The sequence below is a fragment of the Cololabis saira genome, chromosome 21 (genome assembly GCF_033807715.1).
Source record: "Cololabis saira isolate AMF1-May2022 chromosome 21, fColSai1.1, whole genome shotgun sequence".
Classification (NCBI taxonomy): domain Eukaryota; kingdom Metazoa; phylum Chordata; class Actinopteri; order Beloniformes; family Belonidae; genus Cololabis; species Cololabis saira.
Genome location: NC_084607.1, coordinates 30,800,587 through 30,918,440, shown reverse-complemented (window position 1 = coordinate 30,918,440; position 117,854 = coordinate 30,800,587). Strand labels below are relative to the sequence as shown.

Here is a 117,854-nt window from a genome sequence, read left to right as displayed (position 1 = left end):
AGGAGGTTATAAGAAAGGAAGAAATGTTTTGCATTTATTGGTTTCAGTTGCGTAACGACCACCTGGTAGGAGTCGCTTCAAAATGATCCGCACAAACAAATCACTTCTGAAGCGGTCAAAGGGAAATGCACTTTTGAAGAGCCACCGGGGCAGGATGCAGCTGCCGGGACGAGACTGCAGCACCGCGGTGCCTTCAAGCCACTGCACTCGACAGGAAACTGCCTGCAGAAGCTGCGCCGGCGGCTCTATGGCGCCTCCCGGTGGACGTAACGGGAACTACGGACACAGGCAGTAACTCGTCGGTCTGTACCTGGCTTTTGACTGAAGGTTAAAGCGCCTAGACCAGGGGTCGGCAACCTAAAATGTTGAAAGAGCCATATTGGACCAAAAATACAAAAAAACAAATTTGTACAAGACTTTTCTTTTTTTTTTGCTTATATGTCTGGAGCCGCAAAAAAAAAAAGAAAAGTCTTGTATCAGCCTTAGAATGAAGGCAACACATGCTGCATGTTTCTATATTAGTTATAACTGGGGGAAGATTTTTTTTTCATTATGCACTTCGAGAAAAAATTCGAAATGTCGAGAAAAAAGTCGAAATTTTGAGGAAAAAAAGTAGAAATGTCGAGATTAATGTTGAAGTACAATCTTGAGAAAAAAAGTTGAAATGTTGAGAAAAAAGTCGAAATGTCAAGGAAAACTCGAAATGTTGAGATAAAAGTCGGGATCTCGAGAAAAAAGTCGAAATGTAGAGATTAAAAAGAAAAAAAGGAAGAAAAAAAACAGGAAAAAAAGGGGAAAAAAAAGAAGAAAAAACTTTTTTTTTTGAAAAAGCTCCAAGCTCCTCTAGAGGATTGCCGACCCCTGGCCTAAACACTTGAGAATTTTACTAAAATAAAATATTCATTTCAATTCAATTTTATTTATATAGCATCTATTACAACACAAGTTGTCTCTAGGATCTTTCCAGAGACCCAGAACATGACCCCCGAGCAATTATTACATAAACATAACAAACAATGGCAGGTAGAAACTCCCCTAGTGGGAGAAAAACCTTAAGCCAAACAGTGGCAAGAAAAAAACTCCCCTTTAGGAGGGAAGACACCTGGACCAGGACCTGGATCATAAGGGGGGCCTTCCTGCCGGAGGCCAATTGGGCAGAGCAGGAAAAGAGAGAACAGACGGAGAAAATGAAAAGCAGAGAAAGCAGACACAGAAATGGCTAACTGGTGCACTACAGGGATGACTATATAAACAGATGTAGACAGCAGACACTGAGGTGGTCAGAGGGGGGGTAACTGCAGGTCTCCGCTGGGCCCCGCTCAGTGGATCATGTTGGTGTGTCTCCCTGCAGTGTAGCTCTAGAGCAACATATCTAGGATGAAGCTGTTTTACACCAGCTGCTCTAGTCTGGTCCTGCAGCTGCGACTGCTGGCCCTAAACCACTAGAGTTACACTAACTAGAGGTTTACTAACACCAACTAGAGGTTTACTAAACAGTAACTAGAGGTTTACTAAACAGTAACTAGAGGTTTACTAAACAGTAACTAGAGGTTTACTAATACTAACTAGAGGTTTACTAAACACCAACTAGAGGTTTACTAACACTAACTAGAGGTTTACTAACACTAACTAGAGCTTTACTAACACTAACTAGAGGTTTACTAACACCAACTAGAGGTTTACTAAACAGTAACTAGAGGTTTACTAAACAGTAACTAGAGGTTTACTAATACTAACTAGAGGTTTACTAACACCAACTAGAGGTTTACTAAACAGTAACTAGAGGTTTACTAAACAGTAACTAGAGGTTTACTAATACTAACTAGAGGTTTACTAAACACTAACTAGAGGTTTACTAAACACTAACTAGAGTTTTATTAACACTAACTAAAGGTTTACTAAACACTTACTAGAGGTTTACTAACACCAACTAGAGGTTTACTAAACAGAAAGGTTTTAAGTTTAGTTTTAAAGGTGGAGGTGGTGTCAGCCTCCTTAACCCAGATTGGAAGTTGGTTCCATAGTAACGGTTCCTGATAGCAGAAGACCGTCCTCCAAATCTACATTTGGATACTCTAGGAACTACGAGTAAACCTGCACTCTGAGAACGGAAAGCTCTGTTAGGAACATAAGGCACTATCAGGTCTTGGAAATGTCGCAGAGCTAGGCTGTTTTGGACTTTATATGCAGGTTTTACAGGGAGCAAATGGAGCGAAGCTAACACTGGAGAAACTTGGTCTCTCTTGCTGATTCCTGTCAGCACTCGTGCTGCTGCATTTTGGATCAGCTGGAGGATATTCAGAGAATTACTTGGACATCCTGCTAATAACACATTACACTAATCTAGCCTAGAAGATACAAACGTGTGGATTTGTTTTTCAGCATCACTCTTCGAGAGGATGTTCCTAATTTTTACAATATTACAGAGATGAAAAAATGCTATTTTGCAAAACTGATTATTATATAGTGAAAATAACGCCAAGGATTCTCACAGTTGCACTGGAAGCCATTGCAACACCATCTTATCCCTTCGTAAAATGTTTGGGACCAATAACAATAACCTGTTTTATCAGAATTTAGAAGTCAAACATTTCCGGACATCCAGTCCTTGATGTCCCTCAGACATGCATGCCTGAGGTTTAGCGAACGGTTCTGTTTCATCCGGCTTCATAGACAAATAGAGCTGCGTATTATCAGCATAACAATGAAAGTGTATGCTGTGATTCTGGATTATACTTCCCAACGGCTGCATGTATAAACTGAACAAGATTGGCCCTAGCACTGAACCCTGCGGAACACCAGAGCAGACCCTTGACTGTTCTGAAGAAACCTCATGAACATGAACAAACTGGAATCTGTCAGATAGATCTGATTTAAACCAATGTAGAGCTGTAAAATAGGTGTTGTATTTTCTTTCAAGCCTGTAAAAGAAAGAGTTTTGTTGTTGTGATGTGGATGCGACACGCTGCAGCGCCTGCAGGGGTCAGTGGCGTCATATTGCATGAGTTGGTACAGTAAGCGCCACTGCCCGGATAACAAAGTTTGGTCAAAATAAGTCTGTAAGGGGCACCAGTCATTGAAAATGACTACAAGTAGCCATAACCACTGCTCAATGAGCTATAACAGTACATTTTAAAACTTTCTACAAACTTTATTCAAACAGAAGAAAAATCTTGTGCTTTTAGCATCTGTTCAACACACTAAAGTAGACTCAATGAAACCTTGTTTTAACTAAAAAAAAGGGTGCACTTTTATGCAAACAAGGTCTTTTGGTCCGAAATGCCAAAAAAGGGACATCTTTTGGCTAATACATGTAGGTTGGACTAAAGACTAAATGTGTAACAAAGAACTGGCTGACAGTTTATGCTTCAGGTTTTGAATCTCAGTCTAACAGTGGGGTTATTTTTGATTTTCAGGGAACAAAAGGTGTACGACATCCGGAAGGACGTCACAAGGTTTTATGAACCAGAGGAATCATTTTGTTCTTGCGCCGTAGCTAATGTGTTTTAATTTCAGAATATTATTACCTTTTTATTGTAGTATGCTGTATCAACTCATAGCAAACATACACAAACCAGACATAAGCCTATGACGTATCTTTGTGCGCCTAGAATATGCACTGAGAGTCTGGACCAAGAACCTCCAAGGGTGTCTTGGACGTTAGTTATAGATCCTTCTGGCTCTGGGTTGTGGGTCAGAGTCTCTGTGATGCCATTACATCCTGTTACATTTATATCTCAGGGGTTTGGAGACATAGGGCCAATCCCAATACACCCCCTACTTTCTACCACTAGCCCTCACTCACTACCACTACCCCTAAAAATGAAGCCACACATTTTAGGGCCTTGTAATCTTCCCAGGGCGCAGTCCCAATACACCCACTACCCCTACTTTTCAGCACCACCCCTAAATTCTGCTTGCTACGTCACTGCGTGGTTTACGTTTGGGTACGTAAGCGACTGCGTAATTACGTTTGCACATACGTCACACCATATCAGGAAGCCGAGAGCTATTATTACTATAATTTATTAACATACAGTACAAACAGCGACAAGAGACGTATGTATCTAGGTGTGTGTGCGTGGGTGCGTGCACTGTAAATAATATGATGAAAGTAGATAAATAAAGAATATTAATTCAAGAATAAATAAGTAAACGAATAAATAATTATCATATAGAGTGGTGTAGCATGATATAATATAAATATAGCATAATAATATAGTAATATCTTAATATAACAATATTTTTTATAATATTATATTATTTATAATATTATAACATATAACAAAATGATATCACCATACTATAATATAGTAATAATAGCTCTCGGCTTCCTGATATGGTCTGACGTATGTGCAAACGTAACTATGCAGTCGCTTACGTACCTGAACGTAAACCACACAGTGATGTAGCAAGCAAAATTTAGGGGTAGTGCTGAAAAGTAAGGGTAGTGGGAGTATTGGGACAGGGCCCTGGGAAGATTACAAGGGCCCTAAAATTTGTGGCTAGGTAGTGGTAGTGAGTGAGGGCTAGTGGTAGAAAGTAAGGGGTTTATTGGGATTGGCCCTATATAAACACATTTTAAAGGAGCAGTCTGTAAGAAATGTCCAAAAGTGGTACTGCAGTCACTTTCAAAATATTGTTGAGCGGCGTGTACCCTCGCCCTCCTCCCCCCGACCAGAGGTTGCCAGGTAGGCTGCAGAATGCAGCAGGAACGTAGGCTGCCATGGCTGCGATAATTAGAGCCGAGCTGGCAACCCGGATGCCGAAACAATACTGACTTGGTGATTGGGAGATAGGTGGAGGGTGGAGCTTCAGAAACAATACTGACTTGGTGATTGGGAGATAGGTGGAGGGTGGAGCTTCAGAAACAATACTGACTTGGTGATTGGGAGATAGGTGGAGGGTGGAGCTTCAGAAACAATACTGACTTGGTGATTGGGAGATAGGTGGAGGGTGGAGCTTCAGAAACAATACTGACTTGGTGATTGGGAGATAGGTGGAGGGTGGAGCTTCAGGCCAAAACAAAAAATGACAACATAAACATCAGTTGAGGGCTGCAACTCCTCTTTTTAAACTGGAATATCCTGGCTTGAGTGCTGTTGTCAGTGACATAAGTATTTGAAATGAACATGATTTTTAAATGTCTGTTGACATATCAGGGTCATTTTATGATTCGTTTTATTATTGCTCTTACATACAGCTCCTTTAACTTTAAGCCCTTCCTTAAAAGAGTGAAAATAAATTATTTACTGCTAACCTGCTGGGGAATGAGGTTGTCAGGTTGGGGCGTGTGCAGCGCTGCAGGTAGGTGGCAGGTGCCAAAGCTAGGGGGCGGGTTTCCCCTCCAGAACATCACGCTGTCTTCATGTCAGCAGTTTCCTCACATGACCTGCCAGTGGTTTATGGCTGATCAGCGAACCTTAGAACACTTGAGGGGTATTTGCGTTCACACTAACAAGTAAAGCCCTCGTAGTGTGTAATCATTAATTCCCATAAAGCACGTAAAGTTTCCTACAGTAAAAACAACATTATCACTAAAATCATTATTTCCTGCCTATAATAAATATTAATGTGAAACAAAATATTTTTGAGTCTTCTGTTTGGTCACATTTTGACAAAAAGATTAGATTTATCAGCATTGCTGCTCGGCATTCTCTGTACCATTTTCTTACTCATTTCATTACGAGTCCTTGTGTCTTTAAGTCTGGCTTAAGTATAAATAGCCTGTTAAAGGAGTTGAACTGAGTCTAAATGTGAATAGTTTCCCCTCTCAGACATTTATTCTGCTCCGACGCTGCTCGTCAGTACCGAGAGGAGCCAGATGAGGCGGCTCGGCCTTCTGGTCCATGGGCCAGGCCAGATATCAGCACCACTCAAGGTGACCAAACTTGCTTATAATTTGTGAAAAGATCCATGTCTATAGATGATATTTTGGTATGATAACCCTTCCTGAGTGGTAGCTGGATCACAGTTATCAGCCCATGAATTTACCCACCCCCTTCAGAAAATTACATTTTAGATGCTTGTTTATAAAACTAAGCTGGTTCCTTATCTCATTGTGGTGTCCTTTATGTCCTGTATTTGCATAATAAAGACCAGTTTGTGGCTTTTATAGTTTCATAAGAGCCTAATGATGCTCTTCTAGTTTAAGGCTCACAATGACCTGTAACAATGATATGGGGTGTATTATACATTTCCTGAATCCTTAGGGTCCTGCGAGAATTCCAGTTTTTGTATTTGTGTCTCTGTTGTTCCTAGTTGACACAGGGATAAAAGATAGTATATCATTTAGGCGAAAATTGTGTAAAAATGTGTGTTGTTTATAGTTTAAAGAGCTGCAGTGACCTCAATGTTGGTCAGAGAGATTCACATCTTAGCTTGAATGAATGCTTAAAAGGTCCCCTTTAAAATGATACCAAAGACAATTACTACTTCATGAGCTGATAACTATGATACAGCTGCCACTCATACCAAAATATCATCTATAGACATGGATCTTTTCAAAAATCATAAGTAAGTTTGGTCACCTTGAGTGGTGCTGACCAGTGAAATGTTGGGCTCTGGCCCGTGGACTATTCTGGCCAGGACGCCTCCCGGGCGTGTCTGACTGGGAGGGGACGCCAGGGACGACCCAGGGCACGCCGGAGGGACGACATGTCTCCTTGCTGGCCTGGAAACACCTTGGGACACTTCCTGATGGAGACTTCCCTGGTTAGGTTACATCCGCCCGCGCCCCGGCTCAGATAAGTGGTAGAAGATGGATGGATGGAGCAGGGATGATTAGTTGTTTAGGAAATTCCATGTCTGTTTCAGTTCACACCTCTCATTTAAAAGACTAAATATCATGTAAAAACTGTAAACATTCAGAAAGGTGATGGAAAAACAAGTCTAATGCTTTCTTTACATTTAATTATCACAATAATCAGTACTCCAGTTGTAAAAATAAATCAGGGGGGATGGTGGATTTTATCATATGGGGACAGATAATTTGTGCTGATTACAAATAATATAATATATTACAAATAATAGCACTGACCAAAACACCTGCAGAAATACTGCAGGAATGACATAGCAGCAGTTAAATGCAGCCTTCTGTAAGCTTTAAATATCCACTGGGCTTACATCAAATACATCAAAACACAACAATAAAAAACAGTTTTCTGAACTTATCAATATGATTCTGTCCTTCACAGGATAAGTAAAATTGATCACTGCAAAAACTCAAAATCTTAACAAGAATATTTGTCTTATTTCTAGTTAAAATGTCTAATTTTTAGTAAAAAAAAATCTCATTACACTTAAAACAAGACTCATCACTGGAAAAAAACAACAATTTTAACCTGTTTCAAGTAGATTTTCACTTAAAATAAGTAGAAAAATCTGCCAGTGGAACAAGATTTTTTGCTTGTAATAAGAAGATAAATCTTGTCCCACTGGCAGATTTTCTTACTTATTTCAAGTGAAAATTTACTTGAAACAGGTGAAAATTGTCAAATAAGTTATTTTTCTGGTGATGACTCTAAATGTTGAAATAGCAGTAAAACCACATTCATTGATGAAATGACATAAGGGATGGAAAGGAGGGATGATTTTGACCGTTTTTATTTCAGGGGGGATGCCATCCTCCCTCATCCCCCCTCAACTCCAGTACTGGTAATAATCCTTGAAAAGTATAAAGAGAAAAAAAGTGGGTCAAAGAGGGCTAAAAAAGAGAATTTTTATTAGGGGTTAATACAGTGCGGTAACATGTTTAAAATGTGATATTACAGTTTGTTCCTTTTTCTTTACAACTGTGACAGTTTCAGTAATTAACAGAGAGAACAGATAGCAGCTTTTATGCAAAAAGAAAAACCCTTTGTTTTCAGACATCAACTGCAGGAGAAGGAGAGAGTCGTGGACAAGCCCGGCTTTGAGAAGCGTCTGAGGGAAGAGGAGGTCAGGGAAACTCAACAGCACTGCTGCCCTCCAGGAGAACATCGGCAGCAATAAAACCTGTGATTTACCAAAGTGTGCGCACACGAAACACTTCCCCTTCTCAGATCCTCCCCCCCCAGAGCTCTGAACTGTGAGAAAAACACGATCCTCATCTCCCGTTTCACCTGATTCTTGTCGTGGGCTGACGTCACTGAAATGATTTCACGTACGTGGATAACAAAGTGGTATTTCAATCACGCTGCTCCGGCTACATCCAGGCCTAAAGTGTTTAATGCGAATAAAGTAGACAAGCAACTATCACAGACACACATTTCAAACATACTCTTAGTATTCACGATAAATAATGAAATCTCTAAAACATTTAAAACAACATTGACGTTAGATGCTTCACAACACAGTGAGTGAGTTGATTTTTTTTTTGTGTTTAGTTGTTTTTTTTTAAGCGTTTTCCCTGCAGATAAGATAACTTTGAGTCATCAAGGTGTGTTCATTGAATTAAAAAATAAAGAAGGTGCATTTTCATACGAATCACAGTGGAGCAAAGTGAAATAAATACAAAACAATACAAAATCTGAGCTCTTTACAAAACAGGGGGTCTAACACTGAAACACAAACGTCCTTATTCGTGTTATTTACACGCCCCGCTGTTCCGACGGCGTCTCCGCCGCTGATGTCACGCGGCGGCATCAGGAATGCCGCCCTTCGAGTCAAGGCGACGTTCGGAGCTCCAGGCGACGTTTGGAGGCCGGAGCTGCGACGATCACGCGAGCTCGTCCCCGCCCATCCCTCACGCCCTCACGCAGCAACCAGCCCTTTTTAAAAACAGTCTTAGTCTTTTTTCCCTCCAAATGGCACCTGTCAGGAGAGGGAAGCTACGGGATACAGGGCGTGGCGGCAGGTTGCATTTCTCCATGTGCTTTTGTGACAACTAGCAGTCTCTACTGAATCAGTCACTAATACGGCGAGATTCAAACTCAGTTCATTCCATCAGGGAGTCCACCTGATCCGGGGTTTTGTTGAGCTCCATTTTCTGTCATAAAGTGCTTTTGTGTTACCTTGTTGTCTCCATAACAAGTCTGTTTGCATCCCTTTTGGTATTTAAAAACTAAAAGAAAAAGGATGAGTTTCTTTTCCCAGAAAGCAAAAGTCAAGAGACCAGTTTCGCCCCGGAGCCTCCCACGATGATACTGATGATCCGCCTGCAGAGCGTTGAGAGCTTACTTTGTAAACCGCCCGAGACTAGAAGTGGGTCTCAGGACTTTGCTCTGACCTTTGTGGTACTGACGCAGGACAAAATCAAAGTTTGCCGTGGTGCACATGGCGTAGAAGACGTTGGCCTTGTTGGGGATGAGCAACTCTGGAAACAGAAACCGCAGGACCAACCGTTAACAGGCGCCTCCCTTTTCTTTTCATTTATTTTCTGGCAGCGTTGAAGCAACCGTTTCCGTGTGTGTCTCCGGTCCTTACCTCTCTCCTGCGAGATGAGCTGCGTCAGGCTGAAGTCCTGCCAGCTCATGTGCTCCAGCTGATGCTTCTCCAGAGCTCTCTGGATCACCTGAGCTGTTTTGTCCTGGCTGGTCAACTACGAGACACATGAAACCCACATTTAGTTACACATCTATATCTATATTAATATATATATTGATTTATAGTTATATGTTGATATATAGATATTGTTATGTATATAACTGGGGGTAAATATACCAGTGTATATAGCATATCTACTCTTATATAGTTATAGGTATATTGTTATATCACTGCTGTCTATTGTTCTCTATTATATTGCAGTATTATTGTAAAGCAATGATAATGTAATACTATACATTATAATTAGGGCGCGAGCATTGACAGTGTGAAGGCCCTATTGTATCTGTAGGAATTTTTTCTCATTTTTATTTTTCCGAAGAAAGGATGGCCTCTTTGCCCCCCTAAAACTGCCCCAAAAGTCACCAAAGTTTGCAAGCCAGGCCTGGTGATAAATGTGATATTTAATGGTTTGCATTAATGGGCGTGGCAAAATGGCTCAACAGCGCCCCCTAGAAAACTTTGTGCCTCAAGCCCCACAATACGGTTTGACGTACATGAACGAAAATCGGTACACACCTGTATCATGGCACAACTTAAAGAAAAGTCTCTTGGCGCCATGGCCGAAACCGAACAGGAAGTCGGCCATTTTGAATTAATCGTGTAATTTTGACGCAATTTATGCAGTTAATACGGCCCGAACTGTAACGTGCACCCAGGTGTGTTATACGTCAGAATGTGCGTTTCGAACCTGCGACTATGGGCATTACTTTTCTCAGTCAAAAGCGTTACCGTGGCGACGATAAGACTTTTTTTACGTTACTTTTTTGTATTCTTTTTTTTTTAATGCATGTTCAAAATAAAATAATTTTAAAAAAAAACCTAAGCTCAGTTTATTGAAGAGTCTGTTACATGTGGAAAACAGCCGAGGACCTCCACAGGTGGCTGCGGGGCCTCCACTCACCAGGATGCTTTTGTACATGTTGCCGTTGCTCTGGCTGGACTCCACGCTGACCCGGACGATGCAGGAATCCGCCACCTGCCGGTTGTAGACGGGCAGGGAGGTCATGGACACGGAGCGCTTGTGCTGGGAGAGGTGAGGCGGCTTGGCCCGCGCGGCACCGGCGGAGGGGGGCGTGGTGCAGTCGTCTACCACGCCGGCGCCGGACGAAGGCGTGACGCAGTCGTCCGGGGCGCAGACGTCAGCGCCGCTGTCGCCGGACGAGTGGGAGGGAGTGGGAGAGTCCATGGAGGACAGTGCTGATGAGCAGGGGGAGGCTGAGGAGGACAGGGAGGAGGAGGAGGACGAGAAGGCCTCGGACACGTTGTTGCAGGAGCTGTGGAAGGACTGGGGAGAGAGAAACAGATACAAGAGCATCAATGAACAGTCCTAATAGTCATCACATGTTAATAGTATAATAGTTTGTCTGACAAAGAGTCTCATCCTAGATATGCTGCTATAAAGCTACGCTGCAGGGGGATCCAACATGATCCACTGAGTGGCGCCCATCACCCCTCCTTCTGTCCTCTTCTTTCGTTTCTTCAGATCAATCCAGTTAGTGATTAGAAGTATCACGTAACCATCACTGTTGTCCATTGTTCTTGTAGTTTGTTGTGCTGGTCTGCCCCCCCACCCCCATCCTCCTTTTCTCTTCTGTGTATGTTTGTAGGCCTGAGCTTCAGGAGCTGCATGCTGACCTGCAGACCCCCCCTCTGATCATCCCATTGCTGCTTCCATCAGTGCAAAAACTCAGTCTTACCAGGAATATTTGTCTTATTTCTAGTTAAAATGTCTAATTTTTAGTCCAAAAATCTAATTACACAAAACAAGAGTCATTACCAGAAAAATAACTTGTTATTTGACAATTTTCACCTGTTTCAAGTACAGTTTATTTCAGTTGAAATAAGTATAAAAATCTGCCAGTGGGTCAAGATTTATCTTCTCATTACAAGCAAAAAAATCTTGTTCCACTGGCAGATTTTTCTACTTATTTTAAGTAAAAATCTACTTGAAACAGGCGGTGAATCTTGTTTTAAATGTAATGAGATTTTTTGACTAAAAATGAGACATTTTAACTAGAAATAAGACAAATATTCCTGGTAAGACTTTGAGTTTTTGCAGTGTGGATTTTCACTTAAAATAAGTAGAAAAATCTGCCAGTGGAACAAGATTTTTTTTGCTTTTAATGAGAAGATAAATCTTGTCCCACTGGCAGATTTTTCTACTTATTTCAAGTGAAAATTTACTTGAAACAGGTGAAAATTGTCAAATAAGTTATTTTTCTGGTAATGACTCTTGTTTTAAGTGTAATGAGATTTTTTGACTAAAAATTAGACATTTTAACTAGAAATAAGACTAATATTCCTGGTAAGATTTTGAGTTTTTCCTGCAGGACGGTGGAGGGAGGTGGAGGCTGCAGGGTTCATTAACACGCCTCTCCCCCCCGGTAGACGTGCTGATGCCGTGGCCCGTCGGAGAGCAGCACTTCAGAAAAGATCCTTCTGCTCCATCCTGAACCTCAGCCGAGGACACGCTTGATCAAAGATCCACTCCAGAGGAACCCGCCGCGGTTTCGATGGGGCTCTCAAGAGGATCTTTTGTGAGGTGGCGTTACGCAAGTTTCCCAGTATTCAAAGCCCCATCAGTCCCCCCCCCGCCCCCCCCCCATTAGAAATGCTCCGATGGTCGGTTTGCTTAGAAAAGGGATTAGTGTTCGTGGAGTGTAAACAGTGAATGTCATTCTGAACACAAAGAGCATTATGGTGCTGGCCCGGCGTGACAGAGCTCCCACAAAGAGCTGCACTGTGAGCCGTGCCCACAACAAAGGGACAGTCAGAGAGCAGAGATCTGGGGTACTGGGGGTACTGGGGGTACTGGGGGTACTGGGGGTGAGCGCATACATGCCCACGCAGCCGCCTACCTGCAGTCTGATGGAGCAGGCCGAGCTCGGGGACGACAGGTCCTCCATCTCAGAACCACTGGACCCAGAGGAGGAAACGCTGATCTGGTCGGCGGGAACTTTCTTGGATCCGTCGCCGACAGCCAGGAGACTGGAGAGGACAGGGAGAGTTTATTTGTAGAGCACAATTCAACACAAGGTCATTCAAAGTGCTTTACATCAACATTAAAGGCGGCAAGACACAATTAAACAGTAAATAACAAATAAAATGAAATAAAATGATAAGAAAAGAGGTCAAATAATAAAAAGCACAAGCACAAAACAGCACTCATTCTTAAAATGGCAAGAATTAAGTTTCTATACGGTCAAAACGTACAAAGACCGGGTCAAATACAGTAAAACTAAAGTAATCTGTAACAATTCATACGGTGAATTAAACCAATTTGACAATTCTATGCCACAATCCGTGTTTCCAGGTCTTATTTCACACAACTGATGAGAATTACGTTTCTATACGGTCAAAACGCACAAAGAACAGGTCAAATACAGTATTACAAAGTAATCTGTGCTGATTCGTGCAGTGAATCAGAGCAATTTGACAATTTTACGTCACAATACCTGCATTCAGGCTTATCCATAATTTCGTGCCTTTTTCAAAAATGCTAAGTATTTAAGTTAAGAGTACGCTTAAATAACAAATAGGAATGAATGAATGAAAGCTTTATCCGAACATGGGAAAACATAAAAAGAACACACAGGTCAAAATAGTCAAAACAACAAAAAATAAATAAAATAAAACAATGTTACCATTAAAAAGGAGTAGAAAGTAGGAAAGTAGGATGAAATAAAATAAGAAAAGAGGTAAAATAATAAAAAGCAAAAGTTGTTGAAGAATAAGGGCAGTAGAGTACAGCAGGTAAGTATTTAATTTAAGAGTACGCTTCAGTAAATGGCAATGTTTTTAGGCCTGATTTAAAGGAGCTGACAGTTTGATGGGGGGGGATTACAAACTCATTCACCTCCTGGATCATGCAGTTTTATACATGATGTAACGTGCACTCTCTCAGCTGTTACTTGGGTTTTAAAAATGTTGTTTGCATAGTGAAATATGCATGCGCTGCTGTGTGTATTTGAATATGCAAACACTCACAAGGAGAGCTTCTTGCTGAGCGTGCGGTGGCTCCAGGACGGCGGCGAGCACAAGTCCACCGGAGGCTCCAGCTGTCTCGACAGGTCGTAGCTGCGGCAGAAAGCACGAGTTTAAGTTTGATTCATCACCATAAACATCTTCTCTTATCGCAGCAGCTTTAATTTCTTTCATGCAAATGAGAAGAATTGTTCCTTGGCTGGAAAATGATTTACCCCCCTCCCTCCCTCCCTCCCTCCCTCCCTCCCTCCCTCCTGTGATTATGTAACGACTGAACTTCAGCCATCCTTTCAGCCTTCAGTCTCCCTGTGATCCTGTCATGCGTGCAGGAACAAACCCGTCTCTCCTTGGCTCACCTCTCCTGATCAGTGAGCAGCTTGTGTCCGCGCAGCCAGGCAGCAACTCTGGGGTGCTCTGGGAGGGCGTACTGGGAACAGGACGCCTGCAGCAGGCGGATCTGGGACAGAACATCGAATTCCTGTACAGGAGGAGGGACAGACAGAGAGAGATGATGTTGATGGATCAACAGGAAAACCAGAGCACAACGCTCCGGAGGATTTCCCAACAGTCGTCCCCTCGTGGCTGCGTGACCTTCCCGGTGTCGGGAAGTCCATACAGAACAATCTGTCACTTTTAGAGGCGCAGTACTCTTCCTGTACGCAAGTATGTGGACGTAAAAGTACACCATTTATCACATTTGAAGGTTCACGTATCAGGAACAATAATCATTACACAGAACAGAACCAAGCCATAGTTCCATAGTGAACCAATGTTGAAACAATGTCGTACCATCTACTGATTCAAAAGCAAATACAAAGAAATGATTTTTGCCAAATACAGGGAAGAGGAGACATGAGGTAGTGATTGTGTGGGGATTCAGCAAAATGTATGTATATAAAATGGTATATAGAATAATTATTATATTGTTTATGTATGTTGTATAATTGCTCTGGTAATAACAGGTATACATTTTTTATTTTTTTTGATAAAGTAAAGCTTGCCGTTTTATTTCTTCCTATTTTTATTTTCAAGCAAGAATTGAAATAGACAAAAGTTTTTTACTTCTTCCTACTCCTTTTCGGGCATGAATGTCTATTTCCCTTTGATTTTGTTTAAGGACTGTTTATTTGTATTCTTTCTTGTTTTGGGAAATTGTTGTTTTGTTTTCTGTTTTGTATGCTCGAAATAAAGATTTCAATTCAATTCAATTAAAATTCAACCTCTTCTGGTTCCGACTGGTCGGAGAATCTAGCAAATCCCTAATCACGTCAACGCCACAGGGATAATTAGAGCATGATGTTCATTATTTAACAAAAACTGAGCTAAAATACAGAAGCGGACTGTGGAAACACGTCATGATCCGACGGCTCGTAGAACCCGTTTAGCAGCAATACCTCCAAGGAGTCATTTACGATGTTATCCATCTTTCACATAACCGCTGCATTTTCAGCATTGCTTAGGTTGTTCGAGGTCTGAAAGCATTTGTTTATGCCCTGCTCCCCTTTCCTTCTCTAGCCATGCTGTCGCACATTTCCTGGTTTGTTTGGGCTCAATCGGTCTGGATCAGTCTCGGGGTTTGATGCCCCTAACATGCACTTTCCTCTGAAATCTGCATGGATTTGCTCAGATGTCCAACCCCCGGGGGGTTACAGCACACGTCCTTATTGTAAGCAATGTTTTTCACTGCAGAATGATGGAATCCAATGGTTTTATAAACCCTTTATAAGGCCTTCCAGAGTGACGGGCAGCGTACTGCTTCTCTAAGAAAGTCGCTGATGTTTTCCCCACTTGGCATTCTGTTTACACACACATCTGAATGCTGCGGACCAGCAAACTGGTAAAACCTCTGCTTTTATCACACTTGCTGATGATCAGTTAGCTGATCGTTAGCTGATATTCAACAGAAACTGGCTCCTAAAGCATCTGCTCCACCTTTCATCCACTGCATCTCTGTTTTTGGTTTTGGCTGTTTTTGTTCTCCTGGGGTTGCAGTCACAAATATCTAGCTCTCTAATAATGTCCTTAAAACTTAGAAATTCTTCTACAAGTGCCCTGAGAGACCTCTGAATCTGAGGAATGTGCCCTGCCTTCGGTTTACTTTGACTAAACGCATCTACACCTCTGGACTTTGTCTCGGAGCGTTGTGGAATAAAAAAGGTCAGAGAGAGAAATGTGTACGAGACACTTACCCTTCGCCTCTTCTCAAAGTTTATGAGTCCACCCTGTGAAAACAGTGGAGCGTCAGAACTTTATTGCATACATCTATGATTCATTAGATAAAGAAATGCACTCTTAGCAGCTTATAAACACAGAAAGAGTTACAGCATTATAAAAATGTGTTTGCAAGCAGAGATAGTGTCAGCAGGATACCGAGAACAACCTTTGTACCATGATTAATGACTGTTGGAAGTGGCTTTAATCCTTTAAAATGTTCTTATAAACGCATTACATTTAATTAGATGCATAAATGCATGAAATCACATGGTCCATTAAATGAAGACAGTAACTTTGGACCCTGCTACTCTTGCAAAGCTGCTCACAGAGATTATAAACTAAGAAAATAAGCACTACTATTTCCTCATTATTATATTGTTCGTGAAATGAAACTTAAAATGTCTTCAATTTTTCCATAAAAGGAAAATAAGACCACAAGAACAAGAAAATGGAAGTGGAGTTTGTTTCATTTACTGTGGCGGCCTTGAAATTCATTTAAAAGTTATCAAGTGAAGAGAAAATCCGAAGTGCTCAGGGAATTGTTCAGAAAAAATCTTGAAGGTGCTTTTTGGTGTTGGGGAAAAAAACAATATCTAGTCAAAAAAGGGAGTCCAAGGCACTCTTCTTGTGGAAAAATATTAAAAAGCCTTTATTGAAACATGGCTAATACCGGTAAGTATAAAAACATGGGAGCAGAGACCCACGCGTTTCGGCGCAAGCCTTCTTCAGGGTCAATTTAAAAGTTGTTTGTTGTTGCCGTCTAGAAACCCTCAACACCAACTGATATTTTAATTCAACTATGTTAAAAAAAAAGGGAAATTCCATTAGTTATACCTTCTTTTTAATACCTTATATTGGACTCTCTGAGGTGATTAAGGCCCCGTTTACACGTAGCAAAAACTGTGGTGTTTTCATGCGTTTTGGCCGTTCATTTACACGAAAACGAAGCTCAAAGTCACTAAAAACGGTCATTTCTGAGAACTCTGGCCAAAGTGGAGATTTGCAATAACTCCTTTTTCACGTTTGCTTGTAAACAGAGGAAAACGGACATTTAGGCTTCAGAACGTCACATTATGCAACAGAAATGTCACCAGCGTCATGTGTGCGAACTGTGTTTACAATTTGTTTGGCCACCGTCAATATTTTACCTGTTTTATATTCTAAAGTCACACTTAAAAGTAACTCAACTTCTCTGTCACTCCAAACGAAAGACTCTCGTTCATCTTGGAAGTAACTGGAAGTTTTTTTCCAGGATTCTGATTGGCTAGCATGACTTTATGCTTCTCGTTACACTGCCCCCTGTAGGTTTGGCTGCTCATAGCACCTTAACAGGTATTTATGCGGGTTTGTGTAAATTAAGAGATTTTTCAAAACGTAGAGGGGGAAATATCTGTTTTTGTAAATACCCGGCTATGTGGAAACGTGGCCTAAAAAGGAGATGGTTTGCATGTGTGTGCGTGTTTCAGTCAGATGTGACTCCGTTACCTCCACGGTGTCGGGCAGGGCGGTGTCCAGCATGGTGAGCACGGTCAGGTAGGTGCCCAGGTAGGGCACGACTCCTCCGTTGGTGCTCTGCAGAGACACAGCCATTATCAGACCCCCTGAGGCCACAGCAGCTGCGTTTGCTATTGTATCAACTAAAACAGTGACTTCTGAGGGCGGCCCCCGCCCCCGCCCCCTCTCACCTCCCCCCTTTAAGCTGAAAGAGCAGATAAAGACCAAGTTCAAACAAGGCCGAGCCCACCGGGCCTCGGATTACAGCCCGGGAGAATGTGCTTGTGACTCATAAAAAGACCCTGGTGGAGTCTATTATTACTGTCCTATAATCCTGGTGACCTGGGGCCATTTGAAACCTGCCAAGCGCCGCGCTGAGCTAAAGATAGGCCCGGGCCTCCGCCGCGCCGGAGACACTCCACCCACACTCGGGGAATATCAGGTCCCCCGTGGCTTTTCAGAGGTGTCTGAGAATTACTCCAGGATAAAAGATCACATTCTGAAAAATTCCCCACCGCTCCCGGGCTGATATAAGCGCTCGATTTGATCAGAAGTGTCAAAAGTATTCACATTCATTACTCAGGTAGAAGTATAGATACTAGAGTTTAAAAATACTCCTGTAGAAGTTGAAGTATCAACTCAAGTTTTTTACTCAAGTAAAAGTATAAAAGTACTGGTTTCAAAACTACTTAAAGTAGAAAAGTAAAACTAATGTAAGGGGGAAAAAAGCCATTAAGGTCAAAAGCCATTGAAAATGAATGCATCTTAGTATAATGCAAATATATTAAAGAAGCATATATGTGTACTATTGAGCATTAACATGTGTTTCAGAGAGCAGGAGATATGATGACTAGTTGCCTATAAGTATTGTAATGGTGCAAAAAGTCAAACTTCAGAGGCATGTTATCATTTATCCTAACCTTTATTGGAATTTACATCCAAGTTTAGTTGCAGGAATCTGAGGGAACGGATGTAAGAACAAAACTGGACAAGAACATCTGAAACAACCACAACCAAATTCACTCTATCCGGATGGAGCAATTTAACTGGATAGTTTTTATTTAAAGGCCGAAATGAAATAGAGTAACGAGGCTGTTTTTAAAATGTAAGGAGTAAAAAGTACAGATAATTACGTGAAAATGTAAGGAGTAAAAGTAAAAAGTCGTCTGAAAAATAATTACTCCAGTGAAGTTTAGATAACCAAAATTTCTACTTAAGTAAGGTAACAAAGTATTTGTACTTTGTTACTTGACACCTCTGGATTTGATCATTGAACCTCAAAGCGTCTCCTCTACTCCCAGAGAAGCGTAACTTACCATCTGTCTGGGGAGCGGACACTTCTTGGACATCTTGGGAGAAACGTTATCCACAGTCGCCTGGCCTGCATCCTGTTGAAGAGAGGGATGTTTTCAGTTGAAAAAGGTTTTATTCTTTCTTCTGCAATTGTACCAAATGCATGATAAAAACATTTACATTCTGTAAACATGTGACCTCCTTCCACCCTTCAGCCCTTCATCACACATTAACTGGGACGTCCTGTTTAACGGTAATCTTTTCTTCTTGTTTTTTGGATATTTACAAAGATAAAAGGCCTCTTTCATTAAAAAAAAGGGGGGAATAATTTCCCAGTGAAGGGCGTTATTGTGGAGCTGTAAGTAAATAGTGCTGTTGTCGCGTGCTGAGTGTTTTCAGATTCACCAGAACTGGACACACTAAACAGTTCCGTCTCAGTGGACCGAAGGAGCCGCGAGGAACAGACGAGGGGACACGATGTACTCCAGCCTTTTCTCTGCCATTAACTAAGCTAAGCATTTCTGTAAATATTAACTCAGGGAGGATTCTTATTAATTATTAAAAGAAAAATCCACATTTAAGAGGACGGTATGTGAAACAATCCCTCAGCCAGTGTTCTTGGGCTGAACTTATGATGTAACCTGGTCCCCAAGTTAATGTAATCTGTACTAAATAAGCCTTGGCTTGATGATATGAACCTACAGTTGCACATTTGAATCAAAATGTTGCCTCTCGAGAAGAATTTTAAGGAATATTTCAGTTTCTTACTTCCGGTTTGTCAAATCTGAGCAGAACTTACAATCTGACGTCCTACCAGTCATTACACATGCAGCTCTTTCTGGGCCAGAACCCACTTTTCTGTCATTATTTAATGATGAAATGCACCAGGAATCCGCTCCGCTTTTGGGAGTTTGCCAACGGGAAGCGCTGCCAGAAAGGGCAAGCGCAGACTAGTTTAGGTAACCGAACCAATGAAGCAGAAGAACTCAAAACCTGCTCTGCAGAGGATCGTGAGAAGGAAGAGAAAGACATTTTCCCAACAAGAAAGGCCTCCAGTGATTTGTTCTTCTTTGTTGCGACAACTGATTTTCTCTGCAAGCTCTTTAGGAACCGCCGTTACACAGTTAAACATTTAAACATTGGAAACGCCCCCATGAAATTTTTATGAAGACGTCTCCACTTGTCATTTATAAGCCATTCCACATTTTCTGCCCTCAAGCATTCTCTCATTTAAAAATGTATTCAACAAATGGGTCGGTGCAGCCCGGGGGGAGTAACTGCTGCCAACGCTGGGGGAAAACAGCTGGTCTGGTCGGTCTCACCTCTGCCAGGAGCTCCCGGACGGTCAGGACACAGTTCTCGTCGGGGAAGGTCTCCCAGAGGTTATCAAATGCCACCATGCTGTCCCTATGGAGACAAAACAAAGTATTAAAACAGCTACTTCAACCAGAAAACTGTCATAAACAGCCAGTTGAAGGGTTGTGCATGCTTGCACGTCAGTCACATCATAAAGATAACAAGATAAGGTTCTGCCACACCTACTCCTAAACTTGCACCTCACACTAGTGCACCTGACCTGACCTACATCACGCAGGAGCAAGACATCTGCTGACTTCGCTCCTGCAGTGCCACTGAATTGCACCTGATGATGGTTTAACGTCCTCGTTAAAATACGATTACATAAAAGAAATGACCTATAAACGCGAGCGAGACAGAAGGCAGGAGAGCGGGGCCTTTGACCCGACGAGGATCTGACCTGCTGACGGCGGCCCAGGTCTTCCTCAGCCGGTACACGGCGTTGGACTGCAGGCCCGACAGGATGGCCTTGACGGAGGAGAAGTTCTTCAGCCGACGGCATTCCTGCAAAAAAGGAGCAGCTCGGATTTAGTCGTTTGGAAACTCTGCATGGGTTATCCTTTAACAATATTCATCTTCAATAAAGATGAGTTTCTACCCTGTAAATTCCTCAGATCAATAGATTACTTCTAGAGTCCTGCAGACGACTGAAGCCACAACACGGGTTCAAGGACGTCAACCGGTTAAGTTTTTAGGCAAGTTTATTTGTATAGCTCAGGAGTCGGCAATCCAAAATGTTCAAAGAGCCATATTGGACCAAAAACACAAAAAACAAATATGTCTGGGGCTGCAAAAAATGAAAAGTCTTGTATCAGCCTTAGAATGAAGGCAACACATGCTGCATGTAGCTATATTAGTTATAACTGGGGGAAGATTTTTTTTCATTATGCAGAAAAAAGTCGAAATGTCAAGATTAATGTTGAAGTACAATCTTGAGACAAAAGTCGAAATGTCAAAATGTTGAGAAAAAAGTCGAAAGGTCGAGAAAAAAGTTGAAATATCAAGAAAAAAGTCAAACTCTCGAGAAAAAAAAAGTCAAAATTTCGAGATTAAAAAAGGAAAAAAGAAAAAGAGAAAAAAAAGGAAAAAGAAAAAGGAAAAAAAAAGGTCAAACATTATTAAAAAAGCTTCAGGGAGCCACTAGGGCGGCGCTAAAGAGGGTTGCCAACCCGTGGTATAGCCCAATTCAACACAAGGTAATTCAAAGTGCTTTACATCAGCATTAAAAGCAGCAAGACACAATTAAACAATAAACAACAAATAAAATGTAATAAAAATGATAAGAAAAGAGGTCAAATAATAAAAAGCACAAGTTGTTAAAAAGTAAGGGCAGTAGAGTTACTTTAGTAGAACAGTAGTAGAACTTTACAGCAGTAAAGTATTTAATTTAAGAGTACTCTTCAGTAAACAGTAATGTTTTTAGGCCTGATTTAAAGGAGCTGACAGTTTGCTTGGTTCTGGTTCTGGAACCACAACAAACCAGATCCAGATGAACCTCAGGGGTCTGGGAGCTTCATAGGGAACTAACAGATCCAGCATGGATTTTGGTCCAAGACCATTCAGGTCTTTGTAGACCAGCAGTAAGATTTTAAACTCTGTACTTTGACTCACTGGAAGCCAGTGTAGTGATTTCATGACCGGTGTAATGTGGTCCAGTTTTACGACATTATGCAACGATACAGTTGAGACATGGAATCAAAGTTTAACTAAGAAAGGCAAAACATCAACACAGCAGCCTGTTATGCCACTTCTCCGTGTTCCATAACCAACCTGCGCGACCTTGATCCACTTCTCGATGATGCGTGCCCTCTGCGGTGGCGAGGAGGCGGACAGGCGGGGGGAGGAGCGGCTGGAGTCTCCCGGCCGGCAGAGCAGCGACGTGATCACCTGGTTGGTGACGGCGTTGAACTGAGCGATGGTGGCCCGGATGGTGGGGGACATGTTCTCCTTCTTGTCCCTCTGAGACCAGACGCAGCCCAGACACTGGTAGAGCACCACTCCTACGAACAGAGCCTGAAACACCAGGAGAGCCAGCCGTCAGTCGGCAGTCCAAAACGTTGAAAGCGGAAACGTGACATAAAAAGGTCCTGGGACTTACGGAGTCGGACTGAGTGAGCTGCTCGGCGATGGCTCCCACAGAGAAGTCCATGATGCCGGCTGGATCCGGGGAGCTTTCACACCCCGAGTCTTCGTCCACCTCGTCGTCTTGATCGGCCGTGGCAGAGCCCACGTGTGATGTCACTTCTGTATAGAAACATAGCAGGAAGAGAGAGACTGTGAGAGCAGCTTTGTTTTCCACCCACGTTGCCAACGAGCCTAATAGGGCTGGGCAAGAATATCGATACGGCAATATATCGCGATACTTTGCCAGCCAATTCGATAAATATTCAAAATTTGAATATCAATTTTATTAATATATAATTTTTTTTATAATAAATCATGTTTCAGAGAGGTTGTAAATCCAGTACGACTTTATTGCATTGCAATTTGCAAAGATAGAAAAATACTTTTGTGAAGTGGATTCAGTGCAGTAAATAAATTCAGCATTTCTTCAGGGACAGATATTGTAATGTATCGTGGATGAAACGTCTTGCAATATATCGATTATCGCAGAATCGCTGTATCGTGATATTTTCATTATCGTTATATCGTGATATCCAGCCCTCGTCCAGATATGATGCATTTGGCTGCAGGTCTTATTATTTTGAGAGCATCACCTTGTTGCTCAAAGCTCCTGAGCAGCTGCTCGGCCTGGCCGGCCAGCGAGCAGAAGTTGGGCTGAGTGCGCATGCCGCCGTGCACGGCGGAGCTGATGGTCAGGTGGTCCAGCAGCAGCCGGAGCGCTGGATGCAGCGGCGCGTCCCTGAAGTCCTCGCTGTAGTCGTCCAACCATGCCTGGATGAAGGCCAGCAGAGGGCTGGGGAGAGGGGGGATGTTAGGTTTTAACCCGTTCAGCCAAGCCGGAGTGACACATTAGACATTAAAGGGACATCCTTTGCGTAATGTAAAGGTTACACATTTACCTGCCGTGGTAATCAGTGTTGTCCAGATCTGAAGAAGCACAGTCTCTGTAAGAGAACCATTCAAAAATACAGCGTTAAAAAGTCAAAGTGCAAACAGCACGTCAGCTTGAATGCAAGTGGTGTAATTAGGGCCCGAGCACTTACAGTGCGAAGGCCCTATTGTATCTGTAGGAATCTTTTTCCTCATTTTTATTTTTCTCGTTTTTATTTTTCCGACGAAATGAGGGTCTTTTTGCCCCTAAACGTGCCCCAAAAGTCACCAAATTTTGCACGCAAGCCAGGCGAAAAATTAGATATTTAATGGTTTGCATTAATGGGCGTGGCCTAATGGCTCAACAGCGCCCCCTAGAAAACTTTGTCTTTGCCTCAAGCTCCACAATACGGTTTGACGTACATGCACGAAAATCGGTACACACCTGTATCATGTCGCAACTTAAAGAAAAGTCTCTTGGTGCCATGGCCGAAACCCAACAGGAAGTCGGCCATTTTGAATTAATCGTGTAATTTTGGCGCAATTTATGCCATTTCTTCGGCCGTTAATGCGGCCCGAACCGTAACGTGCACCCAGGTGTGTTATACATCAAAATGTGCGTCTCGATCCTGCGACAATGCGCATTTCTCAGTCAAAAGCGTTACCGTAGCGACGATAGTCGCCAAAAAGCGCGCCCCCTCTTCATCCGATTGGTCCATACAGATAAAACTTTGTGCCTCAAGCCCCACAATACGGTTTGAGGTACATGCACGAAAATCGGTACACACCTGTATCATGTCGCAACTTAAAGAAAAGTCTCTTGGCGCCATGGCCGAAACCGAACAGGAAGTCGGCCTGAACCGTAACGTGCACCCAGGTGTATTATACATCAAAACGTGCGTCTCGCGTGGCCGTGAGTGCGAGGGCCCGTTCATCGCTGCTTGCAGCTTTAATTATTGTTTGTGCCAGTCCAGTTGCAACGCTGACTCTGCACTCTCATCCTGCAAACCGAAGCCTAAAGCCTCTCTGCATGTGATTATTGTTGTGGAGGGCCTGCAGATAATAAGCACCTGCGAGCCACGTATTACATCAAAGCCAGCATGAGACGCTCGCTTTATCGGTGGAAACATCAAATGGTGAGATACTGACAGAACACATTGACTCAGCACGAACCGCAAAACAATGTTGTTTTTCCAAGAATCGAGCCAGTGGGGGATGAATCATACTGGGGCCCTTCAACTAAAGCATTCTGGGAAAAGAAAATAGGCCAAACTACTGCAGAGAGAAAGGAAACAATCGTGAGCGCACCTCTGGAAGAGCAGCTCTATGAGCGTGGTGGTGCTGGTGAAGGTTCTGTAGGTGGAGAGGAGGATCCTGCCGTAGTCTGGGTCCTGGCTGCCTCCGTCCAGGAGATGGTTCACCAGCAGCTCCAGCGGGGCGGCCTTGAGCCGCCGCACCTTACAGGTCCGGTACTGCACGAAGGCCGAGCACGGGCTGGTCTCGCCGGCGCCGGGCGAGGAGGGGACGGGCTCCCTGCGCAGCGTGACTCCATACACCACGCCGTTCTCCGTCTCCTCGCCCCACTCCTGCACCGGGTTCTGGGGACGGCAGAGATGGGAAGGTGAAGCCTTTAGCCTTGACTTTACCATACAGACACTAGGGATGGGCGGTATGGACTAAAAAATGTATCACGATCATTTCTGGTATTTATCCCGATAACGATAAAAATGACGATAGAAAAAATGCCAATTCAACTCCACCTTTGTAACTATAAATCTATCACCACATTCAGTCTTTGGAGTCCCCAAAACACTGCTCTAAAAGAATAATGAATACTACTAAACTACACCAATTAAATTGAATTACCGGTAATAAAAACCAATTAAATGAGTTACACCTGTACTGCAAAACTGGAATGACTTCGATCCGCCATGTTTGTTACACAAACACGTCGTCAACGGGAATTTATCCTTCCTATCTTTCTTTCTTTCAGGCTCATTTCTTTCTTTCTTTCTTTCTTTCAGGCTCATTTCTTTCTTTCTTTCTTTCTTTCTGGCTCATTTCTTTCTTTCAGGCTAATTTCTTTCTTTCTGGCTTTCTTTCTTTCTTTCAGGCTAATTTCTTTCTTTCAGGCTCATTTCCTTCCTTCCTGGCTCATTTCTCTCTCTCTTTCTTTCTTTCTTTCTGGCTCATTTCTCTCTTTCTTTCTTTCTTTCTTTCTGGCTCCCTTCCTTCCTTCCTTCCTTCCTTCCTTCCTTCCTTCCTTCCTTCCTTCCTTCCTTCCTTCCTTCCTTCCTTCCTTCCTTCCTTCCTTCCTTCCTTCCTTCCTTCCTTCCTTCCTTCCTTCCTTCCTTCCTTCCTTCCTTCCTTCCTTCCTTCCTTCCTTCCTTCCTTCCTTCCTTCCTTCCTTCCTTCCTTCCTTCCTTCCTTCCTTCCTTCCTTCCTTCCTTCCTTCCTTCCTTCCTTCCTTCCTTCCTTCCTTCCTTCCTTCCTTCCTTCCCATACGTTGTGCGTAGATTTAACGCAGAACCATAGATCAGCTTTACACAAAAACAACTTCAACAGAAATGTATCGTTTTTACCGTGGGGAATTTCTTTGACGGTATATCGTGAACGCTAAAATATCACCCATTCCTAACAGACATGGGTCAATACATTTGGATCAAGTGGTGTTAGTGGTTACAACAGTACAGCTTGAGCCGTGAAGGGAGGAAAACAGGAGCGGGCCACCATGGACACACACACCGGGTGAAGACGCACACAAACAAGTGACATAACGTCCCGCTGGACCTCACGCTGATCCCTCACCGACCACATCAACTATTACTCTCTGACGTCAGCGGCAAACCTCCATCATTCCAGCCCTGCACAGATCCTGATTGCAGCGCCAGGATGTGTGTGATGATAATAGCGTCAGGTGTCAGGTGTCCTACCACCCGACATGCAGGCAGCACAACAACCAGGGAACAGATTTATGTGCTGGTTGCTTGATTGGGAGGGTTTGTCTGCAAAAGGTCACCTGAGTTTTCCCAGAATCCTGCAGGTTCAAGTGAATGTTTGTGGACAAATGAGGGCCGATCAAAAGGTTAATTCATCACGTCAAAGAGCTCATCACTAATCCTCCGTGGAGCAGAAAAAAATTAAAAGAGAACAAGAGGTCGGGACGCGTTTGATCTTAACCCTTGTGCTGTCTTTGGGTCAAAATGACCTAATTCTCCCATCCTTCTTTCCTCCTGCTCTCTCCTTCCTTCTTCCTTTCCTCATTTCTTCCTTCCTTCCTTCTTTTCTCCCTTCCTTCCTTCTTTCCTCCTGCTCTCTCCTTCCTTCTCCCTTCCTTCCTTCTTTTCTCCCCTTGTTTTCTCCTTTCCTTCCTTCCTCCCTACCTTCCTTCTTTTCTCCCTTCCTTTCTCCCTTCCTTCCTTCCTTCCTTCTTTCGTTTCCTTCCTTCCTTCCTTCTTTTCTCCCTTCCTTCCTTCCTTCTTCGTTTCCTTCCTTCTTTTCTCCATTGCTTCCTTCCTTCCTCTCTCCCTTCCTTCTTCTCTCCCTTCTTTCCTCCCTCCCTTCCTTCCTTCTTCCCTTCCTCCTTCCTTGACCCAAAGACAGCACAAGGGTTAAGCTGCAGCTTTCAAACCCATGTTATTGCTCTGACGCAGAAATCCAGCATTTATTTTCCTGTGCAAGGTTAAAACTAAACACGACATGAGCCTTTCTTTTCCCCGTTTACCTTTATATCATAACAACATAAATCAAAATGGGCCCAGCCTGTGCAGGGCAGGTAATGTAACGTGGACACCTCGTATCCTCGTATCCCGAGCCTGAAGACGCCCACCAACAACACTTCTGCAAGAGCCCTAAAAATAAAAATCATTGGATCTCTCCCATGCAACTTGATGACAGCCTGCTGGCTGGCAGGTGACCATGGCATCAGTGACCTATTTCCCAACACAGACCCCCACTTCAGATCCCAGCACATAACAACCCCCCAGGCATCAATAACGGCTTTATTGCTGTCCGGGTTATCTGGGTTATGTGCAAGTAGCTCGCAAATCTGTATCAGCGCGTTCCACTGACAAGCAAGTGCATCCAATATATCTATTCTAAGCTGCACCAAGGGTACAAATTGATAACTGGATTGTGTTTCTAACAACTTTTGTGGACATACAGTTATGTATCAAAGTCATACTTGGCCTGTTTGACACAGTTAAGAGTCAGTCTGACAGAAATCATTTAAAGTCAAGTAACCATAAAGGGAAGATTCACACACACTCTTACTGTAAAGGATTAGGCAAATGTCATGACATGAGGAGGTTTAAACATGTATCACACAAACCCCTGGGGCAGGGGCAGATTAAGATCATCTACTGAAAGAGGGGTTATGATTTGATCATAATCATCATAAATGTAACATGCAAGGTTCAGTACTAAAATCCTAAAAATGTAAGGATTGCAAGCAATCTGTGTTTACTAAATCAGAACAGCAAACATGGCAGCAGAAACACTATATTCTCAGTTTATCTAAGCATAAAACAGTTTATTTGGGTATTTTTGCAGTACTATATATCATATTACAAATTGAGACCAGAATTGAGACATGTTAAAGTCTTGTTTTGTCCTGTGTGGGTGTTACAGACGAGACAGATCTGTAACTGGAATGATCACAATAACTCACCATGGTCAGCTCCCATTTCCCCATCTCGTCCTGCTGCTTAAAGATTCCACTTCTCCATGTCTGAGGCGGACTGAAGCTGGACTGAATTAATTTCCACCTTGTAGATGAGTGCCGTCTGTTTAAGGCTGCATCTTGATATAATTAAGAAAGTAATATAAATCTTTTAACTGCCTGACTCTGAGTTACATTCAAGCGCCTGTTGACGGTTTCTGAAGTGACTTTCCCAGCTCACAGTATCTTTACTACATGTTCTTCCTGCTCTTAAACGTGTCGACTGGTTTCCACTGGTAGGTTTGTGTGGGAGAGGAGAGGAGGGTTATTCCGGGTTGTTGCAGGTGAGGAGCCGTCGAAAGCCGTCTGGAGGCGTCGATACTCGCCGGGAGCTGCGGGAGCTGCGGGACTGCCAACTGCGGGACCGGCCCGCTTTTATACTGGGAGGAGTGGCGGGGGGCGTGGTCATGGGTGGGCGTGGTCAGGGGGCGTGGTCTGTGGGAGCGTCAACATGCCCTTCATCGCCATAAAGCAGATATTAAAGTATAGTTTAAGTTCATTACTTACCTTAAGTCTTACTAATTCAAGGGTTACCCACAATTCTTGTTGCAAATCTGTCTTTTTTTACGGAAATTACTTTACTGTAAAACCAATACACGTTATACTTTAGTCTTTGTGTCGTTTAATCAGAATCAGAAGAATCATGTTTATTTGGCAAAGTCAGGTCAAACAAGACAGGGAATTTTTCTTGGTTATTTTTGCTCACTGTACAGTAAAAAGGCAAATGACAACTCTGTAAAACTGTGGAACAGCCTGCCGGAGGATCTGAGAGGAGCTGGAAATGTGGACATTTTTAAACATGGACTAAAAACTGATCTCTTTGGTCTGGCTTTTATGTAGCATCAAATTTTATAGTTTTATTCTGTTTAAAATTTTTTTAGAGGTATTTGTTTTATTTATTTATCTATTTCTTGTTATGTTTTTATTATTATTATATTTTATTGTTGTGGATTGATTATTTTTTAGCCTTAATTCTTGAACTTTTATCATTATTTCATTTTAATTAATTATATTGTATGTCAGTGTGCATTGGTCTCCCAGTTTTTATTTTTGTTTTTATTATGCTTATTCTTTAGTCAAAATGTTAAGCACTTTGTATTTCATGTACCTGGATGAAAGGTGCTATACAAATAAAATTTGATTGATTGATTGAACTCTTATTAACATATATACAATTAAAAAAAGTGAAAGGTGCAGCAGTATGAGGTAGACAAGGTTATTGAAAGGTGCATTGTTACAGCATATGATTGTGGTTATTATTATTATTATTACTATTATTATTATTATTATTATTATTATTATTATTATTATTATTATTATTATTATTATTATTATTATTATTATTATTATTATTTATGTTACCTGCCTGTTTCCTGGTCCTGGACCGGTACAGGTCCTGGATAGATGGGAGGTTAGTCCTAATTATCCTCTCTGCAGACCTAATTGTCCGTTGCAGTCTGTGTCTGTCTAGTTTGGTGGCCGATCCAAACCAGACCGAGATGGACGTGCAGAGAACAGACTGCCATGCATCAGTGGTACTGACCCAGTTCAGTTCAGACCTTTACTGTCCCAGATGGGAAATGCACTTCACGGTGCTGGTAAAGGCTGGTAAAAAGTACATTAAATAATTCAAATGTTAGTAGTTAAAACAACAATAATCAAACAGGCAGCCAATAAAGTGCTGCTAAAAGTGCTGTCAAGACTTAACTTTACGTACATGGTTTTTTTATTATTATTGGAACAACTAAAACTCTTTAACTATCGTACTTTGCCCTTCCTGCAGTAGAAGTTGGTCACTGCTGGCTAAAACTGACCTTGTCCTCCACAATATTTGATCCAATAAAAGGTTTTCATACCAAGAGATGAGCCAAAAGGTTAAAGTACACTCAGTAAAAGATATTATTATTGTAGTTATTGTCACACCACTCATCACAATGGTCCTCTGTGCTGTGATGAGCTTCTCCATTGATGCCTGGGGTCTCTTTGAAAATAAATAGATAAATAGTTCTGCCATCCATTTCACCAACTCCGTGTTAAGATTAAGAGTGGAGGACGTTTGTTTGCTAAAATGTGCTGGAAGGGCTGGATTGTGTTAAAAGGTGAGGTGTACTGCAGAAAAGAAACTCCAGTGTGCCCTGGAGGCCACTCTCCTCCATAACACCCCAGAACAATCCCGTTGCAACAGTTCAAGTGTCCATGTCTGGATTCCGAGGCCTGGGAGGTGATTCATCAGTGTGTCAGGAAGTGGAAACACCTCACTCAACTCCAGCTTGTCCGGCGTGGCTGCAAAGTTCCCTGTCCATTCATGTCCTGACCTTAACCTCACAATGACCGTGTCAAACTTTATGTCAATGTCCAAATATTTCAACCAAACTTTAAACCAGGATGTGCAGGACACAGTGACTGTAGTTTTGAGCTGAACTTCATCAGTGGTCTTGTTCTGTCGTCTCGTCAGTGATCGGTGGTCCTTTCTTTTACAACAATGTTTCTAGCTGTAACTTTTAGAGAAGGTAGACATAGATGGCAAAGGAAGACGTCAGGGATGCTCAGTCAGTACTCAGCACGCTCTTCACTGATTTATTTTTTTTTATTTTGTTTCACACAAATACAAGGATGAAGAAAAAAAAAAGAAAGAAAAAATTCACATAAGGAAAATATTTTACAAAAAAAACGAAACAACAAGAAGAAGAAATATGTGTTAGAAGCCTATACAGGCTTATATGAAAACTACACCCAAACAATGTACTAAAGTTAAAATATTAACAAATATAAAAATTAATTAAATGCAAAAACTGAACATTTCCTGTAAAGGAAAAAGTGAAAAAAAAATAGGGGGTCCTATTATTCTAAATCAAATGATTTAGAGAACAGAGCATTCTTCTTTTTGTACATGGACAGTGACAAAGATAAATCAATTAAATGTACATAATTGTTCCACATGATAACTGCACGGTATTTAATGACCACGAGATGTTTTTTACAATGGAAGATGAAGTTTCTTCACACTCTGTACTGATGAACATCCATCCGTACGTCCGTCCATACGCTGCATCATCCACTCATGGCATCATGGGCTGGAAATCAACAGGGATTTTGCCCCTGATTTCTATTCAAGCAGAAAAAAACCACACAATTTGTCCCTCAAGCACCCAGCTATTCATGTTGGGGTTTCTGGAGTGATTTCCAACTCAAAAACTTTGAGATAGCAGCACCCGTTCCATTTTGTTTGTGGTCAGTGAGTCGGTTGTTCCAGTTCAGAGAAATCTGGGTGATGTCACAGACCCGGATCGGGGTTAGGGTTAGACATCCTCCTGGCTGTTATCTGCAGCCATCAGTACAACTTCTGACGTCCCTCTGAAGCAGGTATGTAAGCTTGAACACCAGTTAATTCATAATAATAATAATAACAAATAAAGGCTCATACCCTGGAAGATGGGGTTGGAGTGACTCCACCTCTACAACAGACTATTGTCAAAATACCTCTGAATACATTGTTACAAAAAGAGTTTTCATAACACATCCTCGTAGTATTTGAACAAACAACAGCGTTTACATTGCACTGGTATGAGTGTTGCCTGCAGGGCTTCAGATCTGGAACAAACTAAATTTACTGTCTACCTATTTATAAAATACCCTTGCTACATGATGGAGATATTGGGATGACTGTATGAATGATTGTATGCATTTGTGATTGTCTGTATTGTAATGTCTACTGTTCCCATATTCCCAACAGTACCACATTGCATTGTAAATTTCATTTTTCTTTTATGAACTTTAGGCCCCCTCCCAAAAGCTTTCAATAGCTTACTTTGGGGGGGCCCATTCATATATGCCAAAGGACCATTATAGATGTCTAAATGGTCTCAATTTTATACGTTTATTTTAATGGCTATATATGAATAAACTTGAAACTTGAACAAAACCTTTAATTAATTCCCCAGAAAAGTGTGTAAAGTTTTGAAAAGAACATATTCATATGTTTCCTTTATTTACTTTTTTACTAATACCTCTGTAGTTTTCATCTTTTTACACAGAATAAGGTCAGTATGGCCCTGAAAACTCGTGCTGAGCTGTCCGAAGCACAGATGTGTGGAGTCAGCGTTGGCCATGACTGGAACTCCGAGCCACTGATACCAGAGAACTGGTCCTACCGGCTCCTGCACGTCACACGCAGATCCAGACCAGAGCTGTCCTCAAGGCTCAGCTGGGGAATCACAGTGAAACTCTAGCTCCAAGTGTGCAGTGACTGTCATCCTGCACGGGATCCCCCCCCAGAGCCTTCTAGCATCACACAATGCCAGTAAAGAGACATTTATAAAAAGTACAAAGATGGAAAAGCACATGACTGTGTTGTAGGGTGATGGGTAACACTGATAATGGGACGCAAGCTCATAAGAGAGATCATGAGAGCAGCAGATATTTATCTCCTGTTCGTAAATTCCACAGAAATGGAAAAATAGAAATGGAAATGGAAAATAGAGGGAACGTTTTACGCATTTCTAGAGTGGATTTTAATGGTGTTAAATAAAGAGGAACAGCAGTCTTTCACTTCATTTATGTATGTATATATATATATATATATATATATATATATATACATATATATATATATATATGTGTGTAAGTCATATCCAAAAAGTGCATGTGTATGTGTCTATATATATATATATATATATATATATATATATATATATATATATATATATATATATATATGTGTGTGTGTGTATGTGTTATATATGTATATATATGTGTATGTGTTATATATGTATATATATGTGTATGTGTTATATATGTATATATATATATATACATATATAACACATACACACACACATATATATATATATATATATATATATATATATATAGACACATACACATGCACTTTTTGGATATGACTTACACACATATATATATATATATATATATATGTATATATATATATATATATATATATACATACATACATAAATGAAGTGAAAGACTGCTGTTCCTCTTTATTTAACACCATTAAAATCCACTCTAGAAATGCGTAAAACGTTCCCTCCATATCTTGTTTTTTGTATAGAAATTAAATTAATTTTGATAATGAAATAGAGTTTAGGGGGTAGGATTTTATAAGTTTTTACTTCTTCCTACTCCTTTTCAAGCATGTTAATTATGATGGATGCATGTTTTTATTTATATTTTTGTCTTTTTGTTTTCTTATTTACATTTATTTATTACTGATTAGTATTGTTTTGTTTTGTTCTCACTACTGTTTCATGTTCAAAATAAAATTTAAATTCAATTCAATTCTCAAGATCAGATTTTACAAGGCTCTGGTACAGTTCTCCCGCAGCCTGAGTGAATAAACTGGTGTTTATGTTCCGGGAAACTTCCACCAGGCCAGCTTTTCCAAGAAAATTAAAACATGGTTCTGTCCTTTTCCCCGTCAGCCAGTGTTTGTTTCTCCCCTCTCGTCCAGATGAAGCGGGCAGCTCTCCTTAGTGCCACGGGTAACACCGAATGGATGAATAGAAGCTGCTGTTTGACCTTTGGACTAACTTCTGGGTTACTCTTTTGTGGCAGCAAGTATACAGAAATATCTGACGCAAGTGATGTTCAAGTACACTCTTTGTCCAAGTTTTTGTTCAGATCAGGTTTCTGTTTTCCATCCAGGACAATAATATCACAGCTATGGGTGCTTTGATGCCCTTGGGTGTGGCAGGTTGTCAGGCCGAGCTCCGCGCACAAGCCATTCACACGTCACCTCTTTTGTTCTGTAACTTCGTTTAAAGGGGATGTATTGTGGAAAAAAGACGTTTCTGTGGATGGAAGCATACTGTACGTCTGGGTGTCTGAAATGACCACCACACTGCAAAAACTCAAAATCTTAACAAGAATATTTGTCTTATTTCTAGTTAAAATGTCTCATTTTTAGTCAAAAATTCTCATTACACATTAATTTTCACCTGTTTCAAGTAGATTTTCACTTAAAATAAGTAGAAAAATCTGCCAGTGGAACAAGCTTAAGATATGAGAAGATAAATCTTGTCCCACTGGCAGATTTTTCTACTTATTTCAAGTGAAAATTTACTTGAAACAGGAGAAAATTGTCAAATAAGTTATTTTTCTGGTAATGACTCTTGTTTTAAGTGTAATGAGATTTTCTTGACTAAAAATGAGATATTTTAACTAGAAATAAAACAAATATTCCTGGTAAGAGTTTGAGTTTTTGCAGTGCAACTCCAAAGTCCTCACATAAGGCAATCGAATCAATTCATCCGGGACCGACTAAGTATTAAAATATGTCCTAGAGTGAGTGATTCAGATCTGGAGGGGACTGTGACATCACAGAGCTAGAACACAGTGAAATGATCTCCGCCCAACTTTACATCAGGCTCTGTTCCTCAGACGTAGGTAACACGAAGGTGTAACACGAAGCTGTAACAGGAGTTATGGAGCAGCCACACCTTCTGGAGGACGGCGGTTATGAGACTCCTCCCCCTGGAAGCCGCTGCTGTGAACAAACCTGTACAGACATGGCTGAACAAGATGCAGTTGTACTTTAAGGTGCACAATGTCCCTGTGGCAGGGCGAGTGCCACGGGGGCCCGACCGAAGGACGGAGAGACACAGAGTTTCGTGCAGACCCTTTATTTGTCACAAAACCAACATGTGCACAAGCATCACAGCATGACAGCAGCTCCTCCGACCCCTTCGCTGCTGTCCGGCTCCACCTTATAAGGCAGGCAGGGTGGAGAGAACCAGCCACTCAGGCGGATGGGACACAGGTGCGTGTCCCATCAACTTCTCCACCCTGCCACAGTCCCATTTCCATGGGTGTTATAAGGTTTGAGCAGACACTGTCATCTGGTAGCAACTCTGATTCTAAATCGATTCTCATATTAATTTCTAAAAATTGATATGTGTAAAGATCAATGTTTTTTTTTCTTTTTTTCCCCCATCATTACATTACAACTTTTGGTATTTTTTTGTTTATGCCCAAAAAAGGATGTTTTGTTGGACACGAGAATAACTGGTGCCATGTTTTTACTTTTAAATATGTTTAAAAAGGTATGAAAACATTCAACTTTTCAGTTATAATTGCATAAATTGTCTATATTTCATTGATTTATATACTATCTTGGGGTTACATTTGCATAAAATGCTAAAAACCAAATTCTCAAAAATTAAAAACCGAAAAAAAGGCAGAAAATCGAAAAATAAAAAAACGGAATGTGGGAAAAAATAAAACTACACAGTCATATAATTCATGCAACAGCTCAAAAAACATTTTTAATAACACTAACCCAAATCGATATTGGATCGAATCAAATCGTGATAATCGATTCTGACTCTTAAGAATCGATTTTGACATTTGAATCGATCCCCAGCCCTGTTTGTGTCGACCCAGACACGCCGGTGTGATCGTTGTGTGGTTGAATGTACAAACAGCTGTGAAGGGGACGCCACTGACGGCAGAGACAACAGCAATGCAGACGGAGCTAAACCACAGCACACCTTCACTCAGAAGTCTGATTCAGGTGAACTGTTTGAAGTTGTTGACTTTTGGGTCAACATGAAACTTAAAAAAAAACGCTTGCAGGGTGGAATCGTCTTTTACTAACTTGGTGTCGGGAGCTTGAGTTGAAACTACGTCTTTTTTTGTCTGCATATATATTAATGGTTAATACCATATTGGTAAAAACCTAAGGCATATATATATATATATATATATATATATATATATATATATATATGCATTTTTAATATATATATAATTTTTTCATTATGCACTTCGAGAAAAAAGTCGAAATGTCGAGAATAATGTTGAAATACAATTTCAAGAATATAGTCAAAATTTCGTGAATAAAGTCGAAATTTCGAGAAAGAAGTTCAAATACATTTCGACTTTTTCTCGAAATTGTATTTCAACATTAATCTCGACATTTCGACTTTTTTCTCGAAGTGCATAATGAAAAAAAAATCTTCCTCCTTTAAAATATTATTTTTATTTTTCTCCTGCCTGACCCTAACACTCTTCCGTATCGGGGTGACATCCGCTGCTAGTCTAAAATGCGAAAAACACAGTCAAAGGCACAACGACCTCACAGGCCTTGGAGATATGCGAGAGAAAAAACAAACAGACAGGAGAACAAGCAGAGACACAACCAGCAACCATTCCAGGTCCCTGAGACTGAATCAAAGCTGGACTACTACGGCTTCCTGACTGATGGCTGTTTCTTGTGCTTGAAGTACCTTGTACTTTGTGACTTTGACTACTTTTACTTTGTATCCTTCAACATGCCCTTGTACTTTTGCAACGCTGACATTCCCTGAAAGCTGAGTCTCTCTAGGTGTAGGAATGCAAGGACTGCGAGGTCGGGCTGACGTACGGCAGGTCACGGCAGTCAGGGAATGCAGTCAGACGTCTTCACGGGCACGAGTGACTAACCTCTAATCCTCAACGTTTGTAAGCCACGTGACGGGAACCTGGAGGAGGAATCAGCACGTGTCGGGGTCATTCTGGAGACCCGACCGAACCAATCGACCAGAGAGGAGAGCACTGCTTGCTGTGATGAAGTCGGGGAACGGCCGACTCTGCTTCAACTCTGCGGTGCGTTTCAGTGCGTTTCAGCTCATTGTTTTGCTTTTGGAGGCTCCACGTTTTTCCTTTCCTGTTTTCAAAGCACAACGGTAAACTACACACCCAGAATCCATGAGGTGATGCTACTGTAGCTTTTAACTTATAAACACAAGGAGCCCAGCAGCGGATTAACCTGATCTTTCAGTGGTTAAATCATACACTGCAAAAACTCAAAATCTTACCAGGAATATTTGTCTCATTTTTAGTCAAAAAAAATCTCATTACACTTAAAACAAGAGTCATTACCAGAAAAATTACCTATTTGACCATTTTTACCTGTTTCAAGTAGATTTTCACTTGAAATAAGCAGAAAAATCTGCCAGTGGGACAAGATTTATCTTCTAATTAAAAGAAAAAAAATCTGGCAGATTTTTCTACTTATTTTAAGTGAAAATCTACTTGAAACAGGTGAAAATTGTTTTTTTCCAGTGATGAGTCTTGTTTTAAGTGTAATGAGATTTTATTTTGACTAAAAATGAGACATTTTAACTAGATATAAGACAAATATTCTTGTTAAGATTTTGAGTTTTTGCCTTGTACGAGGAGACTGAATGTTGAAATGATTTTCACAAGGCAGCAAAAAAAAAAAAAAAAACTAATCTCACAGCTCATCAGGTTGACAATTGGAGTGAAGTGTAAAACGTGTTCTTTCTACCTGAACAGAACCAGATTCATGAAAACACTTTCGGATGAACGTCAGTGTCACATAATTGTGCCTCCCAATTGTCAAACTGCTCTGCTTACACAAGGAAGAGGATTATATGAGAGACGGGCCGTGTTTAACCCTTCACAGCCAACAGTCGGGAGCTCGCTTACAGAACTCATCAGGTGGGGAGTTTTTTTTTCTCCACCTTTTGCGATGGCTGGGCTAAATTGAAAATGGAGACCAAAATTCTTGAAAAATTCTATGACCACAGTTGTATTTTTCCCCAAAGTTAAAAAAAACTGACATTTGATCCAAAAAAACTTGAAGCTCATCTTTCCAAAAGTATACATTTCTTAGCGAAGTATGTGATCATAATTAATATCCTGCTTTTTTCCGGTCTAACTGAAGATCCAGTGTATCATTTAATAAATGCAAACTGGAGCTTAACTCAAAATTCATTTCTAAAACTGATTGTGTGAAGGAATGAATTGATTTCCAGAAACTTAAAGATCACATTCCCAAAACATAGGCACAAATGTTCCATTGGTTCTTTTACATCTTGGACATTTTGAAGAGATATCCTTTAAAATTTTGTGCATTTTAATTGGAGTTAAATACAGTTTGTGACTATATTTAAAATTAGCTTCTTTAATTTTTGGAAAATGTATTTTTTTTTCCCCCACACTGTTGATGCTTGAACCTTGCGTTCACATCGGTCTCTGGAGTTCTCAGCAGCAACAAACATTTAGGTCGATCTCAGGAGATCTCAATTTGGCTTCGGTGAAATAAGTATTTTGAGGCTTTACTCATTAAAAAACACAAAAACTCTTGTACAAGTCCTGCAGTGAAAGTGTAACTTAAATAACAGTTAGCCTTTTGTAAGTCTGATTAGTAGACAGGACTGGAGTTTCTTTGTTTAAGTAGTTATAATCCATATGACTTCATTTGATTACATCTGACTTCAGTACTGTCGCACTTTTTAATGCCGTGCTGGAAAACAGAATAGCGAGCTTCAGTTAAATTTGTCTCATTATTTTCTCAGTTAATTAAACAAGTGCTTTGTATCGATGATTAAAGTGAGCTCAAACACGTTTTTTTTCCCCTAAAAATAAACGTAAATCTTAAGGAATCAAATTCTTCAGGCCTTCTTGTCATGGTTTCACATTTGTGTCGTACAGAGATAACACTGACAACATCTAGACTGGAGGAAATTGATGGTTATCCTGTTCCCTCTTGGAACATTTCATGCAATGACATCACAAAGAACTTTGTAGTCGAGGCTCAAATCTTCCTCAGGTACGACCGATCGGTGGAGGTGACAAACACACGAGAGAGCTGGAGGAACACAGACGAACTGGTGCAGAGAAAACACACTTTAAACCGATGACGGGGATGGATGGAGGGTTGAGAAAATCGGGAGGTACAACTGGAAACGGTCGTCATGAGGCAAAAATAAAAGTTAAAAACAACTTAATTAGTCCTGGAAATAAAACTGCTGACAAGGCAGATCTGAGAAAGGTTGGAGTTTTATATTTTCAAGTTATATTTATATTTAAAGTCAAGTATAAAGCAGCCAGGTAAGAACTTGCTGTTCAGGAAGTGAATGAATCCAAATTAGAAGAATCTACAGAACTTCCTTATTGATATATTTAGCACAACACTAAACAGGGTCATTATTAGGTAAAAGGAGAAAAGGTTATCCCACAATTCCTTGCAGCTGCAAATTCAAATCAACACTAAGCCGATTCATGGAGTCACTATGTGACAGTTGCGTTAAATGAAGAGAGAGAATGAACACCGGGGTCTTTAACATAAGCCTCGGTGCCGACGGCAGAACAACCCAAAGAATCCAGCTTTTTTGTATAAAAAACTATGTTTTATTTGAAAACATCGCCAGAAACACAGCCCTGTGTACAATCCTGAACATCAAATATAAATAGTTGTATCTGTCTCCATTTATGCGTCTCCCCGTAACATTGCTGATAAAACAGTCTATTAATGCAGAAAAGGCCTCAGCTGTGACTGACTGGCAGTAAGATGGCTTTGGTAACAACGTCATTAACTCAAAATTATAAGATTACATATAGTATGACACACAAAAAGGATAAAAGCAAGATATATTATACAACTTTGAAAGATTACTTGTACATGTACCTTCATGAAACCTTCAAATATATCTAAAAAAACATGCTCAAAACAAACTGCTTGCTTGATTTAAAACAATAAAAACATTTGTATATTTAACAGCTTCAAAAGGAAGACTCTAAAAACCTTTAAAATCCACTAAAGTGAAAACCTGGAGTCTCCAGGAGTGTGAGGATCGTTCAGGTCCTTGTTCAACTAAAGTTCAGAGTTGATTGTCACCTGCAGTCCCGGGTCGGTGATGTCACGTGCTTCCTGTCCGGGTCCATTTCTCACTCCAACCGGGTCAGTTTCAGCCCCCACGCCCCCTCTGGTCTCGTCTCAGTGAGACATTTGCAGGAGAGTCCTCTACTCAGTGGGGTCGGGCTTGTTCTTCTTGTTGAGGATTTTGCGGAGGTTCTCGGGCATCAGGAACGGCCGCTCGGGACTCCCGTCGTTCCTCTCAAGATCCTCCACTGGAGAGAGATCAGAAAACACATTAAAACAATGTCTTTAAAGTTGGCGTTTAACACAGGAGTCTAAACAGAAACCTAGAACTGGGGTATACTGTACATACATGGAACACAAAACCCCACAACTCAACTTCCAAAACAAAAATGAAGTCAGTCAAAGTCCATACACACCAAGATATATTTCATAGTGCTATAATCATGCCAAATATTTAACCAAAAATTCTACTCATTGCACTAATTGAAAATACCAGATAGTACTACCATATCAATGACTCTGAAATAATAATTAAATAGTATTCCTACCATACTTCATGATGAAGGGGACTTATCAAAAAAAGTAGGAAACACTTATGTCATTATTTTCCTATCCTAAGTTGGTTCTGGTTCGTTAAAGAACCAAAATCATGTCCAAACATACAGGACTGTCTCAGAAAATTAAAATATTGTGATAAAGTTCTTTATTTTCTGTAATGCAATTAAAAAAACTAAAATGTCATACATTCTGGATTCATTACAAATCAACTGAAATGTTGCAAGCCTTTTATTATTTTAATATTGCCGAGTATGGCTTACAGTTTAAGATTAAGATTCCCAGAATATTCAAATTTTTTGAGATAGGATATTTGAGTTTTCTTAAGCTGTAAGCCATGATTAGCAATATTAAAATAATAAAAGGCTTGCAATATTTCAGTTGATTTGTAATGAATCCAGAATGGATGACATTTTTGTAATTACATTACAGAAAATCACAATATTCTAATTTTCTGAGACAGTCCTGTATATCCTCAAAAAAAAAAAAAAACACGGTGGGAAAACTCCACTTAAAACAAACAAGACAACAAAACAACACATTGCACTCAGATATTATCAGTCACTATGCCTTACATTGACCTACGAGATTCTTAAAGTCAAAGTCTATATGAGATTGCCATATTTTTAAAAAGTCTGAGGATCTGCCTTTACTCTTGTAATAAATATCGTCAAGTGTAAGGTAGCTTACAATTTTGTGATTGAAATATAAAAATACAATAAAAGAAAAACCTAGAACGAGCACAAAACTTCAATTTGTAGCCACGAGAAGTAAATCTAAAAAAAACTTTAATGCAACTGAATAAAAATCATACAACTTTTAAATCAATAGTTCATTTATGAACAAAAAGACAAATTCAAGTTTCAGATCCACGTGTCAGTGAAACACTGTTTAAGTCAACAGAAAAGCTCATTTCTGTAAAAGAACTAAATCCACGCAGGAAAAAAAAATATACACCTGAAAATCCACCAATATTCACATATACAGACAGAATCTATTATGGCTGAACATTAAAGTGCGTCACTGAGTATAAGACTGTAGAGTAATGTGGTTCTGGAATCAACTGTAAACAAGTAGGTACCTTTAAAACTGTGAGCTACAAAAAAAGAGACAAAAAAAAAAGAGAACTATGTAAATGAGGCACCGGATGGACTCAAGTGTCTTTTGGATGCTGGCAGAGGGAGAACTACTCAAAAAGGCAACAAGTGAGGTGAGAAATGTCCGTTCTCCTCAGGAGCGAGCAATCCACGGTCAAGACATTTACCTGAGTGACTATTCCATCACTTGGAACTAAGAAAAAAAAAAGAAAGAGCTACAATAAAAAGAGAAACTTAAGTAAATCCTGTCAACTTCAAAAAGCAACTACATTTCACCAAACTAAAGTCATGCAACAGCTCATACCAAAACACCAACATGGTGATCCCTGAAGACACTGAAGAACCAGCGATGAGGCGTTTTGATCAGATGATTCTAATTAACCACACTCCCCTTATTTGTTAGGATTTGACAAGTTAAGTGTCAGGCAAAGAAACAAAAGGCTTCACATTTGTGTCTAGAAGACGTGGAAATCTCTCCGTGGTGGATCAGCAACCCGTCAAGGGTCCACTTCACCTTTAACACCCACAGCTAAGAGACTCCAGCCACTCATGATAAATCACATTCAAAAAAGAAACATCATCAAGAAATCAGGAAAAAAATAAAATAAAAAAAAAAGACACTACGAGCTACTAGAGGACTTCATCTGTCACGTTAAGGCAAGGTGTTTTTGCTGCGCCTCTAATTGAGTGATAAAAGTCCTCCAGTCTAAGCCACGTCCTCTTTAGTCGGCTCCCGTCTCAGCTGAATGTCTTCGTCGTGCCGGTGCCGAGCCGGCGACACGGAGGCGTCTCCGGCCTTGTCCTCCCACAGAACCTCGTGAAGAGTTGACGACATGTAATAAGGCCTCGCGGTTGAACCGTCATTGCGTTCCAGGTCTTCGCCTTATCGTCCACGTGCAAGTGTGTTAGTGGGTAGAACGGAAAGTTAGCGTATTTCAAAAACCAAAGCAAGGATGGTACAGGGCCATTAGGAATGGAAGTTGTTGGTAGTGAGTTTTGGGAAGTGAGAAAAGGGAAAGAAGAGACAAAAAGAGAAAGAAAGTCAGACAGCAAGCAAGCAAAAGCACCCACAGGCAATGCAGATTTTTAAAAGCTAAAGTTCATCACCAAGCAGGCACAAATTCCAGTTACGTTGCAAAGGTAGGAGAATTTAAGTGTTGAACACTCGTAAGCAATTATTGAAAGCTCAAAACCAGAATGAAGTCAGAAAAGGTTTGAGTAGACGGCTGATGATTAGCTTCTCTCCACATGGCACGCCTCAAGCAAAACACACATGTGCATAACTTCTAGCAACAATACAGCATCGCGTGAGCGAGTGATGAGCACCAAAGGGAACACTTACAGAAACAGAGGAACAGCGTGTCCACACACATGGCGTACACACTGAAGAATCCATGGGCGATCAGGTACGAGCCGACCACCAGCGTCTGGTGAAGGAAATCAGGAAAGTTCACTCACAACTACATAAATCACAGTAAAAAACGGAATTAAACCGGAGTTCTTGGCCACTTTGGTCCGGGTGACTGAAGAGGGAAAAACTAAAGCTTGAGACTCACTATGATGGGAACCCAGTAATAGTTGAGGGTGGGAGCCGTGTCCTCAAAGGCCTTCACTCGTCCAGAGAAGAAGAAGAAGGCGAAGACGCCTGCAGATGAAAACACTTGTCAGTGAGTTTAAAGGCAGGTCCGTCCCACCGCAATTACGGGGCATTAGCTGTAAAAATACAACTCTGGCTAAATGCCAGAATAATCAATCTGCACAGTTATGATTCAGCATAAAGTTGTTTTTCCAACCACCACAAGAGCTCAGCAAGTATCTATTCTATACTTATTCTACTTTTTGCACTTAAAATTTTGAAGGAAAACACCACTGTGCTGCTTTAGTTTCGTTGTATGCCTCGTACAATGACAATAAAAGTCTGAAGTCTGATTATAAAACTGTCTCTTTGAGAACATTTAAACAGGTATGTACAGAGATGTGAACAAGACCAAGTTAAATATGATTGTCCCATTTCATCCATGTTTCTGATGACTGACTCACCAACAAGCCCAACAATGAGCAGTTTGCCCAAGAATAGAAGGAAATCGGTCACTTTATCCAAGACGGCAACCCTGAAAGATTGAAAACGCTTATTAGATTTAAGAAATAAAAAAAACACAACAACACTGGAAAAATAGCAACAAACTAAATATCTAGAATCACCTGATCATGTTCCTCATGAGGAGAAAGAAGGCATCTCTGGCAGATGTGCAGAAGCTTTTGCCATAAATCGCCACCTAGCGGCCAAAGGCACACATGACATTCAGTAGGGAAAAAAAAAACTAAAACTAAAACAGTTTTGCTTTTATAATAATTAATAGCAGAGATATTGGTTTAAATTTTAACGTAATTTCCCCTGGCCAGTCCCACTGCTACAACGGTGGCTGGTCACTCACAATTACATGCATCAAGCTGACATTACATGCCATGTCAAGTTTACAAAACTGCATTTAAAAAGACGGGATAGAGGACTGAACTATATGCACTTTGATTTCCACAGGTTCAGCACAAACAATAGAGGGTAAAGGAACTAGGTCAAAATAAACTGCTTTTACAGTGTCTGACAAGACTCAATAAGGGACAGAGTGGACAAAATGAAGTCATTTTATCTTTGCATGTATACAAAGACCAGCTGTCGCCTGCTCACGATAAGTTGTACAAGTCGAGTACCAAAGTCGCACCGTAAACGGAGGCAAGAGTTCATGTCCTCATTGGTAGTCCATTTGTTTAGACTTATGACAAGATAGTGGCGTCTGGATAGAGACGTCTACACAAGTATATATATATATATATATATATATATATATATATATACACACACGTAAACTAGCGACAGGTCGTCTGTAGGGGCCCCACCCACCATCATCTCAGTTGAACATTGACTTTGGTCAGAGGCTTAAAATAGCTTAGATGAACTTCCTGTATCTGTTATGTAACTGCTGCAAACATAATATAACATACAAATTCAAATCCTTTTCACCCTCTATGAAAGTTTACATTCCTTACCATCCAGTAACATTTTTTTAAGCCATAAAGCACCATTTTCTATTCTTTCCATACATGCTGATAATTATTTTGATGGCAGCAAGAGTTTCAGCAACAAAAGTGCAACTTTAACTCGTTTTATATTACACCTCTTAGTCTAAATAACTTCAAAACAAATAAAATTAAAAATATATATATATATATATATAATAATTAATTCATAATTCACACACCATAATGTACGCATTTCTGTTGAGGAACTTGATGAATTTTTCCAGACACCAGAAGCAGCATTTCAGACAACACAACAGGAACTTTGCAAACTTGTTTTGGGCTCCTGGGAAAAAAAAAAAAAAAGAAATAAGCAAAAGCAGGCTTGATTGTTGAAAAGGTATCAGACATGTGTAAACTTATTGCAAGGAGGTACAACAATGCGTTACATTTAATAACGGCGTTTACCAGAAAAAAGAGGCCCAAACCTTTCAGCTTGTGGTCCAAATATTCCAGCAAAACCCTGATGACCTGAATGATTGAGAGGATCAGGGAGCCAAAAGCCAGAGTTCCTGTATGATACCTAACAAAACAAAAAATAGTAACAATAAATGTACCAGTGAGCGGCACGTGCATGTGTCAGATAAAATAAAGACAGAGAACATCACAATTGCAACAAAGAGGTAGAGCAAGACTGATAGATCTGAGGAGAGAAATGAAACCAGTCTAGGGCTGCAGCTATCCAATGTTTTGGTGATCGATTATTCTATGAAATATCCCATCGATTAATCAGAATCATCTTTATTGGCCAAGTTTGAACATTGTCCAACAAGGAATTTTACTCCGGTTATTTCGCTCGCTGTACCTAGCAAACAGTAAATAAACAAATGTGGCACTTATTGACATATATACAATTAAGGAACTGGAAGGTGCAGCAGTATGAGGTAGAAAATGACGGCTCTAAATAAAATAACAAATATACAACTTTTTAAAAAGTGAAAGGTGCAGCAGAATGAGGCAGACATGATTACTGCCGGAAGGTGCATTGTTACAGCATGTGATAGTTATTATAATTACTGCTATTATTGTTATTGCACGGTGATTGGTTTCTCTAATCGGATAAAGCTTACTTTTGCTTTATTAAAGCCCAATTATAAATATACAATAGAAAACAAGACAGATTACTTGATTAAAAACAAATTGGTTTCTTTTATGAAAATAATTGAGATTTATATATTGCAAACTAGTAAACTGTTAAATTTTCCAATAAAAATACAATTATTTTAAACTTAACATTTTCTGAAACATTAAAAAAAAAAGAACTGACTTTTTTCAAACATGTCAAAAATAAAAAAATATTGTTAAACACTGCTTTTAAATTGTGCAACTTTTAAAAGCAGTGTTTGGCCATGCTTGGCTGTGGACCGGGACTCAGAACAAGAGTCTTACACCAGGTGCACCGGGACCTCTATTTTTAATTTGAAATAACCCCACACCTTCAACATCTTCTGTCTCTTCCTCTTATTACTTTCGCTTTGCTGCGTTTTCTCATCGTCACTGTTTAAGTCCCGGGCCGCGTCTGTGCAGCTTAACTGTTCACACACGTTACGAAAAGCGCAACGCCGTCTTCTTCCGCTTTATAAGGAAGACGCGCGTGTTAGAACGTTGTATCACCTGTGCGAAATGTGAAGTTTAAATGCATCTTTTATTTAAACGAGGCTTCGAGGCCGAGGAACTTCCTCGATCATTTGTTTGTAATGGAGGTACTCGAGGAATCACTGCAGCCCTAAACCAGTCCTTAGACGAGCGTACGCACCTGAGCGACCTCCCCAGGGAGGAGAACACGGGGAAGGCCGGGATGTCGTCCGGCTTGACAAACGCCCAGTAGTAGGAGGCAAAAGCCCCGGCTAGGGTCATCTGCCCCAGAGCTGTGACGAAGTTGGCGCACCAGAAGAAGAGGAACACGTTGTAGAACTGCAGGGCAATCAGGTACTTGTGGTAAACCGTCTCTCCACCGTAGAAAGCAAACAGGCACTCCGACTCGGGGCAGTCTTTCTTCATGACACTCGTCGAGTAGTTCTGGAAGCAGGTAATGTGGCGATAGATTCAAAAAAAATGTTGACCAAGGGAATCGTAGTGTTGCTGAGTAGGAATAAATAAATAAAACTTACAGCTGGTTCACAAGTTGCTCTGGAGTGATCGCATACCGTGTCATTAAACACCTTGTAGATGGGTTCATTGGAGGTAGACAAGAAACTGGTCCGTACCGTCAAGGGATATAATCATGGGACTTTAATTCCAACAAACCCACCACAACACCGTTCCTGACATCAAGTTCATTTTTGTAGAAGCATTTCAACAGCTCATATCCACCAGACCGATGACTCCTCTACAGCCCGAAGGCTTGTGGCACTTCTCCACTAGCACCTACTCATCTCAACTCGACTCCACTCGGCCTGGTTACTTTTCCATAACAATTCAACACCTGGAGCAGAAGTAGGAGGTTGGAGTGAAGCTGCTGTGACGCATTTGATTGTGTATCTAAAGGAAGAAGACAACAACACTAAAGATGTAGAACCTGGAGGAGATGATAGATGTGCTGCTGGGTCTGTGGCTTGTGTTCCATATCAAGTTAAATGAGAGTGAGAGAAGCTTCGAGCAACAATGCTTTTTTTTTTTTAGTTTGTCTCAGTGCTGCTGAAAAGTCAGCTGGAGCCGTGAGCAGCTATGAAGAGACAGAGCTCCTGGTGGATCTGGTCGTTCCTCATCGCCCGTCTAGATCCCTTTTTAATTCTCTCCTCAGCACCAGGTTTATGAACATCTGTACCTCAGAGTTGGATCACCAAACAGACTTGTGCTGGTCGAATAAAATGAACAAGAAGCCGTCAGAGTTGCTCTTTCACTGATTTCCTCCTCCTGACTCAGACGTCTGACTCCAACCCCCCGACCAATCGGTGACCTGTAGTGTGATGATGTCAGATGTAGCCGACTCAGCCGCTTAGAACCTCTGCAGAATAGTTACAGAAAAGTATCTACTCGGCACGTTAGACCCCTAGTGGGAAAGCTCCAAACCGAGTGGATAAGAGTCGAGCCGAGTAGGTACTATAGAAAAGCACCATTGGAGAGCTCATATCTAGTGTTACCGCAACTTATAACATTAAAAGAGAACAAAAAACCCTGAAGGATACACAGCAGTGACTCCCCAGTAGGCGATGACCAAGGCTAAGAGGAGGAAGGTGAACAGTGGGTAGAGAAGGGAACACATCACATGTCCAACGGCTCTGCAAAACAAAAATAAAGCCAACAATTAAAGACACATTCTCAATAATAGTTATGTTTCGGTGTGTAATAACAATAACCTGACATTTTAATCTACTATTAAAAAAAAGATTGATCCCTCTTATCTATTCATCCCTGCACTTATTCCATTGTTCTGCGGGTCTAAAGCTCTGACCTGCTGGCCTCTTTGATGAGAGCGATGGCGATGAGGAGTCTCTTCCTCAGGAAGATGAGCAGGAGGATGATGACAACCTCCACGATGGCCAGAATAATCACTGGAAGAGAAGGCGTAACGAGTGAAGACTCCCCTTTTAAAAAGGAATCACTGACGTATGTGTAGATGTTGGGTCTGTACTAACTGAAGGCCAGCCAGGTCTGCCTGATCTGCAGGTAGATGGTGAAGTCTGTCTGGAAACCCAGTTCCTTCAGAGTTACGTTGGAGCCCGCCTCCCCCTTCAGGTCAGCGTACTCCATGTAGCAATGGAAGATGCCTAAGGGGGAAAAGCAAAACTAGAGATTTCTGAACGTTGAAGGAAAAAGAAACCACACACATTTATCAACTTCCTTGTGGATATGTACCTTAACAAACTGCATCTTATACCTGCTAACTAGTGTTGTCCTGATCGATTGGGCCCGATCACGGCATTTTCAAAACATCGGTATCGGCCAAAAAAAGTATCGGGACATACCTAGTTATTTATGTTTTTAATATATATTAATTCATTTTATATATCGTTGCATTAACGTCACTTCCGGCCGGCGTCACTTCCGGCAAAACTAACATGGTTTACATGTTTGAATTGTGAAATGTTCCATCTGTTCATGTTGCATTAAGCTGCTGCTCTTCATTTCATGCCATTCAGAATGTTGCACTAAGGTTAAGCCAAAAAGTATTTTAATTTTTTTGTGTTTGTGAGTTTGACTGGATGTCATTCAACTACCTCTTTTGAAGTTAAATGTATTTATTTTTGTTATTGCACTATTCTGCACTTTTTGTTTTAGTTTACAATTTCATGTTTTTACATTTTGTGGCACCAGAGCTGAAAAGCTTTGTTGAAATATATGTCCATGTTGTTCTCCAATGGACAATAAAATAAACTTGGGATAATTTAGTTTTAGTCCTCTTTTTTTTTTTATTTATTATTATATCATTGCCAAAATGTATCTGATCAGGAAAAAGTATCGGAAATGTATCAAAAGCCAAAAAAAGTGATCTGAGAAAATCGGGATCGGCAGATACTCAAACTCAAGTGATCGGGATCGGATCGGGAGCTAAAAAATCCCGATCGGGACAACCCTACTGCTAACAACATATAGTACTTGGGCCCAGGTTAAAATCAGTGTCTGACTCTGAAGCAAAAACTATGTTTCATGAAAAATAGCTTCACTCTCCTGGTTGTGCAACACTCGTTCTGTATGATGCTATTTAACTTTACATTTAATAGCCACCAAATTCAGTACTAGTAATCCAGGGCGGAGCCAAACAGATGACCATAACCTTACCATATCCTATCACAAGGATCACCATAGCTATCATGACCCAGACCATGATGCCTGCCAGGAAGCGCAGGAGGACGATGAAGAGGAGACTGGTTACCATGGCAATGACCAACCCTCTACAGAGTGAAGAGAGGAGGGACACGGAGTGAGTGAACAGGGACTTCAGCGGATGTTTAACCAACAAGTGGAAAGAGACGGCAGCACTTACATGAGGATCCAGTACCAGGACTGTGTGTAATCCTCAAATATTTTCATGGCCACCTGCCGCGCCTCGATCACCATGGTGGCATTCCTGTGGGGACACACCTGTGCTTTTAGTTTCACACTGGGGAATTTCTCCGGAACTACTTTGTATTGACTGGAGCAGCTGAGAAATGCAGGCACCACAAAATAACTCACTTCACTCCATCTATAAGATCCTTGGCGTCTCGGATATTTCCGGTTCCGTCGTCAAACGTAGAGCTGTTTCCAACAGTTATCTTGCCTCCTTTCTGGAACAACGCTGGAAAGCACCTACGGGTGACTGAAGCACAGCAGAGATAAGCAACTATATACAACCCAAATTTAATAATTCAGCAGTTTAGAAAAGTCCTTTTACAGGACTGTCTCAGAAAATTAGAATATTGTGATTTTCTGTAATGAAATTACAAAAAAAAAATATCATACATTCTGTATTCATTACAAATCGACTGAAATATTGCAAGCCTTTTATTATTTTAATATTACTGATCATGGCTTACAGCTTAAGAAAACTCAAATATCCCATCTCAAAAAATTTGAATATTCTGGGAATCTTAATCTTAAACTGTAAGCCATAATCAGCAATATTAAAATAATAAAAGGGTTGAAATATTTCAGTTGATTTGTAATGAATCCAGAATGTATGGCTTTTTTTTTTTTTTTTTTTTCTTTTTTAAATTGCATTACAGAAAATAAAGAACTTTATCACAATATTCTAATTTTCTGAGACAGTCCTGTATATGCCATGCCAGCTCACTGGAAGTACACACAGTTTATGATAAATATAATTCATGTTATTTAACAGATTCAGCTCACAGGGCTTGCTGGGCGTCAGCATGGCAGGGCAGAGACCCGATCTCAGGATTTCCGGTACACTCTGAAACAAAGGAGATCCAAAACAGATGAAAACATCTGAATGTGTAAAAATCAACACCAGCACCAAACGAGCAACTCACCATTGAATTGGTCACACCGTCCTTGCAGAAGTTTTTGTAGTAGTCAAAGTCATTTCGGTTGCTGTGGGCTTTGAGTAATGTCATGAACTTTTCAGGGCACTTCTCCACACACATCTGAGGACAAACAGATGCAACAGTGGGAGACGGTGTCACACAAGAACAGCAGTAAGGTTACTGACTGACAAAAAACTTGAAGACAGAAGGAGGAAAGGGAAGGGGGGCTGCATGGTCTATGTCCTTTGACACGCCACATATTGGTACTTAGACACCAAGAAAGAGATGATAAAAGTCAATGAGGCGGGTGGAGCTCACACCTGTGTGGTTGGACACTGGAACTCCAGCAGCACCATGGGACTGGCACACTTCATGATGTTGAAGTAAAACAACAGTCGCTTGTTCCTGTTGATGACAAGATTAATACATTTAAAAAAAGGGCAGGAAATGGTAAATAGATCACCTAATTTTTTAGTCAAACCTAAACTTCACAGCACAAAACCTCATGATCATGCTTGCCTAGCGTTTGCTTGCTTCACGTACCGATTGTGATGAAACTGTTTAAAATGAACTGCAGACAGACTGTACAAAAAAGTCTAAGCACACACCAACCTCACTCTGTTATTTTATCAAAGATGAAACCATCCAAAACCATTTCAGACTTTTCTTTTGGAAAAAAAAAATAAATAAAATAAATAAAAAATATGAGTGATTGATAGATAGGTTTATTTATTGTACCCTTGGGTAAATTAGATTTACAGTGAGTGCTTCCTCATACAATCTAAAACCATACACTCAACAACACAGGATAAGATAAAGTGACGACAGTGCTTTGGCTAAAAGAACAAAGAACAAGAAGGACGGCCCCAAGATAAGAATCAAGATAAGTTAAAACATCAGTAGATAAAAACACTAAAATATTAAAACCAAGCCAAAGGATAAAAAATGTGCCTTTTCATAAAAACAAGATAAAGGAAACAATACAAAACAAGGTTATGTTGCAGTTCCCGGTTCCCTCACTTGTTAATAGCACTGATGGCTGCTGGTACAAAGCTGTTTTTGTAGCGTTTGGTTTTACAAGCAGGTACCCTGAACCTCCGACCTGATGGAGCAGCTGAAACTCACCTTTAAGAGGGTGGGAGTGCAGGATTAATTGATGGGTCAGAAAATATTTGGTCATTTTTTTTAAATTGGCAGCGCCCCTATAAAAACCTGGATCATTTAACCACAATATATTTTTAAAATTACATCACATTAGCTACCCAAGGGAACACAGGGAGAACATGCAAACTCCACACTGAAAGGCCCTTTCACCAACCCCACCCTGGGTGTGGGTGCTGAGCGTCCGGGCGAGAATTGAACCTTCTAGCTGTAAAGCGCCAGCATTACCAGCTGCTCTGCTCCGCTCCACCCCCCCCCCAATATGAACATTTTTGAGGAGACTGTCTTATGCACTCGTTTGCAAAGAAAAAAAATTAAGACTTAATTCCACTAAGGTTTAAGGAAGCCAGTTACCAGAATTTTCCATTTACATCTTTAATGAGGGGAAGCTGCATCTACATTGTATTAGAAACTTTGACAGAACCAGACTAGGGGTGCCTAAGACACAGTGAAGATGCTGTACAGTAATGGAAGTACTACTCAGACCATTGGATAATTTGGAAACATGTCTTCATGATCACCTGATAATGAAATTATTTAATATTAGTGATGTAGGGAGAAGTATTTGGGATAAATGCTCTCAGTCATAGCTGCGGATGTAGGGCTACTTGGAGATGACCAGAAATTTAGCGATACATTCAGCATCTCCACCAAACCGATAAGCTTTACCAATAAAATACTGACAAAATTAGTAACTTCATTTACAAAAGGTCAGCCAAAGTTTTGACTGAAGCAACTAACCTTCTCTTATTAACATTTCCAAACACCTTCTGTTGCAATGGTTCAATGAGTCAGAGATACTTCAGAGCCATTTCATCAACTGTCATCATAACATGATGTGCACACTAATCCACCCACACAAGTCGCATAACTCCTACTTCCTCCTGCGACATCATGAAGGTACTCCTAACTGATTGAAGTACAGGTACACACTTTCCTGTCATACCGACCATCGTCAGTTCTCAGCTGCACTTCACCAGGTAAATGCCACATTTCCAAGTCACAGCTGATACCACGAGTGCTTTATCACACCACAAGTGAAACATCCTGAGACCAGCTATGTCTGGGATTAGTTCTCTTCTGAGCAAATTTGTTAACATACAGGTTTACTCATAGACAATGCAAAGATTAAAAAAAAACAAAGCGTATCAAAATAACTTCCAACAAATCAGAAGTTATTTAGTAATGATCGCGCTTCAAGGGGTTCAGAGATCGTGACATTTCGGATCTGTGGCCTGGAAATTCCCTGGACTTAAATCCTATTTAGGATTTGGGGTTAATCCTCAAAAAGCTGATGAACAAGCAGAAAAATAATGCAAACTGACCGACTCAGAAGACCAATGGCATGTCAAATAAAGTGCAGAAGTGAAATTATAAATTCTGTAAATAATACTCCTTGAATAAATCTGACACATTTGCCAATAAAAGCCTTTGTAAAAATATGAAAAAGGAAGACAGATGCTCCCCTGTATATATCAGGAGAAAACATGAATACCAAAGCAGCAAACTATGCCAAAAAAATATGTATTCCTGACAAAACCTTTGGCCATGACCGCAAAGCAGCTGGAAACTGCACCAGTCAGCACCCCGATCGACAAATGCAAACATTTGGTACATTAAACATGGTGTACTGAAGCTCTGTTGTAAAGTCTTAATGTCAAGATCAAAGCTCAAATCAGTCTATAACTTGTAATTAAAGTGAGAGAAGATATCCGAGGTGGCACAGTTGCATACATTTTGACAGCAACTTACTCAAGAGGAGTGCCAGCCTGCCCACAGAACTGGCCCCGACTGTCTGTGGGGTAGATCACCTTCCTGGGGTCACCTTGGGACCAGGCTGGAAGCACAAAAGGTTTCAACATTTCAGCTTTCACGGATAGATAGTGCTTTTTTTAAAAAGCAGAGTGCAAATCCTTACCGAGAATTCCCACTGCGATATAACCCAGGATGGCAATAATGAAGAGAATGCAGCAGACGACATCTGTGCAACCCCTAGGATGGAAAACAGCAAAAATAAATCAAACTTAAAAGCCATTTTGATATCACTTATGAAGCTTGGAAGACTGATAACATTCTCAGACTCACCTTTTGTGGATTGGACCCTTGAAGGTGGGATCATATTTCCTTGGCTCACCTACATGAAACAGAAAAGTATTTATCACTCAGTGAACACAGAAATGTTGGTTTGGTGAGAAGCGAAAAAATTATTTCGTGTAGAAGCTCAGCAGTTCATGCTTAAAGAAAAAAAAGGATATATATATATATATATGTATAAATAAAATATGCAAAAATGTATTTATTTATTATGCATGAAGGCTGTTTTATATGAAGGAGGAGCAGTGTGCCCCTCAGCTTCCTCCCATTCATTTGTCAGATGACTTTTCCCTTCAGACCCGACACGCCTGGCAACAACAAAATTCCTCCCTGGTGACTAAGCAGAAAGCAACAGTCAGGACACTAGGAGTGAGGGGCCTTATTATTGGACTAATGTCACTTAGACAGAAAAATATCACATGCATGCTGATTCACAGCAAAGCTGATTTTAAACTCAATAATCAGTGAAAAGCAGAACTTGAGTTTCCGTTTATATGATTAAATGTGATAAAACATCTTCCAAATAAATGCAGCCTATTGTTATTTTCAAGAAAGGATTTGTGTACATCTTCCTTTAAAAATAGAAGAAAAAAAAAAACAAACAACATCATAAGATAAAATCTTATTTGTAGTAGATTGAAACTTTGCTACAAGAGGTCTTCATGTGAGGGGAGTCCTGAATAAGGACCACGTTTTCTGCATGATAGTGCAGACTCAGCACAGGGAAGTTAAACGAGTCTGAGGTCTAAATTAAGCCAATTAATTTTGCACCTTTATGGACTGAAATAAGAAAGCAATAAGAATAGATTACAGAAAATCTGATCCAAAGACCCACATGATAAATCACACACACACACACACACACACACACACACACAAAATCATCACTGCATGTGAGCATGCATAGCTGGATCCAGACACCTTAGAGTTAAGACAGAAGTACATTATCTCCAGCATTGCTGCATATTAATTATGCATGCGTGCAGTGGCATAAGCTGCATTTACCACTCAGGCTGTTTGGGAAAGTTCTGCTTCCTGTCAGAAAGGCCATGGGTGTCGTGTTTCATGTGTGCCATGTGGTTCAACATTGCAAATGCCTGACTGATCTTTAAGTTAAAAGATTAATCTAACCGTCACTTCATATAAATAGGAATTGTACATTTCCTTGCAGCTGCACATGTCACAGAAGAAAAAAAAAGGGAATCCTGCAGAATCAGTATCGCTGAAGCATGACAAACTATTGAGCTTAAATCTGCTCCTCAATCATCCAGACTTGGGTCAAAAGAAAACACACACACACATGCACTTGTATAAAGCTGCCAACAGTAGCAGGTTCAACAAAGACACACCTATTTTCCACCACGCAAAACCATCGCTTTAGTTTCAGGCGTATCTCCAATTTCACTGAAGGGATTCATCTTTTTTTTTCCAGAAGTTAGAAAAGCATATCATAAGAGAAAATAACTCTGGGGTCATATATTGTAACTTAAAATGCAGAGCTCCAAGAAGGAAAAAAACCCCAGTCAATGTAAAACAAAAGCTTAAAAGAGCCATTACCGTGCTTTCCAAAATATTCCTCATCCTCAGACATCTCGAGGCTCCTTTCTGTGTCAAATGCTGAAATGTCCTGATATCGTTTGTATCCGTTTGACGACTTCCTCCCTCTTTGTTGGTAAAAGTGAAAAAGCGCGAGGCGAAAGAAGTCCTGCGAAGGGAGAAACCCGTCCGACCTGTTCCTGAATAGCCCGTGCAGCCAGGGAAGCTCCACCTAACCTCACACTTCCCCCCTTCTCGCGCCTGGCTTTCTCCTGAAGCAACTGCTCATCTCCAATCTGCGCTCCACCTGTGCAGCAAGCCCCACTCCCACAAAGATCCCTTTCTGCTGAAGAATAAGTCAGCCCAGACAGGAATGTAAACTGCTCTACAAGAAGACAACAAGTGAATGGGAAAGACGGGGTGGAGCTTGTTGTCTGAGGGCAGCAAGCTTTAACTTTAAAGGCTTGTGTGCAGAGACCATGAATGAACTCTGACTCAGTCAATGTTTGTGGGCGTGTGTGTAGGGGGACTGATTAGTTTCAGGTGTGTGTTGATATCTAAGGCAAACGCCGTCAGCTGTTGTTGTGCAACTCACAACATTGAGTTGAAAAGTGATGATAATGAGCTGGATCAGTGTCTGCTAAAACTCCTTCCACTCTGCAGGGACATTGAAGTTTTACACTGGAACAGAATGAGAGAAAAAGCTCATTTGAGCTACATGCAGCCACCTCCCTCTTCCTGGCAACCGGATGTTTTGAACTTCAATCCTCACTGCATTTACGAGCCAAAAGCAATCAGAGCATGTTAAATGAATTCATCACTTGAACAAAAACCCATCAGATAAACCGAATGCTTAAAAAGCTCACGCAGACCGTTCGCTCTGCTCGAGTTTCACGATCATTGTCACTGTTAGTAACATATCGGGCGTAGTTTGCTTTGCTTTAACTTCCCAAAACAATAAAAAGATAAAGAAGCCAACAGGACAAAGTTCAGCAGTTTCCAAAGCATCTCTCACAAAGTCGCAATTCAAACCAGATATTTAAAAGAGAAAAGGTAAAAAAAAGTAATCTCAGCGCATTGTGGAGAAATTCCCACCCAGTCAGACATGTGGGTTGAGGAAAGACGTGGGAGGCTGTCGAGGGCACAGAGTAAACAAACAGGCACCTTTTATTTTAGCCCTTAACCAGTGCCAGTGTGCTACAGTTTTAAACACGGATTTAAGATCATTCCCACGAGCAAAAGCTGTCCAAGAAGACAGCTCTTGACATGTAAGTGGTCAGAAATACAAAAAGAAATAGCTAAATGTGTCAAAGTGCTGATTTACAGACAGGTGTGTTCCACCTCTGACCCAGTTTCAGCAGGGACAGACTCAACACCCCCCCGACTCCCCCGACTCCCCCCACTTCCCTGCAAACGGATATGGTTCAAAATTCTGCCATAACATGCATTGTGTTTTTGATGTTTACTATAATGTGCACGTATATAATCTATGATTTACAGTACAGTATTTCCTTAAGACATTGCTTAACGTTTCCTGTTATTCTTGGTTTTTATTGGAGCCTCCCTTGGCATCCTGTAGGGAAAAATCTGATGATCCTCTTTCCAACTATCTGTGTGATCTGGCAGGAATGCAGGCTGTTGACTCAGGACATTCACAAAAACGAGGTTTTATTTACAGCACATCAGGTAAACGCTAGCGAATGCAGTTTCCCCCATCACTTTGGCCTCCCATGTCTTTTATCTTTATTTTTATCTTTATATGGGTGTTTAATTTGTAAATGACAGTGTTGTGTGTGAGATGGAGATGCCAATTTCTCTGAGGGAACCTCCCAAAGGGATGAATAAAGTCCTATCTGAATCTGAATCTTTCTTATCAGGATCTCAACATTTGAAGATGGGAAGATGGCGCTGGTAGGAACAGCAGCTGCCGTGCCCGCTCCAACCCTTTTCTTGTATTATATTTCTGTAGTTGTCATTTTTTTTAAGACTTTAACCACGGCTGCACTAAGCACAGTCAATTATGACAGAAGTGTGCTTTTAAAAACCGGCAGAGAGTACTTAGAAACTCAGATTTCAGACTCTACCTGGCCCAGCAGAATCCTGCGGAGCTCCAGCAACAACAACGGAGAACGCAGCACCTCTGAGAAACAGAGGAGACCGAGAGGATGCCGAGCTGGCGTCAGAAATCCCCTGAGTAAAAGACCACAGGACCCCCCCACTTATTCTGGAGAATAAGCTGGACGACGTGAGGGAGAGGATAAAGTTCCAGAGAAACACACAGGACTGCGATATCATCTGTCTCACGAGACGAGGCTGATCCCGACAACCCCGGACCACGCCATTCATCTCACCAGTAGAATTGGTTTACTTGGAACTTGTCCACAGAACAAGAATCCGGAAAATCAAGGGGAGGTGGCACGTGCCTCATGGTGAACTGGTGAGATAGCAGGAACGTTGTCTCCCCAGTCTAACTCTGCAGTGTGACCGACTATGCACCACCTACATCCAAGGTCGGCATTGACTCCTATCTGGGACTAGAAGTTTCCAACTCGACATACGACCTGCAGAGAGGAAGCGTTGCTCACTCAGCCTTAATCCGACCGATATCACATTTTTAAAAGCCATGTATACACCTTAGCCGGGCTGTGGTCGAACCGAACTGAAGCTCTCGAGCTTTTAGTGCCAGATAATGCGTCCTAAGTTATTCTGGCATGTATATGCAACCCACACTGAACCAAGCTAGTGACCTCCCTGGGACCCACGACAACGTAAAAGCCAGAATATCAACACATTAGGAGAAGAGAAGATCAACAATAAAAAAGGAACCGGAAGAACGCCAACACAAAAGTGCGTGTGGCGCCGCCTAGCCTCACTCAGTAACGGATTGTTTTTGTTGCGCATGTTTACTTGGATTTCTCTGAACCTCCAGTTTAATCCTTAGCTAGATTGTTGCCAATAGCTTGATGTAGATGTGCATGGAACTGCACCCAGGAAGGCTGCAGGACCAGATGAGACTAGCAGACGTGTCCTGAGAGCCTGTGCTGACCAGTTAGCATCCGTGTTTACTACCATCTTTAACCTCTCCCTCTCAGTGTATTGTCCCCTGGTGCTACAAGCAGTCCGTAATTGTCCCAGTCCCCAAGAAAGCCCAGCCCACCACCCTGAATCCATCTTCTCAGGTCAAGAAAAGAAAGATTTGTAGGTCAACTTTATTCTGTGGTATGCATGTGGAAAAAAATGTCAGCTGTTGTAGGACAAAGTAGCAAAACACAGCACGGTTCCTGCTGGCTGTGCATCTTTTGCTAACTAGATAAATTCCCTCCCTGTCTTCCTGATTGGCCTCCTCTTCCTCAGAGGTAAGAGAGACTCTCTGGTTGTGTACTCACTGAGAGGGACTAGTGTCCTAGTAAAGGGCCAGGCTGCACAACTCAGACTGTACATTTTCAACTGTTGCATCTTCATCAAACGGAATGATGCATCCCACAGGGCTCATCGCTGGGCACTGGCTTTTTAGAGAATATCTGCACAATATTTGCCATTTTCCCACTTTCACCCAATAAGCCCTACACTTCTTCTCACTCTTTTTTCTGCTCCACCCTTTTCTACTCGCCGTTTTCTCACTCCTCAACCCATTTTCTTTCATTCCGTGTTGTTGACATGCTCTCACTACCCAACATTCACTTGTGATTACTTATCATCTCATGAGGTCAACGATCGCAGGAAATTCCACCGACGGCCAAAAAATATCCAAAATACGTTTATAAATAGAGATTACATACATTTAGGCTATTTGTCCTTTACAGAAAGTTTTCTTTTTAAAAGTCATTATTATTAATTAGTTGATAGGCCTATTATTTTTCAGAGTGAGGCCATTGTGTCACAGTTTTGGTAGTTAGTTCCTGTTTTATTTTGAAACCCGTGCCTTTGTGTTTCAGTTACACCTTGACTTCCCTTGTGCCATCTGCCCTGATCTTCTGCACCTGTGTCTCGTCCAGCGTTCTGTGTATATCTTGTCTTGTATTTCCCTTGCTCCCTTCTGATCAGTACGGTTTCTTCCCTCCATGTTTCAGGTCGGATTTTTAGATTTTGTCATGTTCTGGTTTCTTTGCAATCCTGCTAAGCAGCTCTTTTCTTTGTTTGACTGAAAATAAATCACTTTTTTTGGAACTCCTTGTCTCCTGCATCTGGGTCCTATCCTCCACATCCTTGACACGTTGTTTCTTTGCGTTTATTCCCTTCTTAATTGTCACCTGCAGCTGTGCTTCATTTATTATTTGTATTCATTTATTATTTTTGAGTCGACCACAGGTGGTGATGAGCGGCGAGCGAGCCGCTGGTGGTGTGGCCGCAGTGGCATTTGCCCACATCCGTCCCTGATCAGAGTACAATATTAAGTTTGCTGACATCACTACTGTACACGGGAGAGATTTGCCACTTTAAGAAATGGTGCCAGTTCAACAACCTCCAGCTGATTGTGGATTTCAGTCAGAAGCAGCAGAGGAGCTACACACCTCACCATCAACGGGACATAGGTGGCGAGTGTAGACAGTATCAGATACCTCGGGGTCAACATCTCAGAGAATCTGACATGGACTACTCGCATCAACGCAAAGAAAGCCTGTCAGTGTCTCTAGCACCTGAGACCACGCTCCAAAACCAACACCCAATGGCAGGTACCAACTTGGTGTGGTGAGTAAATCAGTCTATCCGCAACAGTGGTGGGTAAATGTTTCTACCATTCGGTGTTCTTAGATCATAGCCCGTTATAATCCCTGGATGAACGCAAGATGGAGCGGGTGGTGGGTATAACAATGGGATTTGCGTGGTGACTTAGCCCAAATCATGTTGCATTAATATGACCGGCAGTCTCCTTCTGCCATTCCTGCTGTTGTGTTCGCTGAACGCAGATAAATTCCATAAATAAATTCTATGAGGCTCTTCAGTTTGTTAATGATGCGAGTTTTGTGTCTTGTAAACTCTATTTATATTTAGGTTATTTTTCTCAATTTTTTCTACTGCATGTGTTATATCTTGCTTTGTGGTGAGATGTTGTTGTTACTGTGTGTAAAGCGTCCAGTGCAGGTACACAAAGCATTTCACTCCACATTGTACCATGTATGTGACAAATGTCCCTGTGGTTTTACAAAGGAAAGACCACAAAAGAAAGGGATTCATTCTTTAAAGAAACTTAAATACCATATTTCACAATGAACTACCAATGAACTTTTCATAAAATATATATATGCGTGTAAGGTTTCCACTAGCGGGAGTTCTGGGTAGCTTTTTTAGGGCTGGGCCGGTTGTACGTGTCTGCATTACCAGGAGCAGCCCAGCCCTGAAAAAAGTGGCCTTCAGGAACCTTTTATGGGGCGGAAAACTGCCCTATAGCACGAAAGGTACTCAGGTTGGCCAACAGGAGCCTCCTCGCGGGGGTCTCTGCTAATCGGGATTTCTAAATTACGTTCAGCACTCATGTGAACATAAATCATGTGATACAAATGATATAAGCATTTGGAACAGAGATATTTTGCTACAAGAACATTTGATGAAATTGGAGATTACATGAAAAAACTATGGATGGATCAAGTCTAGTTGCCAATATTACACCTATATAGATTTTAATATCAATCCTTACGGCCGGAGTATATGTTAAAAAAAAAAAAAACAAACAAGTAGCATCCGTTGTTGCTGAAAATTAGCAATTAGCAAAAAATTAGCATTACACAGGCACGGTGGCGCAGCTGGTAGTGCAGCCGCCTCACAGCTAGAAGGTCCTGGGTTCAATTGTTGTGGCTCAGGGCGTGTTTACTCCAGCGCCCACACCCTGGGTGGGGTTGGTGAAAGTTTGCATGTTCTCCCCTTTTTTCTCTCACAAAAACATGCAGCAGTCCTGCGCTATAGACTGCCTGATGGGAGATCCTCCCACACTACATCCGGCCGGAGAAACCCTACCCTGTCGGGTGAAAAGAAGCGGCCTCCTCACTCGAGTAAAAAGTCTGTCACTTCTCTCCATCTATAGCTATTGTTTGGGGTGAGCAATATAGTCACACAAGACTTGATCTCTGAACATCTGAATATTCATGTAAACATATCACCTCCAGATCAATAATCTCCTGAGGACCTCTATTGTTACATACAGCTATGTTTGTTTTGTGACAAAAACTGAAACCAACCAACTCTGACATGTTACACAAATGAGGCAGAGCAGAATGAGAACCAGAAGTTCCAAACAGGAAGCAACAAAAAAGAAAATGTCTAGACTAGATTTTCTGTTTGTGTAACCTCACAGTTCTGCATCAAATCTACAGTTACAATATCATATACAGTTTTAAAAAAAAAATGACAAAGAATGAATAAAAAGATTCAGAAGGATACATGTGTATGCAGAACTTCTTTTTTAAACTCTTTTCCTCTCTAAACTACTCATTTTGCAGAACTGTAATAAACAGCTGCAGCACTGCACAGAAAAAAACCCATCTGTGTTTCAGGGTAAGTTGGCAGAAACCACAAGACGGTTAACAGAGTCACATGTTCCACGTTGGAAGGCTATTATCGTGCAAATCTATGTAGAAATGGATGACCACAAACATAGTTTGTAGGCTTTTTTTTTTTGTTGGAAACACGAAACTACAGTCCAGGAAATGAGATGGAAACAAAACAGAGTAGACAATGAGAAAATCTGCAAACATTAAAACCAGCTTTCACAGAGTCAGAAACGAGGCCAAGGGCATCTAGGGATCAAATTTCAAATGGCAAATCCTACATATGGCCTTTAATTACACCTAATCTGTAGCAGGGCATGGCTGCATCGCTGCTTCAGATCTACTCATTGAGGTTTCTGCATACATCTCACCCTGAAATTACTACGTAAAACACGGGTGGATCCTGCAGTTTGTTCCAAAATACTCTTCCTGTGGTATATTAAAGTTTTTGTGCTTCTTTCCTGTTGTATAAACGTGGGCCTTAAGTTTCAACATGAACCAAAAATATCACCCTGGGAATTTCACTCAATATTTCTCAAAGCTATTTCCTCAAGTGAAAATGATTTCAACATGTAAAAACTTTGTTTTCCCTTACAAACCCTCGACAAAGTAGCACTACTTCTACCGAAAAGCAGACTCTGAAATGCGCAGCATGTATTCCCTTCCTCGGAAAGTGAACCAAACTGCCAACATGTGGCAGGGAGAGTGGAAAAGGGTGGGTGCACACAAAAGAAAAAATAGCAGAAGTGCTTCTGTTTCATTCAGACTTGTCACCATCCTATAGAAACTATGTTAGCGGGAACTGTTTGAACTACAAAGGATTTTAAAAAACTATTCCAAGCCACAACACAAATAAAACACATGTTGACGACATAATTACAACAATGTTACATCAATAGTTATAACTCATTCAGTAACTAAAGATAAGCTCCATGTTCAGACATGCCAACATTACTACTAAAAGTGCAGAAAATGAAACTTCTCCCAGCACCACAAGAGACTGAAGCATCTACTTGACTTCACTTGTTTCAGATATTTCGTTTGCTCTATGCGCAGCTAACCACTTAACCATTAGTGTTGCCAGAGTAGGCTGATTCAAGCCCAAATGTGTGAAATTTTATTCAGTGGATACAAACAATAATATATCTATATTCTTGAAGTATTAATAACATATTAATATGAATAATATACTTTAAAACAAAAAAGAACTACATTTAGGTCATCTAAAACAATAAAATGTGCTTGCATTATTTGAAATTGGTCTACCAGTTTGTATAAGCTATTTAAAAACATGTAAAAAAGCATTTCAGAGCTACTTTAAGCCACGGTACCCTACCCATGAGTCCTGGAGCTGTCAGCCTGTCATCCTTCAGCAGTAGTCTATGGTTTGGTACAATTGTTGATGTTGTAAAGGTTATGAGCATGTATGGCGTCATCATATTGCTTCACACAGCAAAGGGAGGATATGGCGGCTGGCTGTTGTGGTTTGTTGCGTAGGGTTTCCTATACATGCTTTAAAAATGTTTGTCTCATCATTTGTGCAGTTGTGTGTTTTAGGCAGTTTTTGGTTGGAAATCATCAGCTTGATCTGAGTATAACCTGACTAGAAGATATACACTCATACAGACACACACATAGACATTGTAGGCTTCTCATTTTTAAAACTTATTATTATATCAAATGTGTGAATAACCTTGCCCCAGAAATACTCTGCCAATTGGTAAACCAACAAAACAGTGGAATTAGAACTAGGGGTGCAACAAGCAGTAATTGTAGGATAGCAAAACGCAGAACAACTTTTGGACAGTCATCATACTTAAGTTGGGCACACTTTTGAGTAAATATCAGTAGTGTGCATTAATTAGGACGTACTATTAAGAGTGCACACATGACTTCCTGCCATAGGGAGGGGGGAGTTGTTACCATGGTAACCTGTCACAGCAGCGGTAGCAGCTCTGCTCCGCTATTTCCCGTTTATCCTGGCCGAAACAAGATTACATTAGATAATATTATTATATACGAATATTATAATATTAATATCATATAATAATATTATTATATGTAATATTATACTTATGACATATACGTATCACTTAGCAACCAAACACCGCTGCATTGCATTGTGGGAAGTTTCTGCTCGGCTAGTGTCCATCAATCCACACTAATAAATTTCTCCAGAATGAGTATGGATAGAGCTACTATTGAGTACGTTCTAATGTTTTGGATGCACTAAAAAATCTCGCATACTCATTTTGCATACTCATTAGGGTGGAAGTATGCAATTTCGGACGCAGCCATCCTTTTCGGTAATAGGTACTAAATTATGGAATACACTGCCACCTGAATTCAAAATATTGACAGAGCTCAAGGTTTTTAGCACACAAGTAAAACAATAGCTGAAACTGAAACAAGCTTGTGAACATTGACTTTAACATACTGTACCACTGTATTATTTTAGTTTTTCTGTCCTTATCTGGTTTGTTTTTACTTCTTGTCTTTGTATTGTCTTTATTCTATGGTAGTCTATGGATGGGTGCATCTATATGGATGTATGTATATGAATGCTTATGTATGCATGTATGTGTAGATGAGTGTATATGTGTGTACATGTATGTATGTGTATACAGGTATAAATAAGTGCATATGCACAGCAATGTATAGGTGGGTTTGGTGTATGTGGAAATTTTTTTTTTTTTTTTTTTTTTTTTTTTTTTTTTTTTTTTCATGTAGTTATTTTGTTTTGTTTTCTCAAATCGTGCACTATAGTGGGACGTTGACATTGTGTTAAAAGGGTAGACAAAATAAGCTTTGGCTTCAGTCTACACTTTTGGTCCTTGCTTGATCTACATGCAAAAAACTTTGACTACTGACTTCTACAACGTGACCAAATAAACATATCAAATCCAAACAAATCAAAAATTCTGTTTTGCATGTTTTTGTATTTTAATGGTTTTGTACTGTTTTAACTCTGCTTTCGAATTTTAAGTAAAGGCCTAACCAGGGACAGCGGTTGCAAATTAGCCCTGGCTAGAAACCTGTATGTATGACATTTGTTTTGTATTTTTTATGAAATAATGTTTGATACATTTGTCCCTGTTCAATAAACGTAATAATAATAATAATAATAATAAAAAAAACATGCATTTGCTTTGGTAGCCTAGTTGGGTTATACATGACTGTCTCAGAAAATTAGAATAGTGTGATAAAGTCCTTTATTTTCTGTAATGCAATTAAAAAAAAAATAAAAAATGTCATACATTCTGGATTCATTACAAATCAACAGAAATATTGCAAGCCTTTTATTATTTTAATATTGCTGATTATGGTTTACAGTTTAAGATAAAAATTCTCAGAATATTCAAATTTTTTGAGATAGGATATTTGAGTTTTCTTAAGCTGTAAACCATGATCAGCAATATTAAAATAATAAAAGGCTTGCAATATTTCAGTTGATTTGTAATGAATCCAGAATGTATGACATTTTTGCATTACAGAAAATAAAGGACTTTATCACAATATTCTAATTTTCTGAGACAGTCCTGTAATAGATCAGGACTAATAAAGTCTTTGTGAATAAGCAACATTGTTGCTGAAAGACATGAAGCAGCACATGACAGCACAGCAGACTGATGGCGCCTCCTTGTTAATTAAAGTTTCCTTACTAGATGGAGGTCTAGTTTTAATCATCCATCTCTATATTTATCCAGCTCCTGTTGCCTTTCAGATCAGTTTGAGGAATGTGGCAGCAACTGGACCAGTAACTGGGACACTGGCGGCCACACAATACACGAGGTGCCCCACCACCAGCTCCCTGGATCCCCGATAATATGGAGAGATTAGCAGAAATTTAGAGGGAAATATAGAAAATTAAATCCCAACCACCGTAACTGTGTCCCGGGGCGAAAGTTTAAGTTGATAGACTTGAGTAACTTTAGATAAACGAGGTTAAAGGGAAAGTGGTCTTCATACAGGCTCATTAGCACGATACAATAATCAGAAGGGTGGAGTCTCGGGAACAGTTTGAGGGACTAGTTAGTTTCCAACATGAGACATTATATTACACATTTCTCCGAAATGAAACTAGCTAACGTTTCAGTGAAGTGCTCCCCGGCACAAGCCTGATTTATGGTTCCGCGTTACATCGACGCAAAGCCTACGCCGTAGGCTCTGCGTCGGTGTAACGCAGAACCATAAATCAGCCCTTAAAGACAAGCGTTTAACAATTACCATATTTCGATTTCTCTTCCAGTTCCATGGCTGCGGAGTGTTTCCCCTGGACCTCGGATCTTTCGTGAGACACGACTACAGCATATTTCCACTCGTAGCTGGGGTTATTTCGTGACGCTTCTGTCAGTTTTCCGTTACTTCGTTGAAGTCCAAAATCTTCACCGTGCTGTAAACATTTAAAACGGATTCCTGAGGGGAGCGAACCGGCCAATGGGAACGCGAGGAGCTGTGATTGACGGGACTCTAAGCCAATCAGGGCGCACGTAGCGTGTTTTATTACTGGACTGTGTTAATATTTAGCACCGTTAAACGAAACAGGCGTGGCCATCTACATTTTTTTGCTAAAAATAAAAAAAAAGATGAACTATATTCAAATTTCTTTTTATAACTAGGTGTTTGGATTTGTTTGTTCACCAGCAATAATTCATATGGAGAAAATGTTCATCAGACAGGAATGCAAGCTACTGACATAACCTTATTATTATCATTTTGTTATTATGAAATTTAACAAACATTATTTTTAACTAACTAAAGCAGGAGCTGGTGTTGAGCTGGCTTTAGAACCAAAGCTGGTTCAACTTTTGAACATTTTAAGTGTCAGTTTTCGTACATGCAGAGCCACATCGCTGCATCATTACATGTCTTGTGGTTTGAACTCCACTTTAGTGCACACTATAATTTCTTTAGAAAGACACAGATCGCAGTGTTTAACTTGTTTTCCAAATCCCTTAGTATTTCCTGTCTGCTTTTATGAACATTGTCACGCACAGAGGTTGCATTTGAATAATAATCATGTTATGTCAACTTGTAAAAACTGTCCAATGTTTATTAATGCTGCCACAAAAGAATTTGCATAATTTAAAATTGAAGCAAAAATAAATAAAGAAAAAAGAACAATAGAGTACAAGTAGAGACCAGACAGACCAACTCTGATGATTTCTCAGGTTTATTTCTTTATTTTCCATTTTCAATTACACCATCTTCTCTCCCCCTAAATCCAAACCCTCCCACTTATATACACAGAAGTCACCCAGCAATTAAATTCAGACTAAACCAGTCCCTACAAATGGGTCACATTCAAGGGCGTAGGTTTGCATAGGGACGGTAGGGACATAACACTACCAACTTTTCAGGAGGCTCAAATTGTCCCCACCAACTTTTAAGCAACCTTATTTGCATTATATAATGAGTTCAGATATATAGGTAATTTAGATTGTCTTCCCAAATGTTGTAAGGATAGAATTGACCCTATTAAGTGAATTATTTTCATTATGTTAACCCCTTTTCACTTGCTGAATGTTCATTTTTTGTTGAGTTTGGCTGTGCGTGTGGACCAAAGCAGGAGTGTTTAACCTGAAGGAAGGTTCCATTTTTTTTTTCAGTTATATTTAATTTATTTATTTAGACAGACAGACAATGTTGAGTGGTCTTAAGACAAATGTTTAGTTTTTGCATTCTGGATAGTTAAGAGATTATTAATAAGTACACTTAATACATTTATTGTGTATGTTAATATAATTTAAGTTATGTTCAAATATTGCAATTTAAATAGCTAATAAAATCCTTGAATATTCTGGAAGTTTTCAAAATGTTTCTTTAGTAGTTTTTGAAAACAAAAGTTTGAATGGAACCGTGTATCAGGTGAACCAATACACATGAAAGTTAGTATAAGTCAATATAGATTTATTTTGCATTGATCATTTAGCTTATCAATTAATTAGGTTCATATTTGTGACAAATGTAGCCCTGACCCCCGTTCACCCAATCTGTTTGGTCTTATTAATGTCCGGTCCCCAGCAAAAAGTGTACATGCAGGTTATGCTGTTATATCGTCCCTACCAATGTTGAGACCAAACCTACGCCCTTGGTCACATTACACAAAAACTCTAACCAAACTAATTAAATATATGTGCTACAATTAATTTACAACAACATATGAATTTTAACAACATAAAGAGTAGAAAGTTCTCTTAGAATGTCTCGAAAGAAAAATCAAACAGACAAACACAAATAACTACTGAAAACCTGAAAATACCCCTGTTTGGTATCACCCAATAATTTCAAACATTGACATCACCAATGTTAAAAAAGACAGGAAATGCTGGGCCGGCCCTTCTCAAACACTATATCTGAATGGTGAGTCCGAGAAAGGAAATGTACAAATGTTAAGTATAATCAACCCAATATGAAACCTGTAACTAAATAAACCTATTAAACTTACCGTGCATTTGCTTTCATTTCCTAATGTTTTGGATATAACCCGGGATAGTAAGTGAAGCATTCCAAACAATAACAAATTAAACAATACGGCTAAAAGTTTAATGTGAGGGATGAAGTGACAAGTGGTGAGAAAAGTACATCACCCACTTTGTCCCAATCACAGCAGTTGTTTTGTGTTTCAAATGTATTAAGCTGTTTAAAAACCTCTTTTGCAATGATCTTGCTTAAAAATGGGAGATTTGAGATGGGCCTGTATGTCTTGTCAAGATTGTCCGTTTTCAGCAGAGGTTTAATTACAGTTGGTTTCTGGAAACACGGCTGACATTAAGGACAAATTCACGATCTGTAACAGGTCTAACTCCAAAATCTTTGAAACCTTTCCAGAAAAAACCTGTTGGCAGGACGTCTAAACACCAAGAGGAAGAGTTCAGCTGACGTAAGAAGTCGTCCAGGTCTTTTTCTGTTAATGAGATGAAAGTGTGTCATGGGGTTTGAACCAGACGTGGTACACATGCTGAACCTGCTGCTGATGCACCAACCGCTGGCCTGATATTTTGGATTTTGTCTGTGCAGAATTTGGCAAAGTCATTTAGGGGAGTGGTAGCCTAGTGCTCACAGAGGTTCAAGTCCCCGGATACCAACAGAGGTGAACCCCTTTGGGCCCTGAGCGAGGCCTATAGTCGCCACCCGTCCCTTGAAATACGGAATTGTTCCGTAATTGGGAATTAAAAGTTGTGTTCCGTATTGAACCAATACAGACACATATTATGCTCTTATTTAGAGAAGGTCGGAAAATTTGAATATGCAAAACTTAATTCGTAGTAAATTCAACTTAAGGTGAAACAAATATATTATTTCCCACTACATGCAAAGTGAGATTTTTCAAGCCTTTATTTGTTATAATTTTGGTGACTATGGCTCACAGTTTATAAAACCCCAAATAAAAAATCTAAAAAAAATTGAATATTTTATGAAATCAATAAACAATTCAATCATCAAATTTATAACAAATAAAGGCTTAATATATCTTGCTTTGCCTATAATGAGACTATGTAATATACATGTATTAGCTATATTCTTCATCTGGGCTGATGTGGACATACAGGAGGCTATTTCAGTTGCCAGTATGGTTGGCTGTCTGTACAGTCATGCAAGTTCAATGCTATTAAAGCACTTTAAACTTTAATTCAAAGCGTTTTGTTTTTTCATATAAAATAAATACATTTCTATGCATTTTAGAAGTTTTGGGGATGTCCCTTTTTTTGGCGCGTGCGCTGCTGAAATCGGGGTGTCCCTTATTTCTATTTTTGAAAGGTGGCAACCCTAGCAAGGCCCTTAACCCTAACTGATCTCCGGGTGCCGGGTGACACTGATGGGTTAAAAAAGCAGATGACTCATTTTTCCTTGTGGAATGAATAAAAGATTTAAAAAATAAAAAAAACTTCAGGCCACGGTGGAATGGAAGTTCAGCTACAGGAGGGTTCATCAACCAGTCCACTGTTAACTGAAGCAATATGATTGTTTTTGGGGATGATGTCAGAGAAGTATGACTTCACTGACTGACTGAACCCCCAGACAGAGCAGGTGTTGGAGAGAAGACCTAGTAAAAGATTAAAACCACTGTTTTTAGCTATACACCATTTTGAGGTCACTGCTGTTGAAACATTTGTGTGCACTGAAATCGTACTCTCAAAGGCGTGATCAGACACATCACACACAGTAGCCTTTGAAATGCTCAGACCCTTAGATATCAGTAAGTCGATCGTGTGGCTCCTATTGTGTCTGTTACATGCTGAGTCAGCCCAAAGTTGTCCAGAGTGATACTCTGGTCTTTAGTCCTTTTGTCCTGAGGGTTGTCCACATGGATGTTAAAATCACCAACAACAATCACACGGTCAAAATCAACACAGATCATAGACGGAAGTTCACTGAGGTCACCCAAAAAAGTCTCCACAGTGTTTGAAACACTCAGAAACAGGACTGTGGGTGAGGCCTTCAGCTGTACAGACACGTATTCAAAAGTCTGAAATCTTCAAGGATATAACTGCTCACACTAAAAGGATTCAGTAGATAAGACTCTCCGCCTCTCCTGCTCACTCTGGCCACACTGATAAAACTGAAGTTTGGGGGGTTTTACTCGAAAGCTGCACTTTAAAAAAAAATATTTTATATTAAAATGTTTCAATAATTAAAAATGTTTTCCCAGCTAAAGACCTGACATTAAATAAAGCCAACCTAAGTGTTTTAGAGGTAATATTTGCCCCCTTGTGTTTGGGAACAGTCTGTGGGTTTACTTCATTTAAAGATCTTCTAGGATCTAACTGTCTGTGTTCTGACTGGGCCACATTTCTTCTTCTGTCACTTAAAAGTGCAGAAAACCTTCTAATAACAAGGTCCCAGCTTGTCCTGGGAAGAGTTATGATTGCTGTGATCAGTACTCGAGTTGTAAAAAAAAAATCAGGGGGGTGGTGGATTTTATCATATGGAGACAGATAATTTGTGCTGATTACAAATAATATAATATATTACAAATAATAGCAGTGACCAAAACACCTGCAGAAATACTGCAGGAATGACATAGCAGCAGTTAAATGCAGCCTTCTGTAAGCTTTAAATATCCACTGGGCTTACATCAAATACATCAAAACACAACAATAAAAAACACTTTTCTGAACTTATCAATATGACACTGTTATGGCTCGGCCTGCTGGGGTTTCCCCTCAGCCCGATTGCGCTGCAGAAGCAGAGTAGACTGGGCTGTAACTTCAGAATCATGTAACCCTGTAGGCATTTTTGAGGAAAAGATGGCATACAGCATTTTTTTAAAGATCAATGTGTCCCAAACCAGAATCCACCGTATGCCAAAAAAATTAGCCCCCTGGTTTTCTATATTCCCAGATTCAAGATGGCCACCCCTTATGGTAAATTGGACTGTAAACGCTGTTGCCTATCCTGGTTTAGGCTCATAGATCAAGCAATTCCTAAGTTCCAATAATACTGTGTTTGGTATCATTTTAAAGGAGACATTTTTAGCTGTCTTTCAAACCTAAAGTTGAACTTTTCTGACATACTTGGAGGTCAATAGAGCTCCAGAAACCCCAGAGAATGTTAATTTTTCACCATTTTCGCCTATGTTATTTTTATTTGTATTAAGTCTGTGACACCTAGGAATACCAGAGAAATAAAAAACAAGTACAGCAATACTCACTTTCATATACAGTTTCAGAAAATGTATAATATCACCATATTATTTCTATCTTGTGGGTGATTGTGTGCTGGAATTCGTGGGCAGTTAGAATGCTGAAATACCGCAGTCAAGCAGCAGGTGGCGAGTTGCCACAACAACGAGTTAGCGAGAGAACTAGCGAGAGAACCAGCTCTTCCGGGGGGGGTCCGAGGCGTTCCCAGGCCAGCCGAGAGACATAGTCTCTCCAGCGTGTCCTGGGTCTTCCCCGGGGTCTCCTCCCGGAGGGACATGCCTGGAACACCTCCCTAGGGAGGTGTTCCAGGCATGTCCCGCCTCCCTAGGGAGGTGTTCCAGGGTCATGCCTGGAACACCTCCCTAGGGAGGAGGGACATGCCTGGAACACCTCTCTAGGGAGGAGGGACATGCCTGGAACACCTCCCTAGGGAGGCGTCCAGGAGGCATCCAGTACAGATGCCCAAGCCACCTCAGCTGACTCCTCTCAATGTGAAAGAGCAGCGGCTCGACTCCGAGCTCCTCCCGGGTGACCAAACTCCTCACCCTATCTCTAAGGGAGGAAACTCATCTCTAAGGGAGCGTCCAGCCACCCTGCGGAGGAAACTCATCTCAGCCGCTTGTATCCCCGATCTTGTCCTTTTGGTCACTACCCAAAGTTCATGACCATAGGTGAGGGTAGGTGCGTAGATTGACCGGTAAATCGAGAGTTTGCCTTTCGACTCATTTCCTTCTTCGGTACATCGACCGCATAACTGCGGACGCTGCACCGATCCGTCTGTCAATCTCCCACTCCATCGTTCCCTCACTCGTGAACAAGACCCAAACATACTTGAACTCCTCCACCTGAGGCAGGACTTCTCCACCCACCCGGAGAAGGCACGCCACCCTTTCCCGATGAAGAACCATGGCTTCGGTTTTGGAGGTGCTGATTCCCATCCCTGCCGCGTCACACCCGGCCTCAAACCGCCCCAGCACATGCTGAAGGTCCCGGTCCGATGAAGCCAACAGGACAACATCATCTGCAAAAAGCAGAGATGAAATCCTGAGGTTCCCAAACTGGATCCCCTCAGGTCCCTGGCTGCGCCTAGAAATCCTGTCCATAAAAATTATGAACAGGACCGGTGACAAAAGGCAGCCCTGCCGGAGTCCAACATGCACCGGGAACAAGTCTGATCTACTGCCGGCAATGTGAACCAGACTCCTGCTCCGATAATATAGAGACCGGACAGCCCTTAATAGAGGGCCCCGGACTCCATACTCACTGAGCACCCCCCACAGAATGGCACGAGGGACACGGTAGACACATGTAGACTGGTTGGGCAAATTCCCATGAACCCTCGAGCATCCTGCGGAGGGTATAGAGCTGGTCCAGTGTTCCACGACCGGGACGAAAACCGCATTGTTCCTCCTGAATCCGAGGTTCAACTATCGGTCGTATTCTCCTCTCCAGTACCCTGGCGTAGACTTTCCCAGGGAGGCTGAGAAGTGTGATCCCCCTATAGTTGGAACACACTCTCCGGTCCCCCTTTTTAAACAGAGGGACCACCACCCCGGTTTGCCACTCCAACAGCACTGTCCCCTTCCTCCATGCAATGTCGCAGAGGCGTGTCAACAAAGACAGCCCTACGACATACAGAGACTTGAGGTACTCAGGGCGAATCTCATCCACCCCCGGTGCCCTGCCACTGAGGAGCTTATGAACCACCTCAGTGACCTCGGCTTGGGTGATGGATGAGCACGCCCCAGAGTCCCCACTCTCTGCTTCCTCAGTGGAAGGCATGTCAGTCGGGTTGAGGAGATCCTCGAAGTATTCCTTCCACCGTCCGACGATGTCCCCAGTTGAGGTCAACAGCTCCCCACCCACACGGTAAAAGGTGCCGGCACTGCTTCCCCCTTCTGAGGCGCCGAACGGTCCTCCAAAATTTCCTCGAGGCCGACCGAAAGTCTTCCTCCATGGCCTCCCCGAACTCCTCCCTGACCGGAGTTTTTGCCTCCCGGACCGCCCGAGCCACGGCTCGCTTGGCCTGCCGGTATCTATCTACTGCGTCAGGAGTCCCACAGGCCAACATAGCCTACATACAACATAGCCAACATAGAGTCTGCGCAGCGCACAGCCAGAGATCTGCGCGCCCAGCAACGAGCCCGGTGGCGCAGCTGAGCCAACAGAGGAGCGCACCTGGACGCAGCTGTAGCGCATCAGGTCAATTACAGGAAGCACTTATAAGGATCAGAACTGCTGGCAGACCCTTGTGAGTTCGTGTTGTCACTCCTGTGTCTGGTCGTGGGTTCCTGGAAAGATTGGATTACTTTTTGGGTTTTTGTTGAGGACTTTTTCCCTTGGATTACTTTGTGGAGTTTTTTGCTTTGTTCCTGTATTCTTACAGTGAGTTTCTTCCCCTGCCATTTAAGGAGGCAGCGCTTTTTGTTTTTGAAAATAAACTACGCCTTTTTTGGGCTAACCTTGAACCTGTCTGGTGTCGTGCGCTTGGGTCCAAGGACGGCAAGCAGCAGCAGACGGCAATACTACAACAGCTGCAGGCGTTAACAGCGACCCTCACCACCCGGACACCAAACTAACCTGCACCTGCGAGAGCCGTCAACCCACCTCCAGAGGTTCCGCGCCCTGCTCTGCCCGGTCTGCTACCCCAGGAACCCTGCATTGCCAGCCCACAACCTTTTGGGGGCAACTTCGAGACCTGCTCCACGTTCGTCATGCAGTGTGAGTTGGTGTTCACTCACCAACCCAGCCGGTTCACCTCGGACGCTGCTCGAGTGGCTTACATTACTAACCTGCTCACTGGGCGGGCAGCCCAGTGGGCCGCCGCTTCCTGGTCCATGGGGGCCAGTTTCCGTCACTCGTACCGCGAGTTCGTGGCTGAGCTCCGGAAAGTCTTCCACCACCCGTCCAGTGGTCAGGGCCCCGGCGACCGGTTGGTTCGTGTTCGACAAGGTACTGGCACGGTGGCGGACTATTCGGTAGAGTTCCGGTTGGCCGCAGCAGAAAGCGGGTGGAACGATCCTGCACTTCGGGCTACCTTCCGAAGGGGACTTACGACGCGGTGAGAGAGCAGCTGGCTACACGGGAGGAGCCCAGCTGCCTCGACGACCTCGTCAGCCTGGCCATCCGTGTTGACGGAGGTCTCAGGGAGCGAAGGCGAGAGCGAGTTCGGGGGTTCCTTCGTGAGACCCAGGCCCCTGGCACACGGGAGGGGGATTCCGTTGTCCCTTACAATGCGCCATCGGGCTCCTTCCGGTCCTCCACGCCGCAGATTGCGAATGAAGAGGAGCCCATGCAGTTAGGGCGCACACGCGTTAGTCCAGCCGAACGAGAGGCCCGATTTAGGGCCGGGCTCTGCCTCTATTGCGGCCAGAAGGGATATCGCATTAGCAACTGCCCCGTGCGGCCAAAAGATTAGGCTCACCAGGACCCCGGGAGATCCTAGTGAGCCAGCTTTCATGTTCCCGCAATCCGTTACCACCCAACCGACGGGTTAACGTCACCCTGGCCTGGGGGGGTCAGAGAATTACGGTGGGGGCTCTCCTCGATTCTGGGGCCGACGACTGTTTTTTAGATGTGGAGTTCGCCGCCCAGGCTAAGGTTCCTCTGGAGGCTCTGGGGGAACCCGTGGAGGCCTTTGCTCTGGACGACCGTCGTCTGGCCCGGATCACCCAGTGCACCCGTCCCATTTCCCTCACGGTGGTGGGTAACCACGTCGAGACCCGTCAGTTTTTTCTTATTCCGTCCCCGTCGGCTCCGGTGATTCTCGGGTACCCATGGCTCATGCAGCATGAGCCGCACGTGGCCTGGTCCTCGGGGACCATCCTGGAGTGGGGTGCTTCTTGCCACGCCCATTGCCTCCAGGCGGCTCATGGCTCGTTACCCCGGTCGACCCCCAGCGTCACCTACCCGGATCTTGCCTCTGTCCCCCGAGAGTACTGGGATCTGGGGGAGGTATTTAGTAAGTCCCGAGCCCAAAGTCTCCCCCCACATAGGCCTTACGATTGCGCGATCGACCTCCGGCCTGGGGCCCCCCTTCCCAGTAGTCGTCTATACAGTTTGTCCGTTCCGGAGAAGGCCGCCATGGAGGAGTATATCTCGGAGTCACTGGCAGCAGGGCTTATTCGGCCTTCATCCTCCCCGGTGGCAGCGGGTTTTTTCTTTGTTAAGAAGAAGGATGGGGGCCTCCGTCCCTGCATCGACTACCGTCAGCTCAACGACATCACGGTCAAGAATAAATTCCCCCTCATGAGTTCCACCCTTGAGCCCCTGACCCAGGCTACTATCTTTTCTAAGCTGGATCTAGGGAGCGCCTACCACCTGGTGCGGATCAGGGAGGGGGACGAGTGGAAGACCGCGTTCAAGACACCCCGGGGTCACTACGAGTACCGTGTAATGCCGTTCGGTCTTACCAATGCCCCAGGGGTGTTTCAGGCGCTTATTAACGACGTGCTCCACGACATGCTGGATGAATTCGGGGTGGTGTACCTTGATGACATCTTGGTCTTCTCTAAGACCCTCGGGGAGCATGTCCAGCACGTCCGCCGGGTGCTCAAGCGTCTCCTCTTGAACCGACTCTATGTTAAGGCGGAGAAGTGCCAGAGTTTCCTTGGGTTTGCGAACTTTTACCGGAGGTTCATAAGGAACTACAGTGCTGTGGCGGAACCCCTCACCAGGTTGACCTCCCCCTCCCAACCTTTCATCTGGTCTTCGGCTGCTGACGCCGCTTTCCAGTCCCTCAAGGAGAGGTTCACCAGCGCCCCGGTTCTGCTCCATCCAGACCCCGGGAGGCAGTTCATCGTGGAGGTGGACGCCTCGGACACTGGGCTGGGGGCGGTCCTCTCCCAACGATCGGAGAGGGATCTGAAAGTACACCCATGTGCGTTCTTCTCTCGGCGTTTTCTTCCCGCGGAGGAGAACTATGATATCGTGAGCTGCTGGCTGTGGTGGCTGCTCTGGAGGAGTGGCGCCATTGGCTTGAGGGGGCGGAGCAGCCGTTTATCGTTTGGACTGACCATAGGAACCTCACGTTTATTCGGGCAGCCAAGCGCCTTAATGGTCGACAGGCTCGTTGGGCCAGCTTCCTCAGTCGGTTCGACTTCAGTCTCACCTATTGTCCCGGCTCCCGTAATTGCAAGGCGGATGCCCTGTCCCGGCTGCATCAAGGGGGGAGGCCGGCCACCGAGGAATCGGTACCCATCCTTCCCGGGGCCCGAGTGGTGGGCAGGGTGGCCTGGGGCATCGAGACTTTGGTCAGGAGGGCGCTGCGCTCCAACCCGGCCCCTAGTGGTGTGCCACCACAGAGGTTGTTCGTTCCTGAATCAGTTAGGTCCTGGAGTACTGGATTGGGGTCACTCTAGTCAGTTTGCCTGTCACCCTGGGGTCCACCGCACATTCGCCTTTCTGGCTCGACGGTTCTGGTGGCCTGGGATGAGGAGGGAAGTGAGGGACTTTGTTTTGGCCTGTCCTGTTTGTGCCCGCAGCAAGGCTTCTCACCAGGCACCGGCCAGCCTACTTCAGCCCCTTCCTGTTCCGAGCCGTCCCTGGTCCCACATTGCCTTGGACTTCGTGTCTGGACTACCGGTCTCCCAGGGGATGACAGTGATACTAACAGTCGTTGATCGTTTCAGTAAGGGGGTGCATCTGGTGGCCCTCCCCAAACTCCCCTCGGCTGCAGAGACGGCGGATCTCCTCACGAGCCAGGTGTTCCGGCTCCATGGTCTTCACCAGGATGTGGTTTCGGACCGAGGACCCCAGTTCATGTCCCAGGTATGGCGGGCTTTTCTCAAGGGGTTGGGTGCCTCGATCAGTCTCTCTTCTGGCTATCACCCTCAGACTAATGGACAGACGGAGAGGATGAACCAGAGTGTGGAGACGGCACTCCGGTGTGTGGCTGCAAAGAACCCTGCTTCCTGGAGTCGATTTCTCCCGTGGGTCGAGTACTCCCTCAACTCCCTGGTCAGCTCAGCGACGGGTCTTTCTCCCTTCGAGGCATCGCTGGGGTACCAGCCGCCGTTGTTTCCGGCACAACTGACGGAGGTGGCAGTCCCATCGGTGCAGGCGCATCTGGAGAGGTGTCGTCGTGTCTGGGGGTCCACCAGGACTGCCTTGCTCCAAGCAGCGGAGAGCGGCAGGCGGGGGGCCAACCGTCGCCGGAACCCTGCACCGACGTACCGTCCGGGGCAGAAAGTGTGGCTTTCTGCCAAAGACCTTCCCCTACAGTCGGCTGGCAAGAAGCTGGGGCCACGGTTCGTGGGACCCTACGAGGTCATGAAGGTGCTCAGTCCTGCAGCCGTGAGGCTGAGACTCCCGGCTTCCCTAAACATCCACCCTGTGTTTCATGTGTCGAAGGTCAAACCTGTCTCACGGAGTCCCCTGATGCCCCCTGCCCCGGATCCGCCTCCACCCACGATCGTGGATGGACACCCGGAATGGAGGGTCCACCGAGTGATGGACGTTCGACGGCGGGGGCGGGGGTACCAGTTTCTGGTGGACTGGGTGGGTTATGGTCCGGAGGAACGGTGCTGGGTGTCCCGCCATCTCATCAGGGACCCGGGTCTTCTGACTGACTTTTATCGGACCCATCCCGAGAAGCCTGGCAAGTCGCCAGGTGGCTCCCTTGGAGGGAGGGGTACTGTTATGGCTCGGCCTGCTGGGGTTTCCCCTCAGCCCGATCGCGCTGCAGAAGCAGAGTCTGCGCAGCGCACAGCCAGAGATCTGCGCACTTCACAGGATAAGTAAAATGGATCACTGCAAAAACTCAAAATCTTAACAAGAATATTTGTCTTATTTCTAGTTAAAATGCCTCATTTTAGTAAACAAATCTCATTACACTTAAAACAAGACTCATCACTGGAAAAAACAACAATTTTCACCTGTTTTAAGTAGATTTTCACTTGAAATAAGTGGAAAAATCTGCCAGTGGAACAAGATTTATTTGCGAGTAATGAGAAGATAAATCTTGTCCCACTGGCAGATTTTTCTACTTATTTCAAGTGAAAATTTACTTGAAACAGGTGAAAATTGTCAAATAAGTTATTTTTCTGTTATTTTTCTGGTGATGAAAATGTTGAAATAGCAGTAAAACCACATTCATTGATTAAATAAGGGATCGAAAGGGGGGATGGCAGTTTTACAGGGGGGATGATTTGGACCCTTTTTATTTCAGTGGGGATGCCATCCCCCCTCATCCCCCCTCATCCCCCCTCAACTCCAGTACTGGCTGTGATCCTCCACACATCAGACATCAGGCTGCGGACACAGAGCATGATGATGGAGGGACTAAAGGGGGCGGGTCTGGGGGTTTATAAGGGGCAAAAAGGGCTTGGGCCGGGTGTAGATCTGAGGTTAGCGTTGACACGCTCCATCATCTGCTCAGTGGATTTCAGGTGATGGGAGGATAAAGAAAGGGAAGGGGAGGAAGGCGATGACCTGTCAGGGGACTCGGGAAGGTCCTGGTCCATGGTCCTGGTCATTGGTGCTGTTACGAGGGCTGGAGGTAAATAAAGAGCACTCCTCTTGCCTCTGATGACTCTCTTTTCCAAAGCTCCACCCAGGTGGGGGCAGATGGAGCTCCTCTTCAAGGTTTCTGCTGGGATCTGTTTGTTCCCCTCTCTGAGATAAGTCCTCGTTTATCTCAGCCTTGGTACCGAGCATATGGATGACGCAGGAAGTAAAATATGTTGGTGGTGAACAGGTTCACCTCAGACTTTTTTAAATTAAATCTGTTTCCCCTAAAAAGATGCCTGCGTTCCCAAAAAATATTAAAATTGTTATCAAAATGCACTGAGCGGTCAGCAGATGCTGATAAAAGCCATTTATCCAGTGCCAACAACCTGCTGACTCTTTCCTCTCCCCCTCTGACGGGTGGTACCGGTCCACTGATGAATACATTTGCATTCAGAGAGATCACTGTGTAATAATCCAGTGAAGTCCCGTTTCAGAAATGTCAGATTGTTCCTTGGACACATAGTTTGACCCTGTATGCAGAAGACGTTTTTCACAGTTGGATATTCAGCTGCAATTTCAAGAACTCTCTCCTTCAGATCGTTGACCTCATCCTTAGAAAGCAGAAGACTTTATTGTTCTTACTGCACATCCGTCGCACATCATTTACAGCAGAGTTTCAGGCCCAGCCTTGAGCTTTCCTTGTGACCTTTTACTTTTTAACAGCTTTTTAGTTCTCGCCTTGCTGCTTTGGCCTGGATGGTCATCATGTGAATAATGCTGCAGGGCATCATAAACCTTTTTTAAATACTAACTGTGATTTCAGTTGCTGATCAATATTTATTAAAACACTGACAGTTTTGTTAAAGAACAACAGCCATTGTAAATGTGCTTAATTGTAGTGCATCAAACAACATTCACCAACTGTGACGGATAGTATAAAAAAATCTGAGCTGTACTTCCATGTTGAAACGCAGTTTCTGATTCTACTCTTCAGTCAAGCAGATTAGAGATTATATTGGCTGTAATTTTTAAAGTATAGCAGTCATAAAGTGTCAGTCTAGCTGATGCATTTTCAAATTTGTTTCACCTGAAAACCAATGTGCAAGGAGACTGCAACAATCCTCCATGGACCTCTGTTGTCATTGGTGTCCATTCCTCATTCATTTGTTCTCTAGTTGCCTGACACAGTCATGACTTAAAGACGTGGTCACAAGCAGTTCGGCCGTGATAATCCAGCCTTTACCTCCTGGTATGATAAGTTTTCTCATCTAGTTGAGAAGAATGGGATTTGGGATTGTGTTTTGATGACTGTCCCTCAATCAGGACTGGGAATATTTTTATGGGAAAGCCTGTCATGGAAAAATTCAAACATTATATACTTTCTAACAAAAGATCAACAGCTGTTTAAATGCAAAATACTAACGGGGACCAGCTGTGAGAAAGGAACTGATAGTGGGGGTGTAGAGGATGTAGATGCAGAAAGGACTACGGCTCTGCTGTAATGTATGCATAGATGCAGAAAGGACTACGCCTTTATAAAAGAAGTCAAACACATTGACTCTCCTCATTGCGCATCAGTTAAAATAAACTTTGGTAATCTTGAGCTCACCGGTGTTGTAATTTGTTATGGATCTGTACTTTACTTTGTGCAGTTTATAAAATTTCCACAACAAGCCATAAGTGACACCTTGTGTTACAGTGTAATTTAAGTGGGGACACGTTATACTCTAAACTCACTTTACTGAATCCTCCGTCCGTAAAAACAAATGCATGATGCCTTCTGCTGAACATAAAAGCATTTTCCATTGGACGTGTTTATGGTCCTTCTTTAGGAGAGTCAGCAACATTCATCACTGAACATGGGATCAACGTGGACTCTAACAGCTGAAGCTGATTTGAGAATATAAACAAACAATTTAACCTTTAATAAAATGTTCATGTTCATGAGTCATGTACCACTAACTCTGGTGAAATGTTATTTCATTATTTATCATGTCATTATTTATCATGTAACGATAACTCTGAAACCATGCTTGTGTAATCATTTTTCAACTGCTAACCACAGACCGTGTCTCTGTCACAGATTGTGGCTCTTTTGAGATCAGCCTTACACAACTGTGTTATCCACTTCCAAATTAGAGCACATATAGCATGATTTAACCTGTATCTGTGATGTCACTGCACTGTGAAAACCTAAACGATTCAATTGAATTAGACATATTTAGACCTAAATGGCTTATTAGACATATATTAGACCTAAATGGCTTCAGACAAAGTCACGGGGATGTGTTTTGTCAGTGTTTTGGAATTGATAGTGATTTTAAACTCTTTAACCTTTACTTTGAACATGTCAAACACTGTAATTGTAGCTAATGTGTCAGATAAACAATGTACATTGTGGTAAAATGTACACTTTTCCCCTTTGAACAGTGGTGTTGTTGTTGTTAATCATTATATTATACTGAAATAAATTGATTAAATAAAAAGGGAACATAATAAACTCTTAGACATGTGTACCTGGGTAAAGTCTCATCATCTGAGACAGGATATAATATATCAAAATTTAAAATACATATTGTGTCCGCTGTCCAGAATAAAGGTGGCAACATACCAGGAGTTACTAACTCCTTTTTGGATCTGGTACAGGTTTATTCTGGGACATGAAACATGAGTCAAGCCCCTTCGACGCCCCCAATAATAAGCCAATCAGAGTCGTCTAAAGTGGCTGAACGTTATTTAACGTCCCTCATCTTCAGTTATGACAGAGGAACAATAATAAATAAATCATTTGTAACTTCATTAAACTCAAATTCTTTTTTCATTCACTCCAATTAGTCAGATTACGGGGTTTGTATAGGAATAGTTTGTTACTTTTTAGTCAAAAAACAAGGCCGTTTCGGTTACGCAATCTGTACGTGATGACGTAGTGTGTGTTTACGTAAAGCGTACAGGGGACAAATAAGAGCAGCTACGAAGAGGGTTATTGTTACACTTTACCCAGGTAAAACGCCTTCCTGTCGCTATGAGCATGGTTTTATACATTTTTAATAACATAAAGCGCGCAAATAGAACATTTTCTCTTAAAGTAAGTGTCGTAATTCCTCGATATCGCTGATATCAGCCAGCTCTGGTGAACAGATGCTATTAGCTTTAGCCTCGTAAAGTTACCTAAGTTAGAGCAGACTCGGGTCTAACATCAGTGTCGAGGTCGTCGGGAGGTGACTGCTAATGCTGCTTTCGTTTCAATACAATGTGACATGGTTTAGAAAGAAGAAGACAGCCATAGCGATTAATAACATTTGAACTTTCCTGGACAAATTAAGCCTTTTTTCACCTGCTTAACATGCGTCATTACTTCTGCTGCATGGCTGTTATGAACATGTGTCGTAAAAGTGTTTGTCTTTCACAGACGAATGTCCAGCATGGCTTTGAGAAGCGCCGTGTCCCGTTTCCTGGTCCGACCCAGATGTGCCTTCAGCCCAGAGTCCAGATCCCAGGGAACCGCAGCGGCGCTGAGATACGGTCAGTCCTCCGGTACACCTGGATACACACCTGGATACACACCTGGATACACACCTGGATACACACCTGGATACACACCTGGATACACACCTGGATACACACCTGGATACACACCTGGATACACACCTGTTTACATCTGGTTACTAGTGGTGGGGGGAAAACTCGATATTGCAATATATTGTTGCGCTCTCTGTCGCAATAGATAATCGATAAACTGACGCCAAATATCGATATTTTATTACAACACACATAATGGATTTACGCAGTTGTCACCGCACTATTGTTCATACACTTCAATTTGTCCAGCTGTACAGTGTTTACATTTACAAGACTAGGAGGCAGTGAGGTACTATGCAAAATTAAGTTGCTTGCTGACTGTTCAGTATCAGAAACAAAGCAGTGCACTGTCCTGGTAAAACATGTCATTAATGTTCAAGCACTTTAATTTGTCCAGCTGTTCAGTGTTTACATTTACAAGCCTAGGAGGCAGTGAGGTACTACCGTATACAAATGCACTTTCTTTGTACATTGTATGAAGTTTTGGCATTGAATAAATACATAACTACAAACTTTTTCCTTTTTATGGGTATATTTTCTTTTTCAGTCACATATATCGTTGATAAAATTTCTTACAATATATCGAATATCGTGATATTATCGATATCGTGGGCCACATATCGCGACAGTATTGAATCGCTAATTACCTGTATCGTCCCACCCCTACTGGTTACATACCTATTTACATCTGTTTAGATCTGGTTACACACCTGTTTACATCTGGTTACACACCTATTTACATCTGGGTACACCTGATACACCTGCATTGTTCACAGAAAAAGGATTACTCAGCACACACCGTGGTATCTTGTCATCCAGATGCTTTCAGTTGCAGCTGTTAAGTAAATATCAGTCTGCAAGTACATTTGGACAGAAATTCCTCGTTTGTATTTGCAGACATTTTACAATTCTGACTGCACACTTGATGACTTTAGTACAACTTCAGTATAACTACAGTAACATTTTTGAAAGACCAACTTAAAATCCTATCTCTCTTCTTAAGATTATAAATCAGGGTTTACAGACTAGAGATCTGGAGACTTGCAGCACTTCTATTAGATTCCTTCACAAATCAACTATTGGCTAACGATACTCGTAATAGTCGCTGATACTAATTACATCATGGAAGGACACAGTTTGGATGAATACATTCTGAAGGCTTGTAGTGATATTGAAACATGTTTGATTTTGCCACAGAAAACAGTGCCTTTTAAAAACCACTTTACACCTAACAACTGAAATGACAGGATTACACCCCCACTCAATCAAGACTATTAATCATTTACTTCTTACTGGAGAAATTTGTCTGTGACCTCAAAATTGTTAGGGAGAAATATGACCTGCTATCAAAAGTGATACCTTTTTGCTGCTTTGGTGATCTTTAAGTCTTAATGTTGGTGTTCTTGAACCACCAGTTGGTCCGAAAATTTCCAATTGAGTTTTCTAGTGCTGAAACTTGTTGACGGAAACAAAAAAGAAACATCACAACAGAGTTAAGAAGTGTAGCTAGACATACCTTAACTATCTAAGACAGGTAGAAAGAGTGTTTTGTCTTCTTCATTTTATCATATATTGAATGAATATGATTTTAAACCTTTGCTCTTGTGAATAATATTGATACATTTTCTGTTTTTTTTTCGTAGATGCCGAGAAACCTCAACAGAAGCCTAAAGCACGTAGGTGTTGATTCACAATAAAAATCCGAAATATTGCAGCATTATGCAAATATGCAGCATTGTTAAATACAACCCTTTTACTGAAAATTGTGTTTTTATCATCTTCTATTCTATTCTAACATTTTGCAGCTAAGGTCCAGTTCGACTGGCGTGATGCTCTGCAACTGGAGGGCCAGCTGACAGAGGACGAGATCATGATCAGGGACTCCTTTAGGACTTACTGCCAAGAGAAGCTCATGCCTCGCATTGTGATGGCAAACCGAAATGAAGGTGAGAGAGCAGTATTCACTTTAATTCTGCTCTAGTACTAATTTAATAACTTACATTTTGTTTTAAAGATGGAGAATTGGCATGTTTGGTTCATGCTAGGTCCCATCTCATAAAATCCATGTCATTATAAGAGGGCAATATTGTTGCGAAGTACAATCCCATTGTGTTACAACAATGTATTATTATTAGTATTATTGTTAGTACCATGAAATGGAATGAAAAGTAACATGACAGCTCATTGTGTCATTTTTATTTTCAGTGTTTCACAGAGAAATTGTGTCGGAAATGGGAGAGATGGGGGTCCTGGGCCCAACTATAAAGGGTGAGTCTGGATACATTTGGCTGTTAATGAATGTTTGTCTTGCTTTTTAATCTAGACCTTTTATTATCAAACCTCCATGTTTGTTTCATAAAAATGACACAAGAGGAACTTTGGACCTGTGTCCACTGGGCCTGTGGGTGGTTTTGTTTTCTGTGTGGTAATGAAACAATGATAAACCTCTGAGTCTAATTAAATTATCAGTTTTTAACGTGACTCCTTTTCCTGCGTGTGATCAGGTTACGGCTGTGCTGGGACGAGCTACGTGGCCTACGGGTTGATTGCCAGAGAAGTAGAGCGAGTGGACAGCGGCTACCGCTCAGTTATGAGTGTGCAGTCGTCGCTGGTCATGCACCCCATTAACGCGTACGGCACAGAGGAGCAGAGGCAGAAATACCTCCCCAGGCTGGGTAAGACAGACGGCTGTTTTCACATGTTTAGATGTTAATGCCTCGACTGGAAACAAGTGCTGAGCTTTGAGCAGCGGTGGGTCATGTATTTAAACAGAAGAGAGAGAGTGTGTGTCAATAATGCAGGTGGATTCAAACTTTGTTTTTGTTGCTGCACACTACGGCTGCAACTAAAGACTTATTTTCATTGTCTATAAATTCTATCAGTTATTGAAATCATTAATCAACAAATTGGATTATCAACTACGCAGTACCATAAACCATTTTATTTTGTTCATAGATTTTAAAATTAGTCGTAAGATTGTTTTAAGGCATGTGCCAACTTACAAAACCTTTGAAAATGATTTCTTCATTCACAAATATATGTGATTGATTTCACTCGTGTGATGAACAAACTTTGCCGCTAATAAGACTGTAAAAATAAATAAGGTTAGGTCAAGTTAAAACCCCTTTATACCATCCTGTCATCGCCATCAAACCCGTTTATCAGAGTACTTCTCAAAACCACAACTCCCAGACTATTTTAAGATATCTGGAAAATTAAAAAAAAAAATACCAGAAGTGAAAGAGGACATGAAGTTAGTTGGTGTGAAAGAAGAGGATGCAGAGGATGGGTCTGATGGAGGTGGCTGATTCGCTGTGGCGGCCGCTAAAGGCAAAAGAGAAAAGACCGGAAAGAAAATGCGCTTTTCCACTAGAACCTGCTCACCTCCAACTCTGAGGTGCAGATGTTCATAAACCTGGTGCTGAGGAGAGAATTAAAAAGGGATCTAGACGGCGATAAGGAACGACCAGATCTACCAGGAGCTCTGTCACTTCATAGCTGCTCGTGGCTCCAGCTGACTTTTCAGGAGCTAAAAAACCACCTAAAAACAAGCTAAAAGAAAAAAGTGTTGCCGCTTGAAGCTTCTCTCACTCCCATTTTTAACTTGATATTGAACACAAGCCACAGATTAAGCAGCTCATCTATCATCCCCTCCGGGTTCTACATCTGTGGTGTTGTTTTCTTCTTCTTCTTCATTTGTTTCACACAATCAAGTACGTCACAGCAGCTTTGCTCCGGGTGCTGGATTGTAGTGGAAAAGAAACCAGGCCAAGTTGAGTCGAGTTGAGATGAGTAGAGCCGAGTGGAAAAGCGCCAAAATAGAGCTTTGTGCGCTTATACAAGTCCTACGGTGCCCCAGGACTTCTGAGGTACAACAGACAAGATTGTTAAAGGTGTCACACTGGATTTACAGTCCGGTCACAGCAGTAACGTTAGCCTCCCACGTTACTCCTAAATGGTTGGTGGAAATCAAAAATGATGTGACACAAATATTAAATTATTAACTTCATTGGCAACTAGTTTTTTTTATTGCATTTATTATATTCTACACTGAGTTGTACAAACAGCATATGACAGACATTGCTATCTTTCATAAAGAGTATATTATTTTAAATTGTAAGTTCATGTTGTGCTGCTTTTCCTCAAAACTGCCCTCAAACTTAACAAATACGCTCGTATGCAATGCGTGTTCTTCATTTCAAAATGCGTTTCCCTTTTCTTTGCACTTCTTCTTTTAGCTCATCAAACTTCTGTTCTTGCATTTTTGCTTCATGTCATCAGATTATTTAAAAACAATACTGAAAGATAACGTGCTCAGCTGCACGCTGATGCTGCTGATCTCTTTCTGGGTGTGACGCTTCAGTTTCCTCCAGCCTGCTGCTGGTTAACAGGTTTCAGCAGCTGCTGTTTTCAGTCAGTTCATTTCTCAGAAATACAGAAGAACTCACAGCTTCAGTGCTTACATTTGACAGGGGTTTAGATTCTCAGGGTTCCCAGTTCACACTACCCACCTTTGACCTTTTGAGTTGTCCTGTGTGTTTGAGTTGTCCTGTGTGTTTTGAGAAGTTTCCTGCTGTCTTCTGCAGCTCGTGGAGAGATCCTGGGCTGCTTCGGCCTGACGGAGCCCAACCACGGCAGTGACCCCGGCGGTATGGAAACCCGGGCCAAATATAATCCCTCCAGTCGCACCTACTCCCTCACCGGCTCCAAGACCTGGTGCGTAGCCTCTGCTGGAACATCTGGAGTGTCATGTCGTGTTAACATGAAGCATTTCATCTGTTTTTTGATTTATTTCACCTGAGTGATGATACTGGGACAGCATTTTTGTTGCTTTTGATACTTGGATCAACTATTTGGATGTATTTGGATCTAAATATGTTGCGTCCAAACAGTGGTTTTGTGATCCCACAGCTGCCTCGTCCTCATTCCTAACACAACTGTACACGACGGAGCTGCTTTCTTAGAAGAAGAGACACTAGCCAGGCAGCACTCTCAAGCATTTTCAGTCGTGCAGCTGCGTTTCCCACGCACTGTCTCTTTCTGTGCCGTGCACATGTGAACAGGAAACTCAGATGACACAGTTTGATCCTCTTATCATTTCCATGGTCGTCCACATGGTGGAGCTCCTCGCAGCTCAAGTTCAGAACCAACTCACAAACACAGCCTCATATTTCATGTGTTGAGTGTCGCGCTTGTCCTATTTTTTTTATTTAAACCATTTTATTAAAGTATTTAAATAAATCATAGACATCACAAAACATGTTAATGCAGAACAGAGAGCATTTTCTGTAGTTTTACCAGTCATGGTACCTTTTTTTTTTTTTTTTTTTTTTTTTTTTTCCCCCATTGTTAAAAGATTAATAATAGTGGAGGGAGATAAAGCCATTTACAGCACATCGTACATACCAATCTACATGTAAATATTTAGGATTTACTTTTGATGAATTTATGACGATGGAAGCTGGAATTAAGTTGTTGGCAGTTTCAGCTGGGAGGGCGTTAGGGTCTGTGGTCAGCAAGATTAAGATATGTAAAACTCTTGGATACTCTACCTACTCACAACTGTATGATGCCTGTGTCTCCCCCATATTAAATGATGCTTCGGGGGTCTGGGGATATAAGGAGTCTAAGATTGTAGATTCTATAGAGAACAGAGCTGCTCGCTGTTTCTTGGGGGTTCATACATTTTCTCCGATTCTGGCCGTTCATGGCGACATGGGTTCCATAAGACGTAAATGTGAGATGATTAGATTATGGAATCGTTTACTTAATATGCCAGAAGACAGGGTCAATAAGAAAGTTTTTATTTGGAGTAAATTAAATGGCTCGCCATGGGCTAAAGAAATATTTGCATTATTTGAAGTGGTTGGATTACAGTATATGTATAGTAATAACTTAACCTGTTCAATAACTTCAATTAGTTATAAGTTTTTGCTTTATTTGAGACAAAATGGTTAAATGATATTTTGTTCAAGCCCATATTACGAACATACATCCAAATCAAGCACAATTATGGCCCTGAACCTTATGTTAAAGCAAACCTAACACGAAATCAAAGGTCTTTAATGGCTCAGCTGAGAACAGGAATCCTTCCCTGGAATCTTGAAGTTGGCAGATTTAAAAACATTCCCGAAGATGAAAGGTTGTGTGAATTATCTGAACTTAATGAAGTGGAAAGTGAATCACATTTTCTGTTATATTGCCCTCTGTATGATGAACTGAGAACTCCATTATTTACTGAAATGTCTGTTTAAAAACCCAGAAATGTTCTGGTGCTCTGATGATGATAGAATGGACGGGTTGTTTAACTTCAATGTTTTTAGTTTGGCTTATTTTGTTTCTGAAGCCTGGATAAAGCGTCAGGATTGTTTTATATGTTTAATTGGTACAGGGTCTGTTGTCTGGCTTTCATTTGCTTTATGTTCCTTTTTCTTTTTTTGGTGTCTTGTAAGCCCACTCGGGCTGGGCACTTCATGTGCATGACACGTAAATAAAAACTTCAATCAAATATAGCAGGCCGTCCTAACGTTTACCCTGGCTTCCCTCAGGATCACCAACTCTCCCGTGGCCGACATCGCTGTGGTCTGGGCCAAATGTGATGATGGAAAGGTTCGCGGCTTCATCCTGGAGCGCGGCATGAAGGGCTTCTCCACACCCAAGATCGAAGGGAAGTTCTCTCTGAGAGCCTCGGCCACCGGGATGATCGTCATGGACGAGGTGGAGGTTCCCGAGGAGAACCTGCTGCCCAACGTGTCCGGCCTGGGGGTGAGTGGAGTTAGAGGGTTAGGGGATTCCTCATCATTGGGTATTTGTTCAGTTGGAGTATCTTAAAGAACTGCACGTTCAGTGACCTGGTTTAGTTATTTATAGGTAAAGTGATTTGTTCTCTTTCAGGGTCCGTTCGGCTGCCTGAACAACGCCCGTTATGGGATTGCGTGGGGATCCCTGGGCGCCGCAGAGTTCTGTTTCCACGCGGCTCGTCAGTACACACTCGACAGGTCAGAAAGCACAGAAGAGCTTCGTCTCTGCACGGCACAAAATGTATTTTTGTCCAATAAAAATACATTTTAATTTCACTTTTGTTTGTAGCCTATTTCTGGGTAAAGATGCAGTCAAAGAGCTTTTTTTCCCCCCTCTGTTATAAACCAGAATCCAGTTCGGCGTGCCTTTGGCGAGGAATCAGCTGATGCAGAAGAAGATGGCTGACATGTTGACGGAGATCACCCTGGGCTTGCAGTCCTGCCTGCAGCTGGGCAGACTCATCGACGAGAAGAAGTGAGGAAAACTACTCCCCCAAACCACACAGTCGCCACCTTGCTGCCAGAAACTTTTTTTTTCCCGTCCTTAAGCCAGTTAAGATCATATAATTGAAATACAAACACATAGTTTTCCTGAAACTCCCCAAGATTGTGACTTAGTGTTTACCCTTTATGACCGAATAAAACAGGGCAATAATTCTTTTTGCATGTTAAACAGGAAGAGTTTCACTTGCATATCTTGCGTTTAGCGTGTCCCAGAGTTTTAATCCATTAAATTGTTTGTAAAAATCACATAATAATCCAGTAAAATTGCCACACGGAAATCTTCATAGTTGACATTGCGGGTTATTTATAGATCCGGTACGCGTTCACAGCACGTCTTACGTTGACATACATTGACACATACATCATCACGTTGTGATTACTCAGCGACAACCCACGCACGCACACACACACAAGCACTACACACTCACTATACAAGCACACACACACACACACACACACACACACACACACACACATATATATATTATGGATCCACCAAAGTCGGTGGGCATGAAACGGTTTACTGTGAGCGAAGTTTTGGAGCTGATTTCAGTGCTGGATGAAGACGCGATATCTAAATGCGATATATAAAATTATATATCTCAAGAACGAACATATGAATTCCTGAGGTCTGAAAGACTTCTGTGTTATTTTTTTCCATTGACAAGTTTGAGGGATCTAGCTGTGGGATTTCTGTATTTAGAAAAATATGTGTAAAATTTAAAAAACTATTTACATTTGTTTTGTAGTTATTTGAACTTTTTAGCAATTTATTCAGTTAGTATGGACTTGTAACATATATTATTAAAGATTGGCTTATATGGGTTGTTTTGATGCATAGAAGCTTTTAGCTGATTCCTTTTATTCTTTTTTGTATACCCTTGTTTTAACTAGCTGTTCTTGTGTTTTTTTTTAACCCAGGTCTTATGGCTTTAAGTTGTTCTTATGCTGTTTTAGCGTATCTTGCTTTTTAGGATTGTATGTTATACTAAACTCTTTTAGTGTGTATGTTTTATGTAAAGTGCTTTGTGTTGCATTTTTTACTTGCATGAAAAGCGCTATACAAATAAAGATTAATTTGATGGCAAATAAAATGGCAGTATAACATGCAAAAATGTAAAAAATGTGTTTAGGCGACTTGTTCTATTGTAGGTCATAAAGGGTTAAAGAAATGACAAATAACGATGCAACAAAGATGTGTTTATAGTGATGAAGCTTTCTCCTGACTATGATCTCTCCTCACCAGAGCCGCCCCAGAGATGATATCCATGCTGAAGAGGAACAGCTGCGGCAAATCCCTGGACATCGCCAGGCAGGCCAGAGACATGCTGGGAGGAAACGGCATCGCAGACGAGTACCACATCATCCGGCACGTCATGAACCTGGAGGCCGTCAACACGTATGAAGGTGAGGCAGCGAAGCTTCCACCACCAGCATCGCTGCTTCAGCTCCAGCTGAGCTGCTTCTGTCCCCGTTTCACACCTTTGTGTTTATTCCCCTCCAGGTACCCACGATATCCACGCCCTGATCCTGGGCAGAGCCATCACGGGGCTGCAGTCCTTTACAGTGGAAAAATAGATCCAGCTTCTCTACGCAGCTGCTAACAAGACTCTGCTGCTACAACTGGACTCACGTGTCACATCTGCTTAGAGAATCAGTGTCTTTCTCTCTGGTTTGTTGAAAATATATCTGAGTGATTTAATTCCAGGGAAACTATATAATAATTATATAATAATAATTATAATATAAATATACAAAAGTCTGTCGATAAACTTTTGGACTGATTTACACTAACTACTTCAGAAGTCAGTTTTTCAGCTTAAAGAAGGATATTTTTCTAAAGCAGCAAGCCGTTATTTGTTGATTGACTGAAGACTGCTGCGTCTCACGGTTAATACTGAAATCATAAAGCACCAAACCTTAAACGACTACAGTGTTTCTGTCATTGCTTGTGGAGTTCATTTGTTTTGAATGTTTAATGTTTTTAAGAGATAATCGTCCAGTTACTAGGAATGAGGTGGTTATTACTTCTAGCACTTTACAGGCTGATTCACGGATGTCATGACTTCGTCGGAGGTCAAAGCTCTTGATCAGAGACTTCAATGTTTATAAAATGTTACAAAAATGTTTGCAGGTTTTTGAAGTTGAAATGTAATAATGGACTCCACACCAGGGCAAAGAAATGTCAATTTTTGTTCTTTTTTTTTTTTTCAATCCAAATACAACCTCAAATTAGAAAAAGACAAAACTACGGAGAATTCAAATAAAAAAAAACAAACATGGAGTGATTTGATTGACTGAGTCATTTCAATGGTCATCATGACATTTCAGCTACATGATGTTTGCTCTTATATGTCCACCTTAAAACGAAGTTGGGACAGTGACATTGGCCCGGTTTAGAGGTGCCGTTCCTGCTACAAAAGCATGTTGAGGACGGCAGTAGCACAGGACTGATGTTTCATTTCTTCACACCGCCTGTCGGACTGCAGGCAGTCCAGTCCAGTACCAGTACTGGTACTGGTACCGGCAGTACTGGAGATGAGGAAATATGAAATAAAAATGGTCAAAATCATCCCCCCTGTAAAACTGCCATCCCCCCTTTCCATCCCTTATGTCATTTCATCAATGAATGTGGTTTTACTGCTATTTCAACATTTAGAGTCATCACCAGAAAAATAACTTATTTGACAATTTTCACCTGTTTCAAGTAAATTTTCACTTGAAATAAGTAGGAAAATCTGCCAGTGGGTCAAGATTTATCTTCTTATTACAAGCAAAAAAATCTTGTTCCGATGGCAGATTTTTCTACTTATTTCAAGTGAAAATTTACTTGAAACAGGTGAAAATTGTTGTTTTTTTCCAGTGATGAGTCTTGTTTTAAGTGTAATGAGATTTTTTTACTAAAATTAGACATAAGACAAATATTCTTGTTAAGATTGTGAGTTTTTGCAGTGATCCATTTTACTTATCCTGTGAAGGACAGAGTCATATTGATAAGTTCAGAAAACCGTTTTTTATTGTTGTGTTTTGATGTATTTGATGTAAGCCCAGTGGATATTTAAAGCTTACAGAAGGCTGCATTTAACTGCTGCTATGTCATTCCTGCAGTATTTCTGCAGGTGTTTTGGTCACTGCTATTGTTTGTAATATATTATATTATTTGTAATCAGCACAAATTATCTATCCCCATATGATAAAATCCACCATCCCCCCTGATTTTTTTTTTTTACAACTTGAGTACTGGTACTGGTACCGGTAGCCTCTCCCTCTCCAGCCGTGCCTTTATAATGTGTGCAGGATGTCGGATTTGCATTCTTGTTGAAAAAAGCATGAATATCTCAGGAAAATACATTTTCAAGGCAGCATATGTTTCTGTACGATGTCAGTGCACTTTATTGATACACAATCAGAAGTGTAAATATCCTGACACAGCCTGGTACCATCAGTCCCGGTTGTTTGGACCTGAGCTCGTCTCCAGCGTGAAGTCTCATCCCGGAGCCCTCAGGGCCGGAGATGTTGATGCCGGCCCTGGATGAGGCTCTTTGTTGAAACAGACATCTGTAAACGTATTTCTCTCTGCAGAGGTGGGCGGAGGTTTCCCAGAAAAGTAATCCCTCGTGTGTGTCATGATATCAGCTGTGGGTTCGTTTCAGCTCATGCTGCAGGGCCGTGTGATCAGAGATTACAGAGGTGCAGTTCACGCACATATGCAAATCTCTTTCAATCCGTTCAGGGAGGTCCTTTTGAACATTTCAATGTTTTTCCTTACGCGTCTGTTCACAAGACTGCTTTTCCTGTAAACTCGTCGGTACAGTCACTTGCTCACATTACCCCTTTAAAATCCTCAGTCTTTCTTTTTGTCCTTACCTCATTACTGGCCTTAAGTCGCCCCATATTATGTTTTTTGGGTTGATTAAAAAATGTTGGATTCATTCTTTCTGCAGATTAATAAAAGTCAAAACATTTTACACAGTATCCCATTTTTGTCTGATCTAGAATAGACAAGATACAGTTTGTTTGTTTTATTTAGGATCCCCATTAGCATTAGAAACAGCTTTAGCTATTCTTCCTTAGGTCCAAAATACACACAACACACAAATTAACACCTAATACATAACAGACATACATTATACATGACAAATAAAACAATAATAGTAATAGTATGTAATTATGAAGTTCAAAAACGTGCTAGTAATGTTTGTATCCTGTGAAACTGTTGCAGCATATTGTGTCTAAACTGTTTTATACCGACATGTGTGACATCACAGTTTATTTCAGACGTGATCCGAGCTTCATTGAAGTCACATTATTAGACCAATACTCGGTTATTTTGTTGTGAAATTGCTGGTTATAGCCAACAACTCCTTTAATGCCCTTCACATGAAATAACACAGAAAAACATTCCTTTTTTAATTTTTAATTTAGCATTTACTGAAATAAAAACACCCCCAATTGTGTCTAACATTTTTTAAATAGTATTTCTTTTTGTATCACTATGAATGCATTGAGTAATTTGATGTATTTGTTTTATTTTATGGTGATGCAGAGGTCTCAGAAATGCATGTGTCAGCTATGATACATCCGGCATTACAGGGCTGAACATTGCTGAATAAATGAAGCCAGGAACTAATTACTTCATCAGCTCTAGTTAACTCATTCATAGTGAAGGAATAATCTTAATCATGCCTTGGTTTGAATGATCTATAATAGATAAAAAAAGCTGCCTCTTCTTCAAATATGTCTGAAGATGCAGCAGCTGAATATTTTGCAGAGTTTCAGTCCTGCTTTTACACAAACATCCACAGTCTTTCACCTTCGCTCTGCGTTCGTACTTCCCTCCCTGTCCAGCACGGTTAAGGAGCAAACTGTTCTTGGTCCACTGCAGATTATCTCCCTTTTTTTTTGTTTTTCTTTCTCCCTCGCTCTTTAAATCCATTAAGGCCCGATGGATCCCAGAGTGGGCCGGCCGCTGAGCAGATAAAGACCTCCATCCTCCTCGGGTCATCGCGTGTGTCACGCTGTCACTTTGTAGTGGAGGGAATTAAAATTAAACAAATCCCCAGCTGTACACGATGCTCAGGCGTGCTCTACATGCCGCTTACATAAGGAAATGACTTTTCCCATTTGTTTTTTATTTTTCTATGAGCAATAGCCTTTAATCTTCTGGATACATGTAGATGGGACTCGTTATAAACTGTACCCCACATGGACTTAGTTCTCTGTCTCCTGTCCCACATGGATGATGCGGGTCCACATGCTGAATCCTTGTCACGTTAAACGCACTGAGCTCCGTCTCTCCCTCCTGTTTTCCTTTTACACATGAGCAGCAGCAGCTACTCTCGGATAATTAGGAAGCTTTTCATCTCAGGAATCATCTGGATTATAACCTCGGCTCTATCGAAATGAGTCGGCCTCGCGATGGGGTTAAAATGCAAATCTTTTAACACGTTTAGTCTGAACAATCATGCTAATACGCTGAGTAAAGTATTGTGGTCTGTGATTTGGGTTGTGTGTATATAAGCAGGTTGGGGCCCATATTCATTTTAAATTAAGTAATTAAGGTTTGGAAAATGTCTGGTGACATTCTTCATATTATTGATACCATTGTCCCGCCACGGTGAAGGCGATAACTGCTGAGAAAAAACCTCCTTGGAGAAATGCTGCAAAGTTCAGAGCTGGAAACAAAGAGAGTGCAAGGCAATCAGGTCGCCAGTCTATCGCAGGTGCAAAGCAGTCATATGTTTCTGATATCATTCCCAAAAACAACAGTAATGCACTTGGTTCACTAGCCGTTTTTCAACAGCTGTACAATCTCCTGACACTAATGCCAATCCCAATGTTCACCCTACTAACTACCACTTCACCCTCAAATGAATGTTCCCTAGGGATTGAGACACCACTTGCTACGTCACTGTGTGGTTTACGTTCGGGTGAGTAAGCGGTCCTGGGCATTTCACGGATTTTTGTGAGATCAGGTTGAAAACGTTGCAGCTTGACATTAAGCCTGAATTATGGTTCTGCGCTAAATCGACGCAGAGCCTACGGCGTATGTTACGCGGAACCATAAATCAGCCTTTATTCTGGCGAGATCTGAAAAAAAACTTGCGCAACAACGGGCAAGCGAGTGATTATGTACATTAACTGAGTGAATATTATGAAAGTAAAATATATATTTCTCGCTAGAAATGTAATCAAAACGCATTTTTATGCAGAAACTAACTCAAAATATTGATTTTATTCACTAAAAATTAGAAATGTCCGCCATGTTTTTTTGTTTGATTCAGTATGAAAATGATGACGTAAAGCATTCTGAGAAATTTTCTCAGGCCCTCGGTCGTGAAGTCAGCATCTGAAATCCCTCACTGTGAAGGGCTAGATTCATAACCACTAGCCCTGTTATGTCCACTACCCCTACATGCAAAGAGGAATTGGGACACCACAGGAACACGCAAAATTTAGGGGTAGGGCTGAAAAGTAGGGCTGGGGGGGGATTGGGACTGGGCCTAAATGACTGTTTTGATGTCCAGTCAGGTTTCTGGCCACATCACAGCACTGAGACAGCTCTAGTAAAGCTCCTTCATGACATCGCTCTGATACGGATGGTGGCAACATTTCAGTCTTGGTCTTGCTGGACCTGAGTGCTGCATTTGACACTTGCCTTGGTTGGAGTCCTCTCTAAAAGACAGGGACTATTTTGTGTCTTTAGGCAACTATAAATCGGAGTTAACAAAAATAACATGTGGAGTTCCTCAAGGTTCAAATCTGGGGCCTCTGTCTGGTCCCATAACTATGCAGATGACACACAAATCTATAAAAACAAACTCACCAGGAGACTATAATCCATTTCAAACACTGATCAAATTAAAGAATGGATGTGCCAGAATTTTCTCCAGTTAAATGAAGACGAATAGTGTTTGGAGCCGAGGGAGAAAGATTAAACGTCAGTACTCCGCTTCAAGCAGTAAAGCTAAAAACCAAGACTCAAGCCAGAAATCTGGGACTGGTTGTAGACTCAGACCTGAACTTTAACAGCCACATTAAGACGGTAGTGAAGCCTGTTATCACCTAAAGGACATGTGGAGGACTAAAGGACTGATGTCTCAGTAGGACTAGAAGACCTGGTCCAGCTTTTATCTCCAGTAGACTGGACTACTGTAACGCTGGTCTCACGGGTCTCACCAGAACCTCCATCAACCAGCTGCAGTCAGTCCAGAACCTGCTGCCGAGTCCTGAGACCAGAGTCCTCACTGAGACCAGGAGACCAGAGTCCTCACTGAGACCAGGAGAGTGGACCACATAAGTCCAGGTCTTAGATCTGTACACGTGCTTCCTGTCTGTCCCAGAACAGATGTTGAATCCTGTTGGTTTATAAATCTCTGAAAGGTCTCAGACCTAAACACATCTCTGATCTGGTCCATGATGAACCAACCAGAACCCTCAGGTCCTCTGGGTCACGCCTACTTTCTACCCAGAGTTAGATCCAAACAGAATGAGACAATATTAAATATTTTATAATCCTCACCTGTGGAACAAACTCCCAGAATGCATCAGGGCTGCTGAAACTATGAGTTGCTTAAGTCGATATTTTTATTTATTGCCACAATGCACTTCAACCTTTATTTCTTGAATCTAATTTGTTTTTATGCTTTTTAATGTATGTCCGTCTATCATTAATTCTGCTTTTAAACTCTTAAACCTTTTCATGCAATTTAAAAAAAAATGTAAATTTAAAAAGTTTTGGGATTGTCGCTTATGCACAGCTCTCTTAAAGTCCCAACTCTGCATTTCTGTTTTGATGAGGACTGGATTTTAACGAGGTCATTCCATAAACCCAGATTCATTTAGACCTTTCAGACATGCTGATGTCTGGTGTTGCTGGAGAGCGTTGGGTCATCGTCTCGCTGTATGACCCAGTTTTGATCAGGCTTTAGCTGCTGGACAGATGGTGTCACATCTGCCTTAGAGCTGCTATACAGATGAATCCATGGGTGACTCAGTAGGTATGATGTTCAGGTCATGGGGCTGCAGAAAACTCCAGGTCATCACATTCTCCTGCGGTGGATACAAGGAGCTTCTGGTGAAATGCTGTGTTGGAGTTTTGCCAAACATGGCACCAGAGACGAAAGCCAAACAGCTCCACTGTGCTCTCATCTGTCTAGGAGACATCGAACCAGAAGAAATGTAGTTTGTGCAGATGTAGTGTCACAACCTTCAATTGTGCCTTCTTATTTTATTTGTTTATTTACAAAAACATTGTTGTTTTTTTTCCTGGAAACTTTTCCATAAGTGTATTTGTTCAGTAAGCATCTAATTGTGATATCATGGACTTTAACATTTAACAAATTGGGTGAGGGCTTTAAGGTCTGATATGTAGCTTTTTCCTTTCCCTTTCTTTCTTTTCCTTTTTCCCATATTTTACATCAGTATCCAATTCTGGGAAGACTAAAAGGTGTCTTGCATGGTTTCAACTTGTGAATAATCTATATCACTGTAGAACAATGAAGTCCAAATTGTTTGTAAAATGATTTATAACCCTATCCAGCAATAATTGTTTCTCCAAGACGATTGCTTATCTCTTTACTTCTTGGAGTTGTCTTACCTCATAAACATCCTGCCTGCTTTTTTTGCACTGCTTTTCTTTCTTTCTTGTACTGCACTACTTTTTACTTTTCATTCCAATGTATATACTGTTTATATGTCGTAATTATATATTTTTTTAATTTTTTTTACCCTTTCCCTGCATGTGTGTGTTGAGTGTACTGCTGCTGCACAAAGTGAATGTCCTCATTGGGAGAAATAAAGGGCAATCTTATCTTATCTTATCTTATCTTATCTTATCTTATATTTAGTGGGGAAAGTTCACATGTATGTGTTTGTTTTCCTTTTTGGCTTCATTTTTGTTATAAAAATAATGACACTAAAACAATTTTAAAGAAAGCTTACTTTAGTTGTGAATATTGTCAGTACTGGAGTTGAGGGGGGATGGCATCCCCCCCTGAAATAAAAACAGTCAAAATCATCCCCCCTGTAAAACTGCCATCCCCCCTTTCCATCCCTTATGTCATTTCATCAATGAATGTGGTTTTACTGCTATTTCTACATTTAGAGTCATCACCAGAAAAATAACTTATTTGACAATTTTCACCTGTTTCAAGTAAATTTTCACTTGAAATAAGTAGAAAAATCTGCCAGTGTAACAAGATTTATCTTCTTATTACAAGTAAAGAAATCTTGTTCCACTGGAAGATTTTTCTACTTATTTCAAGTGAAAATCTACTTGAAACAGGTGAAAATTGTTTTTTCCAGTGATGAGTCTTGTTTTAAGTGTAATGAGATTTGTTTACTAAAATCTCTAAAAAGAGACATTTTAACTAGAAATAAGACAAATATTCTTGTTAAGATTTTGAGTTTTTACAGCGATCCATTTTACTTATCCTGTGAAGGACAGAGTCATATTGATAAGTTCAGAAAAGTGTTTTTTATTGTTGTGTTTTGATGTATTTGATGTAAGCCCAGTGGATATTTAAAGCTTACAGAAGGCTGCATTTAACTGCTGCTATGTCATTCCTGCAGTATTTCTGCAGGTGTTGTGGGTCACTGCTATTATTTGTAATATATTATTTGTAATTAGCACAAATTATCTGTCCCCATATGATAAAATCCACCATCCCCCCTGATTTTTTTTTTTTACAACTCGAGTACTGGATATAAAGGACAATCTTATCCTATCTTATATTTAGTGGGGAATGTTCACATATGTATGTATTCGTTTTCCTTTTTGGCTTCATTTTTGTTATATAAATAATGACACTAAAAAAAAATTAAAGAAAGCTTACTTTAGCTGTGAATATTGTAGGTTTTAAAACTCTGAAGTTGGATTGTTACTGGACTAGAGAATGTTTTCACTTTGACATACAAGAAAGTTTAGACAAATTGGATCAGCGGAAATAGCTTTCTTTCCATCACAAATGAGTGCATTGTGACTTCTTGGTATCTGGAGGGAATTAGTGAACATATAAACCCTGAGAAGAGCCGCCTGGGGACGGATGTGTTGCAGAAAAGCGAGAGATCAGAGTGGGCGGAGCTGACGGCGTTTCAGCACCGCGGACAGCGACGGTGCTGCCGGGGATCAGAGAGATCAACCCGCTCCTGCTGGAAACATCTCTAACTGCTCCTCTCGGCTGGAAACATCTCTAACTACTCCTGGAAACATCTCCTCTAACTTCTCCCCCTCTCTGCTGGCTGGAATACCCCTGTCATACTTGTGAAATGACCCACTTATAGGTGAAACCTGCAGGAGCCCCGCTGCTCTCTAACCATGAATTCTTACAACTTCACCGGCTTCAACTCCAGCCATGCCGCGCATGCGTACCCGTACTCCGGGGCCGAGGACGACTCCCTGTACAAGCAGTACAAGCCGCCGGTGAAGGAGCTGATCCCCCTCCCTAAGGGGGTGCTGTACCTGATCATGGCCGCCCTGGTGGTCGTGGGAGTCGCCTATGCCATTGTTGGACATCTCATCAAAGACCTGGCCATCGACATAGCAGGTATTCAACTGTTCATTTATTTTTTTCTTCAGGTTTAAAGGTGACATAGGACTTAACTTGTCTTTGCTTGAGTGTGTTATAACTGGAAATCCAACACACGTCTGTCACTTTGGCAGACATTTCTTATTCATTGAAAGTTCAGTTTTTTTTTTTGTGATCAAATGTTTTTATTTATTTTTCATGACTTTCTTATCAATGGTGGCATCCACAATGATGTTAAACAAACATTAACACATATTCTCAGCCCCTTCCAAACCCAGCCCTTGGACCTAAGCATCCGATGAAAAAGAAGAAAAAAAATTGATAATGCAGAAAAACAGATACTACAAAGATAATAGAACAAAGGAAAACATAAAACAAAGGCAAAACATAATATCAAAAACTGGACAAGGATAACTGCAACAAGGTAATCTATGTCAATTTTAAATACACCTTTCAAGTTTGGCCTTAATTTTATCTGCTGCCATAAACCAGAATAAAATATTGTGTTGTTTTGCATTATGGATTGGGGCTGTAGATATTTCCAGGTGGATAATTTCAAGGAAGGTCAGATACCAATGGGAGATTTTAAGCGTGTGTGGTGGTTTCCATCTTACTGCAATTATCTTTTTTGCTGCTGTTAGGCCAGCAAGCAAAATTCGTTTTTGACATAGTGAAGTATTGATTGTTGATAAATTATTTAAAACAAGTGTTTGAGGGTTTATTGGAATATTCTGTGCCGTTATCCAGGATAATGCAGTTGCAACCTGTTGCCAGAAGTTCAGTTTTGAAGAGTAGTGTGACATCACTGACCCAGATCGGAGTGCAATGTCCAACTTTATCATCTTCATCTTCACTAACCTCTTATCTGACTGTGCTTGTTGCACCTCAGAAGCAGGTAGCACAAAGGCACAATACCCATCTGACAAAAAGCATCAACTCAATTCAATTCAATTGTATTAATATAGCGTCTATTACAACACAAGTTGTCTCTCCAGCTGTCTTTCCAGAAACCAAGAACATAAACCCCCGAGCAGTTATTACATAAACAATGGCAGGTAAAAACTCCCCTAGTGGGAGAAAAACCTTAAGCCAAACAGTGGCAAGGAAGCTGACTCCACCCCCTAAAAGCAGCTGCTATGAATGGAGATTTAAAAAGGGAGCTTTTGTCCTGTACATTTATGTTTGTTTGTTTTTTTACCATTTCATTTCATTTTATTCTTTATTTCATTCAAAAAATAAAACAAACAATTCAATACAAATACAAATGTTCATAAATTGTGAATGAAAAGGGAGCAGAAAGAAGAAGAATCTTATCTAATCTGCCCCTTTTTCCAAGAAATAAATTCACAAATAACATAAATTAAAAATTAAAAAAACAACAACTAAGTGAATAAAAAACAGAAATAACATAAAATTACCGCCGTCTATGGATATGTCAATCAAACTTAACTAACATATTTCAATATATTTACTTAAAATACCAGGAAACTTCACAAATCTTTCTTTAAGAAAATTGTTTCAGCTTTTGAAGAAAAAAAAGGCATAATATGTTTCCTACGAGTGGGTTGGTGATGCAGCACATCATGGTGAATAATCATCATCATTTGTTTCCAGATGTGGTTCTGCACCCTCTCAGCATCATCACTCACACTCATTTAAAAGTGTTTGCCACTTATGCAGATGAGTAAAAGTGTGCGTTAGTTACCTGTACTGAACTGTCCCCGTCTACCTTGTTCAGATTGCCTGCTGGGTCCGCACGGGGACGAAGAGAAGAACACAGACAGCAACCCTCGTCGCCAGTCCTCCAGCCACCCTCCCTCTGCACACCCCTTTGCTCACAACGCCTTCCACGTGTGGGACCAGGACGACGTGGTGATCCCTCTGTCCCAGGAGGAGAGCCCCGAGGCCAGCCCGCTGCTGATGTCTATTCCTTACATCCCTTCCATCCCTTCCTTCTTCCCACACCCCCCCAGCCTGATGAGCCACAGTCCCCAGGCCCTGGCCGGCAGCCCGGGGCCCAGCAAGGACACCAGCATCCCCCGGGAGTTCTGATCTCCTCAAAGAATACGATGCTGAAAGGCCTTGGGAAGAAACAACACGGAGCTTGAGTTGCTGCACAGATTTACAGCGACCCAAGTGTTAAAGGATTGGTCGGTATTGTGCATCATGATTTATATTGGCTATAATGAAAAAGAAATCTAATTTTCTGTGCTTCAGTGTTTATATTTGGGTGTCTGAATCAGACAACCAACTCAAAAACGGACGTAACACCCCCGTCACCGTGTTTGTGGCTGTTCTGGCCTGGCAACATCTTTCAGTGAGCTGGTCAGATTTACAGACGACTGTTACCTCACACTCAGATCACAGGAGAATTATCCACCTTCCTCTTCTTCATCTCCAACTCCAACTCACCATGTGGACGAGAGTGGTGTCACAGACCAACCAGACATTTTATCAAGACTTTAACACTACCGTCTGTCTCTCCTACATAAACAGAGAAGTAAAAACCTGAGAAGGAACTACATGAACTAAAGGTAAAGCAGGGAATGTGTGGTCATATTGTGCCTGAATGTGTTGTAAATCCATCTTGTCTTTGTGGATAAAATAAAGCTTTTCTTTCTCCAGACAAAACCTCACAATCAGCCGTCGTGCGTGGAAGTTTCTCTTTGTTCAGTGTTCACCGTAATCATTGTAATCTACTTGAGTGACGAGAGATTATCTGCAAAGACAGCTCACAGATTTACAACTTTCCAAATGTCAAGCAGGTTTTATGCTTTTTGAACTTACTTGGATGGCTGTGGAACAAAAATAAAAGGTTTCCCCAGCTGCTTCTGACCTGTAAACCCAGGCACCTGGCCACCGTACGGCCCGGGGTTCCTCCAAATGCTATTTCAAGACCTGGATTAGAGTACGAGGAAGACTTAACGGAATTCCAGCGCACAAGGCACCTTAATCCTGCAGCTATTATGGCAGGTGTCGTACGCGGCCGTGGGTTTCCCTGCCGTCAAACAACAATGCAGCTGAAGTAGCAGAGCATGAGGCATGCTGGGAAGGTTCGTCTAGTCGGGTGAAGACTCAAGACCTCCAGTTCATTTACTTTGTGTTTTTGCAGCTACAGTTAGGTTAATCCTGTCTTAAAGCTCCCGAAAGGTTGGAAATATGAAGTAAATCCACACCCAGTAGCCTTCACTCGGCTTATTTAAAGAGTTAGAAAGAAATGGAAGTGAAAGGTTTCTGGGATACTGAACAGCAGAGGTGTCTTCAGTATTCACATTCATTACTCAGGTAGAAGTATAGATACTAGAGTTTAAAAATACTCAAGTAAAAGTATAAAAGTACTGGTTTCATAACTACTTAAGTATAAAAGTAAAAGTAATGTAAGGGGGAAAAAAGCCATTAAGGACAAAAGCCATTGAAAATGAATGTATCTTAGTATAATGCAAATATATTAAAGAACCATATATGTGTACTATTGAGCATTAACATGTGTTTCAGAGAGCAGGAGATATGATGACTAGTTGCCTATAAGTATTGTAATGGTGCAAAAAGTCAAACTTCAGAGGCATGTTATCATTTATCCTAACCTTTATTGGAATGTACATCCAAGTTTAGTTGCAGGAATCTGAGGGAACGGATGTAAGAACAAAACTGGACAAGAACATCTGAAACAACCACAACCAAATTCACTCTATCCGGATGGAGCAATTTAACTGGATAGTTTTTTTTTTTAAAGGACGAAATGAAATAGAGTAACGAGGCTGTTTTTAAAATGTAAAGAGTAAAAAGTACAGATAATTGCGTGAAAATGTAAGGAGTAAAAGTAAAAAGTCGTCTGAAAAATAATTACTCCAGTGAAGTATAGATAACCAAAATTTCTACTTAAGTAAGGTAACAAAGTATTTGTACTTCTTGGTCTCAATGGACTTGTTACATAAGAGCATTCAATGGCTGTTCAAAGGTTCGGCCACTGGACACTTTGTTAAACCTCACGTAAAAAATCCTCAAAAGGAGGACATCTCCGGGAATCGTGTCCAATGAAAAGACCTTAAATGGGTTCAAGGGATTCTGAACAGGTACCTCTGATCAAGGTATTACTGGCTCCGGCCTGAACACAATATTTCAGATTTGGGCAGCTCCACCTGCTAGAGGGGAAATCTAGTATTTCTAGAGCCAAAGCGCTTGTGTGCTCCTAACACAGTTGGCCCAGCATCGTCAGAAGAACTCCAGCACCTCAGGATTGGGACTGGACTGTCAACGTCCAGAGTAGCGACAGCATAAGGCTCTTCTCGTTATTCCACATCTTCAGATTCCTGGAATCCGTCCCAATGTGTTTACGTGTCAAAATAAACATTAATCAGTGGCGGTAAAAATAGTTCAGTAATCTGCTAATGGAAATGTCTAAATCCACCACGGCAGCTCGGGAGTTCCTATCGTCACCTCGGAGACGGAGATGGAGACGGCCAGGCCAGCTCTCTAACTGGGCAAATAGGCCGCAGTTCAAAAACCAGTAAGCACCATGGAGTAACTTTTTGAGCCTCATTTATATCAATGAATAAAGACTAAAAAAAAAAAAAAGACATGAGAGAAAACAGTGATAGAAAACAAGGTTTATTTAGCTTCAGTCCAAAAGGAGCCCGATAACCTGGACACGGTACTGTCATTGGAAAGATGGTCACATGTGACGAAGTGGAGACTGAGTAGTGTGGTATCAGAGTTTATCAAGCCCTTTGAAGACCTTCAGATCTGAAGTCCTGCACAGTCAAACCCTCCGTCCTCCAGACCCGCGGCTGGCTGAGGTGGGACCAGAGATGCCACAGGGAAGACGGGAACGGTGCACGGCTCAGAGAAAATGGGTCCATTCGAAATATCATTATTACTAATACTAAGAGCTGAAAGTCAGGTGACACTCAGGAGTCCAGGCGGCATATGGGGCCGTCGTAAACCATCTGCAGGTTCACCTTGTGTCCCACCAGCTCCCTGATGTTGTTGATTCCATATTTGATCATGGTGGGCCTGCGGGGCAGAACAGAGCAGAGCTGGATGAGCAACACGTCTGAACAACACACACCCTCCACAGGGACATACCGTATTTTCTGGACTATAAGCCGCTACTTTTTCAACCATGCGGCTTATACAAAGGTGCAGCTATTCTGTGGATTTTTCTTCCACCGCTCGGGGCGCTCTAACTGGAATTAAAATGAAAACTAAGACAAAATAAATGCAAAGAAGAATACGCTACTTCTTCTTTAGCAGATAGAAGTAGGTAGAAGCAGATTTCAAACAGATAAATAGATAAATAAATACCGGTTATTTTCTCTTGGTTCTGTCCCGTTTTAATCAGCGAAGTTGCTGCCGTGTTAAAAGACACTGTTAGGAAAGGATCTATTTAGGTACAAACATGTACATCATTTACAGTTCAAAATCCTTCTGTACATGTAGTAAATATCTAATCTAACAACATAAATATCTGCCGCTTGCATATCTTTTTTTTTAAATAGAGCGGATGCGGCTTGTATACAGGTGCAGCTTATAGTCCAGAAAATACGGTACTCTTTCATGAGTGTGTCTGCTGTATAAAGACAGCAAACACGGATAGTTTGCAGGTGGCAGCACGCTAAATTCTGCAAAAACTACTAGTGAAAACGAATCCGAGCTGCCTGAAAAGAAATAACAGCAAAGCTCTGGCACGGTAAGATCAAGCTAAAATTAAATTAACCTGCTACACTTCATAAAAGGATAACTGGGTAAGAGAGTTCTGGTGCTAATCCATCAGCTGCAAGCCGGGCCGTGTTTAATGGTCTTACCAGATCCCATAAACCATCTCCTGGCGTTCCTGCCTTTAAGCAGCGTCTTATTCTGAGCGCGGGGCTCATTTACATCTCAAACCAACCCTGAGGTGAATGTTGAAGGGCGTTTACACGACAGGTATTGTGATTGGGGCGATATCTAAATCCAGCTGAGGTGAACTGAATAACCTGCCCGCCAGCGAGGTGAGACATTCCTGGAAAGCCAGCGTCTTCAGGCCGTGACTTTCCTCGCTGCTTTCTAGTGGAGCAGAGGTCAGAGCTCAATCACCAGCTGGCAGAGCGACAAAGACACGATTACACGATTAGAGCCTTTCCAAGCTCCCGTAATCCGCCGTGATTAGCAGTCACAGTTGTCCCTGGTTAAAATACGACTGCGATCAAGGCGGGGATCCAATAACAGCAGCAGGACCTTTGAGGAGGAGGGCAGGGCCTTCACAAGCAAAACTCTGAGCAGGTTATAATCCAGTTAAATTTAGCGGGGGCTTTAACTCCACGGTGCAGGAAGTGCTCAGTGTCGTCAGAGCTCAGAGACGTCTGTTGTTGTGTTGCAGTGTGTCAACGAGTTGATAATCCAACTCTTCTCTGAAGTCGCTGATCTCTCACCAAAACCCCAACAATAGTTTTGTCGTCTCGTCTCCCCGAGCAAATAAAACTTTCAAATCTGAAATGTGGGTCAGGACTGAGCTGCCGACGGCGTTAATCCCTAAATGGGAGCTCCATTGGAGTTTTCACAAGTGCACAGACATTCTCCCGCCATCATGCAGCTTAGCCGACCGTAACGGCCCTGCAGGTCGTGTGTGAGCCCTCGGCTAACTCACCTCTCCAGGGACAGGCCCCAGGCGATCACCGTCACGTCCTCCGGGACTCCCATGGGCAGCAGCATCTCCGGCCGGAAAACCCCGGAGTTTCCTACCTCCACCCACTTCTTCAGCCCTGCGGGGGGAAAAAGAAGGTTTAGTTTCAGTCGTCCACAGCTCTCAAAACTGCACTTTGGTGAAGTCTGACTCCTGAAATCACACACATTCCTCCTCCAGACTAGAGACCTGCGAGGGACTGTTTTCTTCATCTTGCTCCTGCTCAATTTCTGACCATAACCGCCCACAACGTGTGTGTGTGTTACACTCTGCACAATAATAGAGTGTCTTCTCCCGTCCCACAAGAGAAATGTCCTACACAAATCTATCTGATTTAATGTTAACATGATAATTGTGGAGCTTGATGGATGATTGACAGTTCATAGGTCACCTGACCTAAAGTTAGATGCAAATCCATCATTGTCATCGCACAAGCTATTTCACCTTTCACGCACGCATCAATTATGTGATTGAGGTTATAGCAACGAGAGTAGCTGTGAGTGGCTCAAATAACACTAATAACATAAAATAGACAACGTTAACGAAAGGAACAAATTAATTTAATAATGAATCATGTGGCCATTACATATCTGTGGAGGAAGAGAATGCTGCTGACGGACTTCAGTCCCAATCCCGTGTTTCTCTTCCTGGATGCTTCACAGACACTAAATGCAGTTTCTCCAAATATCTGACTACCTTGCTTTGTCTTTGTTTTGTAAAGACCTTGTTTGAGGTTCTTTTCCACGTCATTGATTTCCATCTGGTCGCTAGACTACATCCCGATCCCGCAGTGTTTTGTTTAGCCGCCCGCAGCAAAGTTCAAACCGCTGCTCCTGCCAGATTTGTGTTGGGTCCCGCAATACAGCCTTTTGATCTGATTCACTGTTGCCTCATTTAGTGATGTGGAATATTTGAAACTTTAGTTAATGCAAAAATAATATAAAATAAAGTAATTTGTAGGTCAAAACTGAGTTGTATAAGGATGTAGCTGCAGTCAGACTAACGGATCGTTTCCAGGCACCTTCATGATAGCTGAAAATCTCCATGCTGGGCTCCGTGTAGGGGTTGTACGCCGGCTTGAAGCGCAGCTTGGTAATTCCTGGAAGAAAGAAAAACATTAGTGTGACTGGATGTGTAAACTTTACTACGAGTGTGCTGTTGCACGTGCTCAAAAACACAGGCGCGGGTTTAAAGCCGTGCGCTGTGCCCCCCAGAGTGTGCCACGTGGTCTGACCTAGTTTGGTGAAGAACTGGTGCAGGACGCCCATCAGGTCCCCGAGCGTCAGGCCGTAGTCGGCCACCACGCCCTCGATCTGGTGGAACTCCGCCAGGTGGGTGGCGTCCAGGGTCTCGTTCCTGAACACCCGGTCGATGGAGAAGTACTTGACGGGTTTGAACTTCTCCTGGAGAGAGTTTTGACATGGTGGTGAGAGGAAACCCCAGAGAATAACCGTACAGGAGGTTGTTGGTTCAATCATGCAGCGTTATCGCTGAACCAGTCAATCCTGCAGAAATAACACTTCAGTGCTAGTGTTGTTCTTGTCAGCCTGTTTCAATTTTAGTTTAGTCTTTGGGTCGAGCTATCATTTTAGATTTAGTCACGTTCATTCTCCTTTTAGTCGTGTCAAGTTTCAGTTGACTAAAAGTCATTTTAGTCTTATTTTAGCCAGAATTCTCCATGACCATTATAGTCTAGTTTTAGTCAAAGATTGTATTTAGCCAAAGCCATTTTACAATTCAAACAAGGTTATCTTATGGTTATATAATTGTTACCTTCTAGACTCAAGAATACATTCATTCCAGATACAGAAGATGCTCGTTAAGTTAACTACATATTTATTTTTCGCATTTCTCCCCATCTTTTATTCGACAACACATTGGGTTTTCTTTTCCACGTCTATGTAGGAAAGTGTATCCAAAGATCTAAACACTAAACTGGTTTAAGACTAAATGAGAGGAAACAACTTAAACAATGGATATTAAGGATCTTTGTTAGAACATTTAGTCTCGTGTCGTTTTGATCAACGAAAATGAAGACAACAAGAGTTTTTATTTTGTAATCTACATTTTAGTCTAGTTTTTATTCGTCTTTGATATTGCCTTATATATTTAATTATCGTTATCGTCACATGACCAGCATTTTCGTTGCGTCTCGTCTAGTCTTCCTCGGGTGATGAAGGATGGAGACTGCTACCTTTTAGTTTAGTAAACTACTGAGATTTAACAAACTGCACCAAGCAGAGCAGAGCTTGTATATGTGAAATCATCCTTGGACCCAAAAACGTTGTCCAGGTCTGGCAAGAACCCTGACCTTCGGTGAGTTTGGACATTCAAAGTTGAAGCAGACGGCTGGATGTTTCATCTGAAAGTCTGAACACGGACCGGCCAGCTGGACAGCTGTTCAGCTGTTGGGCTGTATCTCACCTGCTGAGCCAGCTTGTACAGCATGCGTGCGCTGACGGCCGTGGTGTGAGTGCGGAGGATGTTCTTCTGCGCCTCCTCCAGCTTCCAGTCGTACTTGTACCTGAAACACAGCAGGATGTTGGCGCGCGTGTCTGCCGCAGGAGGAAAGCGGGTGCAGAGCCGGCTGCTGGAGTCTCACCCTTGTGAACCGTAGCCTCCTTCTGAGTGGACCTTCTTCACCCTCTCCAGGTACTCCTGCGGGAACTCGTGGGCCAGCGCCGGGTCTGCAAGACCGAGATCTGAGTGACTGAACGCACACGAGGACTGTGGCCACACACACCCACACACACCAGAAACACACACCCACACACAGAGCTGCAGCTCACCAGACAGGAAGAAGGTGTCGTGCTGGTCTCGGGCCGGGTGCTGCTGCGGCTGAAACAGCGAGTCAAAGTTCCAGAAAGAGCTCTCGATGAAGTTGTTGGTCGGCATCTCGGTGAAGCTGCGGAGAGGAGAGAGGTGTTGAGTGTAAGAAGAAGAGAAGAGACGCAACGAAAATGCTGGTCATGTGACGATAACGATAATTAAATAAATAATGCAATATCGTAGAGGAATAAAAACCAGACTAAAATGTAGATTACAAAATAAAAACTTGTTGACCAAAACGAGACGAAATGTTCTTACAAAGATCCTTAATCTCTATGTTTTAAGTAGTTTCCTCTCATTTAGTCTTTAAATCTTTGGATCCACTTTCCTACATAGACATAGAAAAGAAAACCAAATGTGTCGTGGAAAAAGAAAAAGACGAGGAGAAATGCGGAAAAATAAATATGTTGTAAACTCAAATTAGAGTCTTTTGTTTCTGGAATGAATGTATTCTTGAGTCTATAAGGTAACAATAATATATAAGATAACTTTTTTTATTTTTTATTTTGCCTTTATTTAACCAGGTCGGTCCCGTTGAGACACAATGACCTCTTTTCCAAGGGAAGCCTGGCCAAGACAGGCTTCACCTAATCATGTCTCGGACATCTAAAAAACATGTAACCCAGTGAAAATAAAGGGTTTTTAACTTTTTTCAATCCACCAGAGTACCTGCATTTTTTCTTTTGAGTTCACTGTTGCACCCATTGCAAGAGCACCGGTGGTTGTGGGGACACCTGTTACACTGTTTTTTGTGCACAATAAGATAACCTTGTTTGAATTGTAAAATGGGTTTGGATAAATACAATCTTTGACTAAAACTAGACTAAAATGGTCTTGGACAATTCTGACTAAAATAACGCTAAAATGACTTTTAGTCGACTGAAACTTGACACGACAAAGTAGTATAATGACTAAAACTAATATGAATTAAAATGATAGCTGGACCCAAAGACTAGACTAAAACTAGAATTGAAACAGGCTGCCGGAAGCAACACTAGTGTGGTTTTATCATCGTCCCTCTCTGCTGTGCGTGTCTCACCCCATCTCCAGGAAGATCTGCCTGAACTGCGTCCGCACCTTCATCAGCGGGTGCAGGTGACCGCAGTCCGGGGCCACGCCCAGGGCGTCGAAGTTGTAGGGCTTGAACTTCTTCTCCTTCCAGCTGCCCCTGCAACAGAACCAGCACCACTCAGCCAGAGCCGGGCCTCCCCCCCATCGACCGGGCTTCCCCTCATCCAGCATTTACACAGTTTTCTATCAAGTCCTTGTTAATCTCCCGCCGGGACGATTGAGGACATCAAATCTGTGGTTTGCAACCAGCGGCTCAAAGGAGCAGAGGGAGCACAAATCCAAATTTTGGGGCCTTGGAACATCTGGATAAAGCTTTTAGCTTAATCCCCTCTATGATATGCTTTCAAACAAAACCGCAGCAGCACTTTTTTCCCCTTCTGATACCATTTCAAAGCTCTGTCCTCCACACAAACATAAGCTGCATCACGAGGCCGTTATTTATCTATTTAAACATTTATTCCCTTCATCGTGAACGAGGAGCTGGTTCTGTGCCGCCCTGCCTTTAGGACCAAGTCCCCATCTTTGGACCGGCCCCCATGTTGGGCTGACATTTCTCTGCGTCCCGGCGTCTGCACACCCTGCACTGTCACTGACCGACACCGAGGGCCAGACGGGACGCGTTTACATCTGCTCGGCTAATGAAAGCAGCGGGACTCACGAGCTGATCATCTCAGGGCTGAGATCCGTCTCCTGTTTGGTCACGGTGGTGCTGAACGAGCTGCCCTTGGAGATCCAGTAAGACTTGACCGTCCTGGAAGAACAAACCCATCACAACCACGTCACACAACTGGGACACAAGTACAGGACTGAACAGAAAAATGATCCAATTGATAAAATAGTCATTGCAGAGCTTAAAAATAGGTTTTTTTATGTAGGTTTGGTGCAGAACTTTTCAGCATTCTGGTTATTCTCAGTAATTATGAAGGACTTGTGTGATATTGGTCCATCTTTGTCCTGTAAAGTAGAAAATCCACTAAAGGTTACCCACCCCACTTCAGCGAACAGAGGTCATGTGATCATTTTAACCCCGTCCAAATGGACATTAAAGTAATTCAATGATTTGCAGCAGGAACCTTTTATAAGAAAAGTTCCCTGTCGTCATCTTTTCTGCGTTTTTCCCAGCGTAATTATGACAGTATATAGTCTGAGTTAACGATATACCTTTTATCCACTGCTCAGTGTAATGGTGATATGTTTGGTGGATAAAAATGAAGAAATTAATCAGCAGTAAGCGTCACATGGAGGCTTACAAAAGAAAAAGCAGAGATGATGAGATGCCTGGCGGCATCACGTAGTGAGGAACTTCTTATCTCTGACATCGCAAAGCTTTTAGACTACAACCAAAACTCTTGTTTCCCATCCCATTTCCCATCAAATCAATGGTTACCGTGGCAACAACACGTCCTTTCAGATTTTAGCCACTTGTCAAAATGGGAAGTCCGTCTGCAGACTGTCTGATCAGACTCTTTGTTTGTTAAAAGGCCCTGGCATGTTCTGAGCATCAGTGAGTTTAAGTTATAATAAAACAGACTTTTCTCATCCAGAGTTAACATGCTGCGTAAAACAGACATCAGGTTATTTTTTAATCACCGAAGGTCCAGAGATGATTCTAGCTGAGTGTGAATCGTACAATAAAATTAACCATCTCCCTGATAAGTTACAATAATAAGTTATTGAATTAATTACGTTCTGCCATTGTTTTGTTATTTCTCCTGACATTATGAGCCAATTTAAAAGATTATTTTTTAAATACCTAAAAAGGGTCGACACGTCTGCTTCATGACAGAGTACTGCAATCTGTTTTTGTTGATTAAAATTCTCACATAAAAACATCCTAAAGGAGCTCTTTTGAACATTTCAACATCTTCAGATTCCCCAGAAAAACAACAAAAGCAGCAGTTAATCCTGTGCGGACGGCTTTAGAGGCCCAGCACAATCAGAGCAGAAGTGATCTGAAGGAAACACGTGCTTCACTGGCATCACCAGCCCCCCCCGTGGTGCCATATGACAACATGAACACCGACCACGTGCGTCTCTGCAGACCTGTCTAACGAGAGTTTAGAGGATTTAACCTCTGATGTCAAAGTTCCTATAAGTGTATTTTATGCGCTCAACGGTGAAGAATTGCTGATGGGATTAAATTTTCCCCTAAGGATTGGTTGGTGCATCTTTGGTCTGGCTACCAGTATCTGAGCTACAGATTCCCGAGCAACGGGATCGCTGTAGAGCCAAGTCTCTGATGGACCTCCCATGATGCACTGCTCTGTTTCTTCACTCTGCTCTGGTTTACGTATAAATCATTAATATTGTCAACTTTGTTTTTTTTTGTTTTGGTGTCCCGTGTCCCTTCAGCCCCCCCCGGTCCAGGTGGGGGACCGTCCTGCATCCTGGTTCTGCTGGACGATGCTTCCCGTCAACACTAGGGACGGGAATTGATAAGTTCACGATTCCAATTCCATTTTCGATTCTGCTTAATTATTCTTTATCGATTCCCATTTGGAAAAAAAGGACAATAAAAGGTTGATTAGCATCACCAATATAAAATTGGAATAATTATAAAATAAATATTCTTCTGTAGAAATTGACAAAATACAACATAAATTATTCCGTGGCAATTCCACGAGAATGTCCAATATTTTTGTGATAGAAATTAAATTCTCCTTTTTAAAAAGGATATATGACCTGAGCACTCAAAAATAAAACTATTTCAGCCAGTGACAAATACAATCCAGTCAAACTGGATTTTGCAAATCTGAAATCCTAGACCTTTGACAAATTATCCACAAGTATTGCAAGTTCCCCTGTTGTCGTATTTTTCAGACTATCAAGCATTTGTATCGCTTGGGTGTCATGTTTACTATTGGTTATTGACAACGTGTGTGATGACGTTGTTCGTGCCCACTGGAATGGAAAAGGGAATCGTAAAACTGAGAACCCGTTCTGAACATGAACCGGTTCTAGTTAACAGGGATGTTTTTTCCAGCCACCTCGTCCATAATCAGGACAGAACTGAACTGAAGACTCATCTATCTGACAGGTTTCTTAGTACAGCTTCTCTTTATGAACTGGACTGAAGTAATGGATAATAAATAGATTATAGTGAGATGTATTTAACTGGAATATAGCTGGACTGGATTCATCTGTATTTAATTGGGCTGTATCTCATTTCCAGTCGGGTGGTGACAGCACGTCTACTGCCCCCTACTGGTTTCTGTTGGCACTTACACCTCGGAGAGCAGCTTCCTCTTCTTCAGCTCATTCCTGTCCTTCTCTTCCAGCTGAGCGGACTGGCCTTTCTGCACCAGCAGCAGTTTGTCTCTGACCTGGTCCTGGATGCTCTCCACCTGCAGCCCAGACACAACCACACACATACACGTACAGCTTGTTGAGAACTGAGTACGTCCCAGGAGGACACAGTGGCAGGTTGGTGTAAAGCAGCACGTACGTTTCTGAATATCCTGGGCCCTCCCTCGTGGGACTTGTCCACCCGGATCCACTTGCTGGACATGGCCTTGCTGAAGCCGACCTTCCCGAAGGACAATTTCTACAAGAAACAGTTCAACAGTGGCGTTAAGAACATGCAGAAGTAGTCGTGTTCTGTCGTCGGGGAAACTGGACAGACAGAACACACTGCACATATGTTGACTGGCGTGTATTCACACATTTATACGTTGTTTTTGTGAACTTCTTTAATGCTAAAGTAAGATGTTCCACATGCACACTCAAGTTGACTGACACCTGCATTAAAATATGTTCTGAGTTTTGTTGAGAAGTGTATTTTTCCAGAATTTCAAATATAAAGTCAGAGTTGGATGAAGTTTCAATCATGACTCCAGAACTTTCCGACGGAACCAAACGGTTACTGACGAGTGCATTTATTCATTCTTTACGCCAGTTGATGAAAAACAGGAAGTGGTCATGCAACGTCTCTATTAATGCTATTTAGTTTCATTGATTTTACTTGTTGGATTCATCTAGCGAGCTTTTCTAAGAGTAAATGTGACATTTGCTGTTGTATATTTGGAGTTGGTGTTGATGGGACACCAAGTAAAGTTTAAAGTGAGTAAAACAGACTTCACAGGTTCAACCCCTGTTAAACAGCCGGCCGTGTCACAGATACAGTATAACTGAGAATCAGCTGACATGGGTCCATGTCGGAGGTTGTCATGCGTCTAGTGACTCCTCTGAACAAACACCCTCTAGGATGCTGACGTCCATCCTCCAGCTGGATCTTTCTCGTGTCTGGATCACTTATTGATTGGGTAGCGATGGCAAGGCCAGATTAGATCGCTCTTATTCAGGCGTGTGCTGTTTGGAGGAAAAGGACTGGACTCCTCAAGATAAAATAAACCACAACGCATTTGCTGGATAATGAAAACTCAACTTGAAAAATGATTACAACACATAACACGAGTTAATCAGCTAGTTTTTCTGCAGCAGCTGTTTTGAATATACGTTTGTGTGACCTTAAATCAGGGATATTCAACTGGCGGCCCGCCAGGAGTATTTATGTGGCCCCCGGTCATATTTCATACCTAGTTATTAATGTTTTTAATATACATTAAATCGTTTTATATATTGTTGCATTTAATGTCACTTCCGGCTGGGAGTGATGAAGTAAGCAAAACTAACATGGTTTACATATCGCATTTTGTTAATTAATAAAAGTTTAAGATGCTTGGTAGCCTTTTCAGTTGGTTAATGATTCATTGGACAGTGTTTGTACATGTTAATCTCTGCTAAAGATGTTTTTTACTTCGTATTTTTTGCCAGTGTTGCACAGTGATAATGTTTGTCACATTATTTGTTATTAACCTCCGTTTATAGAGGACTTGTTTACATCATTAGGCTTCTAGGATTGGCCTGACATCTTTTTTATTTGAATCTCTAAATGAGGACTTTGCATTTCAGATGGAACTTCTAAACCTCCTATAATTTCATGCGATTGTTTTGTTTTGCTGATATAATGCACAGATGTGTCATAAATAAAAGGAACTTATGGTTAATATTTTGGTTGCTTATTTATAACAACAAACTGGCTACTATGGACTGAAATGCTTGTGCTCAATGCTTAATATAATATTCAAATAAGGAAATCTTGGTGGAAAGTGGTGCTTTGTCATTATGGCGTGTTTTATTAAAAGTAGGTCAATATCAACTTCACTTCAAGTTTGCACAATGCATGGTTTTTGTTTTGGTATTTACGAGGTATTTGTTTTGCCATGAGTGTGAAACCTGAACACAGGTGCAGGTGATCTGCAGACTCACCATCAGCTCGCTCTGCTGCAGCCCGTCCGGGGGGACGGAGCTGAACACCCGGGCCTCCTGGCTGCCCTGCCCGGCGGTCTCCTCGCCCTCCTCCGTCAGCTCCCAGTGTTTGGAGGAGCGCAGCTCGGCGGAGATGATCTGCACAGGAGGGAGCACGAGTCAGCGGAGGATCACCTAGCGGGATGTGTCAACCCTGACCGTCTACGAGAACTGTCCTGGGGCTCTCTGGAGGTCCGAACCCGCTGGACCCCCATCTCCATCCCCGGACACCCCCATCTGCAGTACTGGAGTTGTAAAAATAAATCAGGGGGGATGGTGGATTTTATCATATGGGGACAGATAATTTGTGCTGATTACAAATAATATAGTACAAATAATAGCAGTGACCAAAACACCTGCAGAAATACTACAGGAATGACATAGCAGCAGTTAAATGCAGCCTTCTGTAAGCTTTAAATATCCACTGGGCTTATATCAAATACATCAAAACACAACAATAAAAAACAGTTTTCTGAACTTATCAATATGACTGTCCTTCACAGGATAAGTAAAATGGATCACTGCAAAAACTCAAAATCTTAACAAGAATATTTGTCTTATTTCTAGTTAAAATGTCTCATTTTAGTAAAATAAATCTCATTACACTTAAAACAAGACTCATCACTGGAAAAAACAACAATTTTCAACTGTTTCAAGTAGATTTTCACTTGAAATAAGTACAAAAATCTGTCAGTGGAACAAGATTTTTTTGCTTGTAATAAGAAGATAAATCCCACTGGCAGATTTTCCTACTTATTTCAAGTGAAAATGTACTTGAAACAGGTGAAAATTGTCAAATAAGTCATTTTTTCTAGTGTTATTTTTCTTGTGATGACTCTAAATGTTGAAATAGCAGTAAAACCACATTCATTGATGAAATGACATAAGGGATGGAAAGGGGGGATGGCAGTTTTACAGGGGGGAGGATTTCGACCATTTTTATTTCAGGAGGGATGCCATCCCCATCCCCAGACCCCCATCCCCAGACCCCCATCTCCACCTCCATCTCCACCTCCACCTCCACCTGACCGTATTGCATCAGTCCTGCTCCGTGTTGACAGCACTTCCCCACTTCCGCTGACCCGCATCTCGGGAAACTCACGTCGCCCAGCGCCTGCAGACTCTTCACGGCCCCCACGACGGCCTGGTGGTCCACCCCGAGGCTGGCCGCCACGTCCAGGCTGTCCACGCCGTCGCCCACCTTCTCAACGCGCCGCAGGAGCGTCTCCACCACCCCGGTGTCCGCCATGCTGGAGCCGAGGGAAGCCTAAGAGGCCGGATATGACGTAGAGACTCCGAGACCGGCCTATTCTGGGAGCGGAACACGTGACCGGTGTTCTGCCAGTTTTTGCTGCTTTGCCAAAAAATGCTGCCTAATGGTTTTTTTTACCTTTGTAGAGCTACAATTTTACTGTGTTTTACTCCCTAAACCACTTCCTTTCCCCCCCAAGTGGTCCTTGCCTCTTGCCAGGCCGTCATTGTAAATAAGAATGTGTTTAGTGACCTGCCTGGTTAAATAAAGGCGAACTACTGAATGAATATAATTTTTTCTCCTCTTTATCGTATAATGTTCACAAACTGTAATACAATTCATGTCATGGGTAGTGTATTTTGAAGGATCAAACACTCAACATCCCATATTATCAATTTTACATGGTGCAAGAAATGATTGGCGTGGCAATCAAACTTTGAAAATCCACTGTGCGCATGCGCAGAACCACAAAGTAGCATTTCTCGGCAGGTAGCAAGGATTGGCAGGACACCCGGAAGCTTTTACACTGTGCCCTTTATTTACTTTTTTAAATGTATTACCACTAACCGTATAAAATAAAATGAATAATAAAAATGCTTAATGTGGCCAGCGTATTAATAAAAAGGTTAAAGGATCAAACATTTATTTCACAATATTTTTGTTGGACTGAATTTCTGTAAGACCCTAAATCACTTAGTGATTAAAGTCTTTCTATTCTTTAGACTATTTTGATTTTATTCACAAATGTGGAGAAACAGAAGCTGTTAACACCCTCTTAGGCATTATTTAAGTATTAGTACCAATTAACAGGTTTTAACTATGAATTTATTAATTGTACAAGTTTTGGATTTGCGTTTTGATAAGAAAACTTTGTGTGCATATTTTAAGTCTATTAATAGTCAGTAAGTTGTCCAATAAACAGCCAGTGCGTAAATAACATTGAGAAGTCTCAAAGGGTTCATCCAGATGGGTCCACATCCCTTGACGCTGATTGGTCCACAGGTCAGATGGCTTTTATTCATGAATGACTGTCATTGCTTTTGATACGGGCCATTACAAATAGATGCTACAAAACTGCAAAAATACTTGGGACATTTTATGGAAAAAT

At 41.8% G+C, this 117,854-nt stretch overlaps 4 protein-coding genes across 7 annotated transcripts; 1 reads left to right on the top strand and 3 right to left on the bottom strand.

Annotated features, from left to right (window-relative positions):
- Positions 1 to 7,706: 7,706 nt before the first annotated feature.
- Positions 7,707 to 27,917, bottom strand: LOC133422759 (ral guanine nucleotide dissociation stimulator-like 1). The gene is made up of 17 exons (XM_061712838.1): positions 27,530 to 27,917; positions 24,169 to 24,458; positions 22,890 to 22,934; positions 22,584 to 22,783; positions 21,965 to 22,110; positions 21,637 to 21,879; positions 20,267 to 20,370; positions 19,833 to 19,917; positions 18,534 to 18,605; positions 17,209 to 17,295; positions 15,699 to 15,731; positions 13,866 to 13,987; positions 13,513 to 13,602; positions 12,384 to 12,513; positions 10,427 to 10,810; positions 9,406 to 9,520; positions 7,707 to 9,295 (listed from the first exon to the last, which is right to left on the bottom strand). Exons 1-17 carry the CDS (start codon positions 27,551 to 27,553, stop codon positions 9,156 to 9,158), a joined length of 2,310 nt encoding a protein of 769 aa, XP_061568822.1. The 5' UTR covers positions 27,554 to 27,917; the 3' UTR covers positions 7,707 to 9,155.
- A 10,767-nt stretch (positions 27,918 to 38,684) lies between these two features.
- LOC133421477 (choline transporter-like protein 2) lies at positions 38,685 to 65,516 on the bottom strand. 4 transcript variants are annotated; one of them, XM_061711101.1, is made up of 22 exons: positions 62,455 to 62,502; positions 53,092 to 53,140; positions 52,925 to 52,998; positions 52,759 to 52,843; positions 50,166 to 50,250; positions 49,852 to 49,965; positions 49,712 to 49,772; positions 49,055 to 49,178; positions 48,864 to 48,947; positions 48,659 to 48,771; positions 47,515 to 47,646; positions 47,331 to 47,430; positions 47,065 to 47,157; positions 46,048 to 46,132; positions 45,693 to 45,955; positions 44,365 to 44,459; positions 44,119 to 44,222; positions 43,064 to 43,137; positions 42,902 to 42,972; positions 42,418 to 42,506; positions 42,204 to 42,288; positions 38,685 to 39,457 (listed from the first exon to the last, which is right to left on the bottom strand). In XM_061711101.1, the coding sequence occupies exons 1-22, from the start codon at positions 62,456 to 62,458 to the stop codon at positions 39,351 to 39,353; spliced, it is 2,091 nt and encodes a 696-aa protein (XP_061567085.1). In that variant the 5' UTR covers positions 62,459 to 62,502; the 3' UTR covers positions 38,685 to 39,350. The 4 variants fall into 4 exon arrangements, with proteins under 4 accessions (XP_061567085.1, XP_061567082.1, XP_061567084.1 ...); XM_061711098.1 differs by lacking the exon at positions 62,455 to 62,502 and adding an exon at positions 54,658 to 55,017; XM_061711100.1 differs by lacking the exon at positions 62,455 to 62,502 and adding an exon at positions 65,346 to 65,516 and having other exon boundaries at positions 38,686 to 39,457.
- A 15,616-nt stretch (positions 65,517 to 81,132) lies between these two features.
- On the top strand, positions 81,133 to 91,381 carry gcdhb (glutaryl-CoA dehydrogenase b). Its single transcript, XM_061711052.1, has 12 exons — positions 81,133 to 81,215; positions 81,624 to 81,736; positions 83,437 to 83,469; positions 83,599 to 83,739; positions 83,999 to 84,061; positions 84,298 to 84,468; positions 86,380 to 86,509; positions 88,342 to 88,558; positions 88,688 to 88,791; positions 88,943 to 89,068; positions 90,344 to 90,504; positions 90,602 to 91,381. Exons 2-12 carry the CDS (start codon positions 81,628 to 81,630, stop codon positions 90,673 to 90,675), a joined length of 1,329 nt encoding a protein of 442 aa, XP_061567036.1. The 5' UTR covers positions 81,133 to 81,215; positions 81,624 to 81,627; the 3' UTR covers positions 90,676 to 91,381.
- Positions 91,382 to 104,217: 12,836 nt separating this feature from the next.
- Positions 104,218 to 116,782, bottom strand: farsa (phenylalanyl-tRNA synthetase subunit alpha). Its single transcript, XM_061711994.1, has 13 exons — positions 116,597 to 116,782; positions 115,456 to 115,593; positions 113,633 to 113,731; positions 113,413 to 113,531; positions 110,846 to 110,938; positions 110,156 to 110,284; positions 109,077 to 109,192; positions 108,890 to 108,974; positions 108,712 to 108,811; positions 107,522 to 107,690; positions 107,309 to 107,386; positions 106,252 to 106,366; positions 104,218 to 104,639 (listed from the first exon to the last, which is right to left on the bottom strand). Exons 1-13 carry the CDS (start codon positions 116,741 to 116,743, stop codon positions 104,534 to 104,536), a joined length of 1,494 nt encoding a protein of 497 aa, XP_061567978.1. The 5' UTR covers positions 116,744 to 116,782; the 3' UTR covers positions 104,218 to 104,533.
- Positions 116,783 to 117,854: the final 1,072 nt, after the last annotated feature.

What these genes read in the sequence shown, in the direction of transcription:
- LOC133422759 (XM_061712838.1), bottom strand. Translation starts at nt 27,553, where the DNA reads ATGGGGAAATGGGAGCTGACCATG. An exon ending in CAGGAGCTTTGAGCAACAAG is followed by an intron (nt 22,111 to 22,583) that starts GTGATGCTCTCA and finishes GTTTCTATACAG; the next exon opens with AAGTGACATCACACGTGGGC. An exon ending in AGCTCACTCAGTCCGACTCC is followed by an intron (nt 21,880 to 21,964) that starts GTAAGTCCCAGG and finishes CTGGTGTTTCAG; the next exon opens with GCTCTGTTCGTAGGAGTGGT.
- LOC133421477 (XM_061711102.1), bottom strand. Translation starts at nt 54,691, where the DNA reads ATGTCTGAGGATGAGGAATATTTTGGAAAGCACG. An exon ending in TCCCTGGGGAGGTCGCTCAG is followed by an intron (nt 44,460 to 45,692) that starts GTGCGTACGCTC and finishes TTGTTTTGTTAG; the next exon opens with GTATCATACAGGAACTCTGG. An exon ending in ACAGAAATGCGTACATTATG is followed by an intron (nt 43,138 to 44,118) that starts GTGTGTGAATTA and finishes TTTGGCCGCTAG; the next exon opens with GTGGCGATTTATGGCAAAAG.
- gcdhb (XM_061711052.1), top strand. Translation starts at nt 81,628, where the DNA reads ATGTCCAGCATGGCTTTGAGAAGCGCCGTGTCCCGTTTCCTGGTCCGA. An exon ending in CCAACGTGTCCGGCCTGGGG is followed by an intron (nt 88,559 to 88,687) that starts GTGAGTGGAGTT and finishes GTTCTCTTTCAG; the next exon opens with GGTCCGTTCGGCTGCCTGAA. An exon ending in AGACTCATCGACGAGAAGAA is followed by an intron (nt 89,069 to 90,343) that starts GTGAGGAAAACT and finishes TCTCCTCACCAG; the next exon opens with AGCCGCCCCAGAGATGATAT.
- farsa (XM_061711994.1), bottom strand. Translation starts at nt 116,743, where the DNA reads ATGGCGGACACCGGGGTGGTGGAGACGCTCCTGCGGCGCGTTGAGAAG. An exon ending in GGCCCAGGATATTCAGAAAC is followed by an intron (nt 113,532 to 113,632) that starts GTACGTGCTGCT and finishes TCTGGGCTGCAG; the next exon opens with GTGGAGAGCATCCAGGACCA. An exon ending in TGTACAAGCTGGCTCAGCAG is followed by an intron (nt 107,691 to 108,711) that starts GTGAGATACAGC and finishes AACTCTCTCCAG; the next exon opens with GAGAAGTTCAAACCCGTCAA.